Raw genomic sequence first — 125,494 nt, 5'->3', positions numbered from 1 at the left:
ACATGGTCGAATCCTCTCACCTTCTTGCACTTATAGATGTTTGGCTACAGACTTCATAGCATTACATCCACCTCGAGATTTGATCAAATGGTTAAATCTACTCATTGTCAAATCTTCTTTAGGTTTTTTGATTGTGTGGGCACTCTTCCAAGGTCCCAGTGCTAAGGTTTGTTTTAGACACCATATTACTCCCATTGAGATTTAGCCACATGGTCAAAGCTTCTTCCCATCCTTTGCATGCATTCTTCATTCCCTCATAAACATGAAGCCCTTACGGTCTAATCGTGCACATGGAAGTTTTGGCCACATGGTAGAATCTTCTGCAGGCTTTATGATTGTGTGCACTCTTTCAAAGTCCCACTACTTTTTAAGGCTTGATTTTGATACCATTTTGCCTTCATTGAGATTTAGCCACATGGTTTTTGCTCTCATGGCTATTTGGCAGCATGGTTCACAGCATCAATTAAATATTTAACCACATGGTTAAATCTACTCCCAAGTTTTTGAATATGCTTGGAGTTTTGACCTTGTTGTCTAATCATGTGTATGGAGGTTTTCGCCATATGGCCAAATCTTCTTAATGCTTCATGATTGTGTGGAAACTCTTTCAAGATCCTAATGCCTCCTCAAGGAGTTTTTTAGACATAATCTTGCTTTTAGTTTAATCATGCATTTGGAAGTTTTTGCAACATGGCAATATCTTCTCTAGGCTTTGTATTTGTGTGGACACTCTTTCAAGTCCCATTGCCTTTTCAAGGTTTGATTTGGACACCATCTTGCTCTCATGGTCAAAATGTCTTCCTTGTTCATGTAGATTTGGCCACATGGTCAAAGCGTCTTCCTTGTTCATGTAGATTTCCTCTCAAGGTTTGTACACTCTCATGCTCTTGGATCCCTTTTGGAGTTTTGTCCACATGGTCAAATCCTCTCACCTTCTTGCTCTCACAAATGTTTGGCCGTGAGGTTCATAGCATTATGTAGAACTAGAGATGTGACCATATGGTTAAATCTACTCTTAAGTTTGAAATGTGTTTAGAGTTTTGGCCATGTAGTCTGATCATGTGTATGCATGTTTTGGCCACATGGTTAGATCTTCAAGCTTTGTGCTTGAGTGGACACTCTTACATGATTTCAATGGCTCCTCAAGGTTTGTTTTGGACACATGTTTCCCTCATTGAGATTTAGCCACATGGTCAAATTTTCTTTCCAAGGTGTTCATGTGGACATTCTTACCATGGAGCCCTGATGGTCGAACCATGCATATGGATAAGACTATCTCCAAGCTTTGTGATTGTGTTGACACTCTTTTAAGTTCCACTACCTTTTCAAGGTTTAAGTTGGACATTTCCTTGCCCTTATTTAGATTTGGCTACATGATCAAAACTTCTTCCCATCTTGTTCATGTGAGCCCGAAACTGCCCAAGAGAGATCCTCAGTGAGTGGGGTAAGTGAATCTGTGTGTATCCTGGTGGATCAATGAAACCCTCCACTGTGATATGTAAGAAGTGATCTCTGTAGAAGCCCAGCTTCACTGGAAGATCACTCAAGCCCAACCAAGTCCGGAATGTGTGTAGCTGTAGTAGATCCTCACGGATAACCTAGTTGACCTCGTGTGATAGGAGGGGAGAGAAAGGAGCATCCATGATGTACTGGAATGGAGGTAGTCTGTCCATGTGGAGCCCTATTCCTGCAAACCATCTCTCTGTGCATGCATACCAGCACCTCTGGTCTCCCCCTACTGCAAATGCCATAGAAGAGGACAGTGCTAGCCATGGTATCCTGCTACGCCCGGATGTGTAATCCCCATGCTTCCTGACTCGGTACAGATACGTAATGACCTAAAATGCATCATCTAGTTGTAATGGGGGTGACCCAAACTCCACCCGAATGATCTAGTGAGGGATGGATGGCTTACCATGGATCATCCGTGATAACATGAGAAGCTATAGCCCACCCTGGCCCACTCTGTATCCAACAAATCCCAGCATGGACTGCCATACATTCCTGCTAAGCAAACCAAGGAGTCAAAAAGCAACCCTTTGGTATGTGGATCCTGAAAGTGAGAGCGGAAGCACTATCTCTCTAGTCTAACTAATGAAGCATATTCTCTGCTCAGACGTGCATGCATCGCAGGTTTCGTGGTGAAGATGGGTCCAAAAAAGATGACCCCAAGATAAGTGTATGATGAAACTACCTCAACAGGGGACCCATCAAATGTGAAATGCTCATCGCACATGACAGCTCGAGATGTATTGAAGATCATAACCTTGGTTTTACCCAAGTTGACCTTCAAATCATGAGACTCACAAAAGGACTGTAGTGTGTCAAGGTGTCTCTGAAGCCCCTCGATTGAGGAGGATAAGAGAGCCACATCATCTGCATAAAGTAATCTTCGGATCAGTGTGCCCCTGAGAGAGGAACCTACCCATCACTGTCTCGAGCTCGTTGATGTAGAGGCCAAACAAGGTATGGATCAGTCATGACAAAGGGCTGAAGCCACTCCCCTCCCGGTAGAGACAGTGGTAGTGCCCCCTAATCTCATAGTAGGCTGGGCAAACACAAAGAAAATGCTCCTCTATCCCAATCGTCCCCAGCGTACATAGTGTGCAGACCCGCTGCTCTCTGGGTATACATGCTACTCTCCTTGCGCCCCGATCCTCAACTGATGGGATGAAACCTGCATTTGACCAATGGCAATCCTCAATGCATGATGGGAGACTCTTCTGTCCTCAAGATACTGGGGTCTGATGATGAATCCCTCCTTTGATACTCTCAAGAAGTGGTCATAATAAAACTGGGTCTTGGTAGGGAGCTCCTAGTCCTCCCCCCAAGTCCAGGATATATGAAGTTGAAGGAGGTCTAACTATATGATACGGTTGATCTCATCTTGCGGGATCAACTCAGGAGGCGCATCCATGCTGTACTGAAAGGGGGGAAGCCTGTCCATTTGGATACCGTGCATGGCAAACCAAGTGGATATGTGTGCATACCATGTGTCTGCCCTGCTCTCTGCTAGTCATCTAGATGACTCTAGGGCCAACCTCGGAAGTCTCCAGTGGGGTAAGTTCCAGACTCTGTGGATGAAAGTCACTATCTGAAAGATGGCATGAACTTGGAGAGGTGTCATGGCAAACTCTACCTGTACTATCTCATGTGGGACTGAGGGCTTATATCGAATCATCCTGGATCCCATCGTCACCTGGAGCCGCTCGAAGCCCCCCTCTCGTCTATCCTCAGAAGATCGCATTCCCAGAATGGTGCTACATACATGGCAGTGGGTCGCACTAGTGTGTCAAAAAGCCAGTCCTTCATCGGTGTATCCTGGAAGTGCACCTGGAAGCATTATCACTCTAGTCTAGCCAAAGCACTATGCCCTTGTGTGAGCCATGCCTGGGCTGTATGGGTCATCGTGAAGATGGGTCATGTGAAGACTGTCCCAAATATGTGTACGATTGCACTATCTCCACTGGCTCACCACGATAGGTGAAACTAAGTCGATGAATCACTGCTCGTGAGTGTTGATCATAACCTTAGTTTTCCCAAGGTTGACCGTCAGGTCTCTCTCTCTGCAAAACACCTCTAATGCCTCCAGGTCTCTCTAGAGCCCCTCCGTCAAAGAGGATATAAGGACTATATCATCAGCATATAGCAATATCTATATGAGGAGATCACCTAGTAATGAACCCTTGCCCCTAGGTGATCTATGAAATATGTGATCTCATAGGTGTAGAGTCCAAAGAGAGTCGGTGAGAGAGGGCAACCCTACTTCATCCCAATGGTGCTCTCGACCCAATGTGATAGACCATTAGGAGCATGGACCCTTCCCTTGAGTGACTCATTTAGGCTCATCACACCCTAGATCAACGTCTCTAAAATATGCATCTCCTGTACTCTCTTAATCATGCAGGATCGTGGGACAATATCCAAAGCCTTATGAAAGTCTATGAAACTTGTGTAGACTTTCTGATGTCTAAACCTCGCCTCCTTAATGATAGCCCTTAGAGTGAAAATGTGGTCTAAAGTAGAGTGCTACCTCCTGAATCCTACCTTCCCTAGCAGCTGCTACCCCTGTGCCTTTGTATGACAATTGATCTCCCTCTTTAGTACTGATCCATAGATCTTGACCAATGTGTGGCCTATCATGAGGATGTGATAGTTCCTGGTGTCCATGAGGTCTCTTGCTTTGTGTATTGGTACGATAGTGGTGGTGCTCCATGCTGGTGGGAAGTCATGACAAATTGTAAGGTTAAACATATGTGCAAGAATTGGTGCTAGAACTTCCTGCCCATGTGTAAAGTGTTGTGTCTGAAGGCCCTCATGATCCTGTAGTTTCCTCATCCATGAAGCTTTAAGAGCATTTTTTAATATGAAGGAAAGAGGATCATGTTCCTTGCTACTAAAATCTTATGTTGCAACCATTTTTTCTTCCCTTACTTAAGGTGGCTCCTAAAATCTCCCTCTTGTCCTTTCTTCCCATTAATAATCCATTTAGTCTTATGAAAGGGGGGGGAGGTTCCTTGCCTACCTTACTCTTGCCCTTCCTCTAAGGGAATTTTTTTACAATATATAGACAACCCGCATAAAAAACAAGAATTAGGGAGATTTTTGTATACAAGAGGTTGTTCTTTGTATACCTCCTCATTTCCATTCAAAATTAGAAGAGTGCTTGGTAGATCTTCTACAAGATCCATTTGGACACACACCTATGAGTTGCCTCTTGGAGACAAGTCCCTACAAGGCTTGGTTGCTCGATTGCAAAGTGAAAGTGGAAGGTCTAGTAATTCCACCCAAACCAAGATTTTGGTGGATCTAGGCTTCTGTGGGGTAAAGTCAGGGTACTAGCACTGTGAATATAAAGGCTAATTTCTCACGGTCTGTAATCCTTGATGCAAGGCTTTGAAATCCATCTTGTCCTTTTTTGTAGTAGCCTTCCTTGAGGAATCCAACATTGGTCACTTCTAACCTTTTCTTTATCCAATTGGTTTGCACCCACTTTTCCAAGGAAGCAATTGGTGGGTGGGACCTAGGAAGAAAGCTTCTCAATATGCGAGATCCTAGCCAAGCCATATACTTAATATGAAAATCCTCATCAACAACAACAAATACCCGATTCCAAGCATGGGTTTAAGTGCTTCATACAAATCCCTTTAGGATATGGGAAATTGAACTATTGCTAGTTTTCCAACATTTTGGAATTGCTTTATTGGGGTGTGAGGAATGCCATCTACTTATGAGGTCATTGAGAAGCTTTTTTTCCTTAGAATTTTCTTTCACATTTATTGTACTATAAATATTGCTTTCTAATACCTATAATTATTGTACTATAAATGTTAATATAAATATTCTTTCACATTTATTATACTATAAATATTGCTTTCTACTACCTATTTGATGGTCCTTTGTTGGTGTTGTGTGCTTTGGTGCTCTGACTCTATTAAAGAGATTTAAAATATAGTGTAAGAACTAGTCTTTCAAACCATGGGATTAAGTGCTTCATTTAGATCCTCTCAATGAGGTTATAAAGAGTTGGCACTATTAACATTCTCCATAACCTCATAGGGAAAATGGCACGAGTTCCATTCCTCAAAACCTCATAGGGAGAATGACACTATTCTCCATATCCCAAATTAAGATGTACTTTGTGCCATCTATTTTGTGAACCTTTATTGCCTTTGTATGTCAAAGCCAGTGCCAATTAGGCCCCTTGGGATATGGAGATCCTAGCACTAGTCCATTAGGTGATAGAGAGAATGGTGCTACTACCAATATTCATAACCTCAATGAGAAAGGCACCGTGCCATTCTCCACAACATCATAGGGAGAATGTCACTAGTGCCATTCGCCACAGCCCCATAGTGAGAATGCCACTGCTTCCATTATCATATCCTCATAGGGTTATGGTTAATAGCACTAGTGCCATTAAATGGCAATACTACCATTCTCCATAACCTCATAGAGAGAACGGGACTAGTGCCATTCTCCACAACCTCATAAGGAGAATGTGTGTGCTTTAATGCTCTGACTATATTAAAGAGATTTAATATGGATTGCTAGTCATCTTTAGTTCAAACAACTCTTGCTTGAGAAAGTAGGATTTTTCAATCTTGACCCAAACAAGGCTTTTATTGCAAAGTTGTCCTTGTAAATGGACTTAAATAAGTCAAGAAGCTGGTTGTAATTGCCACCAAATTCTCTATTAAGAATACCGATGGCCTTTCGTTCTTTGAAGCCCATTGAGTGGTCTTCTTTGGTGTCTTTTTAGCATCTTTGATACTAAGCTTTTACTCTTTCTAAGGTGACAATTGACCACAGACTCTTCTCCATGAGATATAGGGAGAGGTCAAGCTGTCATGCTAAAATGTTATCACGAATAAATTTATTCAACTTCATCGACCCTTCATGCGAGGATTCCATAAATTTGTCTCTAATAGCATAAACTCAAACACAATTCACTTGAAATAATGGAAAACATCTTAGGGAAAAAAGTCAATAATATGAAAGTTGAATGCTATACTATATTGCAAAGTAGGACAACAAAAGATTTAAAAAATTAAATTTCCTTATCCCTATTGTGCCTTTTGAGATACATCTAAAAATTAAATGTAGCCACATACAATGACAATGAGCCATGATATAGATGCTTGAGCAAAAGGGGGTAGCAACCACTATAATCATGAGCAAGGCATCACAATTGATCTTTAGAAACCAACCAAGAATAACTCAGAAGATTGCACCACAAACTTGAGGACTATATGCCATCAAATACTCCACCTACAATAGTTAATGTTCTCTATAAAAGATCTCCATGCAACCCACAACGTTGCCATGTGGAGACTGACTTACTACCCCCATTATGTTATTATAACTAAAACCACTACTAATCCAGAACTGCATATCAAGAGAGCTATCAAGGTTTGGCCTTCTTAACACCTATATTTTTATTTTTGTAATGGAGCACACTAAAATGTTATCACGAATAAATTTATTCAACTTCATCGACCCTTCATGCGAGGATTCCATAAATTTGTCTCTAATAACATAAACTCAAACACAATTCACTTGAAATAATGGAAAACATCTTAGGGAAAAAAGTCAATAATATGAAAGTTGAATGCTATACTATATTGCAAAGTAGGACAACAAAAGATTTAAAAAATTAAATTTCCTTATCCCTATTGTGCCTTTTGAGATACATCTAAAAATTAAATGTAGCCACATACAATGACAATGAGCCATGATATAGATGCTTGAGCAAAAGGGGGTAGCAACCACTATAATCATGAGCAAGGCATCACAATTGATCTTTAGAAACCAACCAAGAATAACTCAGAAGATTGCACCACAAACTTGAGGACTATATGCCATCAAATACTCCACCTACAATAGTTAATGTTCTCTATAAAAGATCTCCATGCAACCCACAACGTTGCCATGTGGAGACTGACTTACTACCCCCATTATGTTATTATAACTAAAACCACTACTAATCCAGAACTGCATATCAAGAGAGCTATCAAGGTTTGGCCTTCTTAACACCTATATTTTTATTTTTTTAATGGAGCACATAATTGAAGATAATTGCAAATTTGGAATATAATCTTAATTTTATAATTTTAGTATTGTTTAATAGGAGGTAGAAAAAGAACTAGGAAAATTTAAGAGATCAATACAAGGTCCATCCAAACTAATCCTCCTTAGGGTAGTCCTTTTATTATTCATGATGGGGATAAAGATTAGCACTTCTTGAAAACTAAAGCCCAACCAACAAATACAATGAATAAGGGATTGCTTACAAGAGCTTGTTAGTTCTCGCTTCATAACATCACTGCGACCTTTATGATATTATGGGTTGGACCATGATCACTCAATGTTGATGTTATTGTCCTTTGATTTTGCATTCACCATGGTCATTTCTTTGCTATCCTAGCTCTCACTCACCGTCCAGAACATGCATTAAAAATGAGAGGGTTGGTTTAGTACAATCGTACGTTTATAGGATGTACGTCTAAATGTGCTATTAAAAAGGCTCTCTACATATGCAATTGGTGAATAGGAAGTTCTTCCCCTTTTCTAAAGACCCAAAATAATAAATTTTAAAATTTTAAAAGTGAATTTTTTTTAAAACTTGTAAAACAAAGAACAGAAATCCATACGTAATATATGGGGAGAAGTAGCACACTTTCTCTCTAGTTATTTATAACATGAGAGAGCATGTCCCTCTTTTGTTAGCCTTTTTTTTTCCAAAGAAAATAAAATTCTATTAATCCTTGAAAATAAAAACCCAGTGCTTTTAGATTCCATAAGGAACTAAAATAACCAGTAAATACAAAGAGAGGCTGTTAGGAGAAAAAACCAACCTGTTCCCAGGACACCGACTCACTGTCTAGGTTGCCTCAGGGGCTAACAACCACAGAGGTGGTCTATACATCCAACGGATATCTCTGGCGAAAAGAGTAGAAAATCCCTGCACTCCAAACCTTGTAGAGGATGTCTCACCTTTTGACAATCCCTCTCAAACCTGGAGTACCACGCTCCCAAGTAGCGGGTAGTGTGAAAATGATATTGGCCATTAGGGTAGCCACTGGAATCATCCCCTACCCACCATCACCTGGCTATAACGAGCAACCCAAATGTTCCAAGTGGTGATGTTGGCCACCGTCTCCTAGACACTATCCTCTAGTGAAAACACCTAGCCTGTAAGAGTCCATATGGTCCCACCCTGCAGAAGCAACACGGGCAAGAAAGGAGATTGTCCTAAAAGAAGCAGACCCTGAGGGTACCCCTGTCCACAAGAACTACCCGACCTAGCAGTGTGGGGTCCAAGACGAATGAAGCCCCTCCCACATCGAGGCGCGGATCACTGCCTCAGTCTCTGTCATCCGAGTGCCTGTCCCTCTCAGGTGAGAAAGCACATGTGCCTTAGCTAATGCCTCATGTGGGAGTTGCCTACAAACCCCAAAGACCTTGGTGGACTGATGTCCCACTGTGCCCACCCAATATACATTTGTTGTCCAAGTATACACTCCTTCGAATCTCGAACCTCTAGTAAGTGGCTCCTCTAGGATGGGTTGGCCCTAATGAGACCACTAGAAAGGCACTACTAGACTTGATAAGGCTCCTCATCAAAGGAGAGGCCTCCCCTATGAGGGGGGCTAAAAAAAATTCATCTGTGTGATTGGTGCCATTGCCCCACTGGTGTGGGGGGTATTCCCAAGGAGGTCCTACTATAGGAGGAGTTTCTAGGGCTCTATGCCTGGAGTGAGACCCCTAAAACCAACTTGAACAAGAGGGATCTACTCAGCATCTCTGGATCAATGATATCCAAACCTCCTTGTGACTGAGGTAGAATCAGTGTCTTCTCGAAAACTCTATCTCTAGTGTTCCTTGTGCCATTTGATCCGACCCAAATAAAGTTATGCACCAAGCGACGCAATTACCCCATGTAGCCTCAATGGAAGCACCAACAAGAGGCAATGCACTGGGCCATGGCGGGGAGGATATGGTTAACTACTAGTGCTTTTCTTGTGAGAGAGAGTTTGCCAGTATAGAAGCTTCATCACAAACTCTCTAGTACCAGGGCAATTTTTTGCTCTACTTAATATCTATCCCATCTGGCATCCAAGTTACCTCACAGTTTGCCCCCGTGGATCCAACGAAAGCCAAAGTTCAAATGCTAGTCTCAAACCTCCTAGACTGCCTCTGAGCCTATGAAGAATCCAATGGATTTGGTCCAGTTGATTCAAACCACAGACGCTTCACGGTAGATGGCTAGAGTGCCCCTGATTGCCTTAGGCTTAGTGCAACAAAAAGGGCTATGTCATCTATGAACTCTGAGTTTAGAAGCTCCTCCTCCTATTTGATGGGGAGTCGCATTCCTATGAGACTTGCTATTTGTGAACATAGGAAATATCCCAGAGCCTTGGCTATAAAGAGAGAGAGAAAGGGGGTGAGATTGTAGCCCTATTGAACTGATTGGGACAGAGAAAAGGGCTCCCTCATATGGCTACCAATAATCATTTGACTAGAGCTCTGACTAGAGCTCCCCACATAAAAAGCTGATGCCCCTCTAATCCACCTATCCATGAAACCCAGACATTGCATCGTGCCCTCTAGGAAAGATCACTCCACTCTATCATAGGCCTTCTCAAAATCCAAGAGAAGAACAACGAGGGGCTGCGACTCCTTGCTAGCCTACCTCTTGAAAAGTGAAGATGATGTCTAGGATGCTCCACTCCTACACAAAGCTTGTCTACATGTCATTAATAATGTCTCGGAGGTAGGGTCACAACCACAAGTTGAAGACCTTGGCTAGGATCTTGTATGTGGTATCCAACAGGGTGATTGGTCTCCACTAGCGAAGGTCCAACCTATCCCCCCCTTTTGGGATCAAACAAATCCAACCTCGACTCAAAGCCAAAGTTGAAGATCTCTTGACAAGTTAGGAAAAAAGGTATGTTGATGTACTCATAGAAGTGCAGGAAGAACATCGTGGTTATGCCAATCCTGTCGTTCTAATGTGCTAATGTGCTCCCAGAAACAAGGCTGATCTAGAAAGGGCTCTATGAGCAAGCTCCTAGCAGCCTGAACTGGGTCACAAATTAACCAATAAAATCCACCAACAGGCCCTCAAAAATAGCCTTGGGAGGGCATCTCCTCAAGCTATTCCATAACCTTGAACCAAGCATTACAAGGCCTTGGCCCACGGGTTGAGACGGCCCAGTTGCCTGTAAGGGGCCTGGAAGGTGAGCAAGTAGGTTTGGGGGGTCCAAGTGCCCCCTAGGTCCACACGAGCACCACAAGGGCTTGACCAGCCCTTAGAGTAGGTCCCACGGGACTCTTGGCACCAGCACATTGTTGAGCAAGGGGGGAGAAAGGCAAAACAGGCTAGGAATTAGCCACGATGAGAGAGGAGCGAACGGGGAGAAGGCAAGAAAAAAACGGCAATAGGGGGCAAAATGAGCATGGGAGAGAGAAGCAGAGGCATAGGGGGAGATAGGCAAGTAAGTGTGCCGATGTGGGGAGAAGAAGCGTGGAGCAGGGGGAAGGGTGAGCTACCACGGGGTGGGAGCAATTCTCATTATGATGAAAATCCCTTTTTTCTATTAGCTTTTGTTTCCATCTCTTCTTTCTAGTTTGTTTCTACTCAACTTTTTGTTAGCACTGCCTTCCAGGTAGCGCTATAGTTACACTTTTATGAAAAAGTGTCCCACACACTTTCTTGCCAAGTGTCCCCCTTCCCTCTCTCTCTCTCACACATAGTTTGCAAATCATTCAGACTTTCCTATGCACAGGCTTCCATCATAGGTGCTATAAATTAATCATCCAATCATCTTGACAATTGTTTTCCTTTGACAAAACCAATTTGAAGGTAGTACTCACTTGTCTTGCTTTACTAATGTTACATCTCAATAGTGCTTCTACAATTTCTCATTGACACATTTAGACGAAGTTTTTGGCAAGCATGCACAAAAATGGCAAGCTCTCTCTCTCTCTCTCTCTCTCTCTCTCTCTCTCTCTCTCTCTCTCTCTCTCTCTCTCTCTCTCTCTCTCTCTCTCTCTCTCTCTCTCTCTCTCTCTCTCTCTCTCTCTCTCTCTCTCCCCACACTATTGGAGGTTTCCATCATAAGGGGCCTCGCCCATGCCTAAAGGTTGAATTCCTTTGAGCAAGATGGATGGGGATTGATCTTTGACATGAAATTCATGTGGGTACTTGATAGGTTGTGATAGGCTGGACCATGGAACCTTGTAGAGTATCTTTACATGCCTATTGTGGGTGGCCAGATATACATGGTACATGGTGTGGGTTTTTACCAACCAATCAGCTTTGTGTGCATGATTCTTTGAGGTAGTCCCTAGAGGCTTTATCTGTGAGAAACTGAGACTTTTTGGAGAGCCCTCTTGAAACCTTTACTGATGAGAGTCAGCTTTTGTGATATCTTGAATCTATAGAAGGTCCTAGAGTAGCTGCTCTCTATGTGATAGGGCCCTTAGTGGACATTAATCCTTCTATTGTATGTAGCAACAAACTCAATAGAGGTGCACTGTTGTCAATATAGAGCCTTTGTCCATTGTCTTTGAGTTGATAATATTATAGTGATTTTGGTCAGTTTATTGTGTTGCCATTTCTTATTGTGATTTGAGTTATTAAGAGAGTTGTGTGGAAAACAAAGTATTGAACATCTATTGACTCAACCATTAATATTAGATAGGCATATCAAACGGGCATCATTCATACAAAGCTTTTAGTCCATGATTTAGTACCAACTAGGTAAAGAGAATAGTCTATATTAGGATTGTATAATGTATTGATGCCCCCAGGGCATACCCAAGCCTATAGGGGGGCTACTAGGAACTGCCACCTTTATAAGGCTCTCAAAAATCTTGACCTCTCTAGTGTAATCATACTTTGTTTTTGTGAATGCAGCCTTGGTTTATAATGGGAAGAGATTGACTTTAATTTCAATAACAATGATGCTCTATTTGAAATACAATCATGCGTACTTCCATCATCATGCGAAACAACTTCTCCATTAATAAAACCTTTGGTTTTCAAAATTGGACATAATTTTACTTACCTTCAAATTGAAAATGACTACATCTCATATTATTGTCTTGCTTCACCTTCCTTGATCTTATGTGCCTTTGCAATTAAATAGCACGCCAGATACACCTAGGAATTGAAGTCTTGGTACAATGAAATAGTCAAGCTTTTGCTAGAAGACAAGGAGAAGGAAACAAATGAGAAAATCGCTTGCCTTAAAACAAAGCACGCCCAGCTCCAGCTTGACCATGAACTCCCACTACACTAGTACATTGAACCAGTGTAATCAAAAGTTAAGAATTCTCTCACATACACACAAGCACCACTTGAAGTATTATGTAAAGAAGGCGCAAGGATATAGTGACAACAACTAGGTGCAATGTCCCCCTGAGATGAGTGGCTCATACATCCTCATTTAGTGTATTTGAGATCTTTCAATTAAAGCATAAGAAGCCAAAATCATCCCTTTCCTCCACAATAATAAGTGGTTCTTTTTACATAGCCTCTTTGGGCTTCATTTAATAAACAATGATTTATGTCCTCATAAAAAAAACATTGCCTATGGCAAACGATATCAATGTAATAAGAACATCATCCTATGGCCATATAGTGTGCCATGTGACACCTCCATCGGGCTTCATTTGATAAAAAATGATATCCTCATTTAAAAAAATTGCCTATGGCAAACAATATCAATGCAATTTAAAAAAATCCTAGGGCCATATAACGTGCCATATGACACCTCTATCGGTACCCTTGTGCTAAGTCCATCCTCATCATTATTCCATCACCTGTCAAGACATAATCGCATTGCTAACAATCAATTGAACAAATCACTGGATCAATTAATCCCAATATATTTGTGCTCAATGTACGAAACACAACACCAATAACACTAGAGGCATCACTATTAAGATGGAATCACTCACAATACTGACCATCTAGCGTGGTAAAACACAGGTCCAATTAGGAAAAACCCAATTCTAGCTAGGTATCCCCAACTAAATCACACAAAGCATCCACTAGAACCCCCATCATGTCCAGTGCAATCATATGGAATACTTTACCATAGTTTACATGACTATTGTATTCCTGGCAAGTGATGTAAGGAGTGTAATTTTTGTAACATCCCACATGCTAGGGTTGCAACAACTGACCTTAGTTGCATGTTCCATTAAAGGAAGTGATGAGTTTCAGAAAACCTCAAAAGGACCACTCAGGCTTCCTTTGAGCATCATCTCTTGGAAGTATGCAAGTATGCAATAAAACTTCAAGAGCCATTGTATAAGGGGAGATAATCCCTTTCAAAGGAGGAGAGTATTCTTATGACAGGAAGAGTGCCAGTAGAAGTTCCAAAAGAAAAGAAGTATAGGTTTATCAAATCATGTGAACATTATTGTCTTATCGATGATGTACTCTACATGAAAGGGGCATATTTAGTATTCAGATTCAATGGTAGGAGGAAATTCTTCACATTTTGGAATCAAATCATGAGGGTAGATGTGGAGGGCATTTCGCTTTCAAAACAATGTTAAGGAAAATTTTGTTCGAAGGGTATGTGTGGCCCTAACTTCAAAGAGATATTCAGCATTGAATCTTAAAATTGAGCAAATAATTGACATAAACATTTATTTTCAACCTTTAATTTGTTGATGATCTATAATGCAACCAAGCTCAAGTATTTGTTCTTCAATCAATAATCAACAAAGCCTCTTCCTAAATAGGATGTGTAAGTAGAGGTCCCTTAAATGGTTTTAATAGGCTAATGTGAAATGCATTGTGGATTCTCTAATAATTAGATAAGTCAAGAATATAAACAAGTTTTTACATTTTATGGACAACTTCAAATGGTCCATAAAATCATGGAGCCATTGTTTTTTAAAATTTAGTCTTCTTGTTTCAATACTCAAAAGGACATGATGAGATTCTTTTAAGATCATATGATTTCTCTTCTTATTGGCTTGTTTAATATATTTCTTTTGAGCATGGCTAATGGAGTCTTTTGCCTCTTGAGGATATTCTCATAGTTGTGGGTAAATTCATTAGCTACCTCCGTATGGGGCAATCTAGTGATACATATAGGTATAATTTTTCCATAGATTATCTCAAATGGTGCTCTTCTAGTTGAGGTGTATTATTGTAAGCAAGTTGTCAGAGATGAATACATTTATCCTAGTTGTAGGTTGACTCCCTGCATAATCTTTTAACATAAATAGAATGGTACAATTTCTTACTTCAGCTCCATTTGACTCCATTAGATTTTGGGTGGAAACTTAAATAAAAGTCTAGCCTAGTCCCTAGATTCTCAAATAATGCAGTCCAAATGTTACTATAAAATTTAGGATCTCCATCCTACACTATCATCTTCAACAAGACATGATGCATAAAAGATCTTCTTTATAAACAAATGCATATCTTGGTGAGCAGATAGAGTTTTTTTACAAGGGACAAAGTTTGTCCGCTTACTAAAGTAGGCTACATAGTCCATATCATATCATTTCAACATATATGTGATAAAGTCCATGGATATTTGCTCCCGAGATTGAGTAGGAATGGGTAAAGGCATTGAAAACCTAGGAGTCTTCCCTTTATAACTTTTTACATTTTGAAAAGTGATGCGTTAGATAACAAACCTTGCCATGTCTTTCTTGATAGTAGGTAATCGAATTCTCTGACTATCACTTGTATAGTAGCAACCACTCTTGTATGTTTCATATACAATGGTTGATGTATTTCTTCCATTACTAGTCCCCTAAAGGGTCAAGTGATGCATAGTTTCATTTCATAGAAGATGTATCGAACAAATGGTTGAATCTCTAAAGTAATAAAATGATTAGTACATGGTTTTGGCTTAGAGTATTAGCTACAAATTTCTCTTTATCTAGATAGTATTGAATCATGGGCTTAAATATTTTTCTGAATGGTGCCTATCTTATATTGCTAGTTGAGACAGCAAATGTTTAATAGTTTGTTGATCCAGTTTGGTAAGAAATTCAGCTCCCATTAAGTAATGATTCCATATTCTGAAAGCATGAACAATAGCAATTCTTTTTAAATATCTACTATATTTGCACTTTGCTAGTTTTAATGATATGCTATGGGATGTCTATCCTACATTAGGACTACTCCTTACCCTAAACTACTAGTATTCTTATTTTTCACTCCAATGGGAATGCCTATAATTTTTAAGGACTTCTATCAATGGATTTGCAATAATTACAAAGTTACTAGCAAAGTTCCTCTAAAATGCAAAATCCTAGAAATGATCTAAACTCATGTATATCTTGGGGTCTTGGCCATGTAACTACATCTAACATTTTTTAGATCCACTCAATATTTTATAATATCCCTATAATATGACCCAAGTATTCTATCTAGTCTTGAAAAAAACTACGCTTTCCATGATTAATATATAATGGTTTTTCCTTCACGAGATACTATACAGTTCTTATGTTTAAGAAATATCTTATTTATAATTCTACTAAATGTAGCTAGAGCATTAGTTATCCCAAAAGGCAAAAAAAAATTTTTATAATCCCCCATTTGAGTTCTAAATGTAGTCTTGTATATATCTTCTTATGCCATACAAAATTGATGATAACTAAACTTATGATCATTTTTGCTAATGGCCTTGGACGCTGTTGATTTGTCTAATAGATCATCTCCCCTAGGAATTGGGTACTTGTTTTCACTATAAGATCATTTTTGCTAATGGCCTTGGACCCTGTTAATTTGTCTGTTCAATGCATGATAATCTCTTTTTAACCAATAAAACATGTTCTTTGTAAGGAGAACTGATAGGTATTATTAATTTACATTCTATCAACTCTTCCACTTGTCATTGAATTTTTTTTGCTCTATATGGTGTTTTATATGATGGAGTATTATATATGGGATTTTATCCTATGATCTTTAGGCCTAGAATAAGACAATCCATGTGGTAGGTACTTTAGAAAGCAATTAGAGGACTTAGATATAATTTTTTGGTCAGTGGGTTTTGGTAATAGGATTGATAACCATTACCATATTCACATAAATCAATAAATTTCTATTGTTTTCCATTTGTCTTGGCTTGACTATGATCCACTATGATTGAGTAAAGGACTGATCTCTACCTTCATTAACATGCATAACTCTTTGTTATTTTTGCACATTTGGTGGAGTCATAGTGTACCTTAAGATTGTATCGATGCTGCGAACGCATACTCGAGATAATGTCAACTCCCTATAGTTGATTGCATTATTTGAGGTTAGACTTTTCTACTACTTTCTATCCAAAAGCTAATGGACAAACAAATATCCTGGATATTGCTAAAATATTATGCAAGAAGTCAATCTAAAACTTAGGAGTCATCTCTTATAGTTTGCCTACAATGATACACCTCGTTTGATAATTGGAAGAGCACAATTTGAGAGTTGTGGTAGCTCATGAACTCAATCTAGTGTCTAGGAAAGTTCTACTTATACTTATATCTATTTTGATCCATTGAGTTGAGGCAACTCATGAATTTACTCACAATTATGAAAACACCCTCAAACAGATAAATGGAGAAAGTCAATAAGAACAAAAAACATATGATCTTAAAAGAAGGTGATTATGTCCTTTGGAGAACGAAAAATGAAGATTAAAGGGTGTCAAAAAATGGTCTATCATCAAAATGACTCCATGGTTTTTTTGACCATTTAAAGCTATCCAAAAAAAAAAAGATATTGCTTGTAGGCTTGGGTTGCCTAATTGTGGACAATCCACAATGTATTTCACGTTAGCCTATTCTACCTATACATCCTGTCTACAAAGAGGCTCTATTGATTATCATGAAGAAAAAATATGTGAGCCTAATTGCATTTGTTGTCATCAACAAATCACAAGTTGAAAAGATATGTAAAGTATCTTTAACCTATTAACCACGGCGGACACCAAAAAAAAAGGAGAGCACATGTGGCACAACTGGAGGAGGAGAGCCTACCATGTGTCACAAAGAAGGAGCTCTTGGATGGAGGCTTGGAGGGGGGAGGAGGTGGAAAGACAAGAGGCAACTTTAGGGGCAAGGAGGAGATAGAAGGTCAATGGAATGGAGGAGATGGAAGGTCACCTTTGGGAGGAAGGAGGAGATGGATCATGGAAGGTCTCAGAGCCATGGGTTAAGAATTAGCCAAAATTTAAGAATCAAAGATCCACCTTCAGATGGGGAGTGATTGAGGGTGGTCATGCATCTTTGCCCATGCAAAGCACGGGTTGAGTACAAACGTGGAGGCTTGGAGGGGGGAGGAGGTGGAAAGACAAGAGGCAGGCTTTGGGGAGGAGGTGGAAAGACATGAGGTAGCTTTAGGGGCAAGGAGGAGATAGAAGGTCAATGGAATGGAGGAGATGGAAGGTCACCTTCGAGAGGAAGGAGGAGATGGAAGGTTAATGGAATGAAAGTAGGAGATGGAAGGTCTCAAAGCCATGGGTTAAGACTTAGCCAAAATTTAAGAATCAAAGATCGACCTTCAGATGGGGAGTGGTTGAGGATGGTCATGCATCTTTGCCCGTGCAAAGCACGGGTTTAGTACTCGTTTACTCAATTTCAAGAGTCATCAAAGAGATGATGCTCAGTGGATGCCTTTTGAACTTTTGCAAACCTAATGAGTTCCTATAATCAAACATGCAAGTGAGGGCAATTGCAACTCAAGAAAGAGGGACACTATAGAAATTACATTTCTTACATCACTTGCAAGGGATATCACAGTCATATTGAGTATGGAAAAGTATTCCATTGGACCGCACTAGATGTGATAGGGGTTCTAGTGGAATGGTTTAGTTGGGGACACTTATATTGGACCTATGTTTTGCTATGCTGGATGGTTGGTATCATGGGTGATTCCATGTTGATACTAACACCACTAGTGTTATTGGCATTGTGTTTGTTTATTGTACATTGATCACAAATATATTGGGATCTTTTATACGATGTTTGTCTCAATTCATTGTTATTAATGTGATTGCATTTGAGTATAGGTGATGGAATTAATGAGGAAGTTTAAAGATAGTATGACGGTAAGACTGAGGCATTGCACAATGCATGTTATATGGCCATATGCTAATATTTGTACTCATCCTTTATCCTCAATTTGATGTCCTCCTCCTCTATCCCCATTGCCACCACCTAGCTTGTCAAACCTGCTAGTCCTGTTTGTTTAATGTACTGGAACATAGCCGTCACCATTAAATTTTTGCAAGAGGGAACTATTAACTAATTTAAAAGCCGTGACTTTTGTATGAAATGGGTAATTTAAACATGTAAAAGAAACGTTTGCCTCATCAAAGGTCCAACTTGGAAGGAATTTAAGTAGATTACCTCTCTCTTTTGTTAGAATTGTTCTTGTATTGTGAGAATGCATCATGGGAATATGCAAACTTAAAGGAATTTCACTTGATTGCATCTATACTAGATTCCCCTCCTCTCTGTCTCGAATTTCACATTTCTTGGTTTCCCCAAGAATATGTAAAATTTATTAGGAGACGAGAAGGTCATCTTCAAGGTATACATTGCACCCATCCACTTGAAATAGATGACATACATGAGGATGCAATGAACTACATGCTTACACTTTCTAATTGGTTCAAACAACATGATGATGACCATTGTGCCTTTCATCAATGCAAATGGATAAAACCAAAATAAGCATACATAAAAAGTAAGAGAGAAAATTTACCGAGAAGCAAGGGCTCTAGTTTTAGAGAAAATGGATGTCTCTAGGCAATATCATTTTCCTTATTATGGAGGTTCAAGAAAAATATGGTTGGAGGAATGCCTTAGTGTTAGAGCGTTTTGCATAAGATAATCTTATCTTTTGTGGGTGAACTTTGCTGTTATATGCATGCGATATTGTTCATACAATAGTTATTTTTAATGATCTTCCATCATCTAATTACGTGTCATGATTTCAAGCTATTGGACATGAAATATTACCACATGGCAATATTTTATCTGTATCAAGGATGGAAGAAATCTAAATGCTTGCTTAATTAGAGTAAAAGAGAATCCATGCATATGTGACTGATTACATCTTCATTAGAGGCCACCATAGTGACAACAACCACTATAGTCCCAAAAGTTTTCCTTTCTACTATTGTACTCCACCTCTCTTGCAACTTTGCCTCTTTACCCTTTGAGGCTTTCACAAGTATGCTTGTTCTTGATGTGATACTACACCCATGTTCCTTCGCTATGACCAACATTAGAGAGACACTAAATGGAAGCTTAGAGCTTGACCACCCTAGCTACAACATAATTTGTAGGCCATGGGTTCTGGCACTTGCTTGACCTATTCTCAACATGCTTAGTGCAAGGATTACACATACACCTGACTTAAAACATATTTGGATTGGGGACACAAAGGATGTCCCTTTCTATTCATAAAATGAATAATATACATGGGATTTAAAACATATTTGGATTGGGGACACAAAGGATGTCCCTTTCTACTCATAAAATGAATAATATACATGGGATTTAAAGGTTTAACACCCCAACGCTACTTGGAAGCCCTTTTCCACCACTCTTTCCTGTCCAAAAAGTAAATGCATCAAGCATTGCTCATCTTCGACATACCTTGAGCCTTCTCAAGTTTGCTATTACCAACACAAGAAGGAGAGAAAGATATTATTGCTCTTAACCATTTACCATCCAAATGCATAGTTGAGGGTGTAACGTTGATATGAAATTCTTCATAACAAGAAGACAAGAGATAGTTACAATTATCAACGCCTAGTGGAATTTTAGTTAGGTGTAAGCTTTTGTACATAGGAGGTGTCGTTTTGGACACGGGTTTCCACAAAGCTTTGCTACTGGCGTTTAAACGCGATCCGAGAAGGCTGCGCGTTCCATGGGGACTTCCATGTTGCTACTTTCCGTTGAAGCTAGAGCAGCAACTCCTTGCATCAGCGCCAATACTTTGTCGTCAACCTCCATAGGGGATGGCAGAGCTTCTTTCTCTCTGTCAATCTTAGCTCAACCTTGCAGTCCTTATAACTTCTCCTTCCAGTATCAACGACCGTTCGCCCAATGGTTCGCTTCATATTCGAGGAGACGATCTCATTTGTTGCCTTTAGAACATGACAATTCTTTCATAATTATTAAGGGTCCACCTCGACTGTGCTCATCAGTATTCGTTTCTACGAGCCACGATCTCGAGAGCAGATTCAGGAGCACGAGGATTTGTAATTTGCGCTCCAGGCGTTTGACGTCCTCCACACCTAAGTCAGCCAAGGAATTGCATACTTCTTGCGAAGACGAAGCCTTTTCTGGAGGTCTTCCAGGTTCACTACCCGGCGAGGTCCGATTTTGAACTTTTAAAAAGATGAGGCCTGGGTTTTTGAGGAGTCAGAATGGAGTGGATTATTCGCAATCACAAATTCTCATTTGTCTTCTCTTGCAGGGTAAGGCAAAGATTGAAGGAGAGTCTTCTATCGTCGAGGATCTTATACGGTTTTTGAACGAGTCTTGGACTCCCTTTCACGCCACGGGTGCTTGTTTGAACCTTCACCAAATTATGAATAACATGCACCACCCTCCTCACGTGTAAAGACCTATCTTGCGTGTCTCCACTTTTCTTGTGTCGACATTTTAAGCTACTACTATTATTTCAGGTTCCCTAAGTCATGCAAAAATGCAAACTCGTATTAATTAGTTTGAGGGGCTTGACTATGATCAGGATTCAGACTTTTGCTCCAACAGCCCCGCATGATATCATTTGGAGAGTCTTTAAGTAGCCCATCATGGCTGGCCACTATTGCAGTGGATGTGAAGTCGCATTTCTCAATGGGGAGATACAAGAGGAGGTATATGTCAAGTGGCCTCCGGGCTTTGAGGTTAGGGGAAGCATTTAGTGTGCAAGTTGAAGACGGCGTTGTATGGGCTGAAACAGACCTTGAGAGTTTGTATCATAGGATTGATAAGTTCTTTACCACTATTGACTCACTGAGAGTTCTGTGGATGCCAACCTCTTTACGGTGCAAGATCACCAATTATGGATGGTCATTGTGTTTACACTTTTATCATTCTTGAGCATCATCGCGGCGAGACAAGCATACACAGGTCATGCTTCAAGATGAGTTTGTGATGACAGATCTAGGAGAGCTTCATTACTTCATTGGAATGGAGTGAGGACGGTTGATGGGATCTTTCTCAGCTAGGACAAGTATTGCTTGGACCGTTCACATGAGAGACACTAGTCCAGCAATTCCTTCGATGGATTGAGGGAGCAAACCCTTCAAACATGATTCTTCTCATTTGGTTGATGGAATGTTGTATCATCAGTTTGGTGGAATGCCTTCTTTATCTCACCAACACATGCCCAAACATTTCTTTTACAATCGGGATGTTGAGCAGTTCTCCCCGTTACATCATCAATCACATCGGATAGCTGGGTTATGAGTTCTCTGCTATCTAAAGGGAACTCAGGTTTTTGGCATCTTCTAGCACAGGTCCGTGTGAACGAGCTCTAGAGGAGCCTAATGGATGTGATGGTTGTCATAGGAAGAGTAATGGATGTGATGGTTGTCATAGTGAGGCATCATCGGTTGGGGGCTAACGTTGTCATAGGAAAAGTAATGGATGTGATGGTTTAGGATCCGTAGACATTGTGAATGAGTCCAAACATTCCAACCGAGGCCCCCATACTGAGACGAAGCCTATCATTGGCCCCACTGTCACTCCTATATTTGTCACCCCTTGCTCCACCTCTACCTTTCCCATGATCGCCACTACCAACGCCACCCTACTACCTCCACCCCTTCCACCACCAAAGATGCCCCTATATGTGCCACCCCAGGCCCACCCATGCCCACATGTTTTGTCTAGATGTAGAGAAGTGTTATTATGTCAATGGTCGTAAGGAGATCATCAAGGATGACAAAAGAGCCACCACCATCAAAGCTCGCATGAAGCAGATTATGGCCATGATGTTTGACTCAAAAGTATTAATTCCATGCCAAGGGAGCTAAGCTTGAAGGATACACTGACTGAGATTGGGGTGGAGATGTTGATTCACGATTCTACTGTAGGATATGTTATATCCTTGGATCAGGAGTCATTTCTTGGTCAAGCAGATGGTAACTTTCTCATTGATAGAAGCAGAGTACTGTGTGAAACCTTCTTCTCTTACACAATCCTTCGTCAAAACAGCTTTAGGTAGTTTCTTTTCAAACTCTCTGTCTCTCACTCCCTCTCTCTGCAAAACATTAGGGCCCAAGACAACTTGTCGGGGTGGACCCCCCCAAGGATTTTATTCATTAAGAGAATCTGAGTACAAGAGTACAATGCAGCATACGGGTTGCCTGCTTGCTTGAATTCCTACGTGAATCCATTTTACAAAAGAGCTCACAAGCCCATTCTTTCTTGGTAACATGCCACTTGTCCAAATCCTAGACTAACTCTAATTACATACCTCAAAGAGCAAAATTTGGGGTTTTCATAGCATTGGGTCACGTGAACACGTCCTAGTTGCTTGCTAGGCTCCATATTGCTTGGGCCTTCAATCCCTCTTGGTACTTGCAACAATTAATTAAAGTGCACATAGCCATGGCACCCATTAATTAATCATTAGCGCTTTTGCATGCAAATAAATTCTAGACTCAAAAGAGAGTTTGATTGAGTATGCTTGTGCTTTCTAAGTTAGGAATGTAATTTTTCCTCTTTGTAGGAAGCGATACATAAGTGTAAAGGGTCCTTTTGGTTTTTTATGTTTTAAATAAGAGAGAGAGAGAGAGAGTTATTTCCAGTTTTTTGGAAGATTTTGTTTTTTGTTTCTTGACTTGTTTATTTTTGCTTAGTCACCTTCTTCCTTTCTTCTTTATTTCTTGTTTTCTTTCTCTTTTGTTTATTTGACGTATTTTAGTAAGCACTGGGTTTGCCCAAGAGACTCCGCGGGTCTTTAGAAACCCAATATAGCTGCTTATGCTTGGGCACTGATGACGACATAAGTGTTGCTTTGCTTGCTAAGTATGGCTTCCTTTTGCTTTTCATAAAATTTTTTGTTTACCTCTTTTTTCTTCTCTTTCATTTTCCCTTTTATTTTCTGTGTAGATTTTTGGTCTTTAGAACAAAAATTCTAAATTTGTATGATTGGACTTATTCTAGTCTTACAAAGGTATATAGTTTGAGAGGTCAAGAAAGGGGTGAAAAGGAAGAAACTAATCTAATGCAGGGGCAAGGGGATCATTGTGTAAGGGGTAGAGGGAGGGATCCAATAAGAGAGGGGTTTTAATGAACAGGGCGAGATATTATCACGGGAGGGACATGAATAAGAAGGAAAAAGGGGGGGGGGTGGTCAAGGCTATTATGAAGAGGAGGACAAGTAGGGGGACCATGGGACCTTTAAGCAAATGTTTAAGTCCCATTTAAGGTAAGGCTGCGAGCAAGTGGAGGTAGGGAATTCAAATCCTTATTCATCCTTAGAAGATCGTCCCCTTCTCCTAAGTGAGATAAGAAACTTAAGGGCACTCAACCTAGGCTCAAAAGATTAATTTGAATCCTCCCCTTCCCAATGAGTTGCTAGTCTACCGGTGCCTATGACCAAGATAAACAAACTCGTTATTGAACAGTGCATGTCCATGTCCCAAGCCCTCATGTCTATGTGTAGCCTTATACCATCGTTAAATATATCACCTTATTGTATGGATTTGGGTATTGGAGTCTAGGGACTTGTCATAGCTCCTTTGGCTAGATCGACGGCCACTCTACAAAAACTTTTGTCCCCTTCTTTGCTCCTTTTTGAAGCCCAAAAAGAAGAGGAGGAGAATGAAGCGAGTAAAGGAATGGTGATAGGATGGAGAAAGGAGGAAAGGAGGGGAGAGGGAGGCAAAAGGTAGGAGAGCAAAGCGGGTTAAGGAAGAAAGGGAGGGGAGGTGGAGGGACCGGTGGCTGTGGGGCCTGCGAATCAGCCTAAGGGGCAGTGGATTAGGAGGCGGCAGGTGGGGGCAAGGGCTACTCCTCCTAGGGGCCGAAGGAGGCTGCCAATGGGGGTAGGCAGGTCACTTGTTTAGATGTGCAGGAGAAAAGAGCAATGCAAGGGTGGGGAGGACACAGGGACCTCTATGAGAGGGTAGAAATGGTCAGTGCAGCTCTGCTAGGCAAACAAGATGCAACAGTCCCAAGATATGGCTTGGGGACTTGCGTGAGGGAGACGAAGGAGAATGAGGGGAGAGAGATGACTTGAAACTACGATTTCTTCAAACACTCTATAAGAATCCACCCTAAATAAGATCCACTCAAAGATTGATAGGCTTGTTAACACATCTGCTAGCAACAGACAAACTGCACATGCTCCACATTGTTATCCTCCCTCTTATTGAGTACTCACATGGACTTGCCTATAGTACCCCAAATGCCATTTCCCTCTTATTGAGTCGTCATATGGTGCTTCCACCTACTCTATTGCAAGCTTGTGCCTCTTGGACAAAAAACTTATCTTTACAGCCAAACATATTTTGTGTCTTTCAACTAGTACCCCTAATTCAGTCATCAAAGCACCCCATGGCTTAAGCTGCGCAAAGGAGGAGGAGGAGGGGTTTGGCAGTCTGAGAGAGAGTGGTGGGGAGGGGGGCCAAACACAGAGGTGGGAGAGTGAGCGGATGAGGAAAACAACGGGACGGCGGCAGCTAGCAGGTCGAGCACACACTAAAAGGTTTCATATTCCACAAAGGTTTCCACTTAGGCTCCGAGCACAAAGATCTCACCAGGAGATATGCAAGATATCTTAGTTAATAAGATGGATCATGAGTTAAAAAGATGGATCAGGAGGAAGTGAAGATAGATCTAACACACCATATGCTGATGAAGTCTGGCCTTGGATTGGGGGCAAATGAACCTTATGCCTATTCAATGCAGGTGCCACATGTGACATCATGGCAATATAAAGGCCTCCGTAGAGTCTTTTGGTTTGATTTAAACTCCTTAATGATTTAAACATATAGTCGGCCATACATCATTTTAAGACTGAGAGTGGATTGTCTCTATTCTTTTCCAATATGCCTTGGAGTGTCCAGGCGCCCATACGGGGAATCCATAGAGAACCACCCTTTGTACAAGCATAGCATATAGGAATTTTCTCATTTTCCCAGCTCCGTAAATGTGCTGTCCTGTACCTGTATAGTGCTTTCAGCGCTCCCGCTACCACCCTTTCCATGCACTCATTCCACTCGTAGTTAGCACTCATTCCACTCGTAGTTATCCACAAATTCAAGCCCTAGGTATTTATATGATGCAATTGCTTCTACAGGTTTTGTTAGAAAAGTAGAGGGAGCTTGCTTGCATGCAGCCAACACCCCTACGTGGCAAAAGATCCACCCTGAGATCACAAGAGATTTAATGTGGAGCACAACTCAAATAGATGTGCTTACGTAATGTAAAGAGAACAACTCTGATCTGAAAGAGACTCTGATTATAGCCAAAACATAATAGATATATAGGTATAAAAAACTTGCCAACATATGTACCGACACCTTGAGAAACAATCCCTGCTCCTCTCTGCCATGCGCTGTTGTGACAGGCTTCAGTAGCTGCTCAAGGCTGATGACTCAGAGATCACAAGAGACTTAATGTGGAGCACAACTCAAATAGATGTGCTTACGTAATGTAAAGAGGACAACTCTGATCTGAAAGAGACTCTGATGTATAGCCAAAACATAATGGATGTATAGGTATAAAAAACTTGCCAACATATGTACTGACACCTTGAGAAACAATCCCTGCTCCTCTCTGCCACGTGCCGTTGTGACAGGCTTCAGTAGCTGCTCAAGGCTGATGACTCCTGCAAAGATATGCTCTGTTGCTGTAACTGCAGACAAAGCTCCCTTTGCTGCATCTCTTATGCTCTCCTACAGTGGGTAGGTATGCACCTACAGTGAGTAGGTATGCACCTAGGTATGCTGCAGAAATCTGGACTTCTGCCCTGCAAGAACACTCCTGAATGTGGTACTGCTGATGTAGATCCCGAGGCTCACTGCTGCATTCCTGCCCTCTAGAATGCTCTCCACCAGGGTGCTGGTCTGCAGGCCGAAGTGTCCAGGGAATGTCAGCTCTTGCATCTATGAATGACTGAAATGCCTCCAAGCCCTTCTATAGGCCGACCTAGGGACACATTGGCTGACAAAGTCTGTCAGACGGCTGGTCTGTACCTTCTGCCGACCTGGAGCTGACTCTGCTGCTGACCTGCCACATGTCATGCTGACAGGCCTGCTGCCTGTTTACTGCCCCAACCTGCTGCTGTCATTCTGCTGCTTGTTGCAGCCTGGACCTGCACCTGCAGTATTCCACTGCCTGTCCTCAGCAGCCCATTAAAGCTGACTGTGTAGTGATTCCTTGCTGACGGAGCACCTATCCGTATCAGAGCCTGGATTGGCCTTATCCTTCTCTGCGGGTTTCTGCCAGCCTTTGATGTTGGCCAGGGTGGCTGTTTAGGCTGCCCCAAATTAACCAGAGAAGGACATTGATCTGCTGCCCACATGGCAGCAATGTTGCTGCCCATATGGCAGCTTGAACCCATCCTCCTACAGGGTCATCTACCCACATGCCTATGTAGGTGTCAACCCCCTGAGCTCTCCTCATCTTGGGCTCACAAGTGGGGCATTGACCAAAAATCTCCAACAGGTTTGCGTGTGGAGGATCTGCTTGTTTCTTGTCCCAATTATTACCACGACTTTTGTCTTAGCAATGTTTACTTGTCCCAATTACCATGACTTTTGTCTTAGCAATGTTTGCCGTGGAGGACATCTGCTTGTTTCTTGTCCCAATTACCTTGACTTTTGTCTTAGCAATGATTACTTGCATGACCGAGTGTTTGCACAATCTACCCAATGCATTTAGGTGCGCTTGCATGTCTGTTTTGACTTTTGCAAAGAAAACCACATCACCTGCGTAGATGAGCAAGAGTAAGGCATAACCCACTCCCTCCTACTGTGCGCTCTCATCCGTGCTTCTAATTCATCGATGAATAAACCGAAGAGAGTTGGTGAGAGGGCAGCCTTACTTTTCCCTTGTGTCACTGCTTTTCCTTGGAGCTTGACCATCTACAAGTAGCCTTGTCAATTCAGCCAGTACTTCCTCATACAATTTGAGAGTGGCCTCCTTGGGTGCTTGGGGGATTTGTAGCTTTCTAATATTTCCCACAGTTTTTTACGGGGTACAGTGTCAAAGGGCTTTCTTGAAGTCCACAAAACAGCAGTAGGTAGCTTTCCTTTTATTCTTGGCGAATGGCCGCCTCTGTTGCGGCTCTAATAGCGACTGGATGGTCTACCGTTGAGTGTTTTCCGTTGAGTGATTGGGCCGGAACCCTACTTGGGATGATGCCCTTAAATTTTTTTTCCAGGAAAAAGAACTCTATAAAAGCTTGAAGAAACACCCATTCAAATCAGCAAAACTGAAAGGTGCTGATCATGGACAAGAAAATCAGAAACTTTGCTGACAGATTAACCATCCTGTTTCCAGGTGCCATACATTCTAGCCAACAAACCGCTTACCATGATTGTTTTGTAATTTTTTGCTACCTTATTGTCTCCTCCTTTGTGGATCGACACTATCTTACCGAGTTGCCAGCTTGTGTGGCATCCATCTTCCAAAGTTTATCTATTATTGTGGTCAGCATCTCTTTTGCTTTGTCTCCTCCCCATATCAGTATCTCTGCTTCTAAGCCTTGTGAATCTGGAGCCTTCCCATTGGCTGACTTTCTCAGTCCTCTCTGCACGTCTTCTTTTGTGATGATGCCATCTGTAGCTTTGATGGAGATACTGAAGGTGTTCTTGTTAGAGTTGATGGCATCTTAGGTACAATAGAGAGTGACGGCTTCTTTGTGGGTGTGCCCGCCCCCCGTGAGGTTAGGATAAGAGCTGACCATAAGGCCTAGGAGCTTGGCTAGGTTGGGGCCCAGTTAGGGCACCCAACCTGGTCGGGTCAACCCAACAAGACACGACCCTGGTTGGGCCACCCAACCCACTGATCGGGTCAGCCAACGGGACTGGTCGGCCGGTTCTCCAGGGGTGAGGCTCTATTTAAGGCCTGCCCTTCCAAAGCACACTAAGGTGTGTACAGCCTGTTTGGAGCAGCCTGCCCTTCCAAAGCACAGTGTGTACAGCAGGAACTTATTCGTTGCAGTACGACACCAACGCTCTAGGTCAGACATCGGCGTCCTCATGGACAGCAAGAGATTGTACACGGCAGCCTGCCCAAGGCTAGTGCAGCAAAGGTGGTCGACCTTATCATGGCCAGCAGCCTACAACAAGGTGACTTGGAGGCACGAGAAAGCAGGCACTTGTTCTGGAGCAGCCAGCCCTAGATGACAGCAACTTACAGGGCCAGCAGTTTTCCATAGAGATCTGAGGTGAGAACAACAGGAGGTGGTTCGGAGGGTTTGACAGCATTCAGGTAGGCAGTTTTAGAAGAGGCAACACAGTCTCTTCCTTCTCTTTCCAGCACCCCAATCCAGCTTCCCCTCTTTTTCTCCTCTGCCCAGACACATATTGATCCACAATCAAAGGTGAGAGAAAGGTAACAACCGTCTCATGTCTAAACTCGTCTCATGTAGCCAAAGCAGGTCCGAGTCCATTGTCAACTTCTTGAAGGGTAATTCCTCCACCATGTGTGAGCATATTTCTCCCATTGTAGTAATGCAAATTGAATCTTGCAGCATCATCTCTAGGGCTTAATCTAAAGTAATCCTCAAGCTTGCTTAGCCATTCTTGCAACTCATTAGGCGAAGTAACTCTCCCCCTTGAACTTCTGCAAAATAATCTTGTCCTTATAGTCTTTGCCCATACTTGATCCTTGTCCCATCTCCTTCTGAATATCACCACAATGTATAGCCTTCAGAAACTGTGTGAAGGTCATAGCTTCTCTCACATCCACGTCTAACTGGTTGCAGGCCAACAGTTGTTGAGACAAGAATTCACCTCTCTTGAGGGATGCTTGATATATGGAAGAGCTAGGCACACCATCCGGACCTGTTTTATGAGCTGGACTATATTCTGAACCACCAAAATGAGTTGTGTTACATGAAGGTATAGGCATGGGAGATTGTGGTGTGCTGAAACCAGCCTTCAATAAAATCAAAGGGCAGTAAAACTAACAAGTAACCAGTCAATACTGTTACATTAACACGTCAGCAAAAGTATTACCAGCAGATTGGGAGCTTGAGTGCCCTTGCACCAAGACAAAGACACAGATTGGCCCCAAACCTTGGCGACCTTTTTGGTATTTCTTTAATTAAGTGAGAGGCCCTGAAATCCAAACTACATAAAGGATACACTCCTTCTTACAGCTGGGGCATTCCACATCCCATTGGGCATCCACATACCCTGCATAGCCTTTACTGTTCACTGCTCTCACCACTCCTAGCAGTGGGTCTCCATCCCTAGTCCAGGAAGTTTGCACACAGCCCGGAACTGTCATTAGTAACCACACTTGGTCATACAGTTTCCCATAGCTGTTACCAGTGCCCAATTAGCCATCTATCTGCTCAAAGCAGAAAGGCAAGCATACACAAGCTTTCACCTCTAACCAGGATTACCATGACCAATAATCTCTCACCCTATGGGTTGCACATATCCTGATACATCAACTTGATTCCCATAAGAGAACTGGCATCACAACACAGAAAACACCATGGCAGTCACACCTGTACCATCCCTCTCGGGGTTCCAGGGATACTTGCCATTCCAAGCATGGATTCCCGACCCGTGCCTACTCAGCAACAAGGCTGTATTCAAGATGTGCCATCTGCCTAGCAACCACCATTGCCTGCATGTGACCCATCTCCTAAAAACATATTCCCACACAGAACATGTTACCTACCAAAAGCTTTGACATCTTTAACCCATGCATCAGCCCTATTGGAGCTCAGCTTTCCAAGCATAACCAAAGAGCATCCATTTCAATTCCAAAAGGCTTACACTTAGCCATGGATCGTTTCCAACAGCCCAGACTTGGCCACACAATCCTCCTCAGCTGATCCAAGTGTCCAATTAGCCATTCACATGCTCAGAGCAAAGGGGAGAAAGCATAAACACAAGGTCCATAACCAAGGACACTTGATCAAAGAGATGGGCTTCCCTTTGGAAGTTCTCCTACACAACAAGAGCAACTAAAAAGCATAACCAGTGCCTTGCAAATCAACTGTGACTATTCGGGCATACTCGCACACACTCAACCATTCGAGGGCCTGTCTGTTGAGCTTATGGATCTGACAACCGTACACACCCACAGCTCCAAACTACCCTCGATACGTTGGTCCTCCATACAACCTCCCGTGCTTAGGCCGTACACAGATCGTACTAGCCTTCCGTATAGCCTCTCGTACATGGTCCGAACACATACCAAACAATGGTCTTCCATATAGCCACCCGTTGCTATCCCGTACTATGGTGAGCGTATAACCAACGGATGAGCCTTTGTACACTTGTGATAGGCGATTCGTACTCAGCGTGCAAGCCCCTGTACAACAGTCCACGGATTTCATACACGCAATCCCGTACAATGCTTGCAGCCCCGCTTCAGCTTGTCGTACTGAGTCCGTACCACCAGGGACTCCTCGTCAACGATCATAAACACCCCATAAAGCCATATGGTCATAGGCATCCATGGTTGCAGGCTCCCGGCATTCTCCTTGAGATCCTCGTCCCCGTACGTGATTATTCTCCGCCGTTTTCCTTTATGAGGCCTTCCAAAGCCTTCCTTTCCAAAACCAAGTGCATGGGCTTGCCACGTGGCAGCCCACGACTTATTTGCCCTTTTGGTCCTTAATTTTGACCCCAGGCCCTATGTGGTTAACTCCAAGGACCAACTTGAGGCTCATTTGCCCCTTGCCCCCTCTAGTGGGACCAAACCAATGACAAACTTGAGGATCCTAAGGGTTCTTTCCCCCCTCTTGGGCCCAAACCCCCAAATTCACCCCTAAGGCATAGTTTGCTAGGGGTTCTAAGTCATGAGGACGTGAAATTATGGGACTTTTGATTTGCAACTCCCGTAGTTTGCGTGTGACTGCCTTGAGTTTCTGGGCCGCGTCTGGCCATGTGTGCGGGACTCGGGGAATTAAAATTCCCTAGGGGGCCCTTGGGAATTGTGAATGTAGTTACTAGGCAATTAATTCCTAGGGCCAAGGGGCCAAAAGAGTGGTGGAATAAAAATTTGCTAATTTTAGCACATGATTCCAAAAAGAGCAGAGAGCCCTGTTTTTGGGGACAGGAGGCTAGAATCAGCCCCAAAACAAGCCAGCTAAATCGCTTTTTTCCAGGAGGATCTAGAGCCTGCCAGGGAAAATCGCCATCAGCTAGGGCCAGTTCCGGTGGATTCTAGGGCTGCCAGGAGAAATCGCACCTGATCCAGGAGCCTGCTGCAAATTGCGATTTCTGTCAGGGAGCCTGCTATTGATTGCGATTTGATTTCTAGACCTGTTCTAGGTGATTGCGACATGTCCAAGCTGTTGTTGGAGATTGCGATTTGTTTTCCAGGCTGTCCAGGCTTTGCAGGGAACTTGTGATTTGATTCTGGGGAGCTTCTGGGTGTTGCTACTGATTTTGGAAAGTTTCCAGGCTTCTAAGCTGGTTCTGGGGCTATGCCAGAGCAGAATCATCTTTTCTTTGTAGGATCTAGGGTTTTCCAGCCCCGGTGACCTAGCTTCTGAGGATTATAGGTAGAAGGAGGCTTGCTTTTTGCCTGCTTTTGCCGTTTCTAGATTTGTTGCTGGCTAGTTATTGCGCTTGGGTTTCATCCCGGTTGATTTATGCTCTTGGGTAGTGGCCAGAGAGGCTATAGTTGAGGCAACCTGTTTGGAAGTGCTTTGTTGATTGATTGCACCAGAGTTTGGCTGTTGAGGGCTTGACTACAGTTGTTCTGCCGTGTCTAGCTGGTTGGGCACTTGGTTGTGCAATTGCAGGTGTGGCACATACAACGGATGCTTTTGGGGTCTCTACTGCATGCTTTGGTTGGTTGAGGACACAGGCTTGTCTAGTAATTGGATGCCATTTCACCATTTGGAGTTGAGCAGGGAATTATAGGGTGGGTTGGACGGGGAGTCTATGGGCGTTGGTTTGGTGTTGAGCAGGGAATTATAGGGTGGGTTGGATGGGGAGTCTGTGGGCGTTGGTTTGCCTGTGGTGCAGCTTCCCAGAGACCTTTGTAATCAGCCGCTTGGCTTCAAATGAATGTTAAATAAATGCTGCAAGGGGCGCCAATGTTTGGGGCCAATCGGTGTCCTTGTATCTGAGCAGGAGCACTCTAGCTCCCTTGTGATTTAATCTGTGGTGCATAATTATTTGTCAATTTACTGTGTATGCAGTAATTAAGTGGGTCCTACCACCCTTTACGTTGTTTAGGTTGGTTTCAGTGGTTCCATTGCTGGGATCCACCTAACTTCTTCAAGAGGGGAGCTTGTGGTTGGCTTGGTGCAAGTCTAGCAAACTAGGCGAACAAGACAGCATACTATTCAGTAAATGTCTCACAGGGAGAGATCTCCGAGTCTTATTGGAGAGGAAGAGGAAGAGTGGATGTCTAAGACTCATGATGATGATCAGGGGTCAAGAGACGAGTCCCAGCATGTTGTTGAGCATCAGGATGATTGGACTGATGAGGAGGATGTGGATTTATTCAGGGCACGGATGCAGAGTTTCATGAGTGCTTTCACGCAGTTCACACAGGATCCTCGCTTCCAGAAAATGCTGAATTCTGATGTGGAGCCGAAGAAAAGGAAGCCCTATGATGGGGATAGGGATGTTGAAGCTAACAAGAGACTGCATGTCAAGTTTCAGGATCAGCCCTCTCAAAACCTCTATGGTCTGCAGCAGCCTAATGTTATTCCGAGGCCAACTCAAGGTAATAATTTTCAGTCCATGGTTTCCGGACAGCAAGGAGTTATGGCACACACGGTGCAACCGGGTTATTTAGGCGGTGTTTTAGTGTTCCAGGCCATGGTGGTCAGCCCACAAGTCCAATTTTCGGGTATGCCTGCTAGTCAAACAGTTGGGTTTCAGCCTAGTGTATAGCCCATGGGACAGAATATGATGTATGCAAATGTTGGAGCAGCCCTAGGGATGCAAACAAGTATGCCTAATGCAACAGTAGGACCTTGGTTTGGGAAATATGCAAAATATGGGTGTTGGTTTGAATAATACAGCTTTTCCCAATGCTGGTGGTGTGGGAGATAGAGAGAGTGCTGCTGTCCCTTTTGCCCAGGCATCTGTATACGATAATTTGGCACCTCAAGGGAAGATGAAGGACTTTAAAGAGGCTGGTGCAGCAGTAGACGTGGTTTGGAAAATATGCAAAATATGGGTGCTGGTCTGAATAATACAGCTTTTCCCAATGCTAGCGGTATGGGAGATAGAGTGAGTGCTGCTGTCCCTTTTGCACAGGCACCTGTATACGATAATTTGGCACCTCAAGGGAAGATGAAGGACTTTAAAGAGGCTGGTGCAGGCCTTGACCTTTTTGCAGTAATTTGATGAAGCCTACACAGGAGGGAAGTTCATAGAGTCATCCAAAATACGCCGGGCTGCAAGTTTTCTAAAAGGGAATGCACTTCAGTGGTGGACCACTATGCTCATGCAAAACACCACACCAAACACGTGGGTAGGTTTCAAACAGGCGTTTTTAGCTGCATGTCTTACCACGACTTTTGAGGTGGATATCATGACTGCTTGGCATGAGCTGAATTTCAAGAGGAGTATAACAGCAAGTTTTGGGCGGCTTTGTTGTCTGTTAGCTCCTACCGAATTGTTCCTTTCGGCGAGAAGGTTGAGAAATATTGCTGCGGGCTCCCTAAGGAGTTGAGAGACTACTGCATGAAGACTAAAGTCTCCAATATGTCTCAGCTTATTGAGAATGCTAGCACGGCATATGCTTGGATGCAGGGGAAGACTTTTGGGTTCAAAGGTGGACAGAAGCAAGAATCTTAGAAGGATGGCACGAACAAGAGATCTGGGTTCTGATTTTCAAAAATAGAGAAGATGGCTAATCATCAGAAGGCTGCGTTTGTTGCAAGGAGGCGACAAAACAATAAAAAGGCTACTACGTATTTGAGTCCAAAAGAGCTGAAAATTCTTTATGAAGAAAAGATATGTTTTAATGTAAAGAACCAGGTCATGTGTCTCGGGATTGCCCAAAGTGGAACGAGGAGAAGGATGGTGCAGGCAAAGGTGATAAGAAGGGGAAGAAACAGAAGACCATGGCTGGTTTGATGCCTAATGTGATCAGTGAACAGCCCCAGGTTGAGGAAACTGAGTTATGGAGAGCTTGGGGTAAGGTTCGGGATCAAACAGCCCTTATTTTCTTTGTAACAAGTGCAAAGGCCAACTTTATTTCTCCAGAGATGGTAGCGAGATTGGGCATTCGAGCCGAGGAGATGGGACCGAGCTGTGAAGCCGGTATGGCTAGCCCACTCTTGTCACACCTATCATAGGGAAGTTGTGCTTGCATGTTCAGTCGTTTGTGGACAGCGAAGAATTTTATATTGTGCCCCTTGCAGGTTGTGACGTTTTGTTGGGTATGCCATGGATGCATCGTTGGGATGCGGTGATAGAAGCCAAGAAGAGAGAAATTACAGTTTCACGTAAGGGGAAGACTCATGTAATTTATGCAAAATTAAAAGGGGAGTCTGTCCCAGTTGTAATGGCTTCTACCATTAATTCTGCAATGAAAAGCCATATTTTTGTGTACATGGTTTTTGCTAGAGGGATACCCCTTGTAAATGAAGAGCATACTGTTTCCCGTTTGGAAAAGCAAAGGACTGATTTTCTAACTGGATTTTCAGATTGCTTTTCTAATGAGTTGCCTAGTGAGCTTCCGTTAGAAAGGCTAGAGGACCATGGGATTGACTCATACTTGGCAGTAGTCCATCCAATAAACCACCTTATAGAGTTAGTGCGGTGCAGCAGGAGGAGATCATGAGTCAGGTAACATTGAGAAGGTTTTGGAGAAGTTTCATCGCCGGAAAGTCCTCCAAAACTGAGAAAAACCAGTCAACCAATGCGTGGGACCACTTGAAGTTCAACAGGAAGCTGTAGCTTTGCAAGAGGAGAGGCCCAGGAGGCGGTAGAAGCAAAAAGGTCCAGAAAAAGCCACTTTTGCAAATTCGACCAGCAAAAGAAGTGCTCAGCTCTACCCGTTCTACCAAACGCACGAAGGGAAAAGCATATCACTACAAAGGGGAGGCAGAGGGGAAGCCATCGGGCCAAACAGAAGTCGAGGAATCCAAACGGGTGAGGAGTTATGAAGAAAAACGGAATTCAGCTGAAGGAGGCTGAAAAACCAGTCCAAAATCTCAACAAAGGGAGAAGATGAGAGAGAAAACCACACATGTGAAGTTTAGAAGGCCCAGGAAGGTCCAGGAATGGCAAAGGAGCATGTAGAAGGCACTAGAGCCACCTGGAACTCTGGGGGGGTCATTGAAGGTACATGGCCCTCTAGGGGACCCATTAAAAATGCCACATCATCATTTCCCAACAACCACTCTTTTAATTCCTTGGAATGCCTTTGGGCCTAGGGATTAATTACGCTTATGTGCTAGGCACCATGCCGCGTTTAATTACACATTAATTAAGCCCATGCTTGGACTTTTAAAACCAAAGTTGTCACGGTCTTGTAGTACATTAAAGTACTTAGAATTTCACGCCTACCCCTCTCTTGAAACAACAAACCACAGTTTGCTACCCCAAAACACAGGAGTGAGCATGAAATATAGCATAAAAGAGTATACAAGAAAGCCGCAGCTATAGTATACAGAGACAGTGAAAATATGGCTAGGAGAGGCATGCATCCATCCATATACACTGCTCAAAATCTATGTGATCCTCGGCGATCAATAGTCAAGATGCATCAATATCATGAAGTCTTACAGCAGAAATACTGTCAGCTCAGTATCTCGGATGAAACATACAGTGTCATCAAGCGACCTCATGAAATCACGGTGAGCCCTTCTGTACTGAGGGAGTGGAGGTGCTACCCCCCTCTCAAACACCAGGTAATGCTCCAGATGCTTGCTCTGCTGAACTACCTGTAGGAGCCCGGACCGCAGTCGGCTCTAACTGGAAAGCATCAAGGTAAAGCTGCAATATCCCAGGTGAATTTGCCAGTTCACCTTCCTCCATCCATTTCGCATCAAGTGATGGGTAATTTTAAAATTTTACAAAGTAGCGACGGATAACTTTACCCTTGAGCTTTCTATCTCTGTGTGCCAGAATCTGCTCTGGGACCAGAAGTTCATCCTGTTCTTCCACTTCAGGCTGCACCTCATCAGGTAAATCCTCGGGAATATCTCCATGATATTGCTTTAATAAGCTCACATGAAAGGCATTATGTATCTTCCAATGCGGAGGCAACTTCAGCCTGTAAGCTACCTCGTTTATCTTTTCAAAAACCTGGAAAGGACCATAGTAACGCATGTTCAGCTTTGTGTACAACCTTTCCTTGCCTTTCTTATTTTTCAGCCTTGCCTTCTGAAAACGTAGGAAAACCCAATCACCTTCTGTGAATACCAATTCCCTACGGTGCTTATCTGCTGCTCTTTTCTGCTTGTCTTGACTTCTTTGCAAGGCATATTTGATCTTCTTGTAAGCCTCTTCAAGGCTTTCCACAAAACGATCAGCTTCAAAGATTTTCTCTTTTGTATGCAAAATGGGAGGTATCTTCCTGGCACCTTCCACTATTTCAAAAGGTGCTTTACGTGTGGATGTGTGTACCGTATTATTGTAAGCATATTCCAGCAAAGGCAAATAATGCTCCCATTTGCTTTTGTGGTCTGAGACATAGCATTTAAACATATCCAAGATGGTAGAGTTTTCCTGCTCCGATTGTCCGTCAGACTGAGGGTGAAAAGATAACGAAAAATTCAGCGTAGTGCCCATATTTTCAAACAGCCCTCTCCAAAAGAGGCTGGTCATCCTCGGATCTCTATCACTGATTATGGATTCAGGCATCCCATGATACTTGAAGACATGCTGCAGAAACAATTTGGCCATTTGATCTACTGTAATTTTCTTTCTTATTGGCACAAAGTGGGCTTGTTTGCTAAACCTGCAAATTATTGTCCACAATCCATCATGTCCAGTAGGAGTACGTGGAAGATCAAACACAAAATCCATAGCTATGCTTTGCCATGGCCTATCCGGAATTGGCAAAGGATGTAACAACCCAGGTGCCTTTTGCCTGTCAAACTTTACTTTCTGACAAACCATGCATGTTCTCACATATTCTTCCACATCTTTCCTTAAAGATGGCCAATAAAAGTATTGCTCCACTGCTGTAATTGTCGCTGTAATTCCCTATGTCTTGCATATGGAGGAGCATGACTTTCCATTATGACTTTCTGTCGCATCTGATCAGTGACACAGAGTCGTCCATGCATTAAAATGAAACCCTCTTTCAACATATAGTGATCATGCCTTTGACCATCAGAAAGCTGATCATAAATAGTTGAAAAATCAGCATCATTAACATATTGATCTTTCATCACATCTAACACATTGTTGTAAGCAATGCTCACTGCTGAAACACTGGGTTTCTTGGAGACTGCTTCAGGCTATGGTTTCTTGGAAAGTGCATCAGCCACGACATTTTTGTTACCCGGCAGGCACATGTACAATTTGAAAATGAAACATTGAGAGGAAGTTAGCCCATCTCATGTGCTTTTCAGATAATTTTCTCTGCTTGAGAAAATATCTAAGTGACTGATGATCTGTCTGCACATAAAAATCAGCTCCAAGAAGGTAATGTTTCCATGTGGTTAAAGCATCTATCATTGCTAACATTTCCTTCTCGTATGTCTGCAAGTACAATTCAGCATCTTTGAGAACTCTACTCTCATATGCAACCACTCTGCCATCCTGCATCAAAGTGCCTCCTATGCTGTTCCCACATGCATCACAAGTTACAGCAAAGGGTTTTGCAAGATCTGGCAAGATAATAACGGGTTCAGAACACAACTTTTGCTTCAGCTCTTCAAAAGCTGCATTTTCCTTTGGTCCCCACCAAAACGGTACAGCTTTCTTTTGTAAAGCATGCAAGGGAGAAGCAATTTCTGCAAAGTACTTTATAAACCTCCGATAGTATGAACACAACCCAAGAAAGCTTCTGACTTCATGCAGATTTTTCAAAATTAGCCAACTCTTTATGGCCTCAACTTTTGCAGGATCCATCTTGACTCCATCCTTGACACTATATGACCGAGAAAATGAATCTCATGCATAAAGAACTCACTTTTCTTGGTGTTTATTAATAGCTTGTGTCTTTTCAACTCTTGAAACACAATAGTGAGGTGTTTCCTGTGCTCCTGCTCATTTTTAGAGAACACAATGATGTCATCGAAGAAAGTGCCCACAAACTTTCTGTGTGCTCTAAAAATTCTGTCCATCATTCTATTGAAAGTGGCAGGTGCATTAGTCAAACCAAATGAAGTGCGGAAGGCAGTCTTGTAGACATCTTCAGGCCGTATCCTTAGCTGATGGTATCCACTTTTAAGGTCAATATGACTGAACATTGAGGAACCTTCCAACCGATCCAATATATCATCAATGCGTGGAATTGGAAAACGGTTCTTAATTGTGACTTTATTCAAAGCCCTACAATCAATACATGTTCTCCAACTGCCATCCTTCTTTTGCACAAGCAACACAGGGGAACAGTAAGGAGAATTACTTGGCTGTATTAATTCCTTTTCCAAGAGTTCCTTCACTTGTGACATTATCTCTTCTTGTTGTGCCTTACTGACACGATAGGGAGGTATATTAGGCGGTGAGCTTCCTGGAATTATATCAATTTGAAGATCCTCGGGCCTCTTGGGAGGTAATCCTTGAGGAAGTGCATCTGAGAAACAATCCTGAAAATCTGAAATAAAAGCAGCCCTTTCTCTATCTAAAGCAGAAAGAGTAGAGCCTTCCTGAACTGGTTGGCTGTCCTCTTTGACAAAAATCAAGTACGCTGAAATATGACGCTTTATTACATTGGAAATACAAGAAGCTGAAACTACAGGGATGGACTCCCTTTTCAACTTTACATCAAGTACATGATTTTTGCCTCTATGAGTTAAAGAAATCTTCTTGTTTCTCATCTGCACATCAGCTCCCACCCTGTACATCCAAGGCATCCCAAGCAAAGCATCACACTCTGGCAAAGGCATAATGTAGAAGTCCTCTGCATCCTGATATCCCTGGATATGCATCCTCAACTTGCCAATGATAGGAGTGACAGGTGTGTTGAGTTCAGGGGTGGCCATATCACACATGCCGGATGGCCCCATTTCCTCAGGCTTGATGCCAAGCCTTCCTACCATATCAGGAGTTATGAAATTCGCCTTTGCCCCAGAATCAAAGAAAAACAAATAATTCTGATTTCTGATTTTTCCCCATGCTCTGTACATCTCAGTCTTTTTCGTTTCTTCTTCATCATGTGCATGTGGCAAACTCCCAATCACATCTGGAAGAAGTCCTGCGGAAGGTTTAGGCCTTTTGCCCTTCCGATCAGCCTGTTTATCACCATTCTTATCATCATCTGACCTGTCTCTTTTCTTGAATGGGCAATCATAAGAGCGGTGTCCCTCTCCTTTGCATATAAAACATTTGTTTTGCTCCATGAGTGACTTTTTCTCTTATCAGATAACTTAGTACGGGGCTGTTTATTAGGCTCTCCACGCCTTTGACCAGCTTTGAATTGGGCTTTTCCTCCCTTTTGAAACGGTCGTTTGCCATAATTTTTATTTTCAGATTTGATGTCCTTATCTTGGTGTTTGGCAGCCCGTTTGTTGTCTTCTTTCTTGCTGTCCATAAAGCCCAAATTCTTCTCCTGCATCCATGCATATGCTGTCCTTGCATTCTCAATTAATTGAGTCATAGAACCCACCTTGGTTTTGATGCAATAATCACGTAGCTCACTAGGCAATCCACAACAGTACCTCTCTATTTGCTCTTTCAAAGAAACATGCCTGTAAGAGCTCAATGGCAGCAAAACATCCCAAAACCTCTGGGTGTAATCATCAAGATTCTTGCAAAGTTTGTATGATAAGTCATGCCAGTGTGAAAGTACTTCAACTTCAAAAGTTGGAGTAAGCCAAGTAGAAGAGAACACTTGCTTAAATTCCAGCCAAGTAGCAAGTGCATCTCCATGAAGCATAAGGTTGGTGTATCACTTGAGTGCATTGCCTTTTAAAAATGTGGCGACCTTCCTCATCTTGGATGCTTCTGTAAACAAACCCCCAAGAAATGCAGCATCAAACTGTTGAAGGAATGTGAGGGCTTTGTACCCGTCCTGTACTCCATTATATGTATCAAACTTGACATGAGAACCACCATCCTTAAATTCTTTATATACATTTGATATTGGCTGTCCCAAAAATGGCTGTATATTTGCAGCATTCCCTTCACTAGGGAGAGCCATGCTTGGCTGAACATTAGGCATGGGAGCATATGCTGTGGCTTGCATGCCTGGCTGCAATCCCACATTGTCATACATGGCTTGCTTTCTATGCCCAATTGGCGGTGAAATCAACATAGCATCAAAGATAGAATCTGTACCAAAATATTCAGGTTGCTGCCTCAAATATGGCTGAGGTGGTTGAGCCACATTTATGGACTGCACATTATTATTTTGAGGAGTAGAAGTACCCAAACCAAGGCCTTGTGCTGGCTGCTCATACTGTTGCACTGGCTGTACTTTTTGTACCTCTTTCTCAAGTGCTCTTTTGGGTGATCCCTCTCTCTTGGAAGTCACTTTCTCAGTCATTTTTGATGGCTGTCCCTCATGGGAAACTGATGCATGAGTGTGCGGTCCGCCATGAGAAGCTAATGCATGTGTGTACTCACTCTTTCCGTGCTTGTGCTTTGTTGATTTCTTCTTCTTCTTGGCATTTGTTTGCACAATCTGAGCCAAATTTTGAGCCAGCTGAGTCAAAGCAGTCACTGCACTTGCAAGCTGTGCATTCAACATAGAAGCATCATCTGACTCACTACTAGTATCACTGTTGAGCTCAGTTGTAGCTTCATGTGTGGCCTACTCAAAAGGCATTTGTTGTGCTCCCTGCAGCTGTACACTAGCTGGATCATTAAGGCTTTCTTGCCTTCTCCTTTGAGGAGTTGTGGAGCTCTCTTGCTCATGGGTACTCACCATGTTTATGGTTGTAATATTCAGCTGTCAAAAAGTGCAGCAAAGATATCCTTCCACCAAACTACCGAGGCCCACCTCTTGAGAAAGAGTGTGTGGTATCCCGGCAATGGAACCAATGAAACCGGCCTCTAATCACTCAGAGGGCAGTGGAACTAAACCTTTAATCACTTCAGCCCTTATTTACAGCTCACAAAGCATATATCACAACCATTAACCATTGCATGATCACCATTTGGCATTTACCCATTTGTTCACAAACAAAACCACTGAAAAAGGGATGGAGGCTAGAATGCCCCTGCTCAACAAACATAGACAAGTGCACCCGATTGGCCCCAAACACCGTGGCGCCCCTTTCGGTATTTCTTTATATTTCACAGTGAAATGATTACAAGTTGCATCTGGGAGACCTTCCCTGCAACTGAGCACGCGGCCTCAATTCACTAAGCCTTCGCAAGGCTTTCAAGCATAGAACACCATCACATAAGTGCACTTAACCCATAGGCTCAACCCAAAGGCATTCTCTTTTCCGAGTGCAATTCCATTGGCTGTCCAGATGCAATCACACTGCACCCCAGCTACACTCTCTTTGAGTGGTTTCCAGATGGCATTCACAAAGCTTTTCAAAGCTCCAAAATAAAATCAGCAAAGTACCCAACCAAAGAATGACTCATGTAGCACTGCCTGGGCACCTGTGAGTCAAGAAAGAGGCGGCACACGAGGCCAACCAATAGCTTATGGCAAAAAGAAATTGCAGCAGGAAAATCACAACTCACCAAGCCCTGAAAACTCGAACCAAGTCCTCAATCGCCAAGAGGACACAGTAGCCAATGCCCAATTGCATTCTCAGCCAAAGAGGAGTGCAAAGGCATGAAGAAAGAGCATTTACAAGAGCCGACCAGCAAGAATTCCACTGAAAAATGCGAAAAGAAGCACTTCTGTCGCGAAGAAATGGGAGTTCTTGGGCTCAAAAGAAGCGTGCTTCAGAGAGGAATGCATTGAAAAGGTTTTGGAGAAGTTTCATAGCCGGAAAGTCCTCCAAAACTGAGAAAAACCAGTCAACCAACGCGTGGGACCACTCGAAATTCAACAGAAAGCTGTAGCTTTGCAAGAGGAGAGGCCCAGGAGGCGGTAGAAGCAAAAAGGTCCAGAAAAAGCCACTTTTGCAAATTCGACCAGCAAAAGAAGTGCTCAGCTCTACCCGTTCTACCAAACGCACGAAGGGAAAAGCATATCACTATAAAGGGGAGGCAGAGGGGAAGCCATCGGGCCAAACGGAAGTCGAGGAATCCAAACGGGTGAGGAGTTATGAAGAAAAACGGAATTCAGCTGAAGGGGGCTGAAAAACCAGTCCAAAATCTCAACAAAGGGAGAAGATGAGACAGAAAACCACACATGTGAAGTTTAGAAGGCCCAGGAAGGTTGGCAAAGGAGCATGTAGAAGGCACTAGAGCCACCTGGAACTCTAGGGGGGGCCATTGAAGGTACATGGCCCTCTAGGGGACCCATTAAAAATGCCACATCATCATTTTCCAACAACCACTCTTTTAATTCCTTGGAATGCCTTTGGGCCTAGGGATTAATTACGCTTATGTGCTAGGCACCATGCCGCGTTTAATTACACATTATTAAGCCCATGCTTGGACTTTTAAAACCAAAGTTGTCACGGTCTTGTAGTACATTAAAGTACTTAGAATTTCAGGCCCCCGTGACAGTACTAGTCACTTGGTTATGATGCATCTTATGTGCAATGTATTTTGTATCTGTTACCATGGCTCTACAGATACATATTCATTGTTGGTTGACCTGTTGGCGGCATTGGTAGGCTGTCCTTTCAGGTTTGGTTGGTCTGTTGGGTCACTCCCATTTTAGACTTGGTTGGTCTGTTGGGTCGCTCCCATTTCAGACTTGGTTGATCTGTTGGCGGCATTGTTGGCTGTCTTTTAGATTTAGTTATTTGGTTATTTTTCTATTTCAGCTATTGTTATTTCACTTACTTTTGATTTTTCCATTGCTATTATTTCTTTTTGTTTGGTTTGCAAGCAATCGAAGACGTTTGCCTTCTTTCAAGGAGGGGGTCTATCACGAGGACATGAAATTATGGGACTTTTGATTTTCGACTCCTGTAATTTGCGTGTGACTGCCTTGAGCCTCTGGCACGCGAGGGTCCGGCCATGTGTGCGGGACTTGGGGAAATAAAATTCCCTAGTGGGCTCTTGGGAATTGTGAATGTGCACTCAATTACTAGGCAATGAATTCCTAGGGCCAAAGTGTGCAACAGGGGGCCAAAAGAGTGGTGCAATAAAAAAATGCTAATTTTAGCACAGGATTCCAAAAAGAGCAGAGGCCCTGTTTTTGGCGACAAGAGGCTAGAATTAGCCCTAGAAGGAGCGAGATCTTCAGTTGTGACCTGTTGGAGCTGCCAGAGCCAAATCGCTTTTTGCCAAGAGAATCCAGAGCCTGCCAGGGAAAATTGCCATCAACCAGGGCTAGTTCCAGTGGATTCTAAGGCCCAGGAGAAATCACACCTGATCCAGGAGCCTGCTGCAAATTGCGATTTCTGCCAGGGAGCGTGCTACAGATTGCGATTTGATTTCTAGACCTTCCAGGCTGTTCCAAGTGATTGCGACCTGTCTAGGTTGTTGTTAGAGATTGCGATTTGTTTTCCAGGCTGTTCAGGCTCTGCAGGGAACTTGCGATATGATTCTGGGGAGTTTCTGGGTGTTGCTGCTGATTTTGGGAACTTTCTAGGCGTGGATGTCCTCATCTAAGCTGCTTTTGGGGCTGTGTCAAAGCAAAATCATCTTTTCTCTGCAAGATCTAGGGTTTTCCTGCCTTGGTGACCTAGATTCTGAGGATTCTAGGTAGAAGGAGGCTTGCTTTTTGCTTGCTTTTGCCGTTCCCGGATTGGTTGCTGGCTAGTTATTGCGTTTGGGTTTCTTTTCTCGCGAAGAAAGGTTGATTTATGCTGTTGGGCAGTGGCCAGAGAGGCTATAGATTGAGGCAACCTATCTGGACGTGCTTTGTTGATTGATTGCACCAAAGTTTGGCCGTTGAGGGGTTATTCAGCCGTGTCTGGTTGGTTGGGCACTTGGTTGTGCAATTGTAGGCGTAGCACAGACAATGGATGCTTTTTGGGTCTCTATTGCATGCTTTGGTTGGCCGAGGACACAGGGTTGTCTAGTAATTGGATGCCATTTCACCATGTGGAGTTGAGCAAGGAATTACAGGGTGGGTTGGACGGGGAGTCTCAGCTTCCCAGAGACCTTTGTAATCAGCCGCTTGGCTTCAAATGAATGTTAAATAAATACCGCAAGGGGCGCCAACATTTGGGGCCAATCGGTGTCCTTGTATCTGAGTAGGAGCGCTCTAGCGCCCTTCTGATTTAATGTGTGGTGCATAATTATTTGTCAATTTACTGTTTATGCTGTAATTAAGTGGATCCTACCACCCTCTATGTTGTTAAGGCTGGTTTTCATTCTACCACATCAAGCAACTCTCGCTCCTTGTTTTTCTAGGGTTCTGCGCACATGCAAGCTAACATGCATGCGTCAAAAATCACGCCCTCGTGACATACCCCTCTCTTGAAACATGGGAAGCGTCCTCGATTGCATCTAAAATACATGTGAATATACCATCATTAAAGCATGTATTACAAACTGCCATAGCATATAGATTGTTCAGAGCCTAGGGTAGCAATCCATATACAGTGCAAAAGCCTCATAGTGACTAGTACATTGATCATAGAAGTCCCATGGTAGATATACTGCTAGCAAGTAGTACCTTGGGTGAAACATACAATGTCACCAAGCGGCCTCTAGATGCCTATCTGTAAAGAGATAGGGGTTCTACCCCTCTCTTGAGCATCAGGCCATGCTCCAGACCTACGCTCTGTTGGGTGTGATTTTTTGGTGAGCTTTTTGTCATGAGCTTTTTGTCAATTTTCATGAATATTGTGAGCTTTTCATTCACCTGAGAGAGAGAGAGGGGGACGGGGGGTTTCATGGAGTGGGGTGGGTGGAAAGTTTGGGTTATGGTTGCAATTAAGAGGAGAGAGGGGGGGAGGGGAGATAAAGGAAAAGGGGAGGGATGGTCGCATGGGTAAAGTGGCATGGAGAAGGGAGGGGAGGGGAGTTGGAACATATATTCATTATCATAGTTAGAGGGGGAACTTATAAGGCATGCAAAGAGGAGTGCAAGGAGGAGAGAGAGGATGAGGAATGTGAAACTTATGTTCATCTACTAAATGTAAAGGGGAAGGGAGAGCATATGGGAAATTTGTTCATTTTCAAAGTGTATAATTTGATAGATTTGACCTCATATTTGGATTCCTCGTCGAATTCCGGTCATTTTGAGTACCAACATGACCATATTCCGATAAAAATTGGAAAAATGGTGTTTTTGTTATGAATTCATTTTGGCCTGTTTTGGGCCTGTTTTGAGTCTGCGCTAGTATGGTCATGTTGGTACTCAAAATGACCGGCTAGCGCAGACTCAAAACAGGCCCAAAACAGGCCAAAATGAATTCATAACAAAAACACCATTTTTCCAATTTTTATCGGAATATGGTCATGTTGGTACTCAAAATGACCGGCTAGCGCAGACTCAAAACAGGCCCAAAACAGGCCAAAATGACAAAAACACCATTTTTCCAATTTTTATTGGAATATGGTCATGTTGGTACTCAAAATGACCGGAATTCAACGAGGAATCCAAATATGAGGTTAAAAGTTTCAAATTATACACTTTTAAAATGAACATATCTCCCATAGTTACTCCCTTCTACTTTGAATATGGACATATCTTCCATAATTTTTTGCCTCCTACTGCCACTCATATTCGCCCCCCCCTTGTGCATAGTATACACTCTTCCACCCCTTCCACATGCTATGAAAATGAACATATCCTATATCCTCTCCCCCTCTTTCTAACCTCCCCAGCTTTCTTATAACAAAAACATGTATGGATTTCTAAAAAAAGCTCGCAAAAACAAAGGAAATGGTAAAAAAGCTCACATTAAAAAGCTCGCCAAAAGATTTTTCCCCGCTCTGTTGAGCCTGAAGAAGCCACAATTGAAGTTGGCTCAAGCTGAAAAGCTCTGAAGTAAAGCTGAAACAACTGAGGTGTATCCGCCAGATTTACCTCTGACTTTCCTTCCCTTATGTGCCAATACGTGCTCTGGAACTAAGATATCATCAAGTTCCCCAACTTCTGCTACACACTGAAGGCATATCCTTTGGCACATCTCCCTAGAAAGGTTTGAGAAGATTCACATTTCAAGCATTATGAATCCTCCAAAGATCTAGAAGCTTTTAAGTAGTAAGCTACATCATTGATCTGCTAACATACGATAATCCCATCAAAAGCATCCATCTCTTGTCACAAAGCTGGCCAAAGAAAGTCTCAACAAAAAAGCATCAATACATTGATGCCCTGCACACTAGGCCCAAACTGCTTGTAACACCAGAGACGACCATGCATATGTAGGAATCCATCTGTGAGAGTATAATGCAAATGCTGCTGTCCATTAGACAATTGATCCTAGAAGCTTGCAGAGTTCTCATCCTCTACATACTAGTTCTTCATTGCATCCAATTCAGGACTCAACGCATATGCTTCTCAGACAACCTAGTTTGAGTGAGGAAAATATCTCAAGATCTGATGATCTGTGTGCACAGTGAAATCAGTCCCTAGCAAGTAATGCTCCCATGCAGAAAGAGCAAGAGCCACAGCCAGCAACTCTTTCTCATATACTTGCAAATTTCTTTCAGCATCCTACAACATTCTACTCTCGAAGGCAACAACCCGTCCATTTTGCATGAGGATTGCACCAATTCTATTCCCACATACATCACAGTGAACAACATAAGCCTGACCAACATTGTCACTACCCATAGCAGGGTTTGCTATACCAGCCCCTGTGCCCTGCATACCAAGCATGCCTACAGGAGCTCCCATAGGGCCATGCATTCCATTTTGCATCCCTGGCTGCGTGCCAGTGTTTCCATTCATAACTCTTTGGATTCTAACTTGTATACCCCCAAGCATACCTTGCATTCCAGGCTGAAAACCAACAGGGTGATTTCCAAGCATTCCTTGGCCATTTCCAACTTGGCCAGCCACTACTTGAAACACTGAACCACCACCAAAATATCCTGGATGCATTGTGGGGTGCGGAATGAGTTGCTGTCCCTGATTTGCATGCTGAAAACCATTACCTTGGCCATGCAAATCAACACCAGGACTAGGAATAAACTGTTGCAATGGAGCATCCTGTCCATTTGACATAACTATTGGCTGTCCATTCAATGGCATAGGTCCATATGGCTGCCTATCAGCATTCTGATAAACTTCAACAGAAGCTCTCTCAAACAAAGATTGCCCTTCTTGGGAAGACTCCTGTCCGCTATCCCAATCCTCATCACTGTGTGACGTACTTGCTGAATTCTCCTCGCTGCAATTCAATTACAGCGAGCAATACTTGCACCAGAGACAACCACACCCTCACCTCCTTAAAGAAGATGGTGATGTCTCCTCTCCAAAGCAACCACAGACTCATCCCCTTGAGGAAGTTGGTGATGTCCCGGCGACGGAACCATGAAACTGGCCTTCAATAAAATCAAAGGGTAGTAAAACTAACAAGTAACCAGTCAACACTGTTACATTAACAATTCAGCGAAAGTATTACCAGCAGATTGGGAGCTAGAGTGCCCTTGTGTTGGAATGGTCACCTCCCCATCTGTAAGCCCCCATATGAGGAGAGCATGGGGGAGGTAGACCTGGAAAGATTGGGGCTGCCACATGGGCAGCACATGAGCTGCCATGTGGGCAGCTGTCAAGACAAAGGGCAGGCCATGGACCTGCAATTGGAGGCGCAGCTAGGCGACCTGTGTGGGCAGGCTTTTGCACAGGGTTATTACCTGCAGCAGGTCCTGAACAGGGCACGGACCTGTACGGCTGCAGTATGGCTGCATGGCGGGGGTCTATGGGCAGGCATAAGGCCTGCAAACAGGCATGCAATAGGCGCAGGAATGGGCAAAGGCAGCAGCCCAAAAGGGGCTGCCAAAGGCCCTTATATAGGGCTGGTTGGACCAGCCAACCAGGTCGGCCAGCAAGCAGACTGGTCGGCCAGGATGAGGCTGGCTGGTCGGTCCATTCGAGGGGGCCTTGTGCCCTATAAAATGAGGGCTTCCATGCCCTCATTAAAACATCTTCTGGAGCAAGAAAAGACAGGTAGACAGGAGAAGCAGGAGACCTACTCTTGGAGCCTATTCCTGGAGGACCAAGAGGAGAAGGAAGAGCTGCAGACTGAGCTTGGAGGGCTGCCTACCTAGGCTGACATTCAGGGCAGCAAGGTTGAGGAGAGGATCACTCTAGACAGAGAGTCTACATTTGCTCGAGGTGGAGCACGCGGGCTCAGAGATCTAGGAGTGCTTGACATTTAGTAGGAGAACCTTTTGGTATTGTATCCTGTCCTACTTTGTGGACGGGCGGAAATATAAAGAGTTGCTTCTATATTTGTTGCTGAGCATTGTCTATTTACTGGCTTGCACATCTATGCACATAAGTTTAAGAAGTCTGTGATTCCACACCCCCCACACATACTGTGTGAGCTCTTGGGCATTACTATCAGACTTCCGCTGTGCGTACCCTCTGTTGGGTAATTTCTAACACCCTGCACCAAGACAAAGACATAGATTGGCCCCAAACCTAGGCGCCCCTTTCGGTATTTCTTTAATTAAGTGAGAGGCCCTAAAATCTAGGCTACATAAAGGATACACTCCTTCTTACAACTGGGGCATTCCACATCCCATTGGGCATCCACATACCCTGCATAGCCTTTACTGCTCACTGCTCTCACCACTTCTGGCAATTGGTATCCATCCCTAGTCCAGGAAGCTTACACACAGCCCGGAACTGTCACTAGTAACCACACTTGGTCATATAGTTCCCCATAGCTGTTACTAGTGCCCATCTAGCCATCAATCTGCTCAAAGCATAAAGGGAAAGCATACACAAGCTTTCACCTCTGACCAGGACTACCATGACCAATAGTCTCTCACCCTATGGGTCGCACATATCCTGCTACATCAATTTGATTCCCATAGGAGAACTGGCATCGCAACGCAGCGAACACTAATGCAATCACACCTGTACCATCCCTCTTGGGGTTCCAGGGATTACTTCCCAGTCCAAGCATGGATTCCTGACCCCTGCCTACTCAGCAACGAGGTTGTACTCAAGATGTGCCATCTGCCTAGCAACCACTGCTTGCATGTGACCCATCTCCTTAAAACATATTCCCACACAGAACATGTTACCTGCCAAAAGCTTTGGCATCTTTAACCCATGCATTAGCCCTATTGGGGCTCAACTTTCCAAGCATAACCAAAGAGCATCCATTTCAATTCCAAAAGGCTTACACTCAGCCATGGATCGTTTCCAACAGCCGAGACTTGGCCACACAATCCTCCTCAGCTGACCCAAGTGTCCAATTAGCCATTCACATGCTTAGAGCAAAGGTGAGAAAGCATAAACACAAGGTCCATAACCAAGGACACTTGATTACAGAGATAGGCTTCCCTTTGGAAGTTCTTCTACACAATAGGAGCAACTAAAAAGCTTAACTAGTGCCTTGCAAAATCAGCATCAACTATGACTATTCGGGCATACTCGCACACACTCAGCCATTCGAGGGCCTGTCAGTTGAGCTTATGGATCTGACAGCTGTACAAACCCCACAGCTCCAAACTGCCTTCTATACGCTGGTCCTCCGTATAGCCTCCTCCCATGCTTAGGCCGTACACAGATCGTACGTTAGCCTTCGGGACAGCCTCTCGTACATGGTCCGAACACATACCAAACAATGGTCTTCCGTACAACCACCCGGTGCTATCCGTACTATTACACCAAGGGATGAGCCTCTGTACACTTGTGATAGGCGATCCGTACTCAGCGTGCAAGCCCCCGTACAACAATCCATACTGATTTTGTTCTTAGACCGTATCAGGATCTGTCGTACATCTGTACATTTCCATACGGCTTCCGTACACGCAATCCCGTACAACGCTTGCAGCCCCACCTCAGCTTGCCGTACTGAGTCCGTACCACCAAGGACTCCAAGCCTCCGTGCAGCCGTTGGGCAAGGATCATGAACACCTTGTAAAGACATACGGTCGTAGGCATCCATGGTTGCAGGCTCCGAGCACTCTCCTTGAGACCCCGTCCTCGTACGTGATTATCCTGCGCCATTTCCTTCGTAAGGCCTTTCTTTCCAAAACCAAGTGCATGGGCTTGCCACATGGCAGCCCACGACTTATTTGCCTTTTTGGTCCTTAATTTTGCCCCTAGGCCCTATGTGGTCAACTCCAATGACCAACTTGAGGCTCATTTGCCCCTTGCCCCCTCTAGTGGGACAAAACCAATGACAAACTTCAGGATCCTAAGGCTTCTTTGTTCCCTCTTTGGCCCAAACCCCCAAATTCACCCCCAAGGCACAATTTGCTAGGGGTTCTACCACATCAAGCAACCCATGCCCTCGCTCCTTGTTTTCCTAGGGTCCTGCCCACATGCAGGCCAACATGCATGCGCCAAAAATCACGCTTGCCACGGTCCTGCCCACATGCAGGCCAACATGCATGCACCAAAAATCACGCTCGCGTGGCAAGCGTGACATGTGCCCTTCTGGCTTCAGCCATGAATTCACACTTGCTTGGATTCATTCCAGAATGACCTAGATCTACAAGCCTCTTAGGCTGCTCATCCTTGGCAATCTCCTTCCCTTTAGGCTCCCCCCTACTCCTTACCAAGTTCAGATCACTCCTAACAGTTCTTAATTGAGTGAAGGCATTATGAAACTTGGCCTTGTAACCCTTTTCCACACCTTTGACGCTCTTCTCCAGCACTGAGTTGAATTGTCCAACTTGACCAATTAACTTCTGCTGTTGGTCCACAAGTTGTTGCATCAATTTACTCTGTTTCTCAAACATTTGTTCTTGCTGCTCAAACATCAACGTCATGAAACCATCGAAATCAAGCTTGGTCTTGGGGTGAGGGGTCTTAGAAGGTTGGTTACGGGATCTTCTTGAAGGACTTGTATTCTCATGCTCATGATCAGTGGTTTGAACATCTTCTATAGGTGCCAATGTCTCTACTTGACCCATTAGTTGAGCTTCCTCATACTACACTTCGGGTCTGATTTCTCTTGGTAGCTTACCCTTTTTAGAATTAGGGCCAGATTTCCTTGGAGCCATCAGAATTAGAAGCACGTTTCCTCAATTACCAGGCCTTCTTGAGGGCACCTTTATAATCCAAATCAACTAGATATAGGTCACGGGTGCTGTCTGCACACTGTTTTGGAAACACTGTCTAAACAATGGATTCTCAGTCTGTACACTGTTTTTAAGCACAGTTTGTGGATTGTTTAGAAGCACTGCTTGAACACTATGTTGAACTCTGTTTAGATGCACTGTTTAGAATGTAGAGACACTGTTTGAGATTCAGAACAGTGTAGAGACACTGTTTAGAATGTAGAGACACTGTTTGAGAATGTAGAGACACTGTTTGAGCAGAACACTATTTGGAAGACTCTGTCTTATAGTATAGTGCCATTTATCGGGGACAGTAGATTCACTGTCCATGTGGCAAATGCACAGTTGCATAGCCGCACGGTTGTTCTCTTTCAGACCTTTGAGGGCTCATCCTTCAATGAATGCTGCAACTGAGGTATAAGCTAGCACATAGAATGTAGTAAATAAAAATATCTCTTTGTGAAAGAGATGTCCTCCATGTAACCACTGCACATGTGTGCACATTCCTGCAAGTCGATGACGATGTCGATGAAGCACTGCCCCAAGATATATGTCGGTGAAGTCCTTGGGGCGGCTAAATGGAGCACTCACATAGTGACTCTCAAAATGGCTAAGAGAGAGTCACCGATGTCGAAGTAGAGGCCGGAGGTGTCACGAGCACTTCGAGGAGCCAATCAATGTGTACCACGGGCACCACGAGCACTCAGAGAGGTGATCGAAGAAGTCAAGGAGTAACCGGGACTCACATCAAGCTCGAAGCAATGCACCAATCGGAGAAGTCACTATAGTGTATTGTGTCGAAGTAGTGTTGGACTGCTTACATGATGCTGGAAGCATCTTCACTTCCAATGCAATAGTAGAAAGTGGAGATTCACCTCGGGTACGGGCAAGTCGAATTGAAGAAGCGATGCCCCTAGCTGAGAGCTCAACAAACGGGACTGGCTTCTATTGATGGCGGAACTGTTAGAGCTAAAGCTGCGTGGGCAGCTGAAGTGAGTGGAAGTAAGAGATGCGTGGGCAGCAGAGGATGGCGCACTTTTGGAGAGAATAATGGCGGGCAGAAGAGAAGCGTGGGCAGCAGATCTAGTGCTGCGTGGGCAGCAGGAGCATCGTGGGCAGCGTGGAGCAGCAGGTGCTGTGTGGGTAGCAGCACCAGTAGCGTGGACAGAAACGTTGGTACGGGCTGTTGTACGGCAGGTACGGGATGTTGTACAATGCTGATGCTGAGGCTAAAGGAGCAGCCGATGATGAGGCATAGGTAGAAGGAGAGGAGCTCAAGGTCTCAAGGTGGAGAGGCAAAGGAAGAAGAGGGAGTACTCGAGGAAGGAGAGGAGGAGAGAGTGGAACTAGAGTGGAAGGGGCTAGCCTCTCCATAGGTCTGAGATGGGCTTCAAGGCCTCCTCATTCCTTGAGGAAAGCTAGCTCTGATACCATATGAAGAGACCTAGTAGCTAGCTAGGAACAGAATGGAAATATGGAAAGCATAATGAAAGGCAAAATAGAAAGGAAAATGAAAGAACAAGTGCTAGGCAATGATAACCAAAATACTCACATGATATAAAGCTTGATGTTGACTGATGTGATAGACAATAGACAAGTACAACACTATATAGTGTGCCACTAGACTCTAGAAAGTCACAATGTCTATGGGATATCTCCCAATATGACACGTGGCATGTCTAGGACTCACTAGACTATAAAACCACACTTAGACCACCTAGAACACTCATTTTAGACTCACTTTGGCTTCATATTCCAACAGACCCTAAGCCCAAGAGCTGGTGCTCCAAACTTGAGAGAGAAAAATGATAAAGATTTGACCACAAAATCCCATGAAAAGGGCTTTGATACCAACTCAAACACAGCTTCTACTAAGGGCTGTTAATAGTTTTAGGGAAACTTTGAGACTGTTTAGCGGAAATAGCAGAAGAGGAAGTAGAGGGGAAAGGTTAGGTCACTCTTACTTGAAAAAGGCATGAAATCTAGCAGCTCCTATCTGGCTGACTAGCATGGAGCTATGTGCTGTCCTTTGCATGTGCAGTCTATAGGTTGATGCTTACAGAGTACCAACAATCATACAATGGAATGTGATTGCATTAGTGTTGAATAAATCTGATAGTACAGCTGAAGCCCCTTATATAGTTTTACAAAAGTGGGCCAGCACATATTTGCTTATGGGATATTACAATAGGAGTGCCATGCAAGCTCCCATAAAAGCTTAATGTTACTACTAAATGTACAGAAAGTACTAAACTAACTACAATAAGGAGAACCCTTTATTGGCTAACAGGGCCCATTAACTAGCTGACTGCTACCCTAGCATTCACTACTGTTACAAAGATTGCTTGGGAACATCGGCTGCTATCAGCTTTCTTGCAGTAAGGAAGACTTCCCTGCGTGTCACAGCCAGGTTGGTGGGAGAGAGGGTTGATTGCAGCTCCTATCAGTTGAAAGTCTGGCAGGCAAGGTAAAGTTGTACAGTTATGGACCGGATGTGTTCAGGAGTTCATTGCTGGAGGTTGCAGAGACTACTGACCTAGTGTGTTGTGGAGTTCGTTGTTCGAGGTTCCTGTATGTGATGTGTTCTGCCTCAATGTAGGCTACTATGGGAAATCAAAGCCTGGGGGGGGGGGGGTAACTTCTTGCTGTTCAAGGTGACATTCTGCTTTGAGGGTCCAGGCTACCATGTGCTTTCAAGGAGGTGAATCCAGTATTCAAGGTACTGGAGGGCCCATGGTTGCATCCTCATCAGTTTGCTTCTTCAGATCATTTTGTACACCATGAGCTGCAAAGAGGGTGTTAGAGTTGATGGCATCTCTAGTATACAATAGAGAGTGAGGGCTTCTTTGTGGATGTGCCCGCCCCTAGTGAGGTTAGATAAGAGCTGGCCATATGGCCTAAGGAGATTGGGTAGGTTGGGCCCAGCCCAGTTAGGGCACCCCACCTAGTCTGGTCAATGACCAGACTGATTGGGTCAACCCGACCAGACCTGACCCTGGTTGGGTTGGGTCAGCCAACCAGAATGGTCCGCCAGTTCTCTAGGGGTGAGGCCTATTTAAGTCCCCCCCTCTCACATTTGTTAATCCATCTTCTAGAGCAGCCATAGTACTCTCTCACTGACACTTCCCCTCAGGGCTGAGCAGGATTCCTGCCGTAAATACAGTTATCATTGCCTCTACTGTGTCATTTTCTTTCTCCTATTTCTGGTTGCTTCCACACTGCACCACTCTCACAGTTCCTCCCTTCTCCTTCTCTTTTGTAGAGTTCCTTGACAAACTGTGTCATGTCTTCCCACGTTGCTTTCCCTGCCTGAGTTTTGTTTCCATGTAGCTTATGGAAAAACTTGATGGGGTTTCTCTTGAGCTCTTCAAAGTGCTCAAGCTGTTTGCGTCTTCTTCTTACATTTGTTTGTACTCTCTTGCTTTAGTTTCTTTTCTTGCTGTATCTGCTGTTTTCCATGATTTATTGGCTGTGTTGCTGTATTGTCTGATCTTTTCTGGGTGATTTGGTACAGCTGGTTTGAATAAATATTGAAATAAAGATATGCCTGACACTGCTTTTACTTGGTGTACTGCAGCTGAGGCCAAGCGGATGTTGCTTGGAGCAGGATTTCAACAGCTCAAAGAAGATGATGAATGGGTGGTTGTCCCTGGAGGTCGCTATTTTCTTACACGGAATATGTCATCGCTCATAGCCTTCGCTATTGGTCAAAAGTTCGCAAAACTCCTCTCGTGTCTCTCTCTGTGCCTCTGTCTCTCACAGCACGTGTGACTCTGCCTGCCTACCTTGATGATATAAGTGCACCATTTATAACTAGAAAGAGGAGGTTTTCAAAATGCATAGAAAATTTGGCCCTTGGTCTTCACTTATGGCTGCAAAATGTCAAAATAGGCCGCCTTCTACAATTTTAATATACTGAGATCTTACCCTTTTTGCCGTTTACAAGAAGGATAGCAAATGTTAGCAAATTTCCATTGTCTCTTTGTATGTGTGCTTTGATGTTTATGAGCAACGCTGTTATCAAAAGAAGCGTGAATGGAATAAGCTGTCTTTACATATTGAATCTAAGGAATCAAATCAGATACAAGGATCTATCGTCAGATGTAATTTTGTTTTTTCCCCTCAGACAAGTGCTCTACTATTAATGTCATATCAAGAACAGTTTTTCTGTGTGAAGAGATGGATGTGCAACCAGTAAAGAAAGAATCAGGGCAAATAGAATTTTCCTGTGTATATTGATTGGACATGATTTCTTGCAGTTACTGCCCTGGAAATGGATTTCATGTGGTAGCAGCACATACAGACAGTCCTTGCCCTAAGTTAAAGCCTATCTCAGCTGTGTCCAAATCAGGGTTTCTAAATGTGGGTGTGCAGACATATGGAGGAGGGCTCTGGCATACATGGTTTGATAGGGATCTTTCTGTAGCTGGCAGAGTTTTGCTTAGAATGAACAATGGATCATATGCACATAGACTTGTGAAAGTGGCACGTCCAATATTGCGTATTCCTACATTGGCTATTCATTTGGACAGGTAATACTATTGTATCTTCCATTTTCCAGGCAAACTATAAAAATGATATTGCATGCTCATACCTGCGCCTCTCTTTATAATCTATCTATTTTTGTGTGCAGCATTCCCTGTTCGTAAGTGAATTGTGTTGGTTCATAACGTAGTCACTATGAAACGCGTTTTATTGGAAATGAAACATTTTGAAATGTGCAACACGTTTTGAAAGCTTTCAATACCAATGAAACGTGGAGTACCTTTACTTGTACTTACATCGAAGATTCATCCTTGTGCTCTCCCGTGTATGGGCTTTCAAAATAGAAATGTATATTTTGTCCTTTGCAAGTTGCCACTTGGGCATTGAAATGAAATATGGATAGATCATGGAAATTTAAATTCTATACTAATATTTCATAGAACTTTAGTTAAAAGTTTGAAATTTGAACTTTGCAATCTAGATTCTAGTCTCTATATTACTGATTTTGTAAGTTTAAAGCTCACACTTTAATATATGTAGATTTCTGTGACTACCACCTTGTAACATCTTAGAGTCTAGAGTTATGAGTACTTTCAAAACCTTTGGGCATTAGAGGCAGTGCATGAAGTCATTTGTGACTTTTTAGCTTGTTTTGCATAGGTTCAGCATAGTATATGTATGCTGGGCATAAAGCCTCCATTTTTGAGACTAAAAAATACAAAGTGAGATTGTGAAACTCCCCTTGTTTCTTTGAAATGTTTTGAAACATTTCAAGCTCCTAAGTATTGAAACGTTTCTTTGAACTATGGTTGATAAGTACTTACGTACAATAATTGCATCATAATCACAAGTTTCTTGTTGGAAGAACAACATAATATGAGGGTTTCCCCATATATAATATGAAAAGTATTTGATGGTAGTTATGCTCGAGTGTTGATAACATCAGGATTGCTTTGCTTCGTAAGTATCCTTTTTTTGAATCTTGTTGTTGGTGTGTTTTATTGTTAAGATCCTTGGGAGCTGTCATGTGCCCTCCCTAAAGCAGATGTACTAGAGGGTTTCTTGCTGTCCCATAGACCTTTTGGTCTCCAGTGGACGTTAATAGACTCTCTCTCTCTCTCTCTCTCTCTCTCTGCCTTAGCCTCTCCACCCCCTCCACTCAGCCTCTCCCCCCCCCCCCACTCAGCCTCTCCGCTCTGCCTCCCCTCCGCTCTGCCTCTCCACCTCTGCTCAACCTCTCTCTCTCTCTCTCTCTCTCTCAGCCTCTACCCCCCCCGCTCAGCCTCTCCGCTCCGCCTTCCCTTCGCTCAGCCTCTCCACCTCCGCTCAGCCTCTCCGCCTCTCTCTCTCTCTCTCTCTCTCTCTCTCTCTTTGTGGTCGTACAGTAGGTCATCGTACACAGCTCGTCGCCGTCGTCCGTACAGCCGCTGTCGCCTCCGTACGCCGCTTCCGTACACAGTCGCCGCCTCCGTACAACCTGTCACCCCCGGCTGAGTTGAGCCCTTGGCTCAGCTTGGGGGGTTAGCTTCAGTGAAGCGCTTGGAGAATCTGCAAGGCCACCATGGATTTTCCGAAGGTAAAGACTTTCAACACGACCCCCATCAGTAAGCTCTCCACTCCGCCTTCCCTTCGCTCAGCCTCTCCACCTCTGCTCAGCCTCTCCGCCTCTCTCTCTCTCTCTCTCTCTCTCTCTCTCTCTCTCTGTGTGTGTCTCTCTCTCTGTGTGGTCGTACAGTAGGTCGTCGTACACAGCTCGTCGCCGTCGTCCGTACAGCCGCTGCCGCCTCCGTACGCCGCTTCCGTACACAGTCGCCGCCTCCGTACAACCTGTCACCCCCGGCTGAGTTGAGCCCTTGGCTCAGCTTGGGGGGTTAGCTTCGGTGAAGGGCTTGGAGAATCTGCAAGGCCACCATGGATTTTCCGAAGGTAAAGACTTTCACCACGACCCCCGTCAGTAAGCCCTCTTACTCCGACATTGCAGCAACACCCAACCCTTTTACTTTGACTGACAGGAAAAGGATCGGATTAGACCCTCAGGATCACATTTACCACTTGGAGCATGAAGTCAGAGAGCTCAGGCTGCTAGTTGCAGCTCTTAGCAGAAAGGTGAACGAGATGGAGAACAAAGGCAAGCAAGAAATTATTGCAGAAGCTATGGAGAAATTCAGCACATCTCCACCAGCACCAACTCTTGTCTCCAAGGTCAAGGAAATGATATCAACACTCAGGTGAGTTCAGCCAAGGAAGAGATGGCCATTGTTGCGGACAACAAACTCAACAAAGCAGATTTGTACACAGAAGTAAAAGAGCAGCAGGCTATAGCACACAATAAGAAGATACTACGCATTGGAGGGCTGCCCAAGGATTGCCTTGGCCCTTTTAATGAAGAAGAGGATTACACAGGAGACGAGAGGATTGCATGTTTCAAGAAGGAAATAGTGGGATCATAATGATATCAGAGCTCTCTCCCAAACCTGAATGCAAGTACAAGTGTTTTTCAAGGAGAGAGCGGGAAGAATTAAGATTCTTCGACAGACAAATAAGTTGAAGGGCACAAGGATTTGGATCTCTGAGGAACTCACCTTAACTCAGCTCAAGCAGAGGAGTGTCGAGCTCACCAAAATGAAGAATGCACGTAAAGCTGAAAAATGGGCTGTACTAACCCAGGAATGTCAAGATCTCTTCCAATTGATGCTGGTCCAAAAGGGGCTGAGGCTGAGACGGGAGGGGCTGCGGAGTCCCCTACCACCACTTCCTTCCTAGAGCACCTTCGGGGCTGCCTTTGAGCAGCTTGAGATGGAGACCAGGTGCTTCTTCAAGGCACGAGGGCCACGGGCTGCAGGGCGGCCTGCAACACACGAACAAGGCACCCACGGGGGTGCTTGGAGGCTCCAAGGCACCGACAAAGCAGGTCGGCCTGCTTTGGCGGCGGCCTAAGCTATCGCGCGACGGACGGGAGGACTGAGAGCCGAGGTGGGAGTGGCGGGAGACCACTAGGGGGGGGTGAAGACACGGAAGGGGCGGGGGAAGAAGAGGAGGCGGAAGAAGGGAGCGAGGGGAAGGAGATGGCGCGAAGAGGAAGCGGGGGGGAGGGAGGTGGTGCAGGAAGGGTGGTGGAGGAGAAGGGCGATGGTAGGGGGGGCGGAGGACGAGGGGGAGGCAAGGGGGTCGAGGGGGCAGCTTTGTGAGCAAGAAGCTCTACCCCTGTCCTCGTGTTTAGCCGTGTCCTTGGTTGCATGAATCATTGTGCAAATTGGTCCCATGAAGACTTCCCTGAGGTAAGTGCGTGACTGCACGATCTCCACTGGCTCTCCTCAGTAAGTGAAGCTGTGGTGATGAAGTACTACCCCTGAGGTGTTGGAATCGTAACCTTGGTCTTGTGAAGGTTGATTGCTAAGTCTCTCTCTTTGAAATACACCTCTAGGGCCTCTAGATGTCTCTATAAGTCTGTTGTTGAAGAAGATAAGAAGACAATGTCATCTACATATGAAGATATCTGTATCATCAAATCAGCAAGCAACGCTCCCTCACCTCTTAGGCGGTCAATGAAGGTCTTGATCTCATCAATGTAGAGCCCAAATAGTGTCAGTGAGAGGGGGCATCCTTGTTGCACTCTGATTGTGTTCTCAACCCAATGAGATAGACCTTCAGTGGCATGTATTGCTGACTCATACAGGCTCATCAGCCCCCAAATCATGTCTCTAGGATTGCATTGTCTAAGGGATCGTGGGACTATGTCAAAGGCCTTTCGAAAGTCTACAAAGCAAGTGTAGACTTTTTGGGATCTCATTGTCGCCTCCTCGATGATGGCCGTTAGAGAGAAGATATGGTCAAGAGTGGAATACTGCCTCTGGAATCCAGCCTGTCCCAAAGCCCACTGTTCCTGTGTTTGTGTCAGAGCGATCTCTCTCTCTGAGAGAGAGAGAGAGAGAGAGAGAGAGAGAGAGAGAGATTAACATCCTTGGAAGGCCTCATGGGCCTATGGGACAGTACATCAAGAGAAGAAACTCATACAATCCTCTGTGGGCTGAAGCAAAGGGCACCCTAGGGCTCCTGTTGAGTGCTATGCTAAGCTAAAGAGCTTAAGAGCTCAAGAGCTGAAAACTGAAACTCAAAATCGAAACCCGGTGCCGTGGTGGCTCTCCAGTGGGCTACAAAGATGTCCCGGATTTGCATCTGTCGAGCTGTCTCTCATTGTGGCGGAGGACGTGGTCTCCTCGTCCTCTGTATCCGATGGGCTATGTAAAGAGTGATGCCTCGTCTCTGGTGGTTTCTTCCGAGGAGAGCCGAGATGGACCAGACCTTGATTGTGTGCGCTCTAGTCACTGGTCAAAAGTATATATATATATATATATATATATATATAGATAGATAGATAGATAGATAGTTTTTTTAACGTCGTAGAGAGAGAGAGAGAGAGAGAGAGAGAGAGAGAGAGAGAGAGTAACGGCTGGGATTTTTGGTCCATAGGTCTGTGAACACAGATGGGTTTAAACCAAATTTCGAAACTCATCTAGCTCCAATTCTTGCTACTCAGATTAAGTCAGAACTTGGCGCAGCTGATACTTCAACAAAACCACATCACATGCTCCTCTTGCAGGTGAGTTTGATTAGAGGTGCGATATCTCAAATTATTATTATTTTCTTGTTATTATGAGTGCTGTTTCTTTTTCGACTTATTGCCATGTGTCATGTAGGTTCTAGCAGAGGACCTTGGTTGTGAGGTGGATGAGATTGCAGATTTGGAATTAGATGTTTGTGATACACAACCTAGTTGTATCGGAGGGGCTAAACACGAGTTTATCTTCTCGGGAAGGTTGGATAATTTGGCGTCATCTTATTGTGCTCTTCGTGCCCTGCTTGATACGTGTCGAGATTCTGCCGATCTTGCAGATGAGAGCTACATAAGGATGGTTGCTCTCTTTGACAATGAGGAGGTTTGTTTACTTGATCTAATGATACTTCGTACACTTGCACGGGTAGAATGTGGAGAAGTATGACTTGCTTTTGACTCAAAAGTAAAAAACCAAAGAATGTCAATTCAATTCTAAAGAGGTTAGATTCATTCCAAAGTAAAAAACCAAAGAGTGTCAATTCGATTTCCAAGGTTAGTGATAGAAGAATAACTATTACAGAATAATGTTCCTGGCTTCTATGCTGGCTCCTTGTTATAAAGCCTATATAAGGAGTGCCCATATGTAACTAGGCTCTCCTATTCAACTTTTATTTTTCTTCTCATTTCAATGGGACTATCTCAATAGGTTCTGTTAGGCAAAGCAAATCTCTGGCTTATTCCTCGTTGTGGTTGTTGCTTAAACTCTTGGGTATCTGGTTCATGACACCGATTTGAAAGAGTTTTTTGGCCTAATTGTTGATATCTGGGATGCGAAGAAACAATTTACGGTAGTTTGTTGTGGTATCTTTTCTTTTGTTGATCATGTGCATTGTATTGCTTTATCCCGTCCTTTGTGTGCTTCCTCATTTTTTCATCTTCATGGTGATGGTATGCTACTTAGTTTTAAAAATTAGTACCACGGAGTCAGCCTACATTGAACTTAAGATACTGAATATCTAATACCGTTGTCACCATGCAACTTTGTGTAACACATTTTACAGAAGGGGTCTGGGGACTGGCCCATCTTCTCACCATTGTATATTGAGCCCGTTGAGGGGAATGTGGGCAAAGAGCTGGTGCTATTTTCAGGATTACAACCCCAAGAAGATGTAGGTGTGGTTGGAGAAGAAATCGGAGTGGTACAGCTCCATTAGACTGGTGAATTTCAGGTCTTCAATCATAGTCTGTGACAAGTTGTTTGGGGAGGGAATTCATATTGTGCATTTCATCCCTATTTACTGCCCTATATAAAGGGATCTCCTCCCCTATCAGATACAATCATTTAGAGCATTCATCCACACTTGTACCTCTCAGGATAAGGTTGTATCCCAGATAATATACAGTTGCTATTGCCTTCAGTCTCAGTTCTCTCTCACGTCCTGCTCTGCCTCTTGCGCCGCTCCCTTACAGCCCCTCACGCCCCCTCACAGCCACTCGTGCCGCCCCTCGCGCCGCCCCCTTGCAGCCCCTCACACCCCTTGCAGCCTCTCACGCCCCCTTACAGTCTCTTGCACCGCCATCACGCTGCCTCTGCAGCTGCACACGCGGCTTCCGCCCCCTCACGCTGCATCACGGACCTTGAGCCGCCTCAGGCCTTCCTCATGCCGCTTAAGCTACCCCTCTCCGCCTCTCTCAGCTTGCCCCTCAGCCCCCTCATGCTGCCTTTCCGCTTCTCAGCCCAACTCCCTTAATCTACAGTTACAGTTACAGCTACACCCACGACAAGGGTTTTGACATCGACCTCTCCTTCCTCTCTTGGCATAGATTCTCCATCCGATTCATCACTTATGTCACCCACACCGGAGGTGACACACACAAGCCCACACTACTCGACCTTCTTCTCGCCCCTCCCTCTTAGTCAGCCATCTCTCCGGACCACACCATCCGCATACTAGTATTGTTGGGGTACTGCGAGCTTCCCCCTCCCCCTCCGTACCTCTACCTCCCCTAGCCCTCCTCCTCCTCGCCTCGACTTCACCTCCCCCTCACCCGCTGCCGCTGCGCCCCCCCTCGCCATCCCCGCTCACCTCCGCCTCACCCCCCCTCGCACCTCCGCTCACCCTCCTCGCAACCCCGCCTCACCCCACCCTCACCCCGCCTCACCCTCCCCGCTTCGCTCCGCCCCCCCTCGCCACGCTCACCCCCCCCCCCCCCCCCCCCGCTCCGTCTCTCCCCCCTTGCCCCTCCGCTCCACCCCTCCCCGCTTCCGCTCCACTCACACCCCCCCCGCCTCCCGCTCCGCCCACCCACCCCTCGCCCCCCGCCCCCGCCCCCTTTCGCCTCACCGCCCCCCCTCCATTTCACCCCCGTCTCCCCTTCCCGCTCTCCGCCCCCCGTCCCCCCCGCCCTTCGCTCCACCCCCCTTTTTCATCTTGCCCCGCCCCCCGTCCGCCTCTCGCCCCACTCCGCCTCTCCCCCGCCCCCGCTTCCGTTCCCGCCTCCTCTCCACCGCCCCCGATCCCCGCCCCCACTCCTCCACCCTGTGCCATCTCCGCTTCCTGCCCCCCCATCCCGCTTCCTCCGCCCCCCGCCCTCCATCCTTCCCGCCACACCCAGGCTCCACCCTCCCGCATCTACCCCCCCCCTTTTTTTGGGTGGCAGCCTTTTCCTCATCGGAAGCCTCGCAGTTTGTCTTGGCGGTATGGCGGCCCCTTGCCAGGAACCGGAGGCCCAGACGGACCCTCCCTCTCCAGATGCCTACCGCGTCATCCTGACAGAGCAACAATCATCTCGGGTTCAGGAGGTTGCCAATGACTTTGCCCTTATCTCTGTTTATGGCAGAGTCATTGGACATTCCCCCTCCAGATCAGCCATCAGGGACTGGCTCCAGTCCACTCTCATGCTAGAGGACGGCCATATTGAGGAGGTGGCCCTTATGGGAAGGGGCATCTTCTGGCTCAAACTCTCCAATGCGAAAGCTGCGAGCAACCTGATTGCTGGCTCCCCCACGACTGTGGATGGAAAGATTATCATGATAGTCCCGTGGTACTGCAGATTTAGCGCAGCGGATTTTGATGCTCGGTTCCGTATACCTCGTCATCCAGTGACGCTAGTTTTTCCAGGTCTTGCTGCTGAGCTACGGCCGATTGTCAGGGACCTGGGCTCCCACTTTGGCTGGGTTATGCACGATACTTTCGCCGATGCGGTGACTACGGCAGGAGCCCCCCGAGTCCGTGTGGCTGTGGCGGATCCTGCGACTCTCCCGACAGTGATCGAGATCGTGACAGATGCCGGCAGCATCACCCAGAGCATGGTAGTCACCGGACAGCCAGGGCAGTGTTTGAGGTGTCACGGCTTCGGGCACCTGGCGGCTGTTTGTCCACGCTTCGCCAGCTCTTCTCGACCCCCCCCGCCCCCCCCTCTCCGCCCCCTCCCCCCCCCTCCGGGCAGCCATGCCAGGAGGAGCAGAGGCAGCCGGAGCCCGGACCAGAGTTAGTTGGCGGCTGGACTGAGGTTAGAAGGAAAAGAGGAAAGAACAAGAAGATTTCTGATAAAGGCAAAGAGGCTGAGGTTACCCAACCTGCAGCTGCACCTCAGAGACCTGACAGGCAGCCGCCCCAGGGACCTGGGAGAGCATCTTCTTCGACGGTAGCCCGCCCTCCACAGACTCAGGTCCCCCTCTCCTCCTCTCCCCAGCCTCTTCCCATTCAGCCCTAGGCCATCCCCCATCTGCACCCCATTTCTCCCGACCTGCAGCTTCAACCCCCTCCTCGTCCTCCTCAGTCTTCTCCCCCTCCTTCTCAGCCCCAGTTCCAGATGCATCCCCATCCCTCCCCCCCCCCCCGCCTCTTTCAGCTCTCCCGCAGAGCTAGTTGCACCGACGGTTCCTCAGCTGAGGGCAGCCCCAGCTCCCCCTCCTCCTCCTCCTCCACTAGTCGCCCCTGAGGAGTCTGTGTTGCCTATTCCCCAGCCTCCTCCCCCCCCCCTCCGCTGGCAGGACACCCTGAGTCTACACCTTCACCAGAGCAGGCTTCTCTGTCCGCTAGCCCCTCAGTAGCAGACTCCGACGGGCCTCAGCTTCAGGAGAGAGAGCTCCCCCGCGACTTTTACAGATCTGGCCCCTGGGACTACTTGGATGTGGTCGACCTCGGGACTTTCCCTGCTTTCCTCGACATCAGTATCTTCCTGCTCCGCAAAGGGGCGGATGGGAAGATAGCCGCCGTGGCCCCCAGGGATGGCCCTAGCTTTGCTTTCACGTTCCTTAGCGACGGCACCGAGACCTGGACAGACGACTCGGTCTGGGAGGCTCTCAGGGAGCAGACACATGCTCAGGTTTGCTCCTGGATAGGCCCGTCTGGTGGGCAGCTTCTCGAGACTCAGTGGTCCGAGGGTGACGTGCGCCTGCGGTGGCGTTGCGCCGCCAAACGCTTCAGACTGATTGTGATCCTCAGGTCCCCCCTGTCTTGGCCCCTCCACCAAGATGTCAGAGCCTGGACCCCTCAGAAACTCCGCGCTTTCTACGGCATGACCACCTTAGAGATCTCGAGCTGGCTCGAGAAAGCTTTCGTTCATGGTACCAAAGGCCTCTCGCCTTTGCTGAAGGTGTTGAAGGACGGGCAGGATGACCCCGCCTCCCCCTCCAAACCTTCCCATAAGCGTCAGCGCCTCCACTCCGAGATGTCAGCTTCTTCTTCGACTTCGACCGCGAGCAGACACAGCTGTTCGCAGCCTCCCAGCCCTCACCATGAGCCTACACCTCGTTTCCTGGAATGTGAACGGGTTTCACTCTTCTGGAACTCGTGGTCCTAGGAAGCTCATTTTGAGACAGGAACTTCAGCCAGCAGTGATAGGTCGTTTGGATGTACTTCTGCTCCAGGAGCACAAGCTTTCTGCGGCTCACTCCCGCAGATGCGGGAAGATTCTCCCTGGACGTTCTCACACTTATTGGGAGCCCTCGATCGGCGCACTGGGGAGGAGTGGTGGTGTTTGTACCTCCGTGGGTGAGCAGCTAGCCCAGGGAGTTTTCGGTCATGGCACGTTGATACCAAGCCGTGCCCTTTGGGTAGGCCTGGAACTGGAGGGATCCAGAGTTGGAGTCCTCAACATTTATGCTCCCACAGATCTCCGTTGTAGAGCCACCTTCTGGAGGACACTTACAGGGATTCTCCCAGACATGGATTCCTGGATTGTTGGAGGTGACTTCAACAATCTGGAGACCTTGGAGGACCAGCAGGGCAGAGGACCGGAGTTTACAGGTATGTCTCAGGCAGAGCAGTCAGCTTGGGACTCTTTTATCTTTGCGACAGGAGGAAGGGACAGTTGGCGAGACCCGTCCTTCCGACGCTGGCACGGGAGCTTGGACTTTTCGTGGGGCTTCCGCAGGGAAGGAGGTAGACTTCTGGAGAGGCTGGATAGATTTTATGTTAGTGATTGGGCCATCGGGAGAGGCGGTCAGGCGGGTATAGTTCCAGGGACGACACTGTCCGACCATGCGCCTGTGTTCTTATCATTAGATTCGGCAGCTCAGTCCCTTCCCCCCCGCTCATGCCGGATTCCTGACTCCATTTTCTCGAGGGAGGATGTGCGCAGCAGTATTTGCAGTCTTTGGGACAGAGACTGGGGCGAGTGCGTGGATCTGGTTGGCTCGGTGGCGCAGGCTTTGCAGGAGTCCAGCCAGATCTGCCAGCTCGTAGCCCTACAGGTTCGATAGGATTGGTGGGGCAGAGAGAGAGCTCTTCGGAGGGACCTCGCCTCCATTCAGCGACTCTAGCAGGCTTCCCCGGGCTCGGAGGAGCTTCGGATCCAGGCCCTTCGAGCCAGAGTCCTTCTGGAGGAGACACTCCAGCGTCGCTCAGAGTTTTCCTATCACGCCTCTCTCTCCTTCAAGGCCCGGAAGGGTGACCGGATGTGCAAGGAGTTCTTCAGGACGCATGGCAAGAGCTGCAGGTGATCAGCTTCGGAGTCTCAGGACAGCGGATGGTCACATCGTTACGGATCCGGGGGCGGTCTTGGGGTTGGCCACTGACTTCTACAGGACCCTCTTCCAGCAGGAGCCGCTTGCCCCTCGTACTCGACGTGCCCGTGAGGAGGTGTGGAGGCACACTCCATCCCTGGTCCAGCCTAGCATGCAGGCGACGTTGTTGGCACCGTTCACCATGGATGAGATGTTGGAGGCCTTGATGGCCATCGACGGACAGAAATGCCCAGGTGAGGATGGGCTATCCCGGGCATTCTTCACCTCCTTCTGGGACCAGATCCATCAGCCCCTCCTTGCAGCTCTGCAGAGGATTTTCAGCAGCGGTCAGATGCCAGAGAGCCTTTCCTCGGGACTGATTTGCCTCATCCCGAAGGGAGGAGATAGACAGGAGATCCGTCAGTGGCGCCCGATCACTCTCCTTACCACTGCCTACAAAATCCTCGCCAAGATGATCAGCGCCAGAGTTCGGCCTCTACTCCCAGACCTCATCCATGACACTCAGACAAGCTTTGTCTAGGATCGCAGTATCCTGGATAATGTCTTCACCTTTTCAGAGGCGGCGGAGTGGGCTCAGCACAGCGGATCACACCTTGTTATTCTACTTCTCGACTTTGAGAAGGCCTACGATCGAGTGGATTGGTCCTTTTTGGAGCGGCTAGGTTTCCCAGCAGGTTGGATTCAGGGTATCTCAGCTTTGTACAGGACAGCTTCTAGCAGGGTCATCATTGGAGGCAGGATGGGTGAGCGCTTTAGCTTGGAGAGATCAGTGTGTCAGGGCTGCCCCCTTGCTCCTTACCTGTTTCTCTTCTTCGTCGAGGCTATGACTTACTACCTTCGGGCGAGGTCTACAGGGATCAGGGGTGTTCGCCTTCCACTCCGGGAGGACACGGAGCTTTTGGACTCGGAGTACGCAGATGATACAGCCCTGTATGTCCAGGACGATGAGAGGATGCTAGAGAGGGTGCGGATGGCCCTGGAGGTCTTCTGCTCGGCCGCTGGTGCGAAAATCAACTGGAATAAATCAGTTGGTTTTCTCACAGACCCCGGGGCGTGTTCTCAGTGGGGGAGGTTTTTGGGTTTCAGATGGATCCCACGGGGACAGATAGCTAGATACCTTGGTTTTCAGGTTGGCCTAGACATCACGCCAGCTCAGCAGTTTCTCCCGGTGCTAGACTCCATCCGAGCTGGCTTTCTGGAGCACTGCTAAGCTTTCCCTTGCAGGTCGTGCCCTGGTAGTTAACCAGGTCCTCCTAGCCACGGCTTGGTATGTGGCTTCCTGCTGGTGTTTCTCGAGATCCAGCGTGGCACAGCTCAGGAGGCTGGTTCGGAACTTCCTTTGGTCCGGGGAGGATGGTCTCAAAGATACCAGAGCCAAGGTTGCTTGGCAGACAGTCATTCTTCCGCAGGCTGAGGGTGGCCTGGGGGTCATCGATCCAGAGCTTCAGAGTCAGGCCTTGTTAGTCAAGCTTGTCATCCGCGGTTTGATCCCGGGGGGGAAGACGTGGAAGATGTTACTTCAGCAGGGAGTCGGTTCTTGTGTCCCGCGCCGAGGTGGAGAGTGGCTACCGTCCCTCAGGTGGATCTTCACTTCTGCCCCGCTCACTCAGCCCCGTTCCCCACTCGTTCGTAGCCTCCTCATGGTTTGGAGGCGGCTCCGCCTTAGTCTCATTCAGTCCCCTCCTAGCTGTCAGGAGGAGATCGATCGCCAGCCGCTTATCTGGAACGGTCAGGTCAGAGATGCCGAGGGCCTTCAGTTGGGGGAGAGATCACATATCAGGTGGGATGGCTGGATGAGGGGGCCAGCCCGGTCCCTTCGAGTTTGGAGGGATACGTACAGACATCTGGAGACGGCTGATCTTGCAGACGCAGCTGGAGGTGCACGTGGAGCCCAGGCGAGACGCACGGAGATCGACGGCGCGATCCCAGCTGATTGGTTGGTTCCACCTGAGCCTCAGGTCCTCATGCCTGGTGACGCCCGTTGGCTGGGACAGTTCACCCCCCGTGGCCTCCCACTGGTGATCGCAGGACGTATGGATGACTCCTCTATCTCCTTCTTCGCGGTTTTTGGGGATGGACGACTCATGAGAGAGGATGCGCTCATCGACCCCCTACTCCCATGGCAGAGGGTTCGGGTCGTAGGCCTTTTGGGGAAGGTCTGGCGTACCGATCCTAGCATCGAGCAGGACCAGATGCAGCTTTGGCGTCTCTGGCTCTGGGAGGGGCGGGCCTTGTCAGAGCTTGATTGGGACCCAGGAGAGTGGTGGTGGCCAGAGATTGTGACAGGACATGGGCCGACCTCCTTCTTCGCCTACAGCACGACTCTGGGCAGGCAAGTTCTTGGGAGGATGCAGAGCCGCCCCTCCACCCTGCGGCCCAGCTGGTATGCACAGGGTATTTCCAGGTTCTTTTTGCAGGCCTTTTGGAAGGCCTTGTGGGAGAGCTGGCGGCCGCGGAAGATCTCATACTTCCTGTGGCTTCTTGCCCACAAAGGTCTTCCAGTGGGGAGCTGGTTGCGGCAGATAGGCCAGGACGGATGCTGTCAGATTTGCCATGAGGATGAGGAGTCACCAAAACACTGCCTGTGGAGCTGCACTCACGCCCAGGAAGTGTGGAGGTGGACTTTTGGGATTCTTACTCGCGCAGCACCAGAGCTAGGATTGATCACTTGGGGCGCGTTCTGTTGGTGCAGCACCGCACCTGGTCTTCATCACTTATTCGAGGCATGCCAGCAGGACCCCACTTTCCTTATCACACAGGGGACGTGGGGGCCGCTCGAGGGTATCCCACAGCACCTAGCAGAGGCTGATACAGGAGTTCGGGAGAGGCAGCCAGTCTGGGAGATTATTAGCAGCATTGCAGGGTGGCACATCTGGACCTCGCGCTGCGCGCATATCCTCGGTGGCACCTCCTTATCGACTGGCCAGATCATGACGGAGATTTGGAGCGAGATTATTCATACCCTCAGAGGCCAGTGGGACCAGATTCAGGGAGATTCCCGGGCCAGTCGGGAGAAGCGGAGACGCTTCCTCCGGGCTTGGGACACACAGGGCCTCTTCTTCGAGCAGACTTCGCAGGGCCTTCAGTGGCACTATTCACCACCCCGATGGCTGTTCATTCACACTCGCCTTATCCCTCCATGAGAGTATGATTTATTTTGTTACCTTTTAGGGTTGTGTCCGATTTGTGAACGCAGCCCGTCAGCTACAAGCTGACCTTTTGTATCTTGTTCTCGAAGTAATATAATTAGCACTGTTTTTTCGGCAAAAAAAAGTCAGCCATCTCTCCCATATCCTACTTGGATCATCTCATCCATGCCTCGGCCATCTCTCCCTCATCCTAGTGGGATCATCTCATCCATGCCTCAGCCATCCTCGTATCTCACCCAGCTTGCCCAATCGCCACCTACCATCCTACCCCACCCTCCTACTTCTATACCCCAGCCTTTTTAGTTTCAGCTTGGGCGGGGGACTAGCTGACCCACCAGACACATGGGAGGCCCCACTCATAGAGGTACATAGTATAGCATGAGAGGTGGAGTTGACTCGCTTCGCACAGGAGCAAGCCCGCTACACCCAGGAGCTGGCTCGTGTTATACAGGAGGAGGCTCACGTTATTCAGGAGCAGGCTGGCCTCATCCAGGGGCTCAGGTAGGATGTTTTGCAGCTCCAAGAGGAGTTCACCACCATCCCGTACAGTCTCTGGGAGTACACCAGTGTTTGAGGCGCAGATTGCGAGCATGCAATCCGTCATTGAGGAGACATCCGGATGGGTGGATGTGGCCAAATGTGAACTGTGAAAGCAATTGTTTCAGTCACTCTCATGGAGCAGCAGCAGAGAGCCAGTAAGGCTCTCAACTAATTACCACTAGTGGATTGCCTGGTATCATAGTCTCTAGCCCAATCTGAATCATTGTAAGCATGCATCTGCAAGTCACCCCCTTTGGGAAACATCAAGCCATAAGACTTTGTGCCTTGCAAATAACGGAAGATGCGTTTTACAGCCTGCCAATGTGTTGTCTTTGGGCTGTGCATATACCTGCTCACCTGAGATACAGCGTACTGACTATCGGGCCTAGTATTGCACAAATAAATGAGGCATCCAACAGCCTGGCTGTAAAGTGTGACATCCACTGATTCACTTGCATCATACATAGTAAACTTCAGCCCCGGCTCCATGGGTGTGGTTATAGGCTTGCAATCATGCATGTTGAACCTATCCAAGAGCTTCTGTACATACTTGGATTGAGACATAACGATGCCACGCTTATCTTGTATAAACTGGGTTTCCAAATAAAAATTTAACATGCCCAAATTTGTCATGTCAAATTCAGCTTTCAACTCAGCTTTGAAATTTGCAATTATTTCCTCATTTGACCCTGTGAGCAATATATCATCTACATAAAGAATGATGACCAAAATACCCCCCCCATCCTTCTTGATGTAGAGGGTGCTTTCTGTGGGACTATTATGTAACCCCTTACTTGCCAGGAATGCATCAATCTTGGCATACCATGCACGTAGAGCTTGTTTCAGCCCCATATAAAGCTTTGTTTAGCTTGCAAACCTGAAGTGCTTTGCCAGAAAGTTCAAATCCAGGAGGTTGTTTGACATAAACCTCTTCCTGCAAGTCCCCATTAAGGAAAGCTGTTTTTATGTCTAACTGATGGACATTCCAAACAAAATTTGCAGCCATGGCAATAACCGACCTTATGGTGGTCATCCGGGATGTAGGAGCAAAAGTCTCCTCATAATCGATGCCCTTCTTTTGTGCATAGCCTTTGGCAACGAGCCTTGCCTTGTACCTGTCAATGGACCCATCTGGCTTCCTTTTCACTTTGAAAATCCACTTGGTACCAATGACATGCTTACCTCGTGGCAAATCCACAATGTCCCAAGTCTGATTTTTTCCAATGGACTGCAATCCATTGTGCATGGCATGCATCCAATGCACATTATCCTTCATCAAAAGAGTCAGGTTCTTCTTCATCAAGAAGAGTACTTGCATAAGCTGTCTCAACTGAAAGAGCCCCCCTTGCGTGCCTTACTGCACTACGAGTCCTGCCAGGCAATGGGGCCTCAAGCCTACTCTCTCTGAGAGTCTGTAGCAACCAATTCGGAACTGTTTTGGCTGCGTGTATCTCTTGAATTTCTTGCAACAACTTCATCCACACCCTGTGGAGGTACAAAATCAGCTTGTGGCTGAATCGGGGCATGTGGATGAGGAGGAGGTTGCTGTAAATTCTGATTTTCAGCATGAGCCTCAGGTGGGGAACCAAATGCTATAGGAAGCATCCCCTCAAAAACATCATTTGAAGAAGCTGGAATTGTAAATTTAGCATGTGTATGTGCTGAATTTTCTGAAAATATAACATCTCTACTCACAAAAATCTTGCGAGAAGCAGGATTGTAGAGACGATAGCCTTTTCTTTGTGCACTGTACCCAACAAAAATGCATTTAAGTGCCTTATTTGTGGAAACTCCACAGGCACGTGGGCATATGTAACACACACCAAAAACTCTGAAGTGTTCCACTAAAGGCTTTCTCCCATGCCATGCCTCATAGGGAGTGATTGTCTTTAAAGCCTTTGTGGGAGCCCGATTCAAAACATAGTTTGCACACATGAGGCCTTCGAGCCAAAACCTGTGAGGCAACTTTTTACTGGTAAGCATGCATCTATCCATCTCCATAAGAGTGCGATTTTTGCGCTCAGCTTTGCCATTTTGGTGAGATGTAAGCCTCACTGTAAGCTGATGCGTCATACCTTTCTCCTTCAAAAATGCCTCAAACTCATGAGACATATACTCCCCCCCTCTATCTGTGCGAAGTGTCTGCACCTTGAGTCCTGTCTCATTCTCAACCATAGTCACAAAGTGTTTGAAATGCATAAACACTTCTGATTTTGCCTTAAGATCATAGACCCAAGTGTAATTGGTGAAGTCATCTATGAATGTAACATAATAGAGATAACCACTAAAAGCAGGTGTTCTCATGGGACTGCAGACATCACTGTGAATGAGCTGTAATTTACGTGTAGTTCTCACTACACCATCCTTCTCAAAAGGAAATCTATGCAAAGGAGGCAATGCATCAACCATAGCATGCTTCTGAAGTGTCATTAAGCTGCCATAGCTCATGTGCCCATACCTGGCATGCTATAACTCCGCATCTGCATCGCAGTAGTGGGAGTGCTCATTGAAAGTGCAAGATCGGATCTTTTCTCATATATGTCAAGCTGAAAAACACCTCGATACAAAGTGCTAGACAACATCAAAGCATAGTCATCTTTGTCTCTGACTGCACACTTAGCATCATCGAATATAACCTGAAATCCTCCTCTATTGAGAGAGGATATTGAAAGCGAAATCTTCTTTATACCTAGCACATAGAGAACATCGGAAATTCTGAAATCTGTGCCATCAGTGGATGTGAGGATAATGTCCCCCACTCCGCACACTGAATAAGAAGAATATTTGCACAAGTCACCTTCTTTTTAGTAGGTGGAGGATGTAGAGATGCAAAAAGGCTCTTCTTAGAAGTGATGTGCTTGGAAGCACCGCCATCAAAATACCAAGTATTCAGTGTCTCATTGATAGTGAGAGAGCACGCATCCTTTGAAGGATCATAACTACAAGTCAAAAAAGCATATGGATCATCATCAATAGTGGCTGTAGTATTTGAACTACCCATTGAAAAATCTGAAATGCAAGACAAAAAGGCATAGTGCTCTTCCACAAAGTTGGCTGTAACATCGCCCCCATCATGTGCATGAGGAGCTGATGCATCTGACACAACCATACCTGAATCCCTTTTCTTTTCTTTAGCTATGCGCTTCTTGCATTCACCAATATAATGACCTGGCTTCTTGCAGTAGTGACAAATGCCCTTCTTTTTAGGCTTATCTGCATCACCCTTAGCCTTATAGGAGGGCTGATCTGAATCAGCTCTATGCTGATGTGCGAGCTGATTGGCATGTTGCTTTTGCTACCCTTTTCCCTTGGGCTTAAACTTAGAAAGCATAGCATGCTCGCCAGCCCGTATTGCTGTATTTATTCGTGTCTGCTCTTCCTGTAACAGAAGTCCTACCAACTCGTGAAAAGAGAGAGGATTGCTGCCCCCCCCTCAATGACAAATTCAGTGAAGTGTGGAAACCAAGATAGGACTAAGGAAGAGAATTCAGAGTGGTGGTAATCATCTTTGAATCTGGAATAAGTTCATAAATATTCAGCAACTGCTCCCTCAAATTTCGAAGCTTTGTGAGGCGAGTATTGATGGAATCTCCCTCATCCATATGCGTAAGAGATAGCTCGCTCTTTAGGAAGGAAACTATGGCATCATTGCTGCAAACCTACTCTCTAATATCTCCCAAGCTGCCTTTGAGGTCTTGCATGACCGAATGCCAGGAATAATGAACCTCTTGACAGAAAGAGAAATCACAGATAAAGCTTGTGCATCCCTAAAATCCCATCTTTTTTGCTCTGCTGTGGGAGCCACTGGAGCAGCAGCTGCTCCAATTACTTGTGCTGCATTTTGACCTCTACCCCTGCCTCCAGCTGTAGGAGTGACAAGTGTAGCCACAGAATCTGGCCTTGCTTCATCTCCATTGACATAATCCCAAAGATGTTTGCCAACCAAGATGTTGCGAACCATACAACTCCACAAGGAGTAGTTGGTGCCATCCAACTTATCCTCCTGTGTGAGGACTCCAAACACCTCATTGGGGTTGTTCTGAGCCATTTTTGCCAGATAAACTAAAAAAACACAGCCAATTGAACAACTCTCACACACGGACAATGTCGGAAGCCCGGGGAGAGAAGCAGATGCTCTGATACCAAATGTGAGCAAGAGTGATGAGCAAGAGAGAGAGTGAGCTGAACGTAAGTGTATTGAATAGTGGACTGAAATGAAGTGAGTACAAAAGAGAATTGAGGGGTTTTGTCTATGTGACAAAACCCTATCTTATCCACTAACCGTAGTTAGAGATTAGACTGTGGCTAAGGGGAAAAACCTCATAGAGGGAAACATGTCCCTAACCTACTTATTACAATACATTGGCCACTGCCTACAATATGATAATAATTCTAACAATACAAGTCACTGAGGGCTGAAGCAAAGGGTTCACTAAGACCCTTGCTGAGAACTGAGAACTAAAAACTGAAAGCAAAAGTTAAAATGCTAACATGCTCAGCTAGTGAACAAAATACTAGAGTAGCAAAGTAAGAGAAGCGTGTCAGGCGCTCAGGGCTAGCACTCCTATTACATGCTCAGGTTCCATATATCCAGGTAACCCGGTGGCACTTTGATGAGATGTGAGAAGCTCTCGTAACTGTGTCAGTCGAGCTGTCTCGCGACGTGGGGGAGGACGTGGTCTCCTCGATCTCTGGATCTGGTGGGCTACGTCAAGGGTGATGCCTCGTCTTTGGCGGTCGCCTCTGAGAAGGGATGAGTTACCTCTGAGAAGGGATGAGTTAGACCGGACCTCGATCGTGTGTACTCTGAGCTCTCTTCATGTTGCACGTGGAGTGTGTCCCTCGTCTGGCCGCATCGTGGCGGACACTCCTACTACTGATCCACGATGCTCTCATCTCATCAAGCTCCTCTCCCTCAGCTACACTTGCAGCTAACTCAGATGCATAGAAGTCTGTAACAAAGTCTGTGATCTGTCGATGGTGACCTGTGGCATCAGTCCATGCTGCTCTCTAGCCTGTCGCATCAGTGTGTCTCTTTGTCGGCGCATCTCAAGCAGGTAGAGCCCAACACAGACCTGATCGTGAAAATGTATCAGCCATGTGAGTGGGCCAAAGCCATGTCCCTCCTGAAAGAGGCAGTGATATCGTCCTTAGATCTCATAGTAGACTGGGCAGACACATAGAAAATTCTCCTCCGTCTCGATCTCCCCCATTTGGCATAGTGTGCAAGTCCTCTGCTCTCTGGGTATGCCTGCAGCTCTCCCTGCCTCAATCCGCAGCTAATGTGATGAAACTCGTAATTGACCAATGGAGATCCTCAGTGCATGTGAAACTCTCCTGTCCTCAAGATATTGAGGTCTGATGACAAGACCGTGCCCTGAGATCCTCAGGAAGTGATCATGGTAGAATTGGATCTTGGTGGAGAGCTTCTCTCCCCTCCAAGCCCTAGATGTATGGAGCTGGAGGAGGTCCAACCGTATGATATGGTTGATCTCATCTCGTGGGATCATCTCGGGTGGTGCGTCGAGATTTTGTATTGAAAGGGGGGAAGTTTGTCCATCTGAATGCCGTGACTACCTAACCATGTGGATATCCGTGCGTACCATGCCGTATCACCACCACTCTCTGCTAGTCGCTTGGAGGGCTATAATGCTAACCTCGGTAGTCTCCACTGGGGTAGTGCCCAAACTCTCTGGAGGAACGTCACTGTTTGAAAGATGGCATCAACCTGGAGAGGGGTCATGGCGAACTCTGTTTGTATAATCTGATGGGGGGTCGAGGGTTTACTGCGAATCATCTTGGATCCCACGGTCACCTGTAGTCTCTCAAATCTCTTCCACTCTGTCGCTGAAATATTACTCCCCCAAAAAGGTGCTGCATACATGGCAGTCGGTCTCACCAGCGTGTCAAAGAGCCAGCTCTTTGTCGGGGGTTCTTGGAAGTGTGCCTGGAAGCATCGCCTCTCTAGTCCGGCCAGAGCACCCCGTCCTCGTGTGAGTCATGCCGTACCTGCATGGATCATCGTGAAACCTGGTCGAGTGAACAATATCCCCAAATATGTGTAGGACTGCACTATCTCCATAGGCTCGCCACAGAATGTGAAACTATGGTGATGGGACATTGCTTGCAAGGTGCATCAGTTGCAAGCTGCCAGAGCCAAATCGCCATTTGCCAGGAGCATCCAGAGCCTGCGAGGGGAAATCGCCATCAGCTAGGGCGAGTTCCAGTGCATCCAGAGCCTGCTAGAAAAAATCACACCTGATCCAGGAGCTTGTTGCAGATTGCGATTTCTGCCAAGGTGTCTTCTTCACATTGCGATTTGATCTCCAGGTTTTCTGGGCTGTTCCAGGTGGCTAAGACTTGTTCCAGGGCTGTTCCAGGTGATTGTGACCTGTCCAGGTTGCTGTTGGAGATTGCAATTTGCTTTTCAGGCTGTCCAGGCTCTGCAGGGAACTTGCGATTTGATTCTGGGTCCAGAACAGACGACAAAATACAATCAAGCTCGCATACATTGGCACTGCTGGCATCAAGCCATGAAATACTCACTTAAGGAGAGTTGGAGCTGTCATCCACTACATAGATCACGGCAAAATATAGGAGAGAACCGAAACGTGTGCATGAATAAGATGCAAGAATCACGCACACCGTCAATGCTCATAGGCTCCTCCAATGATCCATGCATGCTGCCAAGTGGCACAAAGCCTACCAGCCCAAACTTAACCCATGCTCAGGTTGTATTCATTCCAACAAGTGCTCGACCTGCAAGCGAGAGTTTGGCGGAGCTCCAGTACAAAAGCTTACGCGAAACATCTCTAGGATTGGGCTGAACTGCTGCTCTGCTGAGATGTCGATGCCATCTTGCCAGCATATGTTCCACGCCGTCTCCCCTCTCGGGATCCACCAAAAGCCAAAATCCGCTCCCCAATCTTGAACCTCCTGGATCTCCTCCTGGCCTGTTAAGAAACCAACAGATTTGGTTCAATTTATGCGAGCTCCGGAAGCCTCGCAATAAATGGACAGGGCTCCTCTGACCCTCTCTAGACTGGATGCTGAGCCGTCCACATAGAGCGCTGTATCATCTACAAGCTCGGAGTCTAGGAGCTCCTACTCCTACCAGATCAGAAGCCTCATACCTGTAAAGCCAAGTGCCTGAGAGCGCATAAAATAGCCCAGGGCCTCCACACAAAGAGGAATAGATAAGGGGTCAAAGGGCAGCCCTGTCTCACTGAATGAGAAAGAGGAAAGGCCAATCACCTGGCTAGAGCTGCCCACATAAAGAGCTGAAACCCCTCTAATCGATCTCTCCGAGAAGCCAAGTTTCTGCATAGTACCCTCCAAGAAGGACCACTCCACTCTGTCATATGCCTTTTTGAAATCGTTGGTGAGAGGCTGCGCCTCCTCTGTGGCCCAGTTCATTGCCTCCCAGAAAGTGAAGATATTATCCAGGATGCTACGCTCCTGGACAAAACTGGATGTTTGGAAGGTGGGGTCTCAAATGCAGGCTCAAGACCTTAGCCAAGATCTGGTAAGCCGTATCAAAAAGGGTGATCGGCCTCCACTGACGAATATCTGATCTGTGTCCCCCCTTCGGAATCAGGTATATCCAACCTGTGCTTGGTTGACAGCCCGGAACCTCATGCACACTCGTGCTGTTTGTCATGAAACATTCAAAAAAACGAATCACAAACGCCCTTTAATTTAATTCCCGAGAGGGGAATGAATTTTTGTCGACAATGATGAGGCAGGGTTTTGATGGGCCCCAATCCTTTTTTCCATTAAAAAAGGAGAGAGAGATTAAAAGTGGTAATCGATTGGCTGAAAGCCGAACGTTTGTAGTTCTCGAACCCGTCTTGCTTGCCTTGGTTTTGCACCTTTCATACAATTGAATGGTCATTTGGTGGTGCTAGCCATCCTCCAATTTTGGGGCTTAATGCTGGTATGTGGCATTTATTGACTGATTATTCGTTAGAGATGGGCCTTTTTGAAACTTTTAAAGCACCAGAAGCCTGTTGTGAGCACAACCAAGATTCCCAGCGGAGTTTTTATGTGTGTTCTTGCTAGTGAGAGAATTTTCAGCTGCAGCGAAGTGTCCGCTAGCAGCATGGTGGGCACACCGGGGCCATTTGGCTTTTGCCAGCAGTGAAAGCATGAATCGCCTACAATCCGGAGTCGAAGATCTCCTGGTAGGCTAACCTGAGTGAAGTGGAGATATACTCCTAGAAGCATTGAAAAAAGATCGGAGTCAAACCGTCCTCTCCGAGGCACTTCTGGGCTGGAAGAGCCTGTAAGGCCTCCCACCAATCCTCATCATTGAAGGGCGCCTCTAGACATCTGCTAGGACTCTGCGAAACAAATGAGGGAACCTGCTCCCAAACCGCCTCTCTAGCTAGAAGAGTGGTGGGCGAAGCCTCCTTGGACTGAAAGAGCTGGTGGTAGAAGGCCGTGGTCATCTTGAGGATCTCCTAAGGGTCTGTGTGCATATATCCCTGTGAGTCTTTAAGTCGTTGGAGCTAGATCCCTGCAGACCATGGTCCTGTGGTCTGGAAAAATTGCCCGGTCATCCTGTCACCTTGCTAGACCCATCTGACCCAAGAAGAATGGCAGGAGAACTTTGCTCTACGCAAAATCCTTTAACTCCAATCGTGCACGCTCCAGGCGGTCCCTGAGCCAGGTCCCTGAGCCAGTGAGACCCCGGATCTTGCTCTCTGAGTCTCTCGAAAGACACTAGGTCTCGGTGAAGAGCTTCCTCCCGCTCTTGAAGAGTAGCTCTTCATCTAAGAGCCTGGCATTGGAACTCCCGATTGCTCCGTTGAATCCCCTCAGCCACCCATGCCGCCCACCCCTCGTCGGGTTTGTCCTCGGGCCATCTCTAGAGCTCTACTATCGACTGCGCAACCTCCACCTCCTGTAGGAGATCATCTGGTATATGGACCCCCTTTTGGGGGAGTCCACGATGGGTCTTCTCCAAGTGAAGAACCGTTGGAGAGTGGTCCGACATCGTAGTACCGGCTAGAATGCCAGTGGAGCTGCCACGGAGTAGAGCCCAATCCCCAATATAGAATATGTCTAGGTGCTCCAGTAGCCCATCATGCCGCCATGGAGTAGAGCCCAATCCCCAATATAGAATATGTCTAGGTGCTCCAGTAGCCCATCATGCTGCCGCCGGCCAAAGGAGAACTACAGGCTGCCTGGAGGCTTGGCAAACTCAGGCTTGTGCCATGGAACCTTGTCGCTGATCACAAAAATGAACTGCTCCTAGGAACTCCTCTCCCTAGCTAGCATCTCTGCGAAAGAGGCTCCTCCCTACTTATCCTCCATGAACTCTAGGTTGTCGAAGTCACCTCCACCACACCATGAGTCCACCTCTGGGAGGCTATCTGTGAGCCACCGCCAAAAAGCCGAGCCGTGCTGTCTGTAAGTGGGTGCGTACACATTCAAGATACCAATCCGGGCCTCTCTTGCTTGAAGGCCCATCCACACTGTGCGACTTGGAATGAGCTTGCTCTGTGCAAATACCTCTGAGACCACCGCCTAGGATACCAATATGCATACCCCTTTGCTCCTGCCAGCTGCAGGGGATCAAACCTCTGGGCCCCTCCCAGGGAGAAGGCAGTGTTGGTGTGTGATGTCTGCTGTTGAGAACATGTGCACATGAAGCAAGAGGAAGTCAACTGGTCTACCTACCGGATTCCGTTGCAATTCCCAATGGAGAATCAGATACTGCGGCTGGCTACGCACACGGTCATGAAGCCTGTGCACATTCCAACTCTCAACTGCCAAGCTCATGAAGATGGGACGGCAACGAACAAGGCTCGCCTGTGCGTGGGAGCCTGCTCTAGGAAACTTGACTTCAGCGACTTCGTTAAAGGTTTGGAGGGAGAGTAATCTGTATCCGTGCGCCGACGAACCAAGGTAGCCATTGGTTTAATCCCTACCCTCTGTGCCCAATACTACATGAAAGAAACATCTACGCCAAAAAGGTCAGCGCACTGCTGAAGTGTCCAGTAGTGGGGCTGTGTGAGTACTACCTCTGGTGAGAAGTGGATCACTGCTACTGCCAAGCCTAGCCTTGGCTTCGCTGGGGAGAGCCAAGCTGAAAATACACGGAACCATTGTGAGTGAGCCAAAGATCGTCATCCACTCGTCCATCATCTGGTATACATGTTGCTCCATCATCACATAAAAAGGCTCTAGAGTCCACTCCTCCACCCTTGTGGAGGCAAAATGGAGGATCCGAACCAGGTGGGTGCGGAATCCTACCGCACGGATGTCCCCTTTTCGGGGCTCCAAGATTAGAATGCTCAATTCAGGGGATCTCCAAATAATTCCAAGGTCCCAACCGCCATAACTTCCTCGGTAGAGGCCTCCAAGTACGCATGCAGAGGCTTGAGAACTGAGCATTGGAAACCGCTTTCCCCTGAGGTATGAAAAGAAGAAGTTGAATCCTATGTGCCCAAAGGCCCGACTTGCTGCTGGGGAGAGGTCGTCGCAGTAGCCTTTGCCTTGCCCTTGCTCGCATATAAGGGTCCACTGTAGAACCTCGCAGGGTGCATGAGGAAGAGGCCCTGGTCGAGGCTTTTGCTATCTAAGGAGATGGACAGGGGGATTGGGGGGGGGGGGGGGGGGGGTGTGGCGGGTTTGGGGGATGGGGGAGGAGGTTGTGCGGGATCTGCCACTGCCGAAGTAGAGGTCGCTGCGGCGATGGCACTTGTATCCTCTGAGTTGCAGCCTGTGAGGCTCCTCCGAACGCTGAGGAGGGTGAGTTGGGAAGGCCTTAGATGGTTACCAGGTCCACCCCGCACACACATGGGCCAATTCTGGACTTATACTAAGACACCTTGGTGGCCACTTGGAGGAGCATGTAGGGATCGTTATCGTTCTTGAATTGTTTGGTCTCCTAGAGGTTGGTACATTGTTTGTCTTTGATGTTTATGAACCATGCTTGTCAAAGGGTTTGTGAGGATTCAACTTTCTTTCAGCTATTTGAGCCAGTTTAGTGAGGTCTCGAAGAGTGGTGGGGTTAAACATCTCAACTCTTACCTCACTTTTGGTTTTTAGGCTGCTAAATATCTCTTTCTTCTATCTTCCTCACTCTTTTCGGGCAACTTTGAAAATACTTTCCAAAACCTGACTGTAAATTCAGCATTACTCTCATTGTGAGTTTGCATGAAACTTTCCCAACGGAAGGTCAAGTTCTCTTCATGCCTCGGTGGCTTGAATGTGGCTTTCAGCTATTCCACAAAATTAGCTCATTCAATTATAGGCTCTCTCCCCCTTTGTAACAATGGCTACCACAATAAAGCATTCTTTTTTAGAGGCAATGTGGCAAGAGCAAGCTCTTGATCGGTGTTGTCTTGATGGAAAAAGTACAGCTCAAAATGGCAAATTTTTATCCGCCTCTCTTCATCCTATTTAGGGAATTCAATCCTCTCTTGTGGTTGGAGCTTGACTATTTTCAGACGTGTACTTAGATCTTTCTTCCCAGAATTGAGAATCCTCTTGGTTCCTAGCCTTGTCATTATGGACTGCTCAATCGTATTACTAAGTTGAGAAACCATCTTATCAATGGGAGACTCTTCCTCTCTTTTGCTTGCATTTGGATTACAATCCATGTGCGTGGGATTTTGAGTTAAAGATGTAAACCCATTACCTTGCTCTTGGATGGGCTCATTCCTCCCAAAGAAGAACTCTCTATCAAGAGGCTCTTGTAGGAAAGAGGAAGGTAATTTTATTCATGGGTCATCATAATAAAGATGTGTATAAGTTTTAACTAATTAGAGGGGGTCCTTTTTCTTCCACAAATGTGACGACTTAAGGACGCATTCACATGGGGGGAGTCACACCGTTAGGGCAACCCGTTCCCCGTCGAGAGTGAACATTTCTCTTCAGATAGGCTGAGGAATTTTTTTGCCAAGCCCTTGCCTAGCAAACCTGTTTTTCGGGTGGTTTGGTCGGATTTGCAGGTCGCAGCTCTGCATGGTTTTGTCAGGGTCTTCGAACGCCGGATCTCGTGCCTTCTTTGCAAAATATGCTTTGTCCTCGCACATTGGATTTCGTACCTTCTTCCCTTTGTGCCAGATTTTGTGAAGCTCTCCGTGTCCATGCGTCGAATTTCGTGATGGCCTCCGTCTATTGCGGCAGATTTCGTGGACCTCTCCGTGCCTTCGTATGCCTGCGTGCGCACCCTGCTTGTCACGTCTTTCCCCCTCGTTGTCGCATGTCTTTTCACCTCTATCAATGGGCAGCCTCCTTTGTTTTCGTCTCTTCAGTGGATTATTGCTGCTATGATACCGAATGTGAAGAAATCACAATTCTCAGAATGCAAATGTGTGTAATGCATGCATAAATTTCATGTTGATTAGACCTTTAATGTCGGGAAGGGCGCCCTCATGAGAATTCTTGTTTCCTGTTTGACCAATATGCAAGGTGGGAGAGCGAGGTTACGTATGCATGCAAGGTGGTAGAGATAATGATCAGAAGGAAGGGGGGCTATCCCTTCATTAATTTCGCTTGATATCACTCAAGGTGCATCTTTCCATTTAGACCAACCCTTAGTCTATACTCATGCACCTAATATTTTATGTACTCTATGCACCCTTCCCTTTCCGGGACCTAGACACGTGGGTGCACTAATCATTTGGCAAATGTTACATAGTTTAGCGGTACCATATGTACCGCTTGATCGATCATAAATACAGACATATGCGGCACGTAATAATGCTCTAATGACTATTAATTAACAACATAATCATTTCTCTCGTCATGACAATACACATTAAACTATATATTAAGACTTCTAGTGACCATCTCTATGTTGCCTCTGGAGCACTCGGCTATTTTAAAAATTTTGAGAGTGTATTGCAAGATAAGACTCCTTCTAAAATGGGAACTTTAATAGGCATTTGCATTCTTTGTAGGTAGGATCTGATTCAGCTCAAGGAGCAGGTTCACCAATAATGTTTGACGCCATGAAACGAGTTGCAAGATTGTTGGACAGTCCTGTTTTGAGTGAAGGTATTGTGGAAAGGGCGATTCAACGATCATTCCTTGGTAAGTGTTTGTAATTTATTGTAGAGTTTTTTGTATTCCATACATTGTATTCAATGCCATAATTGAATTTTATTCTTGGTGTGCGGAGACTTTGATCTATGAATCAAAGTGGGAAATACTAACATTCCCAAAAAGTAGCCAAGTGAATTTCCATAATTGTGAATTGATACCTTTGTAAATCACATTGGACTTTCGTAATATGAAAGTCAAGTAATTGTGAATTGATACCTTTGTTCCCCCCCCCCCCCCCCCCTCCCCGCCCGAAAAAGGTAAATTCTATCAATGCTTTAAAAACCATACAACTAGCTTCCAAAAGGGCTGTTGATGAAAACAAAGAAAAGAAACAGGTTGCCAGCTACAAGAATAAACACCCGTTTCCGGATCTCATGGCTCATTGCCTATAGAGATTCTGAAACAGGAGCTAGCAGCCATGATGGAGGTCTATAAGCCCAACGAATACCCCTTGTGGAAAGGGTGTAGAATACGCCTGCCGGCCATGTCTGGCGGAAGCGATCTCACCTCTTGATAGTCGCTCTGGAGCCTGCTGGAGTACCGTGCTCCAAAATGGTGCGCAGGGTGAAGATGATATCCTGCCAAATGGCTACCAGGGTAGCTGGCCAATTGTGATCCTTCGTTGATTTATCTTTTAAGAATGCATATGCCCTGGAAGCTACCTTATGAAATATGTGTGTAAGGCCTTGCATGTGCATTGTGTCGATATTGAAGAGATTTAAGAATCATTCGAACCCCAGATGCCAGCTTATGCTTGGGTACTGATGAAAACATAAGCAGAGCTTTGCTTACTAAATTTATTTTTATTTTTCTCATTTACTGTCTTAATTTTTGTTTGAAGTCGTTTACAAACTCCCTTCTTTCCGTTGTTCTTTCGCTTGTTTATTAAAAATTTTAATTGTTAAGATTAGTCTTATGAAAGTATATATTGAACATATATGAAGACTGATTGAAAATATACGTATGATGGAAGGCTGATTTTTTTGAAAAGAAAACTTTTTGGGGCAAAAATCTATCTTTTATAAAGCCCCAAATGTGTTTTGTATTTCTCCCAAGCATTTGCAAACGTTTGAAATGTGTTGGGATTCCAAATGCTTGGCAACTCTGCTGTTTTTCGGTGAAGAGGGAAGGGCAAAGTTGCAACTGAGGAGTGAGCGGCGCATCAGTCTTGCTCAATTGAACCCGTATTTAGTACTTTCTGTTAGGATATGTTTAAATAAATTTAATTGAATTTGTGCAGAAAACAGATGAACCAAGCGTGTTTTCTTTTCGGATCCATACACACCTTAAGCATTTTTTGTAAAATTGTCTTTGTAGTATCTGCGGATATGGCCCATGCATTGCACCCTAATTATCCTGAGAGGCACGAGGATCATCATCAACCAAAACTACATGAAGGCCTTGTCATTAAGCATAATGCCAACCAACGATACGCCACAAACGCAGCAACTGCTTTCCTTTTCAAAGAGGTGGCCAAGATGAGGGGAATTCCAACTCAGGTTAGGGCTGTTCCAAAATATTGCTCCTGAAATCTAATGATCTCAGATAAATGGATGTGCTTTCTGTTGTAATCAATGTTAGACAGGTGAAACTACAGCACATTTTACATATCGGCTACCTATATGTTTCTTTTAGTATACAATGCGGTCTGTTGTGAATGCAGAATTTTGCTGTAAGAAATGATATGGGCTGTGGTTCAACGATTGGACCGATTCTTGCATCTGGGATCGGCATCCGCACAGTGGACTGTGGCATGCCACAACTTTCCATGCATAGGTCTGCTACTTCAGCCTGTGTCATCGTGTTGTTACTCAGTGATGTGTTTTTAAATTACGTGTAGTCATGGCTTACATCTTTGCCCAAAATAGACATGGATGACATGCTGGGAGTAATTTTGTATCTGTTAATAAGAACTGCAATGTTGTGGAAGGTGATGAACTGTTTTTCCCCCAGGACAATGTTGCATTGTTGCTTTGCTGGGATGGACACAAGGCATAGCTAATCTAAGGAAACTGTTTGTTTAGAGACTTTCAAGTGTGGAGCTAAGATGGGAAGTGATTTTCATAACTGGCTGCGTTGCTTTGCAGTGTAAGGGAAATTTGTGGCATTGAGGATGTTGACATCGGGTACAGGCATTTTAAAGCTTTCTTCAAGTTTTTTACGATGATAGATGCTCAGCTGTCGATTGATGGCTGATACAGGTTACTTTTTGTGTGCTACTTTCATGCTGGGGAAACAGCAATCTCTCTATAAGTGAATACATGATACATATTGCGGATGATTTTTTGTCTTAGATTAGTCTCCCTAATTGATTCTTTGAAGTGGTAAATTTTGTACTTATAAATATTGAGGGTGGGTAATAGAGATAATCCACTTCTCGGAAATTTGTAAAAGGGCACTCCAATGTTTCTGGAGTTCAAGGATACTGTCATTATGTGAAACTCAAGGTGAGCCTTGGGTTGTTAGATGTATAAGAGACTATGATTCTTTCATTCATGAGACACTAGAAGCATCAAAGGTTGCCAATATGCATGGGAAATTGGTGTCATTGGGAACCTTGCTTTCTACGAATGAAATCTCCTGCAGAATTATGGTAGGGAAAGGAAATGACCTCTTAGAGGTTTGTGGTCAAGGAAGCTGCATTCTTCTTGTCCACACAATGGAAGGTTGAGTTCAATATGTTATTCTAAGAATGTTGTGTTCACAAATGTTTGATATTGGGAATTCTTGGAAAAATGCAATGGAAACTTGCATTGCTAATTGAAATTTACAATTTGCAAATGCCTTACAAAAGAAGAAGGTTGAAATCATATGAAAAACCTCCATCATTTTCATCAAGAATTAATAAATAGATCCATTTGAAAAATAAAAGAATAGAAGTCCATAGAAAAAATAAAAGATTCAACCACATAAGCAGTATTTCAGCAATGAGAATATTGGAACACAATCCTTTTTATTCAGCACAATTATAGCTTAAAAAATGATAAGTTAATGACTAAGATATCTAGTCATAAATGGCATGATATGAATCAAAGTCATAATTTATGACGTGTTAGTTGCCAAGGCTCGGTAAGGGCCTAACAATGCGAAACAATGAGAGCTCTTAGTTATAGAATAAGTAAATTGTAAGTACTAGAAAGTACTTAACTAATAGAAAGTTGAATTGTAGCTAGCCTATAGCTTTATGTCATCCTCATCATTACCATTCTTATCATTACCCTCCGTTTTGGTGTTGCCTCGAGTCCCATTAGAGGAAGACACAGACCTAAAGTCTATTAATCGTTGTCATTATACTAATCTTCTAGTTTTTCTATCCTCAATCAATTTGTTATCTTTATATGAATGTGAGTAGAAACTCTAGCATCCCTCAAACCCAAAGAGCATACCATGCAACCATTGATTATAGCAGCAACTCTTGAGCCATGGAAATAGTGGACATAAAGCACGAATGAAGATTGGATACGAAGACTTTAGATGAGGAAGTTGGTGTCTCTCTTTATCATTAATTAATAAAAGAGATCCAAGGTACATCCTTGCTTATCTATCACATGGAACACTAGAGGTTGTAAAGCAATGACAATAGCCTTAGCATGTGTTTTAAAGGTATTGCTAAGACATGCTTTCTACACACTCTTGCTCTTTGAAAGGTGCAAACAAACTCATTGTGCTTGCTCCATTAATACAATAGCCTTAAAGTGCGTGTATGAGCACTTCAAGGCAATATACATATATACATACATGTACGTATACATGTATACATGTAAAACATGTATGTGCATGCACAAGCTTAGTCTGAGAAGACCCAAGTCTTTTGAGGGCAAAGTGTCTTACCCTTCTCTTTCCAAGTGGAACCAAAACATTTTGTAGAAGTCATCTTTTTGTCAAGTAATCGAGGTAAGGAGAATTTTTTTGCTACTTTCTTCATAAGCAATTCTCCTCTTAGAGAAGTGATGTTTTCTCCAACTACACAAAAATAGGTGGATAAGCTCCTCACTTTAAAATTGGAGAAATATTATATAACTATAGCAAGAAAAAGTTTTTAAGAGCCAAAGTCAAGGTCTCTTTATGTTTCTTAATAGGAGATTAAACCATGTCATCAATTAGAATGTAGATGCTTGCTTTAAATGTTAATGGTCTGCAACCCTTAAATTCTCAACGAGAGGAGAGGGCAAGATTATCTTTAACTTGGTATTCGTCCTTAAGATGGCTAAGTGCATGGCATGACAAAGATTGATCTAAGGTCTTCCATGAGATTATCAACATGAGGGTATGGTTTCAAAACAAAGGAAGGAATTTCTCCTTCATATCCATTTTTCCATCTTTTTTATAATTGCTTGGATTGCCAATCACAACATACACTATATTACTCTTGTTTCAATGACGGTCTATTTTATGTGTGTAGATGAACCATTATTCAGCCTTATGCCTTGCCTTGCTTGCATCCATTATTGTAAGACAAAAACATAGGAAACAAGCATGTTAATTATCATATGTCACTTCATCTTTACAAAAGGATGCTATACCCAAATTTCTCACACCCATCCTTGATGTGTGTAAGAGCATTGCTAATCTTCCTGATCTTGTTTTCATGTAAAGGCTCTAATTTTTCCATTATCAAGTTGGAAAATAGGAAATGAGAACTTTATATTGATAAAATTAATTTGAATCTTTGCAATCCTCATGTGCTACTTTATCCATTAGAGAGTCCTTTATGAATTTGCTTTATTTTGCAAGAGAGGTTGACTAGGATCTTTAGGAAAATTTCACTAAGATGAAACTCTTCCTCATGCTTAGTAGCTTGATTTATCCCATTGGCCGTATATCCCCTCCCCCCCCAACACCCCATTTCCTTTCAACATACCCACCCACCCATATGCATGTGTGCGCACACACATGTCACACATCAACAAACATAAATTGTTACACAGTGTAGGTGTGGTGATGGATAAAGTAATTATTGTGTTGTCTATTTCATTACAGCTTGATAAACATAAATGTTAATGTGTCTTCAACTCAAAAGAGGATGATATCTTTAGGAGATGAGGTATTTGATCCTAGGGTACATGCTAGGATGCTTTAATAAGTCTCTAATACAATGAGTATCATGGCATTGAACAAGATCAAATTCGATTCTAGGATACAAGCTAGGATGCATTCACAAAATGAGCTTATTGGCATTATGAAATCACAAAAAGTGAGCCTATGGATGAATCAATTGTGAGACATTAAAGCACAAAAATTTACTAGTGATAACTCTTGAAGCACGTGTATTTTTGCACAAAATCTAGAGAACTCGCTCACCACATGATAATATCAAATTTATCCATGTTGCAAAAAAGCACAAAATAACACTTCTTCCATTGCTTCGAAAGCACTTGGGTTTATTTTTCCCTCCAAACCAAATCCTTCTAGGTCTTTGCTTGATATGCTATTTAGTGATGAAGTTCAAGATCCCCCCTCTTTTAGACTATCCACCTCCACTCCATCTAAATCTAATGCCACCACAATTGCGTTTGACCCTCGTGATCTTCTTGGTGAGACCTTTCTTTCAAGGTAACTTTCAAGGTTCAAAACTTGATTATTTGAGCTACAAATCAAATGTCATGTTCATCGATCTTTCACACACTAAAAGAAAAGGTCTTTATAACTTTTTCAACCAATATTCTCCTAGGGCCAAAAAGGCCCTTCTTTTAAGGCAACTTCCAAGGGTTAAAACTTGATTGTTTGAGACGTAAATTCAATGTTGCTTTGATCGACCATTAACACACTGAAACATTAAAGTAAAATTTCTCTAAGATTTTTTGAATAACAACTAGACCTTCTTCAAGTCTTTGGCGTCATAAAGTGGTTGCACTTGCCACTATTTTTGAACATTCTAGAGTTACAAATTTTCATTTCAATCTTATGGAAGCTAGATTTTGATAATAAGATACATAGAAAATGACTCCCTTTGGTCTTCTAACATTGTCAAAGTCTTGAACTCTACCCCTGCCTTGTTTCTCCTTGCCCCGCCTCTTCTCTCTGCCACCTTGCTTGCATCTTTCCCCCCCCGCCTCCTCTCTACTCCCTTCCTTGCATCTTTGCCCCCCACCTCACCTCTCTTCCCCCTTGACTACTCCTCTGCTCTACTACCTCACCTCTCTCCCCCCCGCCTACTTCTCTATCGTCCCTGCCTCTCAACTCTTCCCTCATCCCCTTGTTGCTTCTCTTCTCTACCCCCAACCTCTCCCCTCTTAGCCTATCCACTCCTTTAGCCCCTTAGAGCCCCTCTCCTCTTAGCCTACCCTCTCTTAGCCCCTCCTTCAGCCACTCTTCTCTCAGCCTTTCCCCTCTCAGGCTACCCTACTAGCCCCTCCTTAAGCCCTTGCTCTGTCAGCCTACCTCCTCTTAGCCCTTGCCCTCTCAACCCATCCCTTCTTGGCATCTCTTTCTGCCCCTTCCCTCTCAGCCCCTGCTCTGTTAAGCCTCTAATTAGTGATGGATGCAATTTTATTTGTGTTTGAGTCAACCTTTTGCCTTTGATTGATGAATGGATACCCGTTCAATTAATCCTCGACCGCTTCTACCAATCGTGAGAACCTACATTTTCTTAAAAGACGAGTCATTGTAGCTCCAAAAAGATGTGGAGTTTGAAAGATTCACCTTCCTCTTTGTATGCATCCATGGGTCCCACCCTTTTAGATCACAGGGCAACTTGGATACTTGCAACCTTCCTTGCGGACCTCGCATCATGCCTTTTCAACATTGGACTATTGGGACAAGATCTCCTCTTGGTGGCTTTTGAATCTCTTGAGGCCGCAAGCATAGTGCTCAAGGCTAACCCCTTAGTACTTGGTTCTAGGAGAATTTTTCTTTTACCCTTCACATTGGGCTTTGATCTTGTAGAGGAGGATAGATGGGTCACTTATCTCTTCATATATCTTCATTGTTTTATCATCTATTGCTTGCCATGATTGGAGCCACTTTTGGTTTGGTCACAAAGTACCTCCCCCCTGGTTTGCCTTCTTTCATAGTGGAGATGATTAGGTCTAATGGGGTTCCTTGAGTTAGCGTCATCACACGAGACCTCATATTACAAATGAACATATTATGCTTTAGCTTCTAGATGGCTCTCTTTTTCGGCAGGGGGTCGAGATTGTGGGTAGGTAGGACCAATGCAGTATTTGAAGGATCTTTGGGCATTTCACTATGGATTTCCCAAAGAAGAAGAAAAGATCCAAGAAATATTTTGGGGTGGCCCCTCTTCGTAGCACTCCTTTGGCATCTTCTACATGTCCAACATTGGCGGTGCATCCCACTCGCTTGGCACTAATTGCGCGTCCAGTACTTGCTGCCCCTCATTGGGTTATGGTTAGAGTTACTACTCCACCACCTTTAAATTGCGAGGGCCCTTTTCTTTCCTCAGATCCCACTCCAATAGGGGCTATTGATATTGTAGTTCTAGTTGTGGCTAGTGATGCCCTTTGCACTATTGAGGCCTTGGCTTTTGATGCCCAGACCTAGCCTTGGCTAGTGAGGATATTCATTTAGAACATATTCCACATCCTAGTCTTCCATAAGAGCAGCCATATACCACCCTCCCATCATTGATTGAGGGAAGGATGTGGCTTCTGCCTCTTGATCTCCTTAAGATGTACGCCAAAGAAAAAATTGTATGCCAAAGAAAAGCAATAAGCCAAAGAAAAATGATGTATGCCAAAAAAGTGCATAAGCTAGAGCAACACACAAACAAAGTGGAATAGAATGCACAAGCCGGAGCAAAGTGCACGGGCCAACGGGCTGCAACTGTACGGACGAGCAAGTATAAAATATACGGACGGTAAGCTATATGGATTTTTGTATTGATCGTACAGACGGATGTACGGATTGTCATACTGATTTGTACGACCAAAATGTGCAAGTTGTATGGTAGATGTACGGCAGGTTGTATGGCCAAAATGCGCAGGTTGGATGGCAAATGTATGGTGGACTGTATGGCCAAAATGGGCAAGCTGTACGGTGGGTTGTACGACCAAAATGTGCAGGCAATAATGGAACGTATGGGCTTCTGGGAGCGGGTGGAGCAAGAGCTATAAGTCGACTCAAAAGTGCTCCCATGAAGGTGCTATGATGTCCACAAGCAGGTTGAGGTGGCAGGAGTAACACACGAGGACACCGGTGAACTTGCTAGGTAACAAGAAGCAAGCCATGAATCGAATACTAGTGAGAGAGGCTCTCATACCACATGAAGCAACAAATGGATAAAGGTTGTGAACAAAAGTGAACAAGAAGTGGTCACACAAAAACTCCAATAGAATGCTCAATCAAAATGAAGTACAAGTACTTTGTATATATAGTACCCAAGTACTACACACCAAAATAGACTAAGTCCTAGACTATCCTACACCACCATATCATTGTATGTGCCTACAAACAAGTCTACTTGAGAGCTCAACAACCAAGGCAAACATCGGGCTACTTGCAGATTCTTCAACATTGACTTAGAAGCTCAACTAGATTATATCTAGGAAGTATTTTTTTAGTACTTCTAGCTCACCAAGATAGGCAAGTGATATCCTTGAGTTCTCCAACTTGCGTGCATCGAGTTCTTCATTATTATCCTTGCCTACAACAGACCCAAATCTTGCTTAGAGCTTCATATTTTTAGTCATAGAGATGCCTTCATTAACTCCTTCATACTCTTTATCATGTGCAATCCTTTGTGTGAGCTTCTTCAATAATGCTCTTATAATAGTGACCTTCATTAACATCAATTTTATCTTCAACACTTAGCCCAATGTTCATTTGATGAGATTCAAAAGAGAAGGATGCCAAAATTAAGAGGTAGGAATGACAAAGAAGGGAGGAAGAGGTGATAAAGAGGTGATAACGAACACAAGGAGTTCTAATCTACATCCTTGGAAATTTTACTTGATATGTATATGACATAACAACTTACTTGAAAAAGGGAGTTATTAGAGTTTGAACACACGTGTGCTTTACATTTACAAGGGAAATTGAAAGAGAGGGATTTGTAGGAAATATGATGCACTTTTCATTCATGAGGGGCGCTAAAATGTCCTTATCCAATGGAATTAGTCCTTCTACTTACGTTTATGATATGCTATAAGACGCTAGCCCTTAAATGTATCATAAGAGGTTATCCCTTAAACGTATCATCCAAACAAAGTATAGCATACATCCACTTTGCCAAAGTATAACGATACTTACATGACGCCACTGTATTCCCTTCCTTTTAATTTCTCAAAATCCATGCAGCTTTACACTTGCAATCTTCGAAGTGAATGCACACACATACATATGTACGCAAACGTATATACACATGAAAGGTGAATATCTATGAAGATAAGTGAGCAAGAATACATACATATATCTAAACGCATATACCCAACAACATAGCTGACGGTCCATGCAATGTAAGCTCTGCAAAGGTATGGCCAGAAACAGATGATAGTCGGATGCAGATGCATGCGACCCGTGTACAACAAGCTTTCATGGCAGTTTGACGAAGACCAAGTGCAATTCCCTTTGTTGCTTGCTGCACCCATCTCCGCCCTAGATTTGAACCGGGTGAAAATTAGGAGCAAACCTGGGGGCGCCATAGCTTCCTAGGAAGTAGTAATAAGCAAAGTATGCGTGTGATGTGATCTCGATTGCACCCTCAACAAAGAGCAAGGAGGTGGAAAAGAGAGGACAAGGAAAGTGATATGAGGAAAACAACGTGCTGGTGGGAACTGGTGTATTGATGCGATGATCTTGAAGCAGTTGCATAGTTTAAGCCAGAAAGCCATGGCATCCTTGCATCGCCAGTGATGATGCAGTGATGCGCATGGCTCTCCACACTAGGCAATGGCTAAGAAGAATAGATCTTCGCATGTTGGCAAAATGAGAGAAGCTCCACACACCTTGCTCTCTAAATGGCTCGATGCATGGCGCTCTCTAGGTGGCTCCAGCTCACCGATTCTAGCTTCTGCATACTATAATGGATCACTGCAGCGCATACGAAATGGTGATGATGGTGGATAAAGAGCTTGCGCCATGCATACAAAGCTATGCAATCACCCATGCAAGGTGGACGCCCCACACTTATCATTGAAGCCACCACGAACTCACGTCGAGGGTTTTTTCAAGAAATAGAATATAGAAGTTTAGTCCCAAGTTGTGTAGCCACACATTGAATCCTAAATCCCTATCCCTATGAGCCAATGCTAACAAAACATGCAACCCATTAAGGTCTCATTCATGTTTGAGGTGTATAAACATGAGGTAAACATGCAGCCCATAAATGTCTCATTCATGTGTGAGGTGTATTACATATTATGAAGCTTTCTCATCGAAAACCCACATGTCCATTTCGTAAGAATAAAGAGAGAGAGAGAGAGAGAGAGAGAGAGAGAGAGAGAGAGAGAAGATAAAACTAGATGTTTAGAAAGGAGCTTCTAAAATCAAATAATCTAGACGGTTATACTTACTTCTCTATGTGCTAATTCAAACTACAGGCTCCTTTGCTTACTTTTGATGTGGTAGTAGCTTCTTTATTAACATGGTAGTAGCTTCTGTGAATCGGTACTATGGTAAACTATTTACATGCTTTTTGTTACGTGAGAATGACCTTGGAAGGGAGGAGGCGGAAAAGCCTAGGCGGAGAAAGGGAGCACGTGGGGAGGGGGGCTCTTGAAATTTATAACCTTTCCTCAAGCCCTGTGATGCTCTATTAACCTATTTTGAAACATCACGAGGTCTCAAAAGCCATGCAAGTTGCTCTTTAGACCTTGAATGTATCGCACATATATTCTATAGGCTACTTGTTAAAGTCTACTCATTAGACCTTTGGCTTACATCATCACTTAGGTCACACACTAGACACATCATAGCACTAGATGTGCCTCTACAACACACACACACAAACATGTGACTCCCCTAGATGGATTTAGGCCAATCCCACTGATGTAGGGGCTGATTGCCACTGAATTAGGGGAGGTGCCTACACCATCCTCTCTTTCTATAAAATGGAGGTCATTGTAGAACTCATTTTGGTAGTACCACCTCATCATCTTCTCCAACACCTCTTTTTGAGCTTTCTTCCTCCTTCCTTCTCAGAATTTGCCTAGCTCTGTTCTCCCCATTCCTTGCGACTTTTGCCAAGCCCTTCTAGCTGGAGTTTCTACATTATGGGGCGCTCCTCTGGTCCAGAGCATTTCCTCAGAGATGGAGTATTCTACTCGTGTTGATTCAAGCAAGCTGAGATGAAAAAATGCGCAATTCTTCTCTTCTGCTCAACCATTGCTTGAGCCCTTATAGCTCAAGTTGGTCCATGCCTAGAGCCTGCTACTAATGAAATTTGAAGGCCAATGCTTGCTGGAGCAAGGAGAAATATGAGAAAAGACAGTCAAAGAAGGCTCAACTCTCCCAGACAAAAAGGCGCACTATTTTAGCAATGCTCTATGGTGAACTTACTTAGGTATTCAAGCTTTAGTTTTGCATAGAAAGCCCTCTCAAACTCTTCTTCAGTTGTGTGAATTGTGCCCTCCAAGTTGAGCTAGTCTGCTGCAATGCATTTTTGACAGTTTTAGACATTTGATGCTAGAGTAAATGCTAGAGTGATGCTTGAGGATTGAAGTAATGCCAAAGTACAAATTAGAGCCTTGCTTTTTCAGTTTGAAATTTAGTTGGGACTGATCTCTTGTCAAAATGCCAAGCTTTGAAGATTCTTCTAATGCTAATCATTTGAAGAAGACTACAAGAAGGACAAAATTCAAAGTGAAGAAGACCCCAGCCAAGAAACTTTGGGAGAAGCCAACAGGGTATGAATATGCTAAACAATTAGGATTCTCTGAATTTATCTCTAGCAATCTACATTTGTATGGTGAGGGAGATTTCTTTGTTCAACAAGATTAGTCATTTTGTAAGAAAGTAGACACTGCGTGACAAAGCTAAGACCCTCTCATGGCTACTTATAAAATTTACAAGTTCAATGGCCAAGGCTTCCATACTTGGCAGATGAAGATAAAGTTTATGCTTATGAAGGAAAATCTATGGAACTTAGTCAAGGAAGGAACTCAAACCTCTCAGGAAGGTGAATCAACTACTGTAACAACAAAAGGTAAAGGAAAGGCCACCGACTCTACTTCTACACCTGCAGATGCAAAAAGAATTGAGAAAGCCTATGCCATCATTGCATTAGATTTCAGTGATGACTATGTACACCACATTTCAGATTTGGAATCCCCTTTTGAAGCATGGCACAAGTTAGACATATTGTTTGGTGCTAGCTCTCATACTTCCAAATTAAATCTGAAAATTAAGTTCTTTGAACTTAAAATGGAGGGAGATAATGTTGCTGCTCATGTCAACACTATGAGAAGTATTATGACACAACTAGCTTCAATTAATTCTCCTGTCACTGAGGATGATGCAATGGTAGTAATTTTAAAGAGCATGCCTAAGGAATTTGACTATGTGGTTACTACTTTGAAGAATCTTCCTCAACCCTCATTAGAAGGCATCATTAGTGCCTTACAAGAAGAGGAAAGAAAGAACACTTCAAGAATGGGCAAAATGCATACAGAGGCACTTGCAGTGAAGTTTTCAAAGAGCAAGTACAAGGCTTGTAAACACTGTGGGAAAAACAATCACCTTGAGAAGTATTGTTATAGAATCAACCCTTACTCATATTGTGGAAAGAATAATCACTCTGAAAAGTTTTGCAATGAGAAGAAGAGGACTATGACAAATCTGGTTGAAGAGAGAACTCCATCAGCAAACGAAGCATCCAACTTTGTGGTAGAAGACAAGGACTTTGCCTTTTGAGCAACTTGTCTTTGATTTTTTTGGTCAAATTTTTAAGGTTCTCTGCCTGGAGTAGTACTCCAAAAAGAATGCTATGTGTTTTGTCTTTTGTAAATCACCTCTGGTCACCATATGATGTAGGCCATGTGATATGTGTTTGGTCTATCCCATTTTTGTAAACCTTGACCCCTGGGCACCTTTGCTAGCATGAGATCCTAGACATAGATTTATGCTTGACCACCATGAGATGGCATGAGAAACTATGAGACTAGATGAATCCTTGACATTGCAAGAGGCAAACCCTTGAGGGGGGGTATATTGGGATAATTATGGTCAAGGGCTTGCTCTATGGTGCATGTGTGCATCTAGGGGAGTCACATGTTTGTGTGTGTGTGTTGTAGAGGCACATCTAGTGCTATGATGTGTCTAGTGTGTGACCTAAGTGATGATGTAAGCAAAAGGCCCCCACATGGGAGGTTCCTTTGATTTAGGCCAGTCCCACTAATGTAGGGGCTAATTGCTACTGATTTAGGGGAGGTGCCTACACCATCCTCTCTTTCTACAAAAATGAGGTCATTCCTTCATTCCAATATATGGATTTTGCCTCACTTGTGCTCTCACTTTTTGCGCCATGATGCATATTTTCTACCCCACACTCCTCTACAATTAGGCCCTTTATATGGTCCTCCATCAAAGCAATACAAAGAGTAACAATGCGCTACCCAAGGCTATGTATCTGCCCACATTAGTCTGACATGCCACCTTTGCCTTCATGGCCTGTGCAAATCTACATTGTACATGTATCACTACACAAACTAACTATGCAACACAACTTCCCATAATCACTCACCCTGTATTAGCCAATTCAACTTCATGTATGACAAGATTTCCTTTCTCTACCTAGAATTTTGCTAGAAAGAAGAAAACAAACGATACCACAAAATTTTTTCAAAGAAAACTATGACTAAGGAAACATAACCACTTATAGATCAAAGACGAATTTGTCCCACTACAATTCTCTTGGTAAAATCTTGCTTGAGTACCACTGATGGGGCACCTACCCTAAATCCACTATCAAGATAATCTCCATTGAACCCTGAACTATGAATTGATCCACTAAGGGTTTCATTTAGAGCTCAATACCTACCCATGAAGCCATCAACAGTATCTTCTCACACCAAACATAACTTAAAACTTGACATTCAAGTTACATCATAAACCTCAATACAAATTTTCTCAACTCAACCACAATCACTACCACTCATGGTATGCAACCCTTCCCTAAATTAAACTCATTCAACTTTCTTGATCATGATGTTGAGGACTTAAAAAGTAAAAACATGAGCACTCACACAAAAACTTGAATAGTTTTGTGAATAGAAAAGGTTGATCATAATTACATTGAGGAAATTGTGGTTGAAGTTCTATTTTGAGAATCTAGGTTGACTCATCTTGCCTATGAACCCATAGCAATTTTTACTCTAGCAAAGAAGAGATTATGGGCTGAGCGGCATTATCCTAATCCATAACTTTTTTCCAATTGGAATGATCTCTCACTCTACATATTGGATCCCTAGTGACCATTCCCCAGTATAGTTATAGTGATGGATTGCAATGATGGACCGTACAGCATGAGCTCACCAAATAGTAGACTCAAATGCATTAGTGAGATATGAGTGCTTTAATTTCCCATCTTGCACGCTAAGTACATCATCTCTTTGTTGAGAGATGGTGCCATGAGCACATAGATTAAAGGATAAGGTATGGTATAGGAATGTATTAAAGTAGCCACCCTAGGATGTGGACTACATGATGTGGAGATGTGGATAGAGGACATCCACAAGGAGAGATGTGGATCAGAGGATCCCACAAGTGTTGACTATTCAAAGGGCATTCTCTATATAAGAGGCCTATCATGTATTGTTGAGTAGAGAGAAATGCACACTCACTCAAGATTCTATTTATGAGTCCAAGCTAATCTATCTTGGAACCTAATTGACTTCAGGTACATGTCATGAGCACTCTCTTCATCATGTTTCCACATAGGTTCCATCCACCTTAGAGCGCTCCATAGATCCTGAGGCACGCATGTTTTAACATGGTGTCAGAGCATAGGTTTAGCTCTCCTAGTTTAGCTCATTAGTAGTTCACTAGGATTGCTCCCATTCCTATATTAGTTTCAGAATGTCAGATTAGTTTTAGGTCTCAAGAGTTTCTCGCTTCTAGTTTTGAGAGAGATTCCTTGGGTTCATTTCCATTGTGAGAGTTTTCTTTGTGAGGAAGAGAGAGATCATTCCGTCCATTTTCTTATGAAAGAATTTCTCTTCATGACTTCAATGCCCTTCCTTCTTCTTCTCAGATGAGAAAATTCTCATTGTTAAGGGAAAGAGAGCTTTGGAGAGAGATCTAGTCTCTCGATTTTGTGAAGGGCAAGAACGGCTACTTCGGCCAAGTGCAAGGAAAGTAAAGCTTCTACAACCTAATGAGACTCCTACCTACAAAAAAACGACGTGGCTATTGCGACGTTTACATAGTTGACTCACTATGCTTTTGCATAGCAGAAGATGCGATAGAAGCGCTCAGCGCTCCTATGCACACACCGCTTAGCTAGCAGCGCCAACGAGCGGCTAGTCATTGACTACTGGCATTTCTTATGGGCTACCTACAGCCAACGGCTACTCTTTTGCTCAGCTCCAGCAAGACCAGCCACCGGGACAGTTTTTGACCTCTCCAACTATGACCTGCAACAACACCGGGCTCACAGGCAGCTCCTCTATGTCCCAAACGGCCCTTCAACAACACGAACGATGATCGCTTACAACAAAGCAAGCATAGGCGGCTCCCTCCAACAAAGGCGTTCGACTCCCCGCCAACGAGATGGTCAACAACCTTCAACAAGAATACAATCCAAGCCTCTACATCAACCTCAAGCCCGACTCCCTCACTTAAGCCCTTCTCCAGCAGCCTATCTCCAACGTGACTGATAGAAACGCTGAAGAGGACCTGCGCCCCAACAACCTTCCCAAAGTATGCAGTCACATCACTTTACAAACGAGTCCAACGAGCTGCTAGACATCTGCACCATGCCTCAACCGCCTCATACGTCTATCGACGCTCCAACGCCATAGAGCCATAGCCAGAGCTCACACCGGCTCAACTTCTACTACGGCTCCTATCAACGAACTACACAATAGCCTAGCCTCACGATCACCAATAGCAATGCTTCCCACAAACTGTAGCGCTAGCAAACCTGCCAGCAGCATAACTACAACCTCTAGCGCGCCTGCGGCTCCTGCTTTAACTCCTCCAGCCAGCCAAACTCTGCGACATATCCATTCGGTGAACTCGGTGAACTGCCTTCCTGTTTCGTCTTCTGAAGCTCCCGATCGCCTTGGCATGCTGCGTTCTCCTCGGTCGATTTCATTGCTTTGTTGATCACGTTCGTTGATTCCATGCCTTCTCCGTCGCAGAGAAGCCTCAAAGTCTTGTCCAAGGTTTAGTAACCTTAAGACACGTGGCAGATAAGAGAACTAACCATAGTTAACCAACTTAACCAAAGGTTCTTTCAACTAACCTAGGTCAATGGTTAAGTGAACCCACACTAAACCATGGTTAGATTTAAGTTCAGGGTTAGTTAAATGCCACCTAAGCACACTGCCCCTGCCAAGCACAATTTGTATTCTGCATATAAACCCCTATGCCACATCATCAAAGGCCTCTTCTTCACAGAATCTTCGACAAGCCATAACTTCCAATCTAGGAAAAATTTGCACACGCTCCAAAAAGGAAAAGTGATCATTTTTTTGAACTCTACACGCCTGTTAGATCAGAATCATTGTATGCAATTAGACACTGCCAATATTGAAAGAAATCAATTGGTAGGACCTTTGCAACAAATGACAAATTAAAGCATGAATGCACACATCGTTGTCATAAGAATGCCAAAAGCACAAGTGCATGAGATGACCATAGCCCAAAACATGGCATCCACACATAAAGCATTAAGGCACATGGAAGAACAAAGCATCATGCATCAACCTACATCAAGCAAAGAAGAGAATGCCATCGACATCAAGCATTGAGAAGCAACAACCATGCCATCTTCAACCCACATGTTTGTAAATCAAGCCTGACCACCTAAGAGTAGTTATGAAAGCACCCATAGGAGGTATTAACATGTAAAAGCCACACTTGACCACCTTAAGTAGCAATGCATGCACTAAGGGGAGGAAATGGAATGTAAACTCACATCTGACCACCTTACGGTAGCCAAAGGATCATGGCACCAAGGGGAGGTGTTGAGAGATGGTGCCATGAGCACATAGATTAAAGGCTAAGGTATGGTATAGGAATGTATTAAAATAGGATCCCACAAGTGTTGACTATTCAAAGGGCACTCTCTATATAAGAGGCCTACCATGTATTATTGAGTAGAGAAAAATGCACACTCACTCAAGAATATGTTTGTGAGTCCAAACTAATCTATCTTGGAACCTAATTGACTTGAGGTACATGTCATGATTACTCTCTTCATCGTCATGTTTCCACATAGGTTCCATCCACCTTAGAGCGCTCCATAAATCCTGAGGCACGCATGTTTTAACACTCTTTAATAGTGAATTTGATTAGGAATCTTTTATTTATGAGATGTGCACAATATAAGTCAGCATATCCCTTGTTAAGCTTGCAGTCTATCATTGAAGAGATGCACACAATATAAGCACTTTTAGCTTGCCAATTTATCAAAATTTACATACATCGAATACCATTTGAGAATGACTACTTAGAATGTTCAACATAAATCCCTAAATCTTGTGCATAGTTAAAACTTGGTCCATATTGCTCCTATAGAGAGAATATATGCATGAGTAGACAAGAAAATTTGATATGGCACTAATACCAAAATTGAAAGTGAGAATAAAATTTTGCATGACATCCTATGGTGGATGTATCATATGTCATGGATTATTAACACCTAAAATTTGACTTTTTGTAATACAAAAAATGATATAAACTTGACAGTTATGCCTGTTAAATCATACATATACTCTCCCTCTTGTTATTTGTGTAGTTGGACAACATGGCGAAAGAAATGATCTTGCTACCTTTGTATATACTAGTCGAGAGAGGGGTTTTTCACAAGGTGAATCTTTTATTCATAATGAACATATTGCTCAAATGTTTTGGAAAATCTATGTAAAGATTTAAAGAAAAGAAGCATCGGATGGATTTGCAATGCAAAAGACTATTGAAGATTCATATACCTACTTTTCTCATCCCAAAAGAGAGTATATTGGATTTTAGATGGTATATTGGACTTTAGAAGATTCATATATCTACTTTTTCAATCCCAAAAGATAATATATTGGATTTTAGACGGTATGCTTATAAAAAAATAAAGGCAATAGCTGCATCAACAAGTTAGATGACTTCAGATTTCAGCATTGATCACAATTAAAGAGGGTTCAAAAGAGAACAAAGAATAGGGAGAATTGTACTCTACTATTCCTACTTAGTATCCTATTATGGGAATGCAATTTTTACAATTAGAAGAGGTTTTCTCTGTTCCAAATTGATTCTAGCAAAGGTTTCTTATGAGGTAAATTGAGCGAAGAAACAATCTAAATAAGTGGATCCTTCCAATTCTTTGAGTGAAACATGTAGCACCATCCACCTTGTGGCACAATACTTCAAGGATGTATACTAGATGTGGTTGAACTCTTTCTTAGCAAACAAATGTTGATTATGATAAATTTAGATTTACTCAGACAATGCATGTGATTTTGATTGGTTATTAGCTTAAGAAGTTTCTTGGCAAGACGAGATGTTCTAGGGGTAAGAAAGAGAAACATTCTTTGGAATTCAAAGATCAAAGACATGATAGGATTGAATGGAAATGTGGATTGGTTTAGTTCAATCTTTGAAGGTTGGCAATATTGCAATGGTGTAGCTTGTAAAGACTCATAGAGATCTTTATGGAATTTTTCGAGGTTAGGGAGATTTAAGCTCGTTGATATTTCACATATTTAGATGCATTATTCGTCCATTATCATCACAAAAATGATAACAATAAAGAAGGCACAAGGTAGATCTAGAAGAGCAATAAAAATACACTAAGAATGGAGAATTTGATTTTTCCAATGTTGATCTTCTTGTGTATGAGATTGAGTTGAGATCGTCTCATCATTGTCCGTGAAATCATAAGATGAGGTGTGCTAGGGGTGAGAAAGAGAAATGTACTTTGGAATTCAAAGATCAAGACACAATAGAATCGCATGGAAAATGCGGATTGGTTCAGTTCAAGATTTGAAGGTTGGCAATATGGTAATGGTGTGGCTTGTGGTTCTCCAAAAGAGGGAGGGGGAGGCCTAGCCAAGACAACGAACAAATGGAAGGTCAAGTGGGGTGGCAATACGGAGGGTTGGAAAAAGGGAAAGCAAGTGGGCAATAGCAGTAAGGAGAGTGGTGAAACGGGGAAGGGGAGAAGGTGATGGGATGGGGGGAGGCCAAGGAGGTGGGAGACAAGTACAAAAGAGACCATTGTATCTGCAAATATCTTCCACTTCCGACGATGAGCAATCCTCTTTCACCCAAGCTCGTTTTCCATGTATTACCATCCATCAATCTATAACCCATCTATTAAGTGGTCCTAACTTACAAGGTTGGGGCTAAAGACTGCTCCAACTTCGTAAGCCAATTCATTGCAAGGAAGGGCACAACCTTAATAACAAGAGGCCTTGTTTGAATGAGCAAATGTTATGCATTTAAGCCACCCTTCTACAACTCAACATTTTAACCATTGCTATTCTTTTAATCCTATTTATATAAATAAAACTCATTGTTCATCAAGTGATAAGCTAAATATCTTAACACTTCAATATATAGGATTTTGATCAAAATATAAGACGTGGTTGGAACCGATACTTGGAAAGATGCCAAAAGATGAATGAGATGCGCTATGATATAAAAAAGTGAACCCCTCGCAAGTGCTGTTAAACAATAGAGATGGCTTTCATTGAAGAAGAAAGCAAACTTCTTGCTCACATCAAAAGGGCTCTCATAATCAGGGGTAATTTGTTAAGCCCATTTCTATTCCATCTAATAAAGAGCATGCTAAGATGGAAGCTTTCTAAATAGAGATGGCTCTAGAAATCAATCCTCCACCAACACTTTATTTTCCTGTGTAAAATGGTATAAAAACAACACTGCACTTTCACTAGGTGTATAACTCTCTCCAACCTAGAGATGAGCAAGAAATAGTTTTCTACTACTAGTTGGTCACTTTACCTATTGTTTGTGTTACCAAAGAACATCTATTGTATTGAAACCCTTAACTATGAAATAACTTTACTAGTTCTTGTGAAATAATATAAAAACAACACCGTACTTTCATTAGGTGTATTAATGCTCTCCAACCTAGAGATGGGGCAAGAAATAGTTTTCTACTGCTAGTTGGTCATTTTACCTACTGTTTGTGTTACCAAAGAGATGTCTATTGTATTGAAACCCTTTAACTATGAAATAACTTCACTAGGGTTTTGGGATGGAATTCTCCAAAATATTGTTATTGACATTCAAAATTAACTAAAATCATGATTCAGACCTAGATGCTTAGGAACAATTAACGAGGGCACAAATATGACTAGTTTGTATAGGGGGGTTCTATGAAGGAAATACATTTCCATTTGACTGAGTAGTTTATAAATTGATTAATTTGTATTGCTGTGGTCATCATAAGAACAAACTTTGAGAACCCAAAGTGTCGTTTTATTTTGAAATGCAAGCTTGTAATACATGGAGAGCTTAAATGGTAACTTTACACTCAAGATGTCCATAATTCAAAAGTGTCATAAAACCTTGTTTGCTATAGCTACTAAATTTCACTTGAAGGGTTCGCTTATTAAAGAGAGGTCTTTGGTGCAACCCTTCCTTTCCCTTCAAAATATTCAAAGTTATAACCTTTATGCTAAATATAATCATGCATTCTTTCTTAAAGAGAAGGTGGTGGATTGTGTTTTAATGTTATGGATGGGATTTGGGCTCTTTGAACGGCAAAGATAATTAATTGTTCGGCCTTTATTCGGTGGATGAGACAAACAAACGACGATCTAACTTAGCAACAAAGATCTAATTTAGCTAATGATGGATTTAAGATCTTCAAATGTACTACATGGGCATGAGTATTTTAATAAAAAGAAACTCAAATGGTTTGTAAAAATAGGTTTGGCATGCTGCTTTCCTCAACCTCTAGGGTAATTGTGTCTCATCATGTACAAGTTTGGTTGCCTCAAATGTGTTCTCAATTTCGCATCAAAACACTCGACAAGGCAAAGAAAGATTAGTAGCTTTTTAAAGAGCGATAGGTAAGAAAGGTTCCAAATATCAATTGGTCAAATCTAAAATCCCTAAAGAGAACGGTTCCCCATCTTTGTATAAAGGCAAGTCCGTCTCAATCAAGCCAAGTTTGTAATTTTCCTCAATGACAATAAAAAAGTGCAAGTGGGTGAGAGGCTTTGTACAAGAACATAGACTATTCTCTCAACTATTTTCCTTATCTAAGGGATGACTGAGACTTGGAAAAGGAGTTATCTTAATATGTGGAAGAGGCTTGTGATTCATCACCCATCCTATCAAGTGACTTGTTGCTATCAAGTCGATAAATGCCCCCTTGGCCTTACTAGTTATGAATGGCATTGTACAAATTTCTAAAAAGGGTGTAGCTCCCTAATAACAAACTTTAAATGCTTTTAGCATAAATCAAGTCTTTTCTTTTCTATGATTAGATCTATGACTTGATTATGGATCTGTACCCCTGTCTTCTTTAAAGGGAGGTTGTTCACTACATAGTCAACAAAACAAAAATTATAAGAAACTTAAGGACTCAAATTATAAAGCCATCAACATAGCCCCTTCTACAAAATCAAAAAATTTTCTTTGCACATAAAATAATAATAAGATCAAGGATACCATAGTAGCTACAATACCATATAATCTCACACATAGTAACCATACCATATAACCATACCGTAATAACCCCTACTTGATGTTATTATCATCATAAGCCTATTTGCCTTTTATCAAGAACATATACCCAACTAACCTCAATATCTAGGCTGCTTCCCCTTATATTATTAGTCCTATAGCATCCATTTTACTCCAAACGCGATGGTCAAAAAAACCAACTTGACTCTATAGGTTGAAAAGAAATGGGATATACTATGTGCTTTGTGTATGCAGCTGCTTTCTACATCAACTAAATTTATGTTTAAAATGAATAAGTAGTAATGAAAGCGATTGTGTTCTATAAACGTGTTGTTGATCGTGTCAAGTGCAAGATGAACATTGTCTTAGGGCTCAAGAACCTACCAGTAAAAACCATTTGTTGCCATGCAATCTGCTTCACAACTTTACAGACCTTTACTTTGAAATAGAACAATACACCGATTCCTCCTCCATGTCTGACAAACATTGACAAGCTGTATGACACGCTGATTTCCCAAACCCTCCAACCATGAAAAGGCACATTGGGATGCTTAAATTACTACACATTCCCATCTTCACTACGATCCATTTGCTAACATATATTACATATTGTTAAGTTATTTGAAGGTCTGAACGTGTGTGTGGAGAGAACCATATGCATTTGATACCAGCTGTTATTAAGATTTTGGAAACAAACTGCAAACTGCAAATGTCCTCCTTAAATACTAGGAACCATGAACCATGTTGTGTTGCCCAAATGCGACTACTTAAGCCCCTTGCACAACCATCAACGGAAGTATGTACCTCAGTGTGCATGAGATGGGGCTGTGAATTAGAAAAGAAGAAAAGGAGGCTAGTGGAAGAAGAATGGCCCTTTTTGGGCCTACAGAAACTGGAGAAAACAACACGCATGGAGGCAGGGGTATGGCTGGGGTTGGATACATGCTGCACACAGAAGGATTCGAAAGTGGAGATCCTGGCTAGTCATGGCACCAAAGGGAGTGCACTAGAAAAGTTGGATGTCGATAAACTGGATTGCTGAGGCTCTAGCTTCTATGTAGTATCCCTTGGGACTCTAAAAGTGCAAGGGGAAGGGGGGGAGAGAAACAGAGAGACAAAGAGACAAACAGACAAAGAGCGAGAGAGAGAGAGAGAGGCACAGGAATATTCTGGATCATGGCTTATGTAAAGAAATATCAAACAGCAGTTCCGTTGTTAGAGGATAGCATAGTGTAGCCTATTTACGTTTGTGAGGAGAATACATTGCATAGGTATAAAGTTTAAATTATTATGACTACACAGAAGGGAACTAATGACTCTTTATGTTCAAGATGTAGAATAGCACGACTCCAGATCATAGTGGTCACGAGTAAAAGAGGAGCTTATAATTTTATATGGCCTAAAAATCTATATCCAAGAATGCACCCAAACTCATCCTCTGAAAACACAACACAATGTGCAGGCTAATCTCATGACAGTCACAAGGTTGAAAACCATAAACTCTATCACACAGAGCAGGGACTAGCTCCTATGACACCCTCACTGACATAATCAGTGTCCAACTATGGGTGCAGTCCATAGTATAAACATATGCTCTCACTTTTGTCGGCGAGTGAGTTCCCACTCACATACTTTTTTTGTGGGAAGAAATCTTTTATTGTTGTAAAATAATTACATTCATAGTTACTTCGAAAATGGAGTAATTACTACTCAACTGAAGATCTCAGTATAAGCTGTATATACATCCTGATCAATCAAACGAGTCTGAACGCAATCATAGAATGATTGCTGCAGAGATCGTTTGAAAAAAACAAAAGATGAAAATAGTGGATCACCAAAGACTCTATGATTTATGTCCATCCATAAAGTCCATAGTGCCCAGTAGCGCACCCATACAAAAAATAAGTCAAAACCCTGTCTCGCTGGATGAAAACCAAACAACCAGAAAAACCTGCCAAAAGTAACCGTAGGAAATCTCGCTCGAAGCCTCTGTTGGATGAGAGCGATGAAGTCACAAGTATGTGGACAGAACCAAAAGATGTGAAGCATAGATTCAATAGAGTGCAGGCATCTGTGACAAACAGCCGGAGCAATATGTCTACGTGCAAGTAACTAGCCAGATGGAAAAATGCCAAGCAGGACTCGCCAAAGGAAAAGCTGTTGCCGAAGAGGAACTTTATAATGCCAAAGGAGACGCAGCCGTTTTCTCCACCACTTTAGTGGGCGATCCATATGCCAAACAGTATTTGCTCTGTCAGAAATCCAAGGCGGAAGTAATAACACTTTATATAGAGATGACACTGTGATATGTGAGAGCTTCAAGGGACGGGCTGAAGAGGAAGAAGAGTGTAAAATCCAATCCTCAAGCCTATTCTGAAGTTCCAAACGAGGTACCGGCAAGAACGGTTGAAGCATTGCTGAAATCCTATGCCATAAAGGACGATAATGAGCTCCCAAACCGTATTTGCTAGCAGCCATAGAAAAGGATAAAAGTGTGCCATCATCCTTAAGTACATCCGCCACAGAAGAAATGCCTTTGAAAGAGAGAATATAAGAACGTCTGGGTTCTTGTATGGCCAAAGAAGGGTGGAATACTTTAGACCAATAAATATTCTCAGCCCTTAAAGAATTTCCCAACAGAGAATCTCGGCCATTCCATTCCAAGTGGGATAAAATATGTTTCCAATCAAGAAGCCGGCGAGAGACAAAAGGGCAGCCTCTGATCTTGCCTTGGATAGAGCCAAATAGGAAATCCCACTGAGTAAGCTGCCAATGCCCAAAGGCAGAAGTATGAATATGTAATAAGAGAGAGCGGATCATCAAAGCCCAAGGCTGATCTCCTTGCATAAACTGCAACATCATTTTCCCTTTGTGAGCAAGTAAATGCATTTGAATATTGAGAATGTTCAGACCCCCGTGCATCTTTGGAGAACAAAGACGATGCATAGAGAGTAATCTGAGACTTTTCTTGCCATTTTTTGAACACCAGAAAATTTCCATGATAGCTAACATAAAGGAAACCAGATCTGCCTTAGTGAACATAATGAGAGGCAGATAAAATTGTATGTATGCTATCAAAATGGATTGTGTGATTCGCAAACGAACATGTAATGGCCAAGTTGCAAGCTTCCAATATTCAAGTTTTGCCCTCAACTTTGTTAGCACCCAATCAGTTTGTTGGGAATGGGTGAGTCCCCAACCTAGAGGATAGCCAAGATGTCGAATCAATTGAGAAGCGGGGACAATTTCCCCAGGCCACAAAAGATTGTGCCATTCATGAGCATGAAACGGCAACAATTTTGATTTCTGAAAATTGACCTGAAGACCAGCAGCCAATCCATATGTAGAAAGAGCCTGCATAATCATGGACAGATCACTCCGAGTATTTTTTGGGATAAAGAAAGAATCATCAGCATATGCTTGAGCGATCATGCTATGACTGCCAGGAATCTCCAAACCATGCAACTGGTCAGTGTCCAAAAGGTGGTCCAAATATTGAAGCATTGGATGAGTGGCTATGGCAAAAAGTAAAGCACTTAGGGGACATCCTTGCCTAACAGAACAACCAAGAGTCCAAGATGTAGAAATATCCCTTGAAAGTATGCAGGCAGCTTTACTATCTTGATATAGCCAAGTGATAACTTGCTGCATTTTTGTGCCAAATCCCAATGCCTGCATGGTCGATGAAATAAAATCCCACTTAACAGTATCAAAGGCTTTGGCAATATCAACTTGCAATAACAAAACATCCTGCTGCGTGTATTTGGCATATTCAATTCCAACATAGGCATTAGCAATGTTATCTGTGATATGCCTACGCGGGACAAAGTCATATTGGGCAGGATGCAACCCATCATGTAAAAACCCCTTTAGCCGATCGACAATCATTTTGGTAGTAACTTTGTAAATGACTGGCATAAGGGTGATAGGTCTCCAGTCGGCCAAAGATTCACAAATTTGCTTTTTTGGAAGGAGTTTAACAAGACCTCTCTTCCATGTGTCTGGCATTTTCTGATTTTGCCACGCAGCATTCACCATATGTAGCAATGTATGCTTCAAAAGAGGCCAATATTCTAGAAAAAACTCAACTGTAAGACCATTCCATCCTGGAGATTTCCATTTGCCACAGGATTTGATTGCATCTGACAATTCCCTCTCAGTAAAAGGTTCCTCCAATTCCAGAGCTTGAGTAGTGGAAATAATAGGAGAAACATGCTGTAACAGTAAATTTCGTGCAACCAAAACCTGCTGTGAGGGAGGAACTGCAGAACCAAACTGCTGAGAAAAATGATGCACACAAACAGAAGCAAGCTGTGACCGTGAGGTGGTCCATGATCCATCAGGCATAAGCACCCTGCAAATTTCTGTTTTTAATCTCCTCTGATGCAAGCTTTTGAAAAATTGTTTGGAAGAGCAGCCTTTATCTGTAAAGGCTCTTTGTCTTGCTCTAGTCTCCCATTTAGCCAGTTTCCTGTGATCATTGAGTTATGTTGTTTGCTCATGTAGGGACAATGAACGAAGATGGCTGAGTTCAGTGAGGTCCTGACAAGTGAATTTGGCCTGAGCAATAGTTTCCCTTAGAGTCTTCATGTAAGACTTGCCATAACCTCTAATCACAACTTGCATTTTGGAAACAAAAGAATCCCATGCATCATCAATATGAGTATGGCTACGAGAAGACAGAGAATGGGATGCTTCAGTAACCATGGCCTTGAAAGCAGCATGTTGCAAATAGCTATTATTTACGATCAGATGTCGCCTTTGTGGAAATCTATCATCTCGCATATCATGAAAGGATAACCGCAACCATAGAGGTGCATGATCTGAATGCACAAAGGCATAGTCAATCCACATTTTGCATGTAACATCACCATTTTGTTGCGGAGCTACACTATACCATCGATCCAAACGTGCCTGATAAGAAGAAAGGGCATTATGTTGGAAGGTGTATCCAGGTGACAAAGGCTGCAATTCCTTTCAAAGGTCAACCATATCAAGATGCATCAGTAATTGAGACCATGCATGCCTTTCAGGGATTAACATATGAGTATGTCTGGAGGTATTGTCACCCTGTTGTGGAGCATTATTGAAATCCCCACATATAAAGACATTATATCTCCGTGGATATTTTTGCATGGCGTCCCAAATTGAAGTTCTTTCTCTAGAGGATTGAGGTGCATAAAAACACCTCTCCTCGAATGATGCATTGAAGAACAAGCCATCTACCTTTATTGTCATTTAAAGCAATAACTGGTTGAAGCTCATGTTTGATCAGAAAGACTACCCCTGAGAAAGAGTGCTCCCCAGCATAGAAAATATCATAGCCACAGTAGTGTCCTGTCTTTCCTGCATAGACATGTTGGTTATGTTCTTGTAATGCCACTATGTTAGGCTGAAATCTATTGATATACAGCCACACAGATTTCCTTTTCCTACTGTCACACATCCCCTGGACATTGAGTGTAAAACATTTGATATGAGCAGTCATATTTACAGATATTTATAGTAAAATAAACACTATGTACAACAGCAAACTTCATGATGTCAGACCTGCATTTCTATCTCAGGGTCAAGGCCTCTCCCTTGAGAAGAAGTATCCACCTCAGGAGTAGACATCAAAGCAGCAACCTCTTCTTCATGGAAGAGTGTTCTGCTAGCTGTCATTGCAGCCCATGTGATCCCAATTCCTGTATTGACCTCTGGGGTGTTTCCACTAAAAGACGCACCATTCCAAGTGCGAGGGGGTGGAAGTCTTCAAGCAGAAATAACTTTTCTTGGACTTTGCCGTCCGTCAGTTGGAGGTTTCTGTCCTTTTGTCGAGGGTTGAATAGCAGGAGGTGAATGTGAAGAAACATTCCCATTTGAAACCACTGGAGCTTTGTCTTTATCCTGAATTCCAGAAAACTGTCTACTACCTTTATTTTTATTTGCAATGGAAATAGGAGCATCTTTAGTAGGCATTTGAACCGGCAAAGTAGTAGGAGGCATTTTATGCTGATTCATTGGACACTGTGAAGCCATGTGTCCAAATTTTTTGCACTCAAAACAAGCCCCTGCAAATAATCCCCATTTCAGTTTATAAAAAGCACTTCCCATGTCTACATTATTCACCGTGACTGAATAAGAGTCTGGTGTGGGATTATCAGTATCCCAGAGAAAGCAAAATCGATTCGAGTTGCCATTAGGCCGTGGTGGGCAGACCACTTTGCCTAAAGATGCTGCAATTTTAGGCAAGAGTGAAGCCATGCATTGTGGGAAGTCTACAACTTCAACCCAGACCGGACATCTGTATCGGATTAAAGCCTGAAAATCCCTTGTGGGAGACCATGGCAATACGTGCACCATTTGCTGCCCAAAAAAGAGGGGCGAATGTTCCAAAAGCATTTGTCTGTGTATCTCATCCACCATAATGACCTCAAAAAAACCCCTGGCTGCATAGTGTACCTTGCGAACAAACGAGCCAGCCAGTGTGCGAGTCAACCAGTTGCCTATCTCTGCAGCAGGTGGCATCCGGCCTAGAAAAAATAAAATGACTGCATTTTTAGCATATTCTCTAACTGGATCCACAATTTCATCCACTTCAACCATGAGGCCAACCGATGGAACCGAGTCTTTCCACTCTTTCCTCGTGTCTGCAAATCCTTCATGCATGACATCATAGACCAATTGAGCCTCAAGAGTATCATGTACCGGGTCATGCTGACCCTCAGCCTGCTTTTGCTTCTTGCAATGAACCGAACGCTCCTTTTGAAAAGTTTTTTCATAGGAATATTCAGCCATAGCTTTGTAAAAAGTGGAACCCAGAAAGGAGATACCTGTAAAGTGATAGTGGAGGAAAAAAACCAGCCCCAAAAAAAGCCCACAAGAAGCCCACAGAGAAGAGGAAAAGAGTATATTTGTAAGGAGAAAGAGGGGAAAGAGGGATGTAAAGGTCGAGAGAAGATAAAAACAGTTTTGCAGAGGAAAAGGAGAGAAAAAACCAGTAAAAATTCCCAGATGAAATATATTTCAGAGGAAAAGGGAAGATTTTGGCGATGGGAATGGTGCACCAGACCCAAAGACTCAAGGGGAGAGAAACGGGAGTAAAAGCCTTCAAAATCAGTGTGTAGATGTAGTCCGCAAGCAAATCCCTGTGTGGAAACGATCCAGGAACTGGAGATGAACTGAGAGCAGCAAACTGCAGCAGGCGGAAACAGTCCGTACAGGCCGTACACCTGTACGGAATCTGTACAGGACTCTAGCGGGCTGTACGGCAAGTGATAGCTGCTCCAAAACACCAATTTTTTAGGCTCTGATGCAGCGCAACAGGGAGCTTCTTCTACACACACACACACACAACCATATGACTGCTAGTGGATGCACCAGAAAACACACACACACACTTTTTTTTGGGTGAAATCATTGATTGATTATATTATATGAGTAGCAACCTCAAAGAAAGGTGCTACAATTACATCAACTGAAAATTTCAGTATATGCCAAAAAGACCTCATGATCTATGCAGCAGGTCTGCAAGCAATCAAAGAAAGATTGGCAGTGAACGCCTAAAAAAGCCAAACAGAGAGAAAGTAGGATCACCAAAGACTTTACAATTCCTATATGTCCATAAAGTCCATAGTGCCCAGTAGCGAACCCAAACGAAGAAAAGATGAAATTCTGGTCTGGATGGATGAAACCCAAATAGCCAGAAGCACTTTCCAAACGGAACAGATGGGAATCTCGCTTGCAGGTGCTATCGAAGCAGATCAAAAAACGCACGAGAGCACGGACAATGCCAAAACAAGTGAGGCACAGTCTCCGAAGAAGCAGAACATCTATGGCAAAGTGCAGGAGCAATGTGTCGATGAGCTAATAGCTGTCCAGATGGAAACACTCCCAAAAGAAAACCTATTGCCGAAGCGGTACTTTATAGGCCCAAAGTTGCTGTAATCTTTTCCTCCACCACTTGGCTGGGCGATGCATTCGCCAAACAGAATCACCTCTCTCTGAAACCCAAGGTTGAGGCAAAAGGATTTTATACAATGCAGTTTGTTGTCGGCGAGTGAGTTCCCACCCCAAAGGGTAACCAAGATGACGAACAAACTGAGTGGGTGGAATGATATCCCCGGGCCATAATAGACTATGCCAGTCTTTGGAATGCAAAGGGAGCAGCTTAGACTTCTGAAAATTAACATGAAGACCAGCTGCCAAACCATAAATAGAGAGGGCCTGCATCAAGGCACCAAGATCATGGGGCGTATTCTTTGGGGTAAAGAAAGAATCATCAGCATAAGCTTGAGCAACCATGCTACGATTAGCATCCAATTCCAAGCCATGAAGTGATCCTGTAGCCACAAGATGATCAATATATTGCAGCATAGGATGAGTAGCAATGGCATACAGTAAAGCACTGAGAGGGCATCCCTGGCGGACCAAACAACGAAGAGTCCACTCATCAGAGATATCCCTAGAGATAATGCAAGCCGCATTGCTATCTCTGTAAAGCTAGTAAATAACCTGCTGCATTTTTTGTCCAAACCCCAAAGCTCGCATAGTTTGCGAGATGAAATCCCATTGAACTCTGTCAAAGGCTTTTGCAATATCTACCTGCAAGAGTAGAACATCCTGCTACGTGTATTTGGCATATTCAATCCCAATATAAGCATTGGCAATGTTATCTGTGATATGGCGACGTGGAACAAAGCCATATTGGGAGGGATGCAACCCATCATGCAAATAACCTTTAATCCGATCAACCACCATTTTGGTAATGATCTTGTAAATGACTGGCATGAGTGTGATTGGTCTCCAATCACCCAGTGAATCACCTAGCTGCTTTTTGGGAATCAGCTTGAGAAGACCCTTTTTCCATGACAAAGGCATCTGCTGATTTTGCCATGCTGTATTTACCATTTGCAGCAAGGTGAATTTAAGAAGATCCCAGAATGCAAGAAAAGATTCAACAGTGAGACCATCCCATCCTGGACATTTCCATCTGCCATAGGATCTCAGTGCATCAAACAATTCCCTTTCAGTGAAGGGATATGCCACAGGATCTCAATGCATCACACAATTCCCTTTCAATGAAGGGATGTTCAAGTTCCAAAGCCTGAGCATCAGACATAATTGGATGAACATGCTGCAAAAGAAGCTGACGTGCAAACATGACCCGAGGAGAAAGAGTATCCACATGCCCAAAATGAGTGGAGAAGTGCTGCACACATAAATCAGCAAGCTCTGAACGAGATGTTGACCAAGAACCATCAGGCATCCGGATCCGACAAATATTGGCAGCCTGTCTTTTGTAGTGTAAACTCTTAAAAAATTGCTTGGAAGAGCAGCCTTTATCCAAAAATGCCCGTTGTCTGGATCGAGTTTCCCATTTAGCAAGCTTTCTGCGATCATTAGATTGAAGAGAGAATTGAGCCTGACATAAGAGCATGCTTTCCTCTGAAGACAAAGGGCGAAGATGAGCAAGCTCAGTCAAACTCTGACATGTAAATTTGGCATGCGCTACAATCTCCCTTGTGGCTTGCATATAGGATTTGCCATAATCTCGAATAACTGCTTGCATCCGAGCAACAAAAGCCTGCCAGGCATAATCCAAACCAATGCGTATCTGACGAGAGAGAGGCTGAATAGCATCAGAGACCAAGGCTTTAAAGTCAACATGCTCCAGATAACTATTATTAATCAGCAAAAGCCTTCAGCAAGGCAATCTGTCAGTGGGAAATTCATGTAAGGAAAGCCTCAACCAAAGAGGAGCATGATCCGAATGTGTGAAAGCATGATCAACCCAAATTTGACAAGTAAAGGCATCACAATGCTGTGGATCAATCTGATACCATCTGTCCAAGCGTATCCGATAAGAAGATTGAGCATTGTGCTGAAAGGTATAACACAGAAGCATGGGCTGTAATTCCTTCCAGAGATCAACCAGGCGCAACTGAAGCAAAAAATCAGACCATGCCTGTGTTTCAGAAGCCAACATATGAGTGTGGCATGAGGTGTTGTCACCCGATTGAGGGGCATTATTAGAGTCACCACAAATGAAGGCATGTTGTCGCCATGGATAAGTATGCATGGCAGCCCAGATCAAAGCTCTATCACGAGAAGACTGGGGGGCATAAACCGATGCAAATTCAAAAATTTTCCCTTGAATAATAATCCATCTACCATGGCGATCATTGAGAGCCACAACAGGTTGAAAGTCGTGCTTTACCAAAAAAGCCACACCAGAAAAGGAGTGCTCTCCAGCATAGAAGATATCATAACCAGCAAAATGGCCTATTTGATTAGCATACATATGCTGATTATGCTCTTGCAAAGCAATTATATCAGGCTGCAATTGCCTGATATACATCCAGACAGAGTGCATCCCCGAAGCTCCTGCGAGCTCCCTCCCCCTTCGCTCCCCGTCTACCCCCCCCCTCGCTATCTGGCCGGCCTCTCTCTTCCTCTGTCGACTGCTGCAGCGCAGACCACCTTCCCCCTCTCCGCTACGTTCCCCCTCTCTCGCTACCCCCGCTCCACTCCGCCCACCCGCCTCCCCCTCCACTCCGCTCACCCCCCGTTCCACTCAGCCCACCCGCCTCGACCCACCCACTCCTCTCCGCCCACCCGCCTCGACCCACCGCGCCGCTCACCTCGTCCCTTCCCTCCGCTCCACTCCGTTCACCGCTCCTCTCACCGCACCCCGCTCCACATCACTCACCTCACCTCACCTCGCCTCACACCACCCCGCTCACCTCACCTCACCTCGCCTCACACCACCCCGCTCACCACACCTCACCCCCCTGCCCTTTTTTTTTTTTTTTTCCCCGACCCACCTCACCTCCCTTTCCCCCGCCACCCCCTTAGTCCCCGCCCACCTCTTCCACCCTTAGTCCCTTACCTCCTCTTCTTTTCCCTTCACCCGCCTCAGGAGTTAGCAGTTAGTCAAGCGATATGGCGGCTACGTGCTCGGAACCGGTGGCCCAGACGGACCCCCCCCTCCACCAGCCTATCGCGTTACATTGACAGAGCACCAGGTCTCCTTGGTGAAGCAGGCCGCCAAGGACTTCTCCCAGACATCAGTTTATGGGAGGGTCATTGGCTACTCGCCTTCACGAGCAGACATCAGGGACTGGTTGCAGTCCACCCTCTACCTCGAGGACAGTCACATTGAGGAGGTTGCACTCATGGGACGCGGCATTTTCTGGCTTAAGCTCTCCTCAGCACAGGCTGCGAGCGACATAGTCAGGCGATCCCCTACTTCTGTGGGTGGGAAGATCATCCTCATGGTTCCTTGGTACAGGGGATTCAGTGTAGCGGACTTCGATTCCCGCTTTCGCATTCCTCGACACCCAGTCACCCTTATCTTCCCAGGCCTTGCAACCGAGCTTCGCCCGATCATCAAGGACCTGGGGGCGCACTTTGGTTGGCCTATGCAGGACACTTACGTTGATGCGGCGCCAGCCCAAGGGTGCCACGTGTCAAAGTGGCAGTCCTTGACCCACAGAGCATCCCTTTGGAGTTCGAGATAGAGACAGACACAGGTGTGGTGACGCAGCGCATTCTGGTCACTGGTCGCCCCAACCAGTGTCTGAGATGCCATGGCTTTGGGCACCAGGCGCGCTCATGTCCTCGCTTCACGGGTACAGAATCTCAGAAGACCCCCGTTCAGGTAGCTCAGGATATTCCACTCCAGTCAACGACATCCCCTCCCGAAAGGGAAGGCTGGACGGAAGTCAAACGCAAACGGAAGGGCAACAAGGCACCCCTCCAAAAACCTTCCCAGCCACAGCAAGAGCCCCCTCAGATGATCCCTACTCATCAGCAGCCCGGTAAGGGGAAGGAGAAGGGAAAGGAGAAGGTCAACCAGCCTCCCCCTCATCCCTCACCCCGCCCTCCCCCACCGCCCCCCTCCTCCTCGATTCTCCGACCCCCACCCCCCCCTCCAGGATCCCCCCCGCACCAGTGGTTCCTGCTCCACCCTCTTCCTCGAGCATGATCCAGAAGGAATCCCCCCCCCCACCTGCGCCACCTTCAGCCCCGAAGCCTGCACAGTCCTCACCCTCGTCTATCCCTCCGGGCCCGACGGCGGGGATAGGCCCTTCCCCACAGGTGGCCAGCACCCCTCCCTTAGGTTCAGACTCCTCATCTTCATCCCCAAGCCCAAGGGCTGCTCCTAGAGCTCTTCCATTGGAGTTTTACCGAGCAGGTCCTTGGGACTACTTGGATGCAGCGGGTATTGGCTCCTTTCCCGCATGCCTAGACATCAGCATCTTCTTCCTCCGCAAGGGAGCGGAGGGTAAGGTGTCCATCCTGGCTCCGCACGATGGTCCTAGCTATTCCTTCACTATCTCCAGTGAAGGGAATGAGCAATGGACGAATGAAAATGTTTGGGAGACAATACGAGACCAGACCCAGGAGCAGGTGCAGGACTAGATTGGTAGCAGAGCAGCGGAGCTTCTTCAGCAGCAGTGGCAGGAAGGAGATGTTCGTCTGCGTTGGCGCCACAACGCCAAACGTTTCCAACTCCTGGTCATTATTAGACCACCTCTGGAGTGGGCCTACGCGGAAGGGCTTCGCCCCTGGAGGACTTCAGAGGTTGCAGGCTTCTACAGCATTTCCTTGGCAGAGGCGTCGAGCTGGTTAGAGAGAGCTTACCATCACGAGACGAAGGGCCTTTCCCCTCTGCTGAAGGTTTTAGAGGATGGGTCCGATGATCCGGCCTCTCCTTCGAAACCTTCACAGAAGCGCCTTCGTCTCCACACAGGACATCCTCCGACCACTTCGACTTCGACCGCAAGCTGACAGCTGTTTGTGGCCCACCTTCCCTCCTCATGAGTTTACGCATTATCTCTTGGAACATCAATGGGTTCCACTCATCAGGCACCCGTGGCCCCAGGAAGATGGTGCTCAGACAGGAGCTCCAGCCAGCTTTGGTGGGAAAGATAGATGTGCTCCTACTACAGGAACACAAGCTTTCGGCTTCACAGACTAGTATTTGTGGGAAGGTCCTCACAGGACGCTCCCACACCTACTGGGAACCTTCGATTGGCGAGCAGGGCAGAAGCGGGGGCGTCTGTACCTCCATCGACGCTTCTCTAGTTCAGCATGTGTTTGGTTCTTGTACTTTGATCCCAGGACATGCGCTTTGGGTGGGCTTGCATATTGAGGGATCCCGCATCGGCATCCTCAATATCTACGCCCCGACTGATCTCAGACGTAGATCCGTTTTTTGGAGATCCTTGACAGACCTATTGTCAGAGATGGACTCTTGGATTGTAGGAGGGGACTTCAACAACCTTGAGACCTTAGAGGATCAGCAGGGAAGGGGCCCAGAGTTCCTCGGTATAGCTCAGGCAGAGAAGGCAGATTGGGACTCCTTCCTCTTTGTAGTGGGAGGTCGAGATAGTTGGAGGGAGCCTTCCTTTCGCAGATGGCCTAGGACTCTGAACTTCTCTTGGGGTTACAGGAGGGAGGGAGGCAGACTCCTGGAGCGACTGGACCGTTTCTATGTCAGTGATTGGGCGGTTGGCAGAGGAGGAGAGACACGAGTGGTTCCAGGGACGACACTTTCAGACCATGCCCCAGTCATCCTAGCCCTGGACTCGGCCTCTCAGTCCTCACCTCCACGTTCATGCCGGATCCCAGATTCCATCTACACCAGAGCAGCGGTTCACAGCAGGATAGTGGACCTTTGGGAGCAGGAGTGGGACCCTACCAGGGATATGGCAGCACAGGTAGCTCAGGCACTTGATGAGTCTAGCCGCATTTGCCAGCAGGAGGCGGTTCAGGTCAGACAGCGGTGTTGGGCGCGGGAGAGGGGTCTCAGACGTGACCTCGCCTCGATTCAGAGGATGCAGCAGTCTTCTCCAAGCTCTGAGGAGCTCAGACAGCAGGAGTTTCGGGCCCGGGCCATGCTAGAGGAGATCACCCAGCGTCGGTTAGAGTTTTCATTTCATGCTTCCAAGTCCTTCTACAGATCCTTATTCCAACAGGAGCCCCCAGGCCCTCGTGGTCTCATTTGCAGGGAGGAGGTGTGGAGATCTACACCGAGACTCGTGCAGCCCAGCATGAGCGATACCCTTCTCGCACCTTTCACTGTTGCGGAGATGCAGGATGCGGTGAGTGCTATTGATGGGCAGAAATGCCCAGGTGAGGATGGCCTCTCTAGAGCTTTCTTCACCACCTTTTGGGAGCAGATCCACCGGCCCTTGCTCGCAGCCTTCCAGCACATCTTCTCCAGCACGCAGATGCCAGAGAGCCTTGCGACAGGCCTGATTTGCCTCATCCCCAAAGGGGGGGACCGCCAGGAGATCAGACAGTGGCGCCCAATCATCCTCCTCCCGGCCGCCTACAAAATCCTCGCCAAGATGATCAGCAGTCGCATCCGCCCCTGCTACACGACCTGATTCATGACACCCAGACTGGTTTTGTCCAAGATCGCAGCATCTTGGACAACATCTTCACTTTCTCAGAGGCGACGGAATGGGCCCAGCACAGTGGCCAGCACCTTGCCATACTCCTTCTTGACTTTGAGAAGGCGTACGACAGGGTAGACTGGTCCTTCTTGGAAGGTACACTCGCTCGGTTCGGTTTTCCGGACGAGTGGATTAGAGGAATTGCTAGCCTCTACAGATCGGCCTCCAGTCGGGTTATCATTAGCGGCAGGATGGGGGAGAGATTCACACTCGAGCGCTCGGTGCGTCAAGGCTGTCCATTAGCGCCTTACCTCTTCCTATTTTTTGCGGAGGCCATGACACACTTCCTTCGAGCTCGCACCACTGGTCTTCGCGGGATGCGTATCCCTATTCGAGAGGATGCCGAGCTGCTGGACTCCGAGTATGCAGACGACACAGCCCTATATGTGCAGGATGATGTCGAGTCACTGGAGCGAGTGAGACTGTCCCTAGAGATGTTTTGCCTTGCGGCTGGAGCGAAAATCAACTGGCATAAGTCAGTTGGTTTTCTTACGGACCCGGGAGCCAGCTCACAGTGGGGTATTTTCCTGGGGTTTCGCTGGATCCCCAGAGGACAGACGACACGTTACCTGGGATTCCAGGTAGGCCTGGACATCACACCGGCTCAGCAGTTCTTGCCGATCCTAGCCTCCATACGACGGAAGCTTGCTTTCTGGAGCACGGCTCGGCTTTCCTTGGCAGGCAGGGCCCTTGTGGTCAACTAGGTCCTTCTTGCCACTGCTTGGTATATAGCCTCTTGCTGGTGTTTCTCGAGGTCTTGTGCAGCCCAGCTGAGGAGACTGGTGCGGAACTTCCTATGGTCTGGCTCAGACGGTTCCGGGACCACCAGAGCTAGGGTCGCCTGGCAGACGGTCATTCTCCCCCAGGCAGAGGGCGGCCTCGGCATCATAGATCCAGAGCTTCAGAGTCAGGCACTTCTTGGCAAGCTAGTCATCCGCGGCCTGACCCCAGGAGGACAGACGTGGAAGCTCTTGCTACAGCATGGTCTCAGTGGGTGTACCCCCCAGTTAGGGGGTGTTTGGCAGCCTTCTCTCCGTTGGATCTTCACTTCAGCACCTTTGACTCAGCCCCGTTCCCCCTTCCTCCATAGCCTCATCTCGGTCTGGAGGAAGTTGCGACACAGCCTTTCTCAGGTCCCCCCTAGCTGCCGAGAGGAGACAGACAGACAACCCCTGATCTGGAGCAGCCAGGTGACAGATGATACAGGTCGTTAGCTTGGAGAGAGATCCCATATCCCTTGGGCGCTCTGGGAGCGTGGGCCCGCGCGCTCGTTCCGGGTTTGGAGGGACATCTACAGTCAGCTGAGCCCAGGCGAGCTGGCAGCAGCAGTAGGTACGGCACGTGGGATCCAGGCTCGGCGAGTGGAGATTGATGCTGCCATCCCTGCAGGTTGGAGGATCCCCGTAGACACCAGACCGCTCTTCCCGGGAGATGAGAGGTGGCTTGGACAGTTCACTCCACGAGGTATTCCTTTGGTGGTGGCTAGCCTCTTCTCGGACTCTTCGGTACACTTCTTCTCCATCACTGATGACAGTCACCTACAGAGCAGAGAGGCCGTAATCGACCCACAGCTTCCCTGGCAGCGCCTTCGCATTGTAGGGGTGGCATATAGACCCCCTGATTATGCAGGACCAGGATTGGAGACTCTGGATATGGGAGGGCCGCTCCTTGTCAGAGGTGGAGTGGGACCCAGGGGAGTGGCGTTGGCCACCATCGGAGACCTCAGAGAACCCTACCCCCTTCTTTTCTTACAGTGCACGCACGGGTCGGCGTGCTCTTGGGGCTCTCCAGCGTGGGCTACCCACACAGGCACATAGATGGTATGCCCAGGGGATATCCTTGGTCTTTCTTCGCACTTTTTGGAAGACTCTTTGGGCTAGCTGGCGTCCGAAGAAGATCTCCTACTTCCTTTGGATGGTGGCACACAAGGGGCTTCCAGTTGGCAGCTGGCTGAGACAAATGGGGCAGGAGGGGCATTGCCAGATATGTTTTCAGGAGGAGTCGTCCCTGAAGCATTGCCTTTGGAGCTGCTCGCATGCGCAGACAGTTTGGAAAGGAATCATGGGGATCTTAGCTAGGGCTACACCCGAGCTAGGACCGATCACTTGGGGAGCCGTTTGTTGGTGCAGCACTGAGCCGGGGCATCACTTGGCCTATGAGTTCTCTAGACAGGATCCCGTCTTTTTCATCACGCAGGCCACTTGGGCTTACATGGACAGCTTCCCATGGCATCTGACAGAGACAGATGCAGGAGCGATGCCTCGACACCCAGTTTGGGAGATCATAGGGAGCATCGTAGGCTGGCATATCTAGACTTCCAGATGCGCGCAGACTGTAAGAGCTCAGACTACTTCTACTACCCAGACCCTAGCAGATATCTGGAGCACGATTATTCACACGCTCAAGGGTCAGTGGGTTCAGATCCAGGGAGAGTCCCGGGCAGGGAAGGAAAAGAGACGATGTTTCCTTCGCGACTGGGATCACTGGGAGTTATTCTTCCAGCACTCCACTCAAAGTCTTCAGTGGCATTATGCCCCTCCACCGTGGCTGTTTGTCCACTCTCCGATGATTATGCCCTAAGAGGCTTGTATTTAGCTTTTTGACTTCTCGGGCTGAATCCGTTTTGTGATTACAGCCCGCTGGCCTTAAGGCCTTCTTGTACTCTCGCTTTCAAGTAATATAACTAGCACTACTTTTTGCGCAAAAATATATATATATATACATCCAGACCAGTTTTCATTTGCGACCATCACACATTCCCTGTACATTGAGAGTAACACACTTCAGATGATCAAGCATATTTACAGTTATGGGACAGGTATGTACAGCAACTAACGGGCTGTCTACGTCTGCATTTCCACCTCAATGTCCAGGCCTCTGCCCTGGGATGAAAGCATCAGCCTGAGGAGAGGACAAAAGTGCAACAACTTCTTCTTCAGGAAATAGGTCCGATTTGCAGTCACACCAGCCCAGGTCAAGCCAACACCAGAGTTTTCAGCAGGTGTTTTCCCATGAGAGGATGCACCACTCCAAGTCCGAGAAGGCAAAGGTCGCCTGGGGGAGATCACTTTGCAAGGAGTTTGCCATCCATCAGTCAAAAATTTTCCCCCCTTCCCCTGAGGTGGAAAGGACAAAGGCACAGGAAAAGAAGCATTACCATGTGAGACAGCCGGGGCTTTGCCTTTGTCTTGAACAGAGAAAAATTGTTTGACCCCTTTGTTTTTTACCACAGAAGAGGCATTTGCATTCTTATTCAAAGGCTGAACCATTTCAGCTTGCACTGGCATCCGTGGAGCTCGGAAAGGGCATTGTGAAGCCATGTGCCCAAATTGCTTGCATTCAAAGCAAGCACCTGCAAACAGCCCCCACTTGAGCTTGTAAAAGGCACTCCCCATGGAAACATTATTCATAGTGACCGAATATGAAGCTGGAGTGGGATGATCTGTATCCCACAAAATGCAGAAGCGATTCGAATTGCCATTGGATCGTGGTGGACATACCACCTTACCGAGGGAAGCTGCAATTTTAGGTAGAAGAGAAGACAAGCATTGAGGAAAATCCATAACTTCTACCCAAACAGGGCAACGATGCCGAATCAATGCCTAGTAATCCAGGGTGGGAGACCAAGGCAGAACATGGACCATCTGCTGGCCATAGAAAAGAGGAGAGTGCTCGATCAAAACCTGACGTGCTTCTCATCAGCCATGATGATCTCAAACAAGCCCCTCGATGCATGATGAACTTTTTTGACATAAGAACCACCCAGGGTTCGAGTCAACCAATTCCCAACATCTACAGCAGCAAGCATCCGTCCTGGGAAGAAAATTATAATGGCATGCTTTGCATACTCCTTAACTGGATCAAATATATCATCCACTTCCACCATAATGCCAGTGGTGGGAAGTGGATCTTTCCAACCTTTACGGGTGTCTTCAAACCCTTCATGCATAACCTCATAAACAAGCTGAGCCTCAGCACAATCATGAAGGGAATCATCTGAATCCATCACCTGTTTTTGTTTCTTGTTGGAAACCGACTTGTCTTTGTGAAAGGTTTTCTCATAGGAATAATCCGCCATTCGAGTTAAGGAAAAAACTTGGAAGCAGCAACGCTTTACAAGGAGGAAAGCACAGCAGGTACAAGACTATACGGTGTTTTTCCGCTGTACGGACGAAATTGTAAGGATTTGACAGCACGAAAAATTTTTTTTCCCCTGACAGGCAAACTGTACAGACTCCCCCGACTGTACGGACAAAACTGTACGGATTGTATGGATTTTTTGACTGTACGCAGCTGTAGCGTGGAAGCACGAGGGCTAGCACGGAATCTCTCTCTCTCTCTCTCACACACACACACACACATGACACACACTGCTCGCACACACACACACACACACTCCCACTCTCACACACACCTCAAGACACACACTTTTTTTTTTTTTTTGGAAAGAAATTTTTTATTGCTGTAGAATAATTACATTCATAGTTACTTCAAAAAAACGAAGTAACTACTACTCAACTGAAGATCTCAGTATAAGCTGTATATACATCCTGATCAATCAAACGAGTCTGAAGACAAACATAAAATGATTGTTGCAGAGATCGTTTGAAAAAAAGAAAAGATGAAAATAGTGGATCACCAAAGACTCTATGATTTCTGTCCATCCATAAAGTCCATAGGGTCCAATAGCGCACCCATACAAAAAATAAATCAAATCCCTGTCTCTGTGGATGAAAGCCAAACAACCAGAAAAATCTGCCAAAAGTAACAGTAGGAAATAGCTGTCGAAGCCTTTGTCTGATGAGAGCAATGAGATCAGAAGTGTTTGGACAGGACCAAAAGATATGAAACATTGATTCAGTAGAGTGCTGACATCGGTGACAAACAGCTGAAGCAATATGTCTGTGTGAGAGTAACTGTCCGGATGGAAAAATGCCAAGAAGAACTCGCCATAGGAAAAGCTGTTGTCGTAGAGGGACTTTGTAATGCCAAAGGAGACGCAGCCTTTTTCTCCACCACTTCATTGGGCGATCCATATGCCAAACAGTATTTGCTTTGTGGGAAATCCAAGGCGGAGGTAATAACACTTTATACAGTGATGACACTGTGATATGTGAGAGCTTCAGAGGACGGGCATATAAGGAAGGAGAGCGTAATCCAATCCTCAAGCCGATTCTGAAGTTCCAACTGGGGTACCGGCAAGTACGGTTGGAGCATTGCTGAAATTCGATGCCATAAAGGACGATAATGAGCTCCCAAGCCATATTTGCGAGCAGCCATAGAAAAAGATAAGATTGTGCCATCATCCTGAAGTACATCCGCCACAGATGAAATGCCTTTGAAGGAGAGAAAAAAAGAACGTCGGGGTTCTTGTATGGCCAAAGGGGGGTGGAAAACTTTAGACCAAAAAATATTCTCTACCCTCAAAGAGTTGCCCGAGAGAGAGTCCCTGCCATGCCATTCCAAATGGGATAGAATATGTTTCCAATCAAGAAGCAGACGAGAGACAAAAGGGCATCCTCTGATCTTGCCTTGGATAG

The 125,494-nt window shown here is 45.0% G+C and overlaps 1 protein-coding gene across 3 annotated transcripts; it reads left to right on the top strand.

Moving 5' to 3' along the window:
• Positions 1–20,377: 20,377 nt before the first annotated feature.
• Positions 20,378–86,361, top strand: LOC147900638 (putative aspartyl aminopeptidase). Of its 3 annotated transcripts, XM_087375658.1 has the most exons (11): positions 20,378–20,860; positions 20,963–21,050; positions 55,546–55,681; positions 56,228–56,500; positions 60,924–61,053; positions 61,151–61,390; positions 83,589–83,721; positions 85,051–85,232; positions 85,397–85,509; positions 85,687–85,739; positions 85,804–85,866. In XM_087375658.1, the coding sequence occupies exons 1-10, from the start codon at positions 20,411–20,413 to the stop codon at positions 85,733–85,735; spliced, it is 1,794 nt and encodes a 597-aa protein (XP_087231784.1). In that variant the 5' UTR covers positions 20,378–20,410; the 3' UTR covers positions 85,736–85,739; positions 85,804–85,866. The 3 variants fall into 3 exon arrangements, with proteins under 3 accessions (XP_087231784.1, XP_087231783.1, XP_087231782.1); XM_087375657.1 differs by lacking the exon at positions 85,687–85,739 and having other exon boundaries at positions 85,051–85,202; positions 85,821–86,361; XM_087375656.1 differs by lacking the exon at positions 85,687–85,739 and having other exon boundaries at positions 85,821–86,361.
• The last annotated feature ends 39,133 nt before the right edge of the window (positions 86,362–125,494 follow it).

Source organism: Dipteris shenzhenensis, chromosome 6 (genome assembly GCF_047967505.1).
Source record: "Dipteris shenzhenensis isolate YYH24624 ecotype China chromosome 6, Dip_SZ_1.0, whole genome shotgun sequence".
NCBI classification, from domain to species: Eukaryota; Viridiplantae; Streptophyta; class Polypodiopsida; order Gleicheniales; family Dipteridaceae; genus Dipteris; species Dipteris shenzhenensis.
The sequence above is the reverse complement of the archived record's forward strand: the minus strand, read 5'-3'. Positions and strand labels throughout refer to the sequence as shown.

Bases quoted from the DNA above. Each gene is read 5' to 3' on its own strand.
- LOC147900638 (XM_087375656.1), top strand. From the start codon at position 20,411: ATGGGGACTTCCATGTTGCTACTTTCCGTTGAAGCTAGAGCAGCAACT. The intron at 61,391-83,588 runs GTTTGTTTACTT...CATTCTTTGTAG, and splicing joins CTCTCTTTGACAATGAGGAG to GTAGGATCTGATTCAGCTCA. The intron at 83,722-85,050 runs GTAAGTGTTTGT...TTGTCTTTGTAG, and splicing joins GATTCAACGATCATTCCTTG to TATCTGCGGATATGGCCCAT.